The following is a 144,179-nucleotide window of genomic DNA, read 5'->3' as shown; positions in this document are numbered from 1 at the left end:
AATGAAAACAGGGTTGTTCAATTGTACTTTGTCATTGTTGGCAAAGGGGGAGAAGAATTCTATTTGGAGAAGTATCTGGTAATCAAATTTTGATTATATGCTCTGTATATCTCAATGTTTATGCTCTTTAAGCAAAATTATGCAAAATTGTTATACATTGTATTGTCAAAGGGATAGTGTATATGCTTAGGGGGAGCAATTTTGCTAATGGCATGATTTTGTTGTAAAACACTTAGATGTCAAAATTTTATTTTCCTAAGTGTTGCCATCAATGCCAAAGGGGGAGATTGTTGGCATTTTTGATGTTTATGTTGTGATTGTCATTGATGGACACACACTTGCATTGAGATCCTCTTTATATGTATGAGTTAGAGCACAACCGGTATGTTGTATTATAGTCTTTAGACTATTGATGTTTTGCAAAATGTGTTTCCCGGTCTGAAGCGGCATGTTGACCCCAAGCGGTTCATGGATACCAAGCGGTACGAGGGATTAAAGCGGCATAACACATTGTTACCAGTCTTCATTTTTGACAAACCGACAACCAATATTTCGTATGAACCGGTAATACTCTATGATGAGTTACCATCCACCGATCGTTTGACGGTGCCAACTCTTTGGCGGTGCTTTTTGTGTTGTGTTACTAGATATGTCCAGATGCATTGAACCTAGGAAATTGTATTGTAATTCTATTGGACCGACATGAAATCTGTTTCCTTTATAAGGACATCATATCTAGGGTTCTAAGGTTGTTGTTGAGGTTGATGTTGTTATTAGGGTTCAAGGTAGCTGAAGAGTTAGAGAGAGTATGAATGTGTAGAAAACTGAAGTAATGCTATAATGCATTAAGATTGAGCTATCAAGGATCTAACCAAGCAATCTGTGCTATTCACTAGATCACTCACTTGTTGATTACTCACATCCTCGACAAGTCTGTATCCCTTAACCGGGTAGGCCCAGAAGCCTCTTGTAAATCCTCTAACAAGGTGGTTCACATCTGTGGATCTAAAATCCTCTAGCAAGGTAGTCTTTAATTGGACTTATCTCCTAACAGAGATTGAGATTCCTGATAGGATCTTTTCTGGTAAAGAACATTGTAAGACCTTAACCGGTTTGACCTTAACTGTTCTGGTTCCTATTCTGCAGATAGTGACTTGTGAGTTCCATCTCACTGTGGTTTTTCCCATTTGGGTTTCCACGTCAAAATATCTTGTGTTATGTTTGTGCTTCTATGGGTGAATGCACTATTAGCTATTTGGTTCGCATGTTGGTTAACTGGTTTGTCTGTTAAACTATTTTACCAGTTTACTGCTAGACTTGCAAAGTGTTTAAGTGCAAATATTTTTGGCATACTAATTCACCCCCCCCCTCTTAGTATTCATCAGATATTAATTTGTTGAAAAGGGGTTTTTGGAAAACTTAATTGTTTCAAATGCACTATTTTCAAAGTTTGTTCAAGTCATATGAAAAAAAGTGAATTGATCCAATATATTATTATAGTGCTGATGATTGTGTCAATGACAAAGGTTTCTCCAAACAAAAAAGGAATGAAATTCAAGAAGTAGTACCCACATCCAGTTTTTCCACCTTCTTCAGTTACTTCTTATATTTATCACATTAGAGACACGAAGATAGGTCATGTTGATTTGGAAGAATTTCAGAAAAGAATCAAGAAACCACCTTCATATCATGACATGGAAGCTATTATCAATAGTGACATCCACTTAGTAGCATCTTTTCCCATGTTGGCTCAGGATCTTGAATTTGTAATGGCAGTGGCAAATCATTTTGATCCAAATAGCAGAAGTGTGAAGGATGAATCCAAGAAGAAATTTATCAGGCTTGAAGAATTCTTTGATTCAGTCTTCAAGTGTCCCAGTATTGAGAAGTATATTAATATTGAAATGCAGTTAGCTATAGCCTACTTTGATAGAAATTTAGATAAGTGTAGGCGTAATATGAATAACAATTGGCTTAAAACCCCAAGACCTACTATTGCAAGATGGCTGAAGACTCTTCCCAGAAGTGATGTCATTGAAGAGGTCAATGATTTGATAACTCTTTTAAGTAGAGTTAAAGAACTTCCTACTTGTAATACTTTCTATAAATGGATGCATTAGTATATTCATGTGATCAAACAAAACAAGGAGAAGATATTTTGGGGAAAGAAGATTCTATCACAAGGGTCAAAGTCATCACCGAGAACACCTTGGGACCTGATAGAATTCAAATGAAGAATGCTTTGCAGAAGATCGAGGAATTCTAGAAGTGAGATTCAACCCAAGGAAATGACATTTAATCATTTTTGCATTTTTCCAGTGGTATTTTATTATGCCTATTGACACCTCAAGTGTCATTTTGTAACTGCACATGTGCACCTATTGACTGCACAAGTCCTAAGTCAAATCAAACTCTTCTTTTGACTTAGTCATAGAATTAGTTGTAATTTCCAATTTTCATGTTGTACCCCTCTACTATATATATGAGGGTTATTATTGTAATAAGGATAATTTTCCATCTTTGTTTATGCAACATAACTCTGTCGATGTGAAAAGTAGATTGAGACTTGGTGTCCATTTTGTAAATTTGCAATTTAATCAAGAAAGAGAGAAGCTTGGCATTCAAAATTTGTTTTGAGTTCAATATTTGATATGATATGAATGTTCTTATGTCATTGGTGTCATATGTTCTTGAATGATTAAAATTGGATATAGTCTTGGTGTTAAAAATTGAAAAGTATTTTGAGCCTTTACAAGTAATCTTTGAGTTACTTTGAAATTTCAAGAATTGGAAATTGGTGAAGGGGAGAATTGCTTTAAGTCTTTGATCTTTTACAAATTATCTCAAAAAATTATATTTAGAAGATAGAAAGTAGAGTCTTTGTAATATACGAACTATCTAGTTAGAGTAGAATATATTTCGATATATTCGTGAGTCTTTGAGCTGACAATATATTTGGGTTACAGTGGTTGATAGGAATTTTGTTACATTGAAGGAATATTTGTGTTCCTAAGTGTGCTAACTCCCATCCCTAAGCCATTTTAAGAAAAAGGGAAGTAACAGAAGGCTTTGTTCTTTTATGGACACTTTACTTCCTAAGAAAATTAGTTAATATTACTGCAGGTTTTAAGACATTTAGAGAAGGAATCTATTCTGAAAAGAGAATTAGATATAATTGGTTCTGAAAGAAGAGGACTAAGTTGTTATTGTACCTTTGATTAGTGTAAAGGTAGCAAGTAGGAAAAATAGAAATGTAATTGTAGTAGAAAGGGGGAGCCTTCCCTTATAATTAGGAGAGGTTATATCTTTCCTTTTGATAGATATCATGCTGTGTGTTGTAGTGAAACACACATTTTGTGAACCTTCACCAGTTTACAAAATTTTCACCAAATATATCCTCTTATTATTGTTGTCCTTATTAATGCTAATGATTTAAGATGAGTCTTAGTGGATAATGGCTCTGGCCTTAATGTTTGTAGCATTTCTTTATTATGTAAGATTAATGTGTATACTTCTCTTATAAAATATGAATATCTTTCTATTTGCGGTTTTGAAAATATTGTTAGAGATTCTTTAGGTACTATAACCTTGCCTATTAAGGTAGGACTTTCTATCTTACCTACAACTATTCAAGTCATGCTCGATAGCCTTACTTATAATCTTTTGTTAGGATGACCTTGGATTCATGTTATGCAAGCTGTTCCTTCCACTCTTCATGGTCAAGTCAAATTCATTTATAACAATAAGATATATAGTTTTCACGTTGTTACCAACTTACAAGCTTGTTTGCAAACCTCATCTGATTCCAAATAATTCCCAAATATTCCTACTTCTACCATTCAAGATGAATCACCATCTCCTCCTAAAGATACTTCTTCATCTTTAGAGGTATTCTTAGATGATAATTGGGAGTCTCTAGATTTTACACTTTCTTTTATAAGAGAATGTAAAATCCCCCCAATAGAGTTTGAGACTAAAAAGAAGGATGATATCGTTGAACCTGAAAAACAACCCACTTTTGTCTAAACAACTTTTTAACAACTTTGTGGCTGCTTCAAAATCAAACACTTGTTATACTTCATCTACTAACGACATTGATACATATGAGGCCTCACCTTCCCTTACAAAAATGGCTACTCTTTATGGTTCTAGTTTTCACATCTTAGCTATCAGTGGATATAATGGCAATGGTTGTGGTGTAAATGAGTAAGGGACAAATGTTCCTTAAGAGAGACACTCATGAAGCATCTTTTGGACTTGGCTATAATCCTTCTAAGCCCACTAAACATCTAAGAGACCATCCATTAATGCCAATGTCATCTTTTCTTCTAATTAGCTTTCTTTAATATATCCTTAGTTGATTGATTTTGACTCATTACCTTGCCTTGATATCTTTTCTATAGATGATTCCTTAGATGAGTTCTTAGAAGTATGTTAATCTTCGTCGTTATCACCATAATCATGGATTTGCTTATTCTTTGAATGTTGAGGCATACTTCAAAAAAGATAATCAATTAGGAGGTGATAGTGAAGAGATTATTCATGACTTTCCTCAACAAAGTAACCTTCTTATGAGTGATACCACTGATGTTAAAATGGATCCTTACAATGAGGAAAAATCATAATGATCAGGAAGTGTTTAAACGATGATGAACAAGATGAACATTCTTCTCTATTATGTAAATTACCTAAAATATTTGCTTGGATCTATTTACATATGCCTAGAATTGATCCTAGAATTGTGACTCATAACATTGTGCTAATTCCAAATGTTAAATATGTGAAGAAGAAGATTAGGAAAATGAACCCTAAGATAGCCTTACTTGTTAAAGCTGAAATAGAGAAACTTCTAGAAGCTGATTTTATTTTCTCTAAAGATTATTCTCCTTGGATTTCAAATATTTTTTCCATTGCTAAACTTGGTAATAAGATTAGAATGTGCATCAATTTTCATGATATCAATAAGGATTCTTTGAAGGATGATTTTCCACTTCCGAACAATGACATGATAGTTGATTCTATGGCTGGTCATTCTTTGTTATCTTTCATGGATGGTTTTTCTAGATACAATCAAATCTTTATTAATTCTCAAGATCAATATAAAATTGCTTTTACAACTCCTTGGGATACTTTTTGTTGCGTTGTGATGTCTTTTGGACTGAAAAACATTGGCACCACTTATCAATGTGCTACGACCCCTAACTTTCATGACTATATGCGTAAAATTTTGGAAGATTGTTGATGATATACTAGCTAATTCAATCTCTCGTCAAGACCATGTTGTTGGCATTGTGTTTTCATTGATGTCAACCTATATGGGATGACTACCGGTATGAGAGATGTATGTGCAACATTGTCATGAATGAGTACAGAATGAGATATCTTTAATATCACCTTGTGTTGCAGAACACCGATAAGGTAAGGAAGAGAATGTCATTCATATGGATAGGTTACATAAGTTAGTGCTTGACTTGTGTGGATGAGATGGATAGGTTACCGATACAATGTATCACTAGCAAGGAAAGGATGTCAACTGGTAAGTGATGTCTTGACATGGAGAAGACAAATTAACCAAGTGAGTGGTTGTCAACCGACAAGAACATGACCAGTGAACAAGCAGGATGAGCAAGATGCATGGATGTTGTTTGTGATGAAGAGGTAGGATGTTACCTAAATCACATCAACACCAGAGGAGAAGAATGGATAGGTCACCGGTATGCTGAAAGGTTGCAGAACAACAAGACTCCCACCAAATGAAGATGTAGTCACCATGTGATGAGATGAGTGACAGTGAATGTTCCGACACTGGATCACATGTGCCTGTTTGGAGATGTGCTGCACAAATAGGGAAGCCACATGAGTGCATTGCAGGATGCAATTGACAAGGTGTCACTCCACCGGTAAGTGGAGCTTATCTCTTATTATGCATAATGTGCATTATAGTTCTATGAGATAAGGATGAAGAAGGAGGTAAAGTGGAGCAACTAAAAATAGAGAATGAAATTGGCACACAGATGCCTTAGTTGAAAACCACTGAAGGATGATGACATGTTATCATCAGGATGGCTACCGATAAGTATGAGAACCATAAATGAAGCAAAGAGGCTAAGAGATGTGACTCCCATCTGATGAAGATGAACATGCTATGGATAGACATGTCTGGTGATCGGTTAAGGAGTTCCACCAGGAGTTTAGCACAAAGAAGACATGAGGAGTTAACAAGTAAAGTGTAAGATACCGATAGGGTTAGTAAACCGTCAGGAAAGAAGAACTAGTTGAGTGTTTGGTCGGTGATCCCTAAACCGACACACTGATCCAAGATGGTAGCTGGTCAACATGGATGCCACATGGAAGTCAAGGTGGTGAACTTGCTTGTAGCAGTAGATGGAGTGTGCACTGACAAGGTAGTTGCAGAGTTGGTCGGCATTAATGATAGATCTCCTAAATCATGGGATGTGTTGTAGGCCATTGCAGAGGTTTGTGGCTCGAGGTCTGGAGGAAAACTAAGAACCAACTCAGATTGATTGAGGAGATCGAGGTAGATGAAGGAAACCGCAAGATCAATCTTGGTGTTTGACCAAGAAATCAGTTGATAGGGTAAAAAGCGGATTGCCAAAGATAGAAGGCGTGATCAAGAAGGAAAGACAATAGCAGTGATGAGGAAACAACTGTCTGGGTGATCAGATCAAACAAGATCTGATTGGATTTGGTTTGTCTTGAGGTAAGTGAGGAAACCCTAACCGCCCAAAGTTTGAATTAGTTTTTGGTGGGAAAACTAGGCTATAAATATGCAAGCAAAATATATTGTTTAGTTGCTGCTGAATAGAAGAAGAGAGTGTTGCTGCGAAGTGATTAAGTGTTACTTCTGCATGTGAAAGGAAATCAGTCAAGTTCTCAATGAATATCTAAGAAGAGACTAAGAGTGAGGGAGAACCAGGTTGAAGTGCTCAGCTGGTAGCAGTGCAGAACCGGTAGTGTTTATACCGACATAGTAGAAGTGAAGGAAGTTGCAGGGAAGGCAGACAAAGGAATGACAAAGTGTAGTACTGGTGAAGAGAAGAGAAGTAAGGAGGAGATCCAGTAGAGCAGAAGAAAAGGAGGGGTGTACCGATAGAGTTTAACGGTAGTGCAACAACGTATGAGAGTAGTAGAAAGAGTGTTTTACCGGTGTAGTAGAGAAGGTGTCTCACCAACAGAGTAAGGTATATGAAATGGTTACAAGATTTACTTGTAATAGTATGACTAATTTTGTATTTGATGTTATCATTGTGATCATTGAGTTGTAGCTCGGTGAAGGGGGTGTTTCTCCTTGGGTTTGTGCCCTAAATTAGGGGTTGGTGCTCTTGGGTTGGTGCCCTAAATTAGGGGTTGTAGCTCCTTAGGTTGTAGCCCTAAACATTGTAACAATTTTGATTGTGAGGTTGGATTGGAGTAGTAGACTCCAACAACATTGCTCATCGAGGTTTTTCCATCTTGGCTTTTCCTCATAGATACTGGTGTTATGTGATGTCCCTTTATGTGAATGCATTTGTGTCTAGTCTCCTCACTAACCAGTAAGTCTGCATTGAGTTAGAATCTAATAACCAGTATACTTGCATAAGTCAGTTAAAGGGAAAATTTTTGAGAACCACTGATTCACCCCCCTCTCAGTGGTGCATTGTGTCTAACACATGTTAGGATCCTTCACCAAATTTTTGAAAGAATTCATAAATACAACATGTGCTTGAATCCCCAAAAATGTGTTTTTGGTTTGGATAGTGGAAAACTATTAGGATTCATTGTTTCAAATCATGGTATTGGGGTGGATACAAAGAAAATAGATGCTTGCATTGTGAGCATGCCACCTCCTCGAAATATCTCTCAATTGCAAAGTTTACAAAAAAAAATTTAAGCTATTCATAGGTTTGTTTCACAAATTGCAGATTGAAATTTCCATTTTACTCAATTGCGTAAGAAAGATACTATTTTTCGATGGAGTATGGATTGTCAAAAAGCTTTCGAAGATTTGAAACTTTATTTGGCTAATCCTCCTATCTTACAACCTACAATTCCTTGTCAAACTTTCCTTCTTTATACTGCCACCTCTTCTCATGCTCTTGTAGCTTTATTGGCACAACATAATAGTGATGGTAATTAATGTTTGATTTATTATATAAGCCACACTTTACTTGATTACGAGGTTCAAAAACTATGATAGAAAAGCAATGTCTGACTCTTGTTTTTGCAACTCAAAATTTAAGACATTATATTTGAACACTGATACATAGGATATCATCAAATTTGATACTTTAAAACATCTCTTTTCTAAAACCGATCTCTCAGGATGCCTAGAAAAATGGGTCATATAGTTAATCGAGATTGACCTTAAGTTTGTTTCTCAAAAAAGGATTAAAAGAAAATCTTTAACCGATCATTTGGCTAATGCTCCTTCTCCTCTTAATTTACCTGATAAGGATTCATTCCTTGATGATTTCATTCTTCCTTTGGATATTGATAAAACTTGGGAATTGTATTTTGATGGATTTAAGTGTCAAACTAGTTTAGGCACTGGTGTTATTATAATATGTCCTTCTGGAAAACCAATCCCTTTATCCTATTGCCTCAATTTCCTATGTACTAACAATATCACTGAGTATGAAGCCATTATTGTTGGCTTAAAAGTGTCTTTATCCTTTAACATCCAACATTTGCATATCTATGGTGATTCATAATTGATTATAAGACAATTTATGGGAACATGCCAAGATAAACAAAATAAACTATCACAATATCATAACTTGGCTTATCATTGTTAAAAAAGTTTGCTTCTTATACCATAGATTCTATCCCTTGAAAGGATAATGAACACGTGGGTGCTATGGCAAGTGCGACTTCCCTTATATCGCTTGAAGATGCTTCAGTGGATTATAAGATCATCATTTATATGTTTAAATCACCTACTATTATCTAATATCATAGTGAAGTAGCTTATTATTTTTCTTTAGATCCCGATGAATGGTACTCTCATATCTTTTGATACTTGACTGACGATACCTTTCCAGATTCTACAAGTAAGAACACTACAGCTCAAATTCATAAACTCACTGCATGTTATATTATTCTTTCAAATATCCTTAATCAAAGGGGTTATAATGGCCTCTTTCATTGTCTCAAAAAACCAACGATTCTCATTGATCTTGAGGAGGTAAATTCAGGTGCTTGTGGGGGGCATTTTGGTGGCAAATCTTTGGTTCAAAGGATGCTTTGAATGCGATACTATTGAAAAACTATGGAAATAGATTCCTTTTCTTTTGTCAAAAAGTGTCATCAGTGTCAGCAACATAACAATTTGATTCAAGCTCCCACTCATGAACTTAGGTCCCAAGTGGCTTCTTGGCCCTTTTCATTATGGAGTTTGGATCTTATTGGTAAATTTTCCCTCCTTCATCATAAGGGCATACTTTAATTCTCACTATCACAGATTATTTTATGAAGTTGGTAGAGGTTGTTCCTCTTCGATCGACTACTGTTGATGTAATCTATCAATTCATTCTAGATAACATTATTTCTAGATTTGGTATACCTTCCACTTTGATTTCTTATAATGGTACTTCCTTTAAGAACAAATATGTGAACGAATTCCTTGAGAAATACCATATCCAACATCAATTTTCTAATCCATGCTACACTCAATCCAATGGTCAAGTTGAGGCTTCTAATCGGATCAGTAAACAAATTCTCTATAAGACTATAAATAAGCATGGTAAGGATTGGCATACTTAGTTGACCTATGCTCTTTGGGCCTATCAGACAAGTGTTTGTATAGCTACAAGCATAAATCCTTATAATCTTGTTTATGGTGCTAACGCAATTATGCCTTCGGATTTAGAGATTCATTCATTGAGAATTTCTCTTAAAGGGATAATTGATGATGATTCTTATAGGGAACAACGTCTTCAACAACTTGAGATTCTTGATGAACAATGCATACACGCTCTCGAGCATATTCAAGCCTATCAAAAAACTCTACAACACAACTATAATGATAAGGTTATTCAACGATCTTTCTTAGTGGGTGATTTGGTACTTTATGAGAAACAACATAATGTGAATGCTTTGCCGACCAAAAAAGGAAAGTTCAGTCAGAATTGGCTTGGACCATACATCATTACTGACTTTTATAGATCAACTGCTTAAAAAATAGCAGATATGGAAGGTATGCCTCTTAAAGAACCCATAAATGCTATGCATCTTTGTAGATATTATGTTTAATATTCTTCTCTCTTTCTTTTCTTCTTTTTATTTCATCATTATTGAATGGTATGCTGGCATGTCTTCATTAAAGCATGTGATATTAGATAGTTGCTATTTAATATGCGTTGCTTCATTCTTGACAAAAATAGGTTGTCTTGAATTCATTATGTATTTTCTTAGGAATTTACATTTTTCTATGTTAGCTTATCATTTCAATTTTTCTATGTGTTATGTTAGATTACATCATGTTGCGTTTAGTTAAGACATACTTTAATTGAATTAGATTTTCCATTTACTTTACTACAATTACATTACATCATCAATAGTAGCATTTAATTAAATACATAGTTTGTTATGTTAAATAACACATGTATCAGTTTAATCATGACGACTTTGAGCAATCAATCACTTGAGAATTAAATAAGGCATACATGTAATCTACCAAATTTGTTACTTTTAATCAAAGCAATATAACACATATTTTTGCATTTAAAGAAACACATTTGAGACAAATATCATCATCATATGTATATATCTATATAACCATAGTTTTTTGATACAAAATACATACCATCACCACTCATACAAAATGTGGTGCTCATATCACCGACTCTATGGATGGTGGCTACTTGAGCCCTTTGGCCCCTGTTGTGGTAGTCCATAGGTGTGTGTCGATGTGGAATGTGAGTGACTCCTAGAGGATCTCCTCCTATCCATATCCATCAAAATACCTTTGTACATCACTGACTCTACTTGGCCCTCCATGAGCTCACATTATAGTCACTCCCTCTCTTGTTGTACAATCTTTAGTTCTACTATAACCGCATCAAACATACCCTCATGCCACCCGACACTCTACTGAGATCTGTGTGTGATCTACAAGGCTTGTGGAATGTGGGATGAAGTGATAATATCACCAATTATGTGATGGATAAAGTCATGCTATCCCTATGAGCTAGCTGTAGAAAGAGAATTTTATATTAGCCTTACATACATATATCTCATCAATAATTAAACAAACTTAACTCTAAATTTCAAAGAACATTTTCGTATATTTTTCCCCATCCTGTTGATGGGTTGGTGCTTGGGATAGACTAGCCTAGTCTATGCTCTTGGATCCTTTCCTTGGATCACCTGGTGTTCTCCTCACACCCTAGGGTCTCTAGGACTTCGTTTTCTTGAGGAATCCCCTGACCTTGCCCAATCCACCCACCAATGAGTTGCTATGCTGCTCCTAAGGTCTCACCTACTCATGAGACTCAAAACCCCTTACTATGGCTAATAAGGGCTAGGCTTGTTCCCCACCTTCCAAGGTCTTAGCAAGGTTATAATAGGTCTATTTTATGGTCTTCCCACCCATTCATGTTCCCCCAAGAGGTTTCAAGCCTTCAACCCCTTACCGATTTCACCATTTTGTGTTTTTGCCTTCAAATAGGGCTACAAGGATTAGGACCAATTAGGCCTCCTACCCGATCTTTTAGGGCTCCCTCTCACAATCGATGCAAAAACAACCCTAACTCCCAAAATGGTCTGCCATTCATTTGGCAAGGACTCAAGGATTTTCTAGGTTTTAGGCCTCCAAGTGTCTGTACACTGTCCTAGGTGGATTTTAAGGTTTTCAAGGGTTTTTGGGGTCTGCCTGGGTCACAGTGAAGGTTTTGTGTTTTAGCCACCTTGTTTGGATTGGTGGAGGCTCCTCCTTCACACTAGTGATGCTTCACACACTCCTCTACACCTCCTCCAAAGGGTGCACTCTCCTCTGACCAACCTTGCTCTCCAAGACCTCTGTAATTTGACCTCTCCTAATCGGGCACTATCCAGTCTCGCCTAAGAGTGGGTCTTTTCTTGGCATTCCTATGTTTTTAAGGGCCCTGCTTGCATGGGACTATAGTACAGGGCCTTCACTTCCATTCCCCATGGTTTCATGGTGATTCCACAATGGGGAATGGAGTTATGACTTCATTTGCACAACCGGTCCAAATCTGGACAGTGAGACTGCAAATTACAAACTATTTACAAACACACTCAAACGATAAACAAAAACCTAAAATAATCACTCACAATGAAAGTATTTACACTATAGAAGACATTTCACATAGTTTTGCATGCAGGTCAATCCATTTACTTTCCCGGTAACTTCATTCAATCTGACTGGTAACCAACAAACAGTCACAGTCAAGCTCTTCTTGCTTGGGCTGTACAATCTCTGACATCCAACCCATTCATTTAGGGTTTTCAAATACTTATACCACCTTGGTCTCGGTTTATGTTCCCATATTAGGGTTGTCCATGCCAAACTAAGGATTTTGACCTCCTGGTGGAAAAGTTGCTTGACAACTTTTAAATGTTGTCATGCAACTTTTGCAACTTTTGAGAAACTTTCTCAATGTTGCTTTTCATGACTCCTAAACCCACATTGGGCCAACCTAAGGACACCACCATGTTATAAAGGACCCCTAAACACCACAAAGACACACATACCCTCCATTTTCAAGAAAATCACAATCTTGACTTATGACCCCTAAGATCTCCACTAGGACCCTAACTAGGACCTATGAGCACATGGCTCATTATTTTATGTACAATGGCTTCATAAGAAGCATAACACCATCAAAATAAGAAGGAGGGAGAGCTTGAAAGGGTTCTCTTGCACCATACTCCCCCTCTGCACATAACTAAGAAAAAGAAGAAGAAATGAGAGTCGGGTCTATTCCAAGTGTCTTGAACCTGCTCTCCTCCACCCATGTAGCTTCAGATACTGGTTGATCTGCCCATTTCACTAAGTGTTCCATGTAGACTTTGTGTCTAGTAGACTTCTTCACCCTTGATTCCAAGATCTCCTCTGCTTTAGGCTTCTTCACTTGAGGTAAGGTATTTACATCCAAGTCTTGTAATACCTTAGCTTGGTTCTCAGTCTGCCCTGCTATCTCTCCCTTGTACATTACCAGATCAACAACATTAAAGACTGGTGAAATGGCTAAGTCTGAAGGTAAATCAACCTTATAGGCATTCTCACCATATTTTGCCAGAATTTGACAAGGTCCTACTCTCTTCATCTGCAGTTTGGTAGGCTTACCACTTTGCATCCTGGCTTTGCTCAAATGTACCATCACATAGTCATCCACCTTGAACTAAACTTCTCTCCTTCTTTCATCCACTTTGGCCTTCAGTTTTTGAGTGGATTCAAGGATGGCCTTCTTAACTTTCTCTTGAACTTCCTTGATGGTTTGAGTGAAGTCCTATGCTTGCCCGCTCTTCATCTCCAAAGTACTAAGGTCTCTCAACTCACATACTCCCCTTGGATGTCTTCCATACACAACCTCAAAAGGGCTTCTTCCAGTGGTCCTATTCACACTGTCATTATATGCATACTCTACTTGAGGAATGATTAGATCCCATGTCTGACCATATTCCTTAGTTAGACACCTCAACAAATTGCCTAACACCCTGTTGATGACTTCAGTTTGACCATCTGTTTGTGGATGGTAAGCTGAGCTAAATGAGAAGTTAGTTCCTAGTCTCCTCCATAATGTTTGCCAAAAATGACCCATGAACTTGCTGTCCCTGTCTGAAACAATGCTTAAAGGGAGTCCATGAATCCTAACAATCTCTTTAAAGAAGAGATGTGTAACATAGCTAGCATCATGTGTAGTCTTACATGGTATGAAATGACTCATCTTGGAAAATCTATCTACTACTACATAGATGCTATCCATACCTATTTTACTCTTGGGAAGTCCTACTACAAAGTCCATGCTTATACATTCCCAAGGTCTATTAGGGACCGGTAATGGTTGATAAAGACCAGCATTGCTTGATCCTCCTTTTGCTCTTTGATACACTCCACATTGCTCTACATACCTCTTTACATCTCTTGGCAACTTTGGCCAATAGTAGTACCTCTATACTAAATCCAAGGTTTTGTTGACTCCAAAGTGTCCACTCAAACTGCCATTATGTTTTTCTTGGATGAGGTTCTCCCTCATGGATCCTCTAGGTACACACAACTGGTTACCCTTGAACAAGAGACCATTTTGGAGAGTGTAATCTGCATACTCACCATGGAAATGGTTCTTAAACTCTTTGCAAACCTTGTAAGCTGATGAGAAGTCTTCATCTCCTTCATAGAGGTCTTTGAAACCTTCTATGCCTATGCTTTGCAACTGTAACTCTTGAACTATCAACAACTTCCTGCTTAAGGCATCTGCCACCTTATTAAGTTGCCCCTTCTTATTCTTGATGGTGAAGGTGAAGGATTGAAGGTATTCCATCCATTTCAGATGTCTATTGCTGAGCTTCTCTTGAGTGTTAATGTAACTCAATGCCTAGTTGTCTGTGAACACTACAAATTCCTTTGGGAGTAGGTAATGCCTCCATTTCTTTAGTGACTGCATTAATGCATACAACTCTAGGTCATAGGTTGAGTACTTCTTCTTTGCTTCATTAAGCTTCTCACTAAAAAATGCCACAGGTCTTCCCTCTTGACTCAACACACCACCTACTGCAATTCCACTTGCATCACACTCCAAAGTGAATAGTGTACCGTCCTAAAATTGCGACACCTGCAATTTCAATTGCATTTTGGTCTTCACGATGGTGATGCAACACAGAACCTTAATGGAGACCCCGAAAACTTGTTCATGACACCAAAAAATGCATTTTTCTGCACCCTAGCCTGATCCCTCCTTGCACCTTACTGTCCCGGGAGGTGGGACAATGGCGCCCAGCGCCCTGGTCCCTGGCCCTATTTTGGGCCCGGTCTCTTATGGGGCTTCGGGTCTTTAAGTTTGCAAATTGGAAAATAATGTTTCTTGGTCGGCCTAAGGTCGGGAAAATCAGTCTATCAGACCTAATTGACAAGTATATAAACTACATTTCCTCTCCCATTTGAGGAGGTTGGAAAAGAGAGAAACATATGTGTGCAAAAGAGGCGAAAGCGATATTCAAGCATTCAAGCATTCAAGCATTCCTTCAAACAATTGAGCATTCTAAGTCTCCATTCAAGGCTAAGTGTTGCATTCAAGACAAGGATTCAACCATTGAAGAGGAGATCACATACAACATACAACATACAACATACTACATACATTACACCTTCGCATGTAAGAATACAAACATTCTTACAACAAGGTATCAGTACTTGTTTACATTACAAACATTTACATTTACAACATTCTCATTTCTTGGTTAATTCCAAAACCGGGGTTTGAACTAAAGGCAAACCCCTCATCCCTAACCCCCCAATCGTCCTCTCTTTTCTGTGTGTAGGTTGTAGGTACACGGCTTAATTGAAGATCTGGAATCCTTGTGCAGAGACGAATAGATCCACCTTCGTTTCGTAGATTTTTCGGAGGACCGTGTGCATGCCGGGCACCATCATCCTGCTAACTTTCACTCAAATTTGTAGAACAACACCGTCTCAACATTTTACTGCTAATTCCAGGTCCGCAGCTTCATCCCATATCCCTATCTCTGTTTATAAGTGAATCTTTCCTACTTTACATGCATTCCTAGGTCAATCTTTCTATCTACATTCTTTACAAAAGAGGGTATCCTTGATGTCTTAACCCTTGAAACTCATTTAGAATCCAATCTTACATTGCGTGGGATTGGATCTTGTAGGTTTCAACCCCTCTTTTGAATGTAAAGTCTCCCCTAAGTGAAAACCATCAACCCTAGTGACTCTCCCTTCTCTCTCCTTGGAGTTGGGGAGGGGAGGACAACTAGGGTTCGATTTTTCCGTGTTACATTTTGGTGAACCTGACGTGAACATCCTCATTCTGATTATTCATGGTTAGATCTGAAAATTTTGTTTCCTTAATTACATTTCCATGTTTGATCTTTTGCAAATTTTAGAGGTTGATTGCATAAAAACCCTAAAATTCTCTTTTTAGTAATTAAACTTGTGAAATGTTTAATTGTTAATGCTTGTTTCAGATCTACCCTTCTATTGCAAATTGTCAATTCATATTTGTGCTTTAATTCTGAAAATTAAGTGGTTAAATGTCAAAACCCTAATTTTTAAGACCTTCTTGATTCAACCTTTGACTGATAATTTCACTAATCAAAACACCTCCAAATCGGCTGTAACTTTGGATTCTGCAATAAAATCACAATGTCTTTCATCCCTGAAAATTTGGAAAAAAGTTGTGAGGACCGTGTGCACTCCGAGCGCCATTGTCCCCGACATTTTTTTCGAAATTTTGAGAGCCAGATCTTACTGTATTTTTCTGCTAAAATCCAGAATTTTGGCTGATTTTATCAATTTTAACACTTTCAAAAATAAAGTCAAAGTTGGTCTAGCGATTGCTTGGATTGAGGCTTCTAATCATTCAAAAATTGTTGATATTGAAATTTGTATCAAAATTGTGTTTCTTACAGTCCTAAATCTGAAAAGTGTGTTGGCATTCATTCGAAATTTCAGTACTTTATTCAAATTTTTGCAGTTTGTGACTTTTGAAATTAAGTGTTTAATTGCAACAACCTTGATTTCCACTTTCAAATTCGAATTTTGCATGAAATCGAGTCAACTTTTAAATTTCAAAGCCTGCATTGCTTTTAGTATTCCTTCTAAAATCATAAAATTCAAAATTTCAGTTTCCCCCTCTTTTTCAAAATTCAAATTTTACATTTTTTCAACAATCTTGGTAGGGTTCAATTTCGAGATTGCAACTTTAATTTGGCCTATCTACAGATCATAAAATCACTCAATTTTTTCAGATTAGCTTTAAAATCATCATAACTTTCATCCCTGAAAATTTCAAAAAAAGTTGCGAGGACCGTGTGCACTCCGTTCGCCACGGTCCCGGACATTTTTTCCAAAATTTCGGGAGATTGTCCTGATTCTATTTAACAGCTTAAATCTAGGAGATTGGCTAATTTTATTGAAATTTGCTACCTCTAAAATTTAAAATCTTCTCTCTCTCTTTAGTGCATGAGTTTTACAACAATAAGTCCTACTTACACTATTCCCGTTAGACGAAGCCTTAGAATTAAGTCTTTCCAAGGTTTAATTACTGAGGAGATGGAACCTAATTTGAATGGCCTTTTTAACGAGGACATGGGTAATTCCTCTAATCCTCTTAATGATGAAGAAGCTCTCCATGGGGTTTCTGTAGAACAACTTTCAAAATTGGATAACCAATTTGATGATTTTCGACAATGGATGTCTCAAGAATACCCCGATAATGAAGCTCTTTCATTAATTGAGGGTCTAAAACATATGGTTCAAAGTGATAAGAATGGAATTGATATTTTGCGTGGTATTGCACACATTGTGGATTCGAATGTGATGCCTATGAAGAGTTGTGCCGAAACCTTAGGTTATACACAACCTCCTACTCAAGTTAATCATTCTATTCCTTTGACAACTCCTACTGCTAGTATACCTATTTTTACATCAAACATAATGACTACTTCAATACAAGACATTCCCCCTATGATCACTAGTCATGGGGGCAATCCTTCTTCTTCAATCAATCCTCTTCCTTCATTCAATCCAACTTCTTCATTCATTCCTTCAATGAGTGTCCCTATTTCATCTCCACAAATAAACATGACGCAAGGGGGCAATTCATTTAACCATTCCATTCCTCCTTGTAGTGTTCCTCCTTTCCAATCATCTCCTATGACTAACTATCATAGTGTCCCACCACCTTACTCTCTACCTTCTTTCAATAACATAATACCTCCATCACAATCTAACATGTCTAATATGAACTCTTCGACTGAAGCGACCATTAACAATCTTGCACAAACTGTCTCTTCCTTACAGCAACAAATTGCCTCTATGAATCAATCTAAGTTTACTGTGCCCACATTTGATGTTGCGAGCCCACTTTCTCTTGAAATTGTTCGAGCTACCCCCCCTAAACATGTTGAAATTCTGCATTTGGAGCTTTATAATGGTAAGGGTGATCCTCTAACACATGTTAAGACCTTTCAAACAATATGTACTGATTTTGCTTATGACCAAAGGTTGCTTGCAAAACTGTTTACTAGAACATTAAGAGATAAAGCCCTACAATGGTATTGCTCATTACCTTCCTATTCTATTACTTCTTTCAAACAACTTGCAAATGCTTTTATTCAACAATTTCAAAACAATATAAGTCCTAAAGTTACTTTGATTGATTTAATGCATTGTAAACAAGGTGTTAAAGAAAAAGTGATTGATTTCATTGGTAGATATAAGCATTTGTATGCTCAAATTTCTTTTCCAGTGCCTGACAATGATATTCAAAGAATCTTTATTTCTAATTTACAAAAAGATATTAGAGAAAAACTTCTGTTTTCTGAGTTTACATCTTTCCAACAGTTTTGCGCAACTCTTCACAATTATCAACTGACTGTGAGTCAAATGGAACAAGCAAATCCTATGGCTCCGAGTGATAAGGGTGATAGTAGTCAACAACCATTTGGGAAGTTTAAACCGAACAGAGAGTCCATTAAATTCAATGAAAACATCATCAATAACAATGTGAATGCGGCATCAGGTGTGCCTCCTATTTCTAAGTTTTTCAAGAAAGAGAGAAAGTTTACTCCTTTGAATGAATCATTGCATAGTATTATGAATAAGTTATTGGAACAAAATGTGCTTACTCTTCCTCCTATAAGGCAAATAGATCCTGCAAAGATTAATTCACCCTATTTTGATAACAAATCTTTTTGTCAATTTCATCGTCATCCTGGGCATGATACTGAAAAATGTTTTGCTTTAAAAGGTAAAATTCAAGATTTGATTGATAATAATACTATCTCTGTTTTTGGTGTGAATGATAAAGGCAACACATCTGTAGCTCCTCCTAACCAAAATCTTAAGATTTTTACTGATCCATTGCCTTCTCATACCTCTAATGCGATTGATACTACTAATTCCTCTATCTCACCTGATGATCTTGTGTCTATGACTCCGAATGTGATTAACTTTGTGGAACAACAGAAAATCCCTAAAGAACCTTCCATCACATTTAATTCTAGTGAAACTATCAGGGCACCTGATGGTCCTTTATATATAGTTGCAAAAGTCAAGAATACACCTTGCCGTGGAGTGCTTATTGATCCATCTTGTATGGTTAATATCATTACTGAAGAATTTCTTTTTACTTTGCAATTGAATCAAGTGATCTATGATGAAACAAATGTGGTTGTGAAACTATTTGATGCATTTTCTTCTCCTGCAATTGGTTCTATTACATTACCTATTCAGGTCCATAACAAATCCCTTGATGTGGACTTTGCTATTATTCCATCATCCGAACAATTTCGTGTGAAGCTAGGCTATCCTTGGCTATCTTCCATGAAAGCTATTGCTTTTGCTATTCACAAGTGTTTGAAATTTCCCCATAATGGTGAAGTTGTTACTGTCAATCATAGTCTCTTTAAACCAGCTGAAAGAACTTCTAACATTCCTATTGATTACTTTTGGCCTAAACAATTCCAATCTCTTCCTCCGCGAAGTGATCATCTTTTTAAATTTTATCAAAAGTGGAAAAAAAATATGATCCTATCTCTAAGTGAACCTAGAACACCCAAACTTGACATTCCTATCATTCTTGAGAAGGAAGTTCTTCCTTTGAAAGATAAAACTAATGTCTTTCCTCAAGAAGATTCCCAACCCATCCCTATGGATGTGACTATGCCTATGATTAATAAACTTCCTAAAAGTAGACCTATCCCTCCTCATCATGATGGACTTGGTCTCCTTCCTAAACCAAATATTCCTCCCTTATATGGAGCAGTTCCTCCTCCTTCCTCTTATGGAGAGAAGAGACCTTCCTCTTCTCCTATCGTTCAACCTAAGAGACCACAACCTAAACACCCAAGTGATAAGGATGAGAACATTCCTCCTCCTCAATCTTTGCAACTTCCTACTAAGACTAGACGAAATCGTTCTGCATGTGAACGCCGACGAAAGCGTCATCTTAGAGCTCAGGCAGCTGCTTCTCAAACTTTGCAATCCCTAAAAACACCTTCAGCCAACATTATTCCATTTTCTCCTCAGCTGACGATTGAGCCGAAATCTCCTAAATATAAGATGCATGATGGTTTTGATCCTGTGCGAGTTAAAGATCCTATTTTTATAAATCTTGATGATGATATAGATGAAAATGTTATTCATGATGAAAATGTTACTCCTGTTCATTCTGATAGTGAATATGAATATGTTGATGTTGATAACCATTTATCTAACGCATTTTCTAAAGCACTTATCCTAGCTCCTAGACAAGAACACCGTGGCTTGGGATATGAACATAGCCCTTGTTTGGATCTTGTGATAGCTCCATCTGCTGTGTTGGATGTTCCTCCTCTAGCGTGTTTCCTACCTTCCTGAAATATTGATCAGCAAGATTGGGGGGTAGATGACGTGCTAGACTAGTTCATTAGCATAGCAGACTCTCTCCTCCTCTCTTTTGTTACTTCTTCTATGTGTTACTCTCAATCTTCTATTTGTTGTCCTTGGTGTTGTCTACTTGAGGACGATGCAAAGCATTGAGATCTCTTTTGGTCTCTCTCATGTTGACTCAAAAGAAACATGTGTTCCCTTCTTCTAGGTGACCTTCCTTGATTGGGGAATGAAGAACAATCATGCATACATACATATGATATACATGAATTATCATACAACATGCTGACCCCGAGGAAAGCGAAGTCACCTTGTGCTTTGTGTTTTGTGTCTATTATCCTTGGGCTTATCTCACACTTGGGGGCTAAATCCTTGTGATAATGTGCTCCTTTCTCATTTCTTATATGTATCACTACCTTAAAGCAATCACCCCCGATGAGGCGTGTGCGATCGCTTTAACATAGGGGGGCATACATCCCATTCATATCTTTTCAAGATACTTGAAAATTTCTTGACAAATTTAGCTTTGCCTTGAAAATTTTTGATATCTTTCTTGCATGACTCATAGTGAGGGAACCTTACTACTGACAGTCATGGTTCTCCCTCATGATCTTCCCTTTTACTTTGTAAATCGAAGTCGTAAGATCCTTAGTCCACTGGGGGCTTGGTGTATCTTGCCTCCTTGACGTGGTGAAAGTCTTTCAATGTTGTTTCCTTGTACTTTACCAGAAGTATGAGCGTACGCTTATACTCCCACTAAAGTGGGGGCTAAATGTAGCGTCCTAAAATTGTGACACTTGCAATTTCGACTGCATTTTGGTCTTCACGATGGCGATGCAACACGGAACCTGAATGGAGACCTCGAAAACTTGTTCATGACACCAAAAATTGCATTTTTCTGCACCCTGGCCTGATCCCTCCTTGCACCTTGCTATCCCGGGAGGTGGGACCATGGCTCCCAGCGCCTTGGTCCTTCAGGACTAGGGCACCCAGCGTCCTGGTCCCCCAGGACCATGGCGCCCAGCGCCCTGGTCCCTGGCCCTATTTTGGGCCCGGTCTCTTATGGGGCTTCGGGTCTTTAAGTTTGCAAATTGGAAAATAATGTTTCCTGGTCGGCCTAAGGTCGGGAAAATCAGTCTATCAGCCCTAATTGACAAGTATATAAACTACATTTCCTCTCCCATTTGAGGAGGTCGGAAAAGAGAGAAACATATGTGTGCAAAAGAGGCGAAAGCGATATTCAAGCATTCAAGCATTCCTTCAAACAATTGAGCATTCTAAGTCTCCATTCAAGGCTAAGTGTTGCATTCAAGACAAGGATTCAACCATTGAAGAGGAGATCACATACAACATACAACATACAACATACAACATACTACATACATTACACCTTCGCATGTAAGAATACAAACATTCTTACAACAAGGTATCAGTACTTGTTTACATTACAAACATTTACATTTACAACATTATCATTTCTTGGTTAATTCCAAAACCGGGGTTTGACCTAAAGGCAAACCCCTCATCCCTAACCCCCCAATCATCCTCTCTTTTCTGTGTGTAGGTTGCAGGTACGCGGCTGTAATTGAAGATCTGGAATCCTTGTGCAGAGACGAACAGATCCACCTTCATTTTGCGGATTTTTTGGAGGACCGTGTGCACGTCGGGCGCCATCGTCCCGCCAAATTTTGCTCAAATTTGCAGAACAACACCGTCTCAACATTTTAATGCTAATTCCAGGTCCGCAGCTTCATCCCATATCCCTATATTTGTTTATAAGTGAATCTTTCCTACTTTACATGCATTCCAAGTTCAATCTTTCTATCTACATTCTTTACAAAAGAGGGTATCCTTGATGTCTTAACCCTTGAAACTCATTTAGAATCCAATCTTGCATTGCGTGGGATTGGATCTTGTGGGTTTCAATCCCTCTTTTGAATGTAAAGTCTCCCCTAAGTGAAAACCATCAACCCTAGTGACTCTCCCTTCTCTCTCCTTGGAGTTGGGGAGGGGAGGACAACTAGGGTTCGATTTTTCCGCTTTACAAATAGCTTATCAAACGTAGGTAGGAGAAGGATAGGTTTTGTGGCCATTTCTTGTTTCAACAATTGAAATGCTTTGTCAGCCTGCTCAGTCCATTTAAACTTAGTTTTAAGGCCTCCTTTGATGGTGTCAAGGACTGGTGCACATATGCCATTGAAGTTCCTAACAAACTTCCTATAGAATTGAGCTAATCCATGGAAGCTTCTAACCTCAGTCCCTATTTTAGGTGCAGGACAATTCAAGATTGCCTCCACTTTGCTTGGATCCATCTTCAAGGTTCCTTTAGACACCACAAATCCTAAGTAGACCAGCTCTTGCTTCAAGAAGTCACACTTCTCTAGGTTGATGGATAGCTTCTCCTCATGCAACCTCTCTAAGACTAACCTCAAATGCTCAAGGTGCTCCTCTTTGGTTCTGCTATAGATGAGAATGTCATCTAGGTACACCACCACAAATCTGCCTGTGAATTCCTTCAACACTTCATTCATCAACCTCATGAAGGTGCTTGGAGCATTAGTAAGACCAAATGGCATCACAAGCCATTCATACAACCCCTTTGTGGTCTTAAAAGCAGTTTTCCACTCATCACCATCCTTAATTATTATCTGGTGATAACCACTTTTAAGGTCTAGCTTGGTGAAATACATAGCCCCTCCTAAGTAGTCCATTAGATCCTCTATTCTAGGAATAGGAAACCTATACCTTATGGTAATCCTATTGATTGCTCTTGAGTCAGTGCAAAGTCTCCACTTACCTCCTTTTTTTGATGCTAGCACTACCAGGACTGCACATGGGCTGATGCTCTTCTTAACTAACCCTTGGTCCAATAACTCTTGCACTTGCCTTGCTACTTCCTTATTCTAATCAGGTGTGAGCTTATATGCTACCTTGTTAGGCAAGGATGCACCAGGGACAAAGTCTATTTGATGGATAATAGACCTTCTAGGTGGGAGAGTTGCAGGTGCTACATCACTTACTATGTCCTCATACTTTTGCAACATTTGTTTTACCTCCTTAGGTACCTCTGTCTGCAACTTACTCTCCTCTTCCTTAGGCTTCACAAAAATGACACATCCCATTATCTCTTCCTCATGCAGCAAGTGTAAGAATTCCTTACCAGTGTTCAATAAGACACTAGGTGTTCTTGAGCTTCCTTCATCATCCTCTGTCAAAGACTGAATCTTGAAGGTTTTGTCATCCTTCTTGAAAGAAATGGAGTTCTCTCCTCCATCATAGATCATCTTACTATCAAATTTCCAGGGTCTTCCTAGTAGCAGATGACAAGCATCCATAGGAAACACATCACAAAGGATCTTATCCTTATATCCTCCAATAGCAAACTCTACCCAAGTCTGTTCATTGACAAGCACACTTTGTCCTTTATTCAACCAAGTCACCTTGTAAGGGCTAGTGTGGGGTATTCTTGTGAGTTTCAACTTCCTAACTACCTCTTCTGATATGATGTTGTCAGTTGAGCCTGAATCAACTATCACCTTGCACACTTTACCAAGAACTTTGCATCTCACCCTAAATAATGCTCTCCTATGTTTGGGTTCCTCCTCAACCGACTGTCTGATCAAAATCCTATTGAACATCAGATTCTCACCAATTTCTGATTCAATCTGGTCCTCATATGGTGCTTTGTTGCTTGATGAGTCTTCATGGGCATAAGCAACCCTCTTTCCACTGTTTGATGAGGTAGGCTTGTCAGGACATCTATAAGCCAGGTGTCCTAATTGTCCACAGTTGTAGCATTTCATGGTTGCAAAGTAGGAACTACCTCTGCCGATACCTCTACCCCTATTTGGACCACCTTGTGCACCTCTTCCTCTAGAATGTCCTCCTCTGAGATTGGTTTCACTGCCATGCTCAGTCAACTTGGCTTCTCCTTGGTTCCTTTGCTCATTTGCCTTGCTTTGGTAACCACCTCGGTGATTCACTTGGTCTCTACCTCTGCCTCTACCCTTGTTATTGGAGTCTCCTTTCCTTTTGTTCCTCTCTTCTACCTTGGCAGCAAGCTAATGACACTTTTGAATAGTAGAAGGAGTCCATAGGCTTATCTCCTCCTGAATGTTCCACTTTAGGCCGCTTAGATACCTAGCCACCTTAATAGATTCATCTTCTTGGACTTTGGATCTAAGACAAAGTTTTTGAAATTCTTTGGTGTAGGAGGTCACATCAAGGTCTTTTTGCTTCAAACCCTATCTCTTCTTATGAAGTTGAACTTCATAATCCTCTGGTAAGTAGTTTTCTTTGATCTTACTCACCATAGCTTTCCAATTTGCAATAGGTAGCTTTCCCATACTAACTCTTTCTTCTTGCAGGCACTTCCACCATGTCAAAGCTGCTCCCCTTAATCTTGATTTGGCAACTTTAACCTTTTGAGCCTTTGTCACTCCCTCACACTCAAAGTGGTTTTTCATGCCCTCAATCCATTCCATAACAGTGTCTATGTCCATTCTTCCACTAAAATGTGGCAATCCTTCAAAGGCTTTGGTGTTCAAGGCCTTAATAGCCTTCACAAAAGGTTCTTCATTGAACAAGGGATCTGGTTCAGGGATAATGTCATCTATGTCTATAGTCTTCTTGCCTTTACCCTTGGTGTCTTCATCCCAAGGTCCTTGTGTCCTCTGATCCACCACTTCCTATAGTTTATCCCTTATCTCACTCATAGCTTCTTCAAGGAGTCTATTCTTCTCCTTTTGTTCTCCCACCTCTCTATCCAGCTCTACATTAGTGACCATTCTACTCTCCCCTACTGATTCACCAGTATATAGAGACATACACAGTCCAACAAGTCTTCTACTTGCTCTGATACCAATCTGATGGGTTGGTGCTTGGGATAGACTAGCCTAGTCTATGCTCTTGGATCCTTTCCTTGGATCACCTGGTGTTCTCCTCACACCCTAGGATCTCTAGGACTTCCTTTGCTTGAGGAATCCCCTGACCTTGCCCAATCCACCCACCAATGAGTTGCTATGCTGCTCCTAAGGTCTCACCTACTCATGAGACTCAAAACCCCTTACTATGGCTAATAAGGGCTAGGCTTGTTCCCCACCTTCCAAGGTCTTAGAAAGGTTATAATAGGTCTATTTCATGGTCTTCTCACCCATTCATGTTCCCCCAAGAGGTTTCAAGCCTTCAACCCCTTACCGATTTCACCATTTTGTGTTTTTACCTTCAAATAGGGCTACAAGGATTAAGACCAATTAGGCCTCCTACCTGATCTTTTAGGGCTCCCTCTCACAATCGATGCACAAACAACCCTAACTCCCAAAATGGTCTGCCATTCATTTGGCAAGGACTCAAGGATTTTCTAGGTTTTAGGCCTCCAAGTGTCTGTACACTGTCCTAGGTGGATTTTAAGGTTTTCAAGGGTTTTTGGGGTCTGCCTGGGTCACAGTGAAGGTTTTGTGTTTTAGCCACCTTGTTTGGATTGGTGGAGGCTCCTCCTTCACACCAGTGATGCTTCACACACTCCTCTACACCTCCTCCAAAGGGTGCACTCTCCTCTGACCAACCTTGCTCTCCAAGACCTCTGCAATTTGACCTCTCCTAACCGGGCACTATCCAGTCTCGCCTAAGAGTGGGTCTTTGCTTGGCCTTCCTACATTTTTAAGGGCCCTGATTGCATGGGACTATAGTATAGGGTCTTCACTTCCATTCCCCATGGTTTCATGGTGATTCCACAATGGGGAATGGAGTTATGACTTCATTTGCCCAACCAGTCCAAAACTGGACAGTGAGACTGCAAATTAAAAACTATTTACAAACACACTCAACCGGTAAACAAAAGCCTAAACTAATCACTCAAAATGAAAGTATTTACACCATAGAAGAAATTTCACATAGTTTTGTATGCAGTTCAATCCATTTACTTGCCTGGTAACTTCATTCAATCTAACTGGTAACCAACAAATAGTCACAGTCAAGCTCTTCTTGCTTGGGCCGTACAATCTCTGACATCCAACCCATTCATTTAATGTTTTCAAATACTTATACCACCTTGTCCTTAGTCTGTGTGCCCATATTAGGGTTGTCCATGCCAAACTAAGGATTTTGACCTCCTGGTGGAAAAGCTACTTGACAACTTTTAAAAGTTGTCAGACAACTTTTGCAACTTTTGAGCAACTTTCTCAATGCTGCTTTTCATGACTCCTAAACCCACATTGGGCTAACCTAAGGACACCACCATGTTATAAAGGACCCCTAAACACCACAAAGACACACATACCCTCCATTTTCAAGAAAATCACAATCTTGACTTATGACCCCTAAGATCTCCACTAGGACCCTAACTAGGACCTATGAGCACATGGCTCATTATTTTATGTACAATGGCTTCATAAGAAGCATAACACCAACAAAATAAGGAGGGAGAGCTTGAAAGGGTTCTCCTGCACCACCTGCCAAGTAGGATCAGATGAGGGAAGAGACTGTGCTATTGTAGTTGGGGGAGTTGCAACATTACTCTCTCCTTTCTCATACTACTTTTAGTGTATCAGAGTGTGGCATAGGTAGTGACGATCTACATATCCTTGAGGCAGGCCTCTGTAAGGCTACATCACCCTCTTCTCTTGTTGCACCCTATCCTCTATCCTTTGTTGGTGAAGGGAGAACATCTAAAATCTCATCTCCCACATGACTAATATTGTCACCCTCGTCCTCCTCCTACTCCTCCACTACCCATCTATCTTACTAGGCTCCTCGGATGTGCCTCATCTCCTCCCTCCTAACTGCATGAATTTGCTGGTCTCACCCAAAGATTGAGATTTCCTATTAGGTAGTCTAGATGAAATGTGGCTCCCACATATGTAGTCTCCCAATATCTGACATACCTATCCTATACACTTGCATCATCCTCAAGTTGGGGGATACATCTGCTGCACCTCTCCTCTTCCTCATCATATGTATTCTCCATATCCTATGTTGTAGGTCTAGGCCTAGCTCCTGGTCTGACAATATTATGAGAGTGTCCTATGTAGATCACTACAATTGTGGGATAGCCCTACTTTAGATCGAATTGCCTCATCACTCTGTCAAAATAAAATGGGATGACAATGTAATTGTGGCGACCCTCTAGTAGTCGGTCTCATTGCATATGATGTAGTTGTACATGCTATCCCACCTAATCATGCATCTGTTTGTAAGGTCTCCATATAATATCATCAAGCCACAAATGCTCTATCATAACTCTCTAATATAATAAGTCTCCTCTTTGCTAAGGTCTCGTGCATGGATACACATGTGTTCCAGGGTCCTCAAGTGTAACAACTACATGGAACCCTGCAGACTGCGTACACATGATATGATTGAACATCTAGACCTAGAGGAGAGTCCATGTCATCAAACTCTTTCCCTCATAATAAACATAGTCTCCCAAGTCATGGTAGAGATGAGCTAACATGGTGTGTTCCCATGCAAACACAGTGAGATGCTCCTCCATCTCAAGTATGGCGTAGGCTAGTCCTCCATGCATGTGATTTATCGACCATTTGGATATATGGATAGTGCCACTATAGAAATCATCCATCTCCTTACTAATAGGACATCACCTATCAGATGTAGTAGCCATTGAATAAATATTTGACCCCTCATCTCTCTGGGCATCGCTTTCCCAACACAATATATTTGATCTCTCCTCAATTCTACTCATGATTGAGGTGATTGATATCTCATTTTCCTACCTCTCATTAGTAATCCCAAGATGCAATATACATCCTCTAGAATGACTATCATCTCTCTGACATAATGGTAGAATGTAGATTTATTAGGATCCCATCTCCCCCTCAAGGCCATCAACATTGACCCATGAAATTTGATCGTTAGCATGCAACATACCCACCATAAGCCAACTACACAGAGAAGCCTCTTCTCATCCAATATAAGGTGAGGGATTAGAATTTGAAGATGGATGTATATGTGACTTGAGGTATGCTCCTATAAGTATGATAACTCCTACAAGAGTCAAACATCATGTATCAATATCATCATTATAACAAATTCTGTCCTAGCCCCATGTGTGCCACTTGGTGCCCCATTCTAAGACCATGGTGCCCTAAGGAGACCATGGAGCCTAGCTGGGACCATGACACCCAATCAAGGTAGTCCATGTCAAATTAGGGCTTTGGACAATCTCTTTAACCAATCAAAAGAGAACAAATCAATAGAGTACGGGTTGGTGGGCCTACCTTGTCAAGTGGGATGTCGTCTAGGACCGATTGCCTCAGATTCTCCTAGACAGTTCGGGTAGTCGGTGCAACATTTCTCACTCTATGGGTTCCTCTTTTGCACCACAAGACAAAATTGTGAATAAGACAAATGAATAGTGTACTTATCAATATTTAAAGGTAATATTTTTCAAAACCCTAATTCTACATTTTGTACTTAATGTTTCACATCTTGAGCTAGAGAGCTCTAATTCTCGCCTCATTAGTTTCGTTGGAATCATGTTTTAGTTCTCTTTCTTACCAGATGATTATCTATTAATTTTGATCTTTTATTGAACATTGTTGCGAGAATTTGTCACCAATTTTCCTTCACAATTCGAAGTGGTAAACATGGTACCCTATTTCAACATATTAATTAGCATGCCAAAATAGGGGGCATATAACTACCCTCGAATTTCATCACTCTTAGTAAGAATTTTAGGAGATTTTTTTATTTCAACTAATAATGTGGTTTTGCATAATGTGGTTCTTAACATTATACTGTAGATACTACTGGGTTCTTCATTCAACATCTTATGAGCATATCCTTTTTCCCATGAATGCTTACTTTTCTGTACTTTAGCTTACATATGCACATAGTGTCATATGACCGCTAAAGTGGGGGCTAAATATAGCAATGTAAATTGTACACCCTTGATTAGGTTGTCTAATTCCATGCTTAGGTTAGCACCCACCTTAGTGTGTCCCATTGCATCATACATTATAGGACTTCTTTAGGCATTTAAATATTAATTTAACTAAACCTAAATCCTCTCTCATCAATTTACATATCATAAAATTGGGCCTTTTATCCTTGGTGTGCCCCTTTTTATTTGATCCTGATTTAATCCTAAGCTTTCCCTAATTTGAATCTTCAACGTATATTTTACACATCTATACATCTTGGTTTGAGCCATCGAGCTAGATTTAGCATTAGAATCACGCTATCTCACATCCCTAGAAAATAAAAAAAAGTTGATAGGACCAGGCAGTATACTACCAGGTCCCAAAATTTTTATTTTAGGAGAGTAATAAGGTGGTCTTAACTTATTCAAATCCCTCTTGGTGTCAAATTTAATCAATTCTAAGTCATCCTTTTATTAAATTCAAATTTAGGGTTTCATATATATAGCAATTATTTGCCTCATTTGAGGATCCCTAATGCAACAATTTTGAAGGAGATTATTGTGAAGTGAAAGGACTACTTTGTGTGAAGTCTCAAATCTATAAATTCATCCATTAATCAAGTCTTCATCAACATCTTCATCCATCATGGAAGCTTTAGGAGATATTGAAGAAAAATAAGAGACTCATTGACCATTGATTGGCTTGTACCTCTTCCTTAGGATTTGTAATGATTTCATGTTGTCACCATGTCCCTATATTAAGCTTTAGATTTACATCACATTAGATTTTAGATTTACATGATTTTTTTGGATTTGCATTATAATTGTGATTTAAAACATTCTCATTACAAGCATTTAGGGTTTGCTCAAATACATAGGGTAGAAATATAGTTTTCATTTAGCTTGTAGAAATCTTGCAAAAACACAAGATACAAGAGCACACATACATTTTTAGTTAAAATAATAGCTATTTGTGGAGTTATAAATCACCAAAATAAGGGGGTTGACTAAGGCAAACCCCTATATAGTCACAACACCACCATTTTTCAGATTGCAGGTACAATTACAGGCTTCTGTTAGAGCGAGAATTTTTTAGAGGATCTTAGTAAATAGGTGTAGGTCTTATGCTAGAAATTGAGCCCAATTTTTAGGGATTAGGGTACTCCACACCATGGTCCTCCTTGTTCTGCATCAAATTTCCAAGATATTGCTCAAATAGTCTCAGGGATTAGACCTCCAATTTACATCTCATTACAGTTTATCAAACCATGATGTACAATTCCTTGGTCCTGTCATGCCCAAAATTTAGGGCAAAACACAACCGACAAATTTTTTTTTTAAAACACATAATTACATGCATTCATTCGCTTTAAATAGCTGTGACAACTTAACATGTGGTTCTAACAAATTATTAATTGATATTAATTACTATCATAACAATTTACGATAGTTCCTAATATCAAGTGGGGCGAATAAAATTTATAAGGGAATATTAAAATTCATTCCAAAGTCTTTATCATTTCGTTTGTGAATATTAGAACATAAAATAAACCATTTCTCTTAACTAGACATTAACATAATTTACTTGGTTCTATATTAATTACATATCAATTTTTCCTCCATCCTGTAATTACTTTCCTCCTTAATTCTTAATTGTACAAGAAATTGGTTTCTATTAATTCAATACTAAAACCTATTTATTTGCGTTAATATTATCAAATGGAGCCATTACAATTAAAGTTTCAATCATCATTAAGATGGTTAATTTACCTAATAAAAGTTCCCTCTTGGGTTAACAGGGTTCACGAGGCTTAGTCCACTTAGAGGGAATAATTTTACACCCCTACACTACCCTCTTAATATTAATTATTTAATTACTTTATTAAAGAATTCCATTTATTTATAAAAATCCATTTAGGTCTCCAAAATTAATTTACCAAATTCATTAAAATTTTCCATAAGATTGAACTCCAAAACACAATTGAAATCTATACATTCTTTTAAAATATGCCCAATTGATTATCAAAAGCATTTATAAATTTATGGAAATATTTAGTCTAAAATTTGCCCTATTCATTATATTAAAATGTTTATTTAACATTGATATAATATGAAGTTCTTTTTTTTTTTGAATAAACATTTACCTCATGGCCATTTATACTTTCCTAATTTAACTACATGCTTTCACATAAAAAGAATGTTCTTTGTCTAAAATATACTTATTTCCATATAACTAAAACTATCTGTAAAAAGATAATATATTAAACCTAATTTCTTTCTTTCTTTTTTTTTTTTTTTAATTTCTAAATCCTATCGAATATTATTACCCTAGCCCTACCCGGGCTAGGGTTTTATACTTATCTTTCTTTTATTAAGAAATATTTGCAAGGCCAAATTTTGAAAACCCGAGCGACAGCCATGGTGGAAGGCGAAGATTGTTTGTTGGAAGAGGGGAGTGATAGTCCATCACCGGCCAACGTCGCTCACTGTGTGACCACACAGTGGCGGTGCAGAGGCGTTGCTCACTGTGTGTTCACACAGTGGCGGTGCCGAGGCGCCGCTCACTGTGCGTTCACACAGTGGCGGTGCCAAGGCGCCGCTCACTGTGTGGCCACACAGTGGCAGTGCCAAGGGCGCCGCCCGCTGTGTGCTCACACAGTGGCGGTGCCTTGGACGCCGCCCACTGCGTGATCGCACAGTGGGTTAGGGCCCGGCCCACGCCCCCATATTCCTATATATATATTTTTTATTTTTTTTATTATTATTATTATTTTTAAAATGCAAATAAAATATTTATAAATAAATATATATATATATATATATTTGTGTATATATGTTTATTCGTGCAAAGGTATATATATATATATATATATATATATATATATATATATTTTAAATCAGTCAATTTGATTTTATTTAACTTTAAAAACTGCAGGCATTTATACATTTATATATGCAAATAATTTAGTTGTAGGTTTGATTATATTTATATAATTGTAATATTATTACATTCAGGGCAATCCCCTTTCCTGCAATTATCTATATATATATTTTTTGAAAATAGCTTAAGTCATCTAATTTGAATTTTATGCATATATTTGCTTTTTTCTAAAATACTTGCTGAAGAAGAACATAACTAGGCTAAATCCCTCCCTTTTTTTTTATTTGTAAAATTTATTTTCTACAAATTAGTAAAATGACAGCATTAAATAACATTTCAATAGCACATTATTTAACTAGAATTCCTTTAACTTTAACAATGCATTTAGGTTTTAAACTGAATCATTTAATTTCTAGCAACACGCATACAATCTTTAAATCATTACTTTATTTCCTTGATTTATTTCATATGCAAAAAGGGGTAAAATAAATTTCATTTCTCTTTCCTAAATATTGTATAACCTACATTTATTAAAGTTCAGAAAATCTTTAGGAACTAAATCCAGATTCATTTCTTTAGCATAGCATAAAACAATATTTCATCTCTATAAGGTACATCAAATTACAAAATAACCTTCAATACTAATGAATCTCTCATTTCTATTCAATGAGGCTCTTACAAACATTTGATACATTTCTTTTTTTGAAAGATAGATACGACATAATTTCCTATTACAATGTTGCTACTTAAAACATATATACTCCATTTCCACATCTTTTCTGTAACAACTGAAATCCAGCAACCTCTACTTGTCCTCTTTCCTTTCTTCCAACAATCCTGTAAATAAAACATAGGCTATGACCATGGAGTGCTCACCTCCCAGCCTAGGCTAACTAGTAGCCACCCCTGAGCTCGGAGAACCAAGCCCTAGACAGGTAACAGGCATGCAACACAGAAGACAAAAAACTCACAAACTCAAAACACACTCCCAACCCGGGCTACACTGCACCACACATTTGTGATGTCCTTACAAGGGTGGTAGTGGACCAAGTACCCTGAGGAGACTGCAAGTATGGAAAAACAAATAGCCACCTCATGGCAAACTAAAGCATATAGCCACCTCATGGCAACAAAATACATCAAGTATAACATAATCAGCCCTTTATTCCTTATGCCCCCCAAGGCATTCATGCCTTATTTCCCTCCTTATGACCCCCAATGCATAAACAAGCCATGCAGCAAGGGTCACACAAATTCCTTTGTGATCACTCTCATAATAAGAGTCTCTCACTCAAGGGCTGTCACTTCTACCACCCACAAGATCCTCCTCTCTCCCAAGAGTAGGAGATCTTGATTACTCCCAAACACACAAACAAAGTATAAAACATAATACCAAATAAATTTCCAAAAGAACATGCACGGAAACAAATCTCTTTTTCACAAACATTACTTACACACACATGCAATAAGAAATCCATTATATGATGAATACGACCAACCTTAATCTGCCCAAAAGGTAGTTTAGTTTTGTTGAGGATGAGCAGCCCAATTCCACGGTTCTTCTCTTTCTACCCTTAGCTAAAATTCTCAAACCAAAAATCCTATCTTTTTCTTTACAAAATTCTTTTGTCTCCAAAAATGGAGAGTGGGTGATTACCCTCAATTTTTTTCCAATTCTTGCTTAAGAAGTTCATTCACTGAGTTCTCACCAGTTTCTAAAAACCAAAAAGGAAAGTAAAGCAAAATGGGAAAAAGACTCCCATTCGAATAGGAAAAATCTCAATTAAATTTAAACTTCTAATTTTCAATTTTCGCACAACTCAAAAAAACCAATTTTTAAAGCATCAAAAAGATCATTTAAAAGTAGAAACTTGCCTAAAATTACCCCTAACCCCTAGGTATACCTTATGGGCTTTAGGAAACCCTATTAAACTACCCCTAGGTGTTCATTTAACCCATTTTAAAACCCTCTAAAGTTTATTTTCGGGTCAAACATATGTTGACCTCTCCAAAGATTCTTTTCCCAAAGCATTTATGACAACACATTATATTATTTATAAAAAAACTATAGTTAAACACTTTCCCACCAAGAGACAAAAATAAAACATTTAAATTTAAATCCACACATGTGTCAAGTGACACAAATAAAACACTTTTACAAATTAAAACATGAAATCGTCTCTTGTGGGTTTTACACATTAAATTTAAATAACACTTAACACTCATGCAGCATATACTTGTAGCATCCTAAAATTGTGACACTTGCAATTTCGACTGCATTTCGGTCTTCACGATGGCGACGCAACACGCAACCTGAATGGAGACCCAGAAACCTGATTATGACACTGAAAACTGCATTTTCTTGCACCCTGGCCTGAACCTCCTTTGCACCCTGCTGTCCCGGGAGGTGGGACCAGAGCGCCCAGCGCCCTGGTCCTTCAGGACCAGGGCGTCCAGCGCCCTGGTCCCCCAAGACCATGGTGCCCAGCTCCCTGGTCCCTGGGTCCTATTTTAGGCCCGGTCTCTTTTGGACTTCGGGTCTTTATGTTTGCAAATTGGAAAATTATCTCTCCTGGTCGGCCTAAGGTCGGGAAAATCAGTCTATCAGCCCTAAATGACAAGTATATAAACTACATTTTCCTCTCTCATTTGAGGAGAGAGATACATATATGACGAAGAAAAGTGTGGAAACTATACTCAAGCATTCAAGCATTCAAGCATTCCTTCAAGCAATTGATCATTTCAAGTCTCCATTCAAGGCTAAGTGTTGCATTCAAGACAAGGATTCAACCATTGAAGAGGAGATCACTTACAACATACTACTACAACATACAACATACAACATCTATACCTTTGCACATAAGGATACAAACATCCTTACAACAAGGTATTAGTACTTGTTTTACATTACATTTACAACATTGCTCATTTCTTGGTTAATTCCAAAATCGGGGTTTGACCTAAAGGCAAACCCCTAATCCCTAACCCCCCAATCGTCTTTGCTTTTCTGTGTGTAGGTTGCAGGTACGCGGCTGAAATTGAAGATCTGGAATCCTTGTGCAGAGACGAACAGATCCCCCTTCGTTTCGCGGATTTTTCGGAGGACCGTGGCGCTCGGGCGCCATCGTCCCAGCAACTTTCGCTCAAATTTGCAGGACAGCGCCGTATCGACATTTTACTGCTAATTCCAGGTCCGCAGCTTCATACTGTATTCCTATCTCAGTTTATAAGCGAATCTTTCTCACTTTCTATGCATTCCTAGCTTAATTCTTCTATGCACATTCTTTACAAAAGAGGGTAGCCTTGCTGTCATAACCCTTGAAACTCATTTAGCATCCAATCTTGCATTGCGTGGGATTGGATCTTGTGGGTTTCAACCCCTCTTTTGAATGTAAAGTCTCTCCCCTAAGTGAAAACCATCAACCCTAGAGTGAATCTCCCTTCTCTCTCCTTGGAGTTGGAAGAGGGGAGAGCAACTAGGGTTCGATCACGATTTTCCGCTTTACAATACTGTTACGAATAAAATACAACACAAACGGGGTGTTGTCTCTCCAAATAGACAACCCCTAGCTTACGAACATACATAAGTCTAGATTTGGTTCTCCGTAATATTTCGATGGTCACATGTATAATTCCTGCGCAACTCAATTTACACATTAGTACTTTCCAAATAATATAATATAAAACACCTGAATAATAATGTACTACAACCACTCTGCATACAATATACATTTATCAACCAATACATCTTTCATCCAAATAACTCCACAGAACAGTTATTATCATTCACATAATTTTGATCCATTCATTAAAACATGCATTCCTATTCCTATCATCATAGTAAAGTCCTGCAAATCCAATAATGACATACCTCCTCTCAAATTTATCCTATTCTAGGATCATCTAGAGTTCTGTATCTATAAAGCATATAAATGAAGCATCCACATTCATAAATGTTACCCAATCACATAATCATATAAGTTCTACATCCAGACATAGCTGACATATGTTAAATCAAGATTATCAAATCAATGGGTCTTTTAGGATTTCAACTTCATAACACATCAAAAGTACATCACTAGGTGCGATAACTCTATAACTTGGTTCAATTATTTTTCTCACAAACCTATCTGCCTAACACAGTCCATTCTATTGAATTATAAAACATTTATTAATAGGTCAAACATGGTCAACTAAGTAAATCAAAGCTTGGTTTGGGGAAGGCCTTACAGGTCCTATCAATTCAAGCTCAAGTTTTGATCATAGGAGCACAACATAACTATATTCTTTGATATGTACTTATTGTCTGAGTTTTGTTATCAATTAGTTTATTTTTCTTTCTATTATTTTCACTTTTGCTTGCATTCTCATCATATTTTTATGTTCTCCTATATCTCACATATTCCCTTTCATAGCAACAAAGAAATAGTAACCCTAGAAGTATCCCTTGACTCTTTTTCAAAAGTGTTAGTTAAGGAGAATCACTTCTCTAGGTGCTTTCATATTCCAATATTTGAATGAAAGTGGATTTAGGTCCTAATACTACTTGAGTCCATTTTCACCCAAAATAGTAAGGAAATCCTTCAATATTGATTGATGATAACCAAACAAAGCACACTGTTTGTAATGAAATCCTAAGTAACAAGGAGGTTGCATGTAAGCCTCCTCTCCCCTTCCCCTTCTAATATGTCAACATAGCCCTATGTTGATGTATTAAGGTAGAAAGAAAGGACAAGGATAAAAGAAATCATCACCAAGGAGATATCTTTTAAGCAACAATGTTCATTACTCCAAGCTAAATATGTATAACTCATTTGAAGCAAGGAAGAGATAGGTGTAAAAGAAATATCTTGCAAAAAGTGTAAAGGGATCCTTTTGGGGGATTCTTAGTGAAAGGAGGAAGAGATATTCACCCAAAGATATTATAATGTATGGAAATTAAGAATTAGGGTCTAAGATAATAAAACCACTAACTAGCCCAATTAACATGGCCACTATATTGAAAGAAGGTTGAACCAAATAGATATAGGCTCAATCCTTGTGGGAAATAGATTGATATTATAATTAAATTCAATTGGTTTGATTATGATTAGTCCTCTTTCTTAAGAAGAATTGGATTGATTCTGAAATTAGTGCAAGATATTGAATTATTGAAGCAATCTGACATAAATAGTGTGCTAAAGATATCCCACTGAGCCACAAACTTGGATCTGGGCAAAAGAAGACGTGTGAGACCTATTCCTAGAAGTTTGGCTTGATTGTTTGGTACTAAGTAGCACAGATCCATCCTGTTCCTCCAAATTTTTTATCGTCAAAAGTTGACTTGTCCATCACTGTTGACTCTGCTGATTTTTTTGAGTATAGCTCTGCACCTTTTTCTTGCACACAAAAATAAAGGGAAATATGTTGAGAAAATGGGTTTTCCTTAGGTCAAACCCCAGTTTTGGAATTAACCATGAAATTGAATTGATAAATGTAATGAAAGACTTAAGTAAAGTACTTTCCATTTGAGGGAAAGACTGAATTTGAAATGTAATGCTAAAAAACACAATGTTTACCTTGATGATTTTTTTTTGTCTTCGCACAAAGAAATTAGGGTTTTATGTAGGATGTATTCATAAAAAATGATCATGAATGCTATCTTCAATGCTTTAACTTGACTTCACTTCTCTAATGCTTGATGAATGAGCTCACTTGAATTTTCTAGAGTGTAGATCTTGATTTGAATTCGTTACCAGATGGATTAGGTTTTAAAATGAGAGGGGTAGACCTCATTTTATACTTGACCATCCAAAATTAAATTGAATTTCTTTAATAGGCTGACACAAGATCCAAATTCCTTCTCATTCATGATGACCATTAGGGGGGTACAATTTGGGGCCCAATTAAGAGGCCTAGGGCGTGGTACACCCTGGTCCTCATTTGGGACTAAGACGTGGTATGCCCTGGTCTTGATTTGGGACCAGGGCATGGTACATCCTAGTCCTAGAAATTAGGACTCCTAATTGGGGGTTGAGCTAAGAAATTGATGAAAATGTAGAATAGGTAAGTGGTGTGAGCCTAATCAACATTGCAATTAGGCCTTAGAAGACAAAACACCAAACTGAGGCCTAGTTGAGGAAAAAATGGTAGGAGAGTAAAATATAGGACACTACATTTTGCCAAAACTTTAGCAGGAGTATAAGAATAAGCATACTCACAGTAAAGTACAAAGTTGCATTGAAACAAATTCACCTAGATATCAAAGAGACAAGACACACTAAGCCCCCAAGGACTTTAAGATATCACTACTCTAATATTGAGATAAAAGGGACAACATAAGAAAGGAAGAGAGAGAACACATGATTATACCAGCCTAATATGATTTTCTTACTATTAGTCATGAAAAAGAAAAATACCAAATTACAAAGCAAAAGGCCCAGTTTACAAATTAACTTGAGTATGAAAACATGTTATAGTGTTTGCATAAAGTGTAACATTGAGGATAGTTTATACCACCATGTTAAAGAAATTGCATATGCCTTATTGGAAGCAATTCCTTTAAGGTAGCATGTATCCATAAGACAAGAACATTACCACAATGAGATGCCTCCAAGAAAAGACAAATCAAAGGATAATGGTCACAAAACATATAAAGCACATAAGGGATCCATTAACTCTGGGGTCAATATGCTCTTATGATAAATAATGTATATCAAAGAATATTTATATTGAATTGATCTCATCCCCCAAAGGTAGTGGAACTAAAAGCATAGTGGAAGAAGGGGACATGATTCTTTTTGAGTCACCTAACATAACAAAAAAAAACATCACAAGAGAAACACATTACAAACAAGAAAACACACAAGAGAGGATCTACAACACGAAGGAAGCTAATCAATAAAATCATCCACCTCCCAATCTTGCTGAACATTATTTTGGGAAGGTGGACAAGATTCAAGAGGAGCCACTTCGAGCATGGTAGATGGAGATACTATAAGTTCTAAACAAGGACCATGCTCTAATGATGAGTCACTTTGTTTGTCACTAGGAGCTAGGGTAAATAATTTTTAAAAATGTGAAGATAAGTCATGATTTACATCAATAAGATCATACATATCATTAGAATCATTAGAATGAACATTGTTAACATGAAAAATATCAGCATCCATATCATCATCTATATTAATAAAAATAGGATCTCGAATATGAAAAGAGCACGAACCATCATTTTTCTTAAGAAATTTTAATCTTGGTGATTTAGGTTGAACTTCCTCTCTAGTGTTAGGTAAAGGCTTGCCAAATAGAATCAAGTCAATATTTAGTGTTTTTGGGGAGGAAATGGTTTGATATGCAACTTCATGAGCCTTAGAATGACATCTTTTTCAGCGTTCTCTCACACAATGATTACTTTTAGCTTTATCCAAGACTTGTGAAGGCTGAGGATTAATGGACATAGGCTTCTTGTCATCCTTTAAAGGAGGAGGAACAAGAGAATCCCTACTATGTTGAGATATAGAAGATGTTGATCGCTTTCCTTTGTAAGATATAGGAGACAAAATTGAGGCATATATGGGAGGAATAAAAGTAGGAAGAATACCAGGTCCATTATGGGGAGGAGGAATATCTATATGTATATGATCTTTACACTTACTGAAGGACATGATCATCTCATTTTTCCACTTCTAATAAGATAAGAAATGGATCTCACTTTGAGGCTTAAGGGGTTCAAGTTGTTGAGGCCAAAATTAATCAAGGGTGAAATTACCATGCTTCACTGTAGGTTAGTAAAGTCTATGATTAATTGTTATGATAGTGCTATTATGAGGGAATTGCAAACATTTATGGACCATAGAAGTAATAGCTTTCATGGAAGAGAGCCAAGGATGTCCCAACTTCACACGAAACTGATTCGATGTAGGAATGATAGCAAAAGTCACATCTAAACACTTAGTACCAACCTCAATAGGGAGAGTAATAGAACCAATAGTAGGGCAAGAGAAACCATCATACACTTTGACCATACATTTAGATTTATCATATGTAGCTTGATGGAATTGTAAAGTATAAATATATTATTTAGTAATCACATTCACCATACACAATAGGTGAATGAGCACTACTCGTGAGAATTGATCTTTAATCTTCACAGTGATATACAATAGGCCATTAGGTGTAATAATAGTCTCACTAGGATAAAAAGTAATGCATAGATATTTAGGAGGTATAGTTTTATCCACAAGATTCACAACATTATTAGACTCCATACTAGGTCATTAGGAGAAAAGGAAAGAGTCTCACACTCAAGAACATTAGTAGAGTGAGAAGGCAAATGATTGGTGAAGATTTGAAGGAGCTATGAACTTGTTTCCCTTGTCATTCACACTTGCTTAAATATGGTATTATTATTAATATAGTCTTGAATCTTACTCCTTAATGTATAACATTTCTTAGTATCATGGCCAGGTTGATGATGATATTGACAAAAGGCTTTGTAATTATGGTAAGATGGGAAAAGTTTAATAAACTATATCAACTGTCTTGATGGGAGGAAGTTTCAACACATTAGCATTGATCAACCTTGACATTATACTATGCAAAGACTCAAAAAGAGGAGTAAATTATTTTCTAAAGTATTTGGATAAAGGGGCCACACTTGATGTCATGGCTGCCACTCGAGTGTTGATGTTGTCATTTATATTGATGTAACCCTTGTTCAGTTTAAGCTTCACAAACAATTGTTGAGCACCTTCATTCTTATCAACTAGAGCCATTGAATGAGATGATTCAAATTGACTCACTGGAAGTTGATAATTATGAAGTACTACACACAATTGCATAAATGAATTAAACTTAGAAAATAGAAGTTTATCTCTAATAGCTTTATTAGCAATAAAAATTATTTGAACATCATAATCAACTGCTTGATAAGCAATTTGAGAAAGAAAATGTTTATATCTAATGTAGACACAACATAAATATGTCAGCTAAATTAAATAAATATTTAATATTTGTTTAATACATGAATAATCTTCTATTAATTAAATTCACATTTAATTAATTCATTTCAAACCTATGCTTCTAATCTAATTAAATAAATTTATTTAAATTACTAACTACAGTCCAACTATTAATAAAATCTATCAGTTTATTTAATTCCCCCTTTCGTCTCCTTTAAATAAATTAACATTTATTTAAAATCCCTAAAACAAATCCCTATTTAAATAAATCAATATTTATTTATGTTGGCATATGGACACTCCAATGAGACATTGTGTGTGATTGAAGGTTTTGTCATTGAAGGCAACCTTGCAATCCTATGGCACCGGCAAGACATTATACCGGCTAAGCATTACACAGGCAACCTTGCAATCCTATGGCACCAGCAAGACATTATACCGACAAAGCATTATTCAAACAAAACAGTGCACCGGCACAGAAGATGTACACCACCACAGAAGAGAACATGTATACTGGCATAGAGGCCGACAAGATTTTTGATATGTAATATTTTGTTTATTATTGTAAGCCGACTTGGCAAATTGTAAAATGACTCTTGTATATAAAAGAGATCATTGTAGACATTTGTAGGATATGGATAGGAAGCATAAATAAATTATAAGGAAGACCTAATGTGCTAATTGTAGGTCAAGGGTATATGTAAAGAACAGAGCAAGAACCGGTACTGAATCTGGCATTGAAGATGCTATTGTAAAGCAGTACAGAATATTGGATTTGTGTAAATCCTCATTGTAAGTCAGTGTGACTTCTTATTGAGCAGTGAGCTCTAGGCAGTTGGCCTTCCTACATGTGCAGGCCCCTATTGTAAGTAATATTCTCTTATTGGCCAGTAAGTGAATATTGGGGGTCACAAATCCCACCAAGGTTTTTCCCACACCGGGTTTCCTTGTTAAACATCTTGTGTTATGGTGTTCTTTTCATGTGGATGTTTTTGATTATGTTATTTACATTAATTCTTGTATACCGGTATACTGTTACTTTATGTTCTGCATATTCAGTTTTAAGAAAATTACATTACCGATCAGATACTGATTCACCCCCCCTCTCAGTATCTATGGGAACCCTAAAAATTTAAAAATGCTCATCCACTTGCACTCTCCTACAAATTCAAGTTTCACCACTATTTTAATTAAATAAATTATTTAATTAAAAGCCTATTTATTCTCACCCACTTGCTCATTAACCCTTCTTCTAGATTATAATCTCTTCCAAATTAGCCTAACCCACTTCTAATCACTTGCACAATCATAACCCAAAATTAACCCCCAACCCATCATCTCACCTATTTAAGACTCTTAAAAAATCTTAAAGGCTTCCCTTCTTCAACAAGTTAACCCACATGGGTCTTATCCCCTTGACCAAGGCCTAACCATGGGTAACCCTTGTAGAAGAGTTTACCCATTGGATAATATTTTTATTCAATACCCCAACCACATGAGGTTACCCTCATGTCCCCTTAAGCATTTAATGCTTCTTCCCTCTCCTCTCAAGCCCTCTCATGATGCCACTTGTCACCATTGCATTGGTGGAAGTTGCAAGCATGGATTGAGGATCATGCCTCTCTCATGCAATCCTAGCCCTTGTTAAGCCAGATCAATCTTGGCTATCTAGTTGCCCATTTTGCCTATAAAAGGAACCCTATATTGGATATTGTCATGCATTGTTTCTGCTAGGATATGTTGTTGTCATTAATGTCAACATATTCCTATGATTTGCTTGATGAACTTATAAGGCACTAAGAGGGGGGGTGAATCAGTGATAGTAAAAATAATACAAATCTGATTATTAATTTCACCAACTCAAAACTCAATAGGCATTTAACAAATAACACCAAGTATGAAATCACCACATAAAGCATAAACCACATGACACAGGAGTTTACACGTGGAAAACCCAAATGGGAAAAACCACGGCGGGAGTTAGTACCCACAAGATCCACAATCTAAAGTATAGAGATCTGATCAGTTAAGGTCTACAACACTCAGTTAGGGGCACACCCTGTTAGAAGTGTCTAAGCCTGGTTAAGAGCTTTACAAAAAGGCTTGTGAGGACCAGCCCTATTAGGAGCTACCCAAGTTACTATGATTTGCAAACACAAGTTAATGTGTCACCTAGCTAGAGGATTTAATGATCAGACCTGTTAAGATCCGACTGCACCCTGTTAGGAGTGACCTTGTAAGAGGATTTTCTTGTTGTAATTGTTAGGGATACAACAAGTACAAATGATCTCAGTATAACACCTTCAGTGTCTGATAAGATCCACTTCATAACATTACAACATCACATAGAATTAATCTCTCAACTCCTTTGATCATCGCACTATAGGAAAATGCAAAATTCTCTCATCATCTTTCACACTATCAAACTCATATAAATATATCCTTTCATACTTCATCACACATTTAAAATCATCATAAGACCAGCTAGAACCTTGTTACAATTTCCTAGGTTCAATACATCTAGACAATCTTGCATTGTACGCTTTAGTTATGTCGGCCACTGACATAAAAAATCCAATTCTGTGTTGTTTTACCAATCTGAGTGATTTTCATCACTACCGGTTAAGTCTCCATCAACTAATCTATTTTGTCAAACAAATCTTGTTCACCTGATCGATTCAACACGTGCAGTCACGACCATATCTTCATATGATAGTCTTCAATGCTGCTTCAAAACTACATCATCTCAATCTTCATGATTTTCACGTACCGGTTGTCAGAATATAAGACTATTAGTATTGTACCGATAGAAGTCCTAATAACCAGTTCTGATGAAAACTGTCTTTGCTAACCGGTTAAGCCTTTCCGGTTGAATTGTAGGACTTAGATGACTTAAAAGAAACATATTTGCCATCAATGACAACATACAAAATAGTCATCATACATAAATTTAATCTCTATGCACAACCGGTTGCATCAAGCAAACACACATTATTGGTTTAGTTCAAATAATCAAATGCCAACAATCTCCCCGTTTGACATTGATGGAAACACTTAGGAAAGTTTTGTCAACCAAGTGTGCAAAAGAAAAATTAACCTCATGACATACATTCCCCCTTAGCAATTGCATGTTGTTACAAAAATGAAATCATTACCCCCCTTTAACAGTACATACAAAATTTTGACTGACTCTTAAACTAATTCTTCTCCCCCTTTGACATCAATACCAAATAAAGAAGTAAAATACATACATTACATCAAAATTTGTCATCAAAACTACATGTATATATAGAGATAAAAGTGTTAAGGTCTTTAGAATGCAATTCTCAAGAAAACATCACTGAAATGAAACTTAAATTATTTTAGATCATTGTCCCAAATTTCTAACAGTGTCTTGGCAATCTTAACATGTGTCATTATCTGTGCTGTGAACTCCTCCATAGCATCAACTGTACTCATCTCTGGAGTAGCCAAAATTGCCTCTGACTCTGTGAATGCTCTCTAAAGAATATATACTTATGGAAGTAGTGGAGTCTGGAGTTCTTTCAGTGATCTGACCTGTTTCACAAGTGATTATTGAGGCCTGTACTGGTGTGAATGTTTCACTTAACTTTTGTATCTCCTTCTCAGTATCAACTCTCTTCTTTCTCAAGTCAACACAAAATAGTGAAAATTGGGAGATAGTAGCCAAACTCTTACAGCCGGTTTCCAATCCAGTCTTCAACAAGTCTTTATTCATCGTTAGGGATACTTTTCCTTTATCTATCTCAACCATTAATTGTTCTCCCCTTTTCTTCTTGTAATCCTTTTCAATAGAAATGTATGTAGCTTCTTCAAGGGTTTGAAGTTTTTCATCGACATCAACAACTAACTATCCAATTTTGGCAATAGGGGTAGCAAAATGTCCTGTATCAGTCTTGGGTAGGAGACTTGATAAAATATCAACAAAGGTCCTTATAGTCTCTACTTCTCTTTGCTGTTCCTTCAATCTTTTCTTTTGTGCATGGGATTGAATTGCAGTAGCAATCTCCATTAACTCTGAAGAACTCAAATTGTCCATATTAATAGGACCTTTAATGCTCACGGAGTCATCATCATCATCAACTATTGTTTTCTTTAGTTTGTATTCAGGAGGTACCTTAGGAGTCATCTTTATTTCTTATGTTCTCCTCTCCTCTTCCACCTTCTCTATTTTATTCTCTTCATTAGTGGTGTCCTTGACTGGTTGCGGATTTTAAACAATCTATTCTTTCACTGGAGCTTCCTCTTCCTTATCAATTGTATCCTTTTGATTATCCTCAGTAGCAACATTTACATTTGCATCTACACTTACATTGACTGGTGCAGTCTGAGTCTCTATTGACTGTGCATCCATTGGTTGCTCACTTGAGCACTTGTCTTCTGCTTTATTTTCATGTTTGTTTTCTTCCTATTCTTGCTGTTTCAAATATCTATAAATCAACTTCAAAAACATCTATATTGTCAGCATTGTTAGCAACATTATCAACATCACTGGTATCATCATATGTTATATCTACTGATTCAGTATCAACGAGATCATCTTGCATATACTTGTTGTCTGGTTCAAAATCTGTGATCTTTACACCTTCAGGAAGTTCTTCTGACTTTGGCTTTATAGGGATATCATCCTCAATTTCTTCATCTTTTTCCGCTTCTTCACCGAGGATGAGACCTAAACCCTTTTTCATCAAAATATCAGTCTCCTTTTGAACTGATTCGGTCTCTCCAACAAGCATTATTGTTAATCTCTTGTTTTATCTGAACAATGCTTTTGTATTAACCTTTGTCTGTTCGATTTCCTCTCCAGTTGCTTCCGGTTGCAAGTGTTTAAGTGTATGATCATTAATTTTTTTATCTAGGCTAATTGCCCCTTGCCACCTTGCATCAATCAAATTATATAAAGAATCTGGAATTTGCCCTATAATACAATGAGGGCTCTACTAAACTTGTTCATACTAAATATAACTGCATCTTCAATTTCTCTTTGTTGGCTTTCTGACAAATGAGTAAATAATATGTTCAAACCTTTGTATATCCCATACTCCTTAATTATTCAAACCATTCTAGTGAAAGAATCTTCAAGTGTCAATAGTTTCTTAGTTGCTTTACCTTTACCGGTAGTCTTCTGTTTCTTAGCACTTGCCCTTAGTGCTCTCTTATCTTCTTTTGATTCTGTCTCCTCTATATCTGTCACCAGTTTATGAGCCTTTTCCTTCTTTCTTTTACCAGTTTGGACAGGAACAACAGGAGTTTAAACATGTTTAACTTTCCTCTGAAATTGTATTTTAAAGGGTTTACCTCTTTGGGATTTAGCAGGCTTTACCTTTGTTTCTTCTACCTTCTTTTTTGTTGCTTTGGCTGCTCTTGTCTTACTAGTGGAGATATCGGTTGGTACACTAGAAGTTCCACCTTGTTTAGCCTCATATTTGGCTTTGGCTGCTACTATCTATTTCTTAGTGAATCTGGTTTGTTCAACAAAGGCCTCCACCTCTTTCCTCACATTCTTTGCTATTACTGGTTGTTGTAATTCAGAGTGCACTTTTAGTAGTTTCATCTTGTAGGTTCCAAACCTCTTAGTAGTGGTATCAAGCAGTTGAGTTAACAAATGATCAACATAAGCAACAAGTAGATCTTTATCTACTTCATAACCCATGGGCATTACCCATGTGGTCCTGAGAATAACAACTTCCATAAAGCATGTATCTGTGTCTACCATAAAAAGATAGATTCCTCATACCGATTGACTACCTCTAATAGGATGCGTTCCCTAGCATGCATTTGTTGGATTGTTGGCATTGAAAAAACTGGTCAATCTAGAAAACTGATATATGTGCTAAGGTTTGTCATTGATGTCCAACACTTACCGGTGAAGACACTAACTGGTGAAGTGGTACAGGTAGAGTGGTGTTGCTTTTCAGTAAGCAATAGTGAATGGAAACAACATTGGTTTGAATGACCAAAGGTTACTTCAGCTCAAGGAAAGATAAATTAAGTTAACTGATCTATCACTCAGGAAGATCAGTCACTCTAGTGGTGGTGAAGTCACAAAAGGTGACTCAAGCAAGGAACAAAAGATGATTTAGGCAAGGAACAAAAGGTGACTTAGGCAAGGAAACTTGTTTGCTCCAACCAACTGGTAACTCACTGGCAAACAGGGGAGGGACATGATGCTAGCACAACAAACCGACAACCAAAGAATGAACTGGTAAAGTAAGAAGTTTTGTTACATACCGGTACATCGATATGACAGAAGGAAGATAGGCGATCACCATAAATCTTAGAGTAGTGACCAACCATTTAGTTGCGGTGGAAAAGAATGAGTTGGTAAGCTTGTGTCTATGCCAAATCATTTGTTGGTAAAGTTAACTTTCAGTTATCATGCAGTCAAGCATGATTACATGCAGATTCTCTAGTTCACATTTATTTGACTAAACATGATCAAAGGTTTCTATCTTTGGGAGATGTGGTGGCATAATTGGTTGAACACTTGGCAGAATTGCTAAAAGGCACGCAGAGAAAGAGCGGGACAATTTAAATTTGAAATCTTCTGAAATGCTTGATTGATCTGATTGAGGATATTCCTGTAGCTGTCGACAAAAAATGTATAAAAAAGTTTTGAAGCTCTTTCTGAAAGTTTTGATCGTGAAATTTGGAACAAGGAAATATTGTTGAAGTCAAGCCAAGGTGAAGAGAAGAGTGAGAGGAAGTGCTAAGAAGTGTTAGCACAATTGAGTGTGTGTGTGAGGTAGATCGACTAAGTGCAGAGTTGACAGACATAGAACCAGCTGAGTGTAGAGCCAAAGAATAGAGAACTGGCTGAGGAAAGAGCCAAAGGACAATGGACTGACAAAGTGCAAAGCCAAAGGTCAGAGGACCGACAGAGTGCAGTGCCGAAGGAGAGGTGACCGTCTGAGTGAATAGCCAAAGGTGTAAGAAGGAAACTGGTGCTGTGCAGAGAAGACACAATCGATGTGTATTGAGTGGAATGCATATTAAGATCTGATCAAGCTATCAGTAGCTAATTTAGCAGATCATCCATCTGTTGCTTTCTAACAACTACAACATAAATCTCTTAACTGGGTGGACTTTGATAGGTCCCTATTGTAAAATCCCTTAACCGGGTAACATCTTAGCTGATGTTCTAAGTCCTCTAACCAGGCTACCTTTAATAGTGTAAATGCACTAACCAGCCTTGATCAAAATCCCTTAACTAGGTGGCACCTAATAGTGTCTTTGTAATCTCCTAATAGGGATGGCTCTTAACCAGGTGTACTCCAAAAGAGTGCAAATTTTGTGACTTCCTACTCACACCATGGTTTTCTCCCTATTGGGTTTCCACGAGATAACTCCTTGGTGTCATTGTCAATTTTTCATGCTTGCATATTTTACTTCAATGATTAAGTATATTGTTGGATCTTAGATGAATGAAGATTTATGATAAAAGTTAAATTGTGAAATTTTGATTAAGTGCTGATTCACCCCTCCCCTCTCAGCACTAGTTGGGACTAAAAATTTCTATCAGAGCATCAGGTCCCTAGAATCAAAAGAAGCTTAACCGACTTAGAGAAAGATCAAAGATGATGCGTAAAGAGGGTCCTAAGTTCTCTAAGGAGAACTACATCTTATAGTGTGGAAGAATGAAACTATTTAAAATCGCTAGGTGAACACTACTAGAATCATGTGATCACATAATACAATGAATCTATAGGGACTCTTACTCTCGAACAGATCAAGGAAAGACAAGATAATACTATTGCTATGGATCTGATTGTTAGCACACTTTCAGATAATGAATTTGCTGAGGTACAAGATTTGAAAACATATTTTTAGATATGGAATAAGATGAAGACAATCTATGGGGGATATCCCCATGTTCAAAAGGCCAAAGTAGGTAGCCTGAGAGGAAAATATGATGAGATGAGAATGCAGGTGTATGCGGGAAAAGTGAGGTGATAGAATTCAATATGTGAAAATATTGCTAAATGACTAGTCCACACACACACATAGGACTTCTTGGTGCAAGCTATGGAGTAACGACGTATTACTCAGCTTCCCAAGGTGGGTCCCATGGTTCTCTATCTCACAATGTCCCTCAAACCAATGTTTTTGCTCTCAGATCACTGAGCAAAATGGTTAAGGGATGGCAAATGCAAGAACGAGGGATGCTTTTGATAGATTTTAGTATGAGATGCTTCCTAAGCTATGTATGATTTTAAAATGCAATAAACTAAATGATAAAATGACAAGATTAGTATGAATACTATCCTAGCATACTATATTTAGTCTATGATTGAACTAAAATGATAAATAAATTATTCTAAACATGCATATTTAGTCTAATTCCTGATTTAAAAGAGGCTAAATGATGAGCATATATGAAATGAGAAAGCTTGAATGTATTTGAGCATAAGTGTGATGCTACAAATTTGAAGGATGATTGTTATGGAGGAATGAGAGCTCTATTTATAGCAAAAATAGGGCAATGGATGGTCAAGATTGAATGGTTTAATCAAGGGTTGAGTTTGAAAGTTGGGGATCCATGTTTGTAATTGGCACCAATGAAATAGTGACAAGTGTCAACATAGGGTTGGGTTGAGAGAAGGGGTTGGAGGCATTCAATGCCTGAGGAGACCTCATGGTTATCTAGAGGGTAAGGGTCAAGCTTAAGTTAGGATTACCCAATGGATTAAGAGTTAATCCAAGGATAAACCTTTGTGCAAATGATTAAGAGATAATCATGGTCAAAGCATTAAAGGCCTGATGAGACCCTTGGGTTGGGTGAAGGTTGAGTCAAAACAAATGTTTTAACCATGTAGGAGGGTTTGAGTTAACCATTAATGGTTATTGGAGACTTTGGGGGATTAAGTGGTTGAAGGTTGAAAGCCTTTAATGGTTTTCAAAGACTTTGAGGAATTAAGTGGTTGAAGGTTGAAAGCCTTTAATGGTTATCAAAGACTTTGAGGTTTTGAGAAGTGACTTCCCTTTGCTTAGGGATGTGACAAAGTTTAGAGGAGGGGTCAGGTTAATTAGAAGCGATTAGAAGATTCTAGAAGGGATTAGAAAGGGGTTTGGGATTTTGCAAATGGATGGAAGGATAATAGGATTTAATTGAAATAAAGTAATTTAATTCAATTTGGTTGCAATTTGGAGAAATTAAATAAATTAGATTTATTCAATTTAGGATAACTATTTAATTAAATTTGAATTTAATTAAAAGTGGATAGGGGGAATTTAATTGAATAAAATGATTTATTCATTATAGTGAATTTAATTTAAATAAATTGAGTAATTTACTTAATTAAATAGAGGAATGTGGATAATTTAATTAAATTGGATTTAATTAAATAGAGAAATGAACATAAAATATTCATTTAGAAATATGGTCATTTTTATACGTCTACATTTTGCCCCTCTTTGAAGTGATGTGTGTGCACATGTTATTTCAAAGAAAATGATGCTTTATCATGATTTATGATCAAATGCAATTTTTGTGTCGCTCTTATGATTTGCCAGTCGTGCCCTAGATTTGATTTGATGTGTGATGCCCCCTCGGGAGATGAATCAATATTTTGAATTTTTTTTTGATTTAATTTGATGAGTTGCGTATGATGTGTATGATTTCGTGCATGTGAAATGTGGGAAAATTGATTCATCTCCCGATAAGTTACAAATGTTATGGTATAGGGGAGACCGCGACCATATTATAGGTCCATTTGGCTAACCCTAATTTTATTTTCCTCCTATAAAAGGGGAAAAGGGCTTGAATTAGAGTCATTTGTGCTTTATTAACTTTGGAGAAAGAGAATTTGGTTTGCAGAGAAAATGCCTATTCCGTATCATAGACACTTTTTTGAGCACGTTCGGAGGTATCGGAGACCTGTAGCGCGTGGACCACCAGTAAGTCAACATTTTTGACCTTCTTTTGATTTTTCATTTTGTCATTTTTAGTCATTTTTTGAATTTCAAAGTTCGGGTTTAACGGTTTAGCACGTCTAGGGCATAGATTAGCGCATACGAAGTTTAAAGTAGCGCATTGAGTCAAATTTTAGGGGTCGCGTCTGAAATAGATAAGATAGCACATAAAACAAATAAGTTAGCACATATAGGTAGAATAGCACATGGCAGCCGTCAGGTAGCGCATCGGGTCAATAGGTTAGTGCGTAGGGTAGACCTAGCGCATAGGGGTCATAGGGATTCGCATATGTAAGGGGGTTTAGCACGTAGGGATAACCTAGCGCGTAGGGCCAAACGGGTAGCGCCTAGGAGGTGTAGATTAGCGCGTAGAATCAGTCTAGTGCATAGGGTGGGTTAGGTGGCGCATGGGGGGAAAATTTTAGCATGTAGAGTCAGTCTAGCGCATAGGGTAGAAAGAATAGCGCGTAGGAAAGACAGCCTAGCGCGTGGGGGTTTTTTTAGCGCATCTGAAAATTTTTTGCGAGATGAGTCGATTTGAAAATTTGTTTTGGTCTGTCTATCATGATTTTATGCTTTTGTCCAATATGAGTGTTGATATAACTTGTTTTGATTTGCGATTTTCCAAGTTATGTATAGATATCAATGTGTTGTGTTGATCAAAATATGATTTGTATGCGTGTTCTGTTTCAAGTTCAATGTGTGAAGCCTAAGTTGTGTTACAAGCTGATATGGGTTGGAAACTTGAGTTGTGTTACAAGTTGATATGGGTGGGAAACTTGAGTTGTTTTACAAGTTTATGTGATTGTGGAGACTTGAGTTGTGTTACAAGTTTTGATATGGTTTTTGATAACTTGAGTTGTGTTACAAGTTGATATGAAATGATAAGATTTTGAACTTGATGTAGATGAGCAAATTGTTTCATGTTGTGGATGTAAGTTTGATTTTGATATCTTTGTTTTGATGTGAAACTGATATTGGATTTGTTTTGCTTGTTGATAGGAGCGATTGGGCGTGGTTCAGTCACGGGAGAGATTTCCCAGACCATGGACATTGATACCGCGGTTGTCGTAGGCCGACCTGGACATTATTGAGAGATGTGGATTGACTTCTCTCTTGGATATGCCTCAGTTCACTGTGAACCAGGGGCTACTGACAGCACTTGCGGAGAAGTGGCACAGTGATACGAACACCTTCTATTTTGCCACGGGAGAGATGACAGTCACACCAGAGGACTATTATAGGATCCTGCGCATCCCTATAGTAGGGGTACTACTACCCTACGAGCAGTCAGAGGAGGGTGGTATAGAGGCACTGCGCCATATTTTTCAGGATGATACCGTCTACGGCTATGAGATCCCATGGCAGGAGTTTTTGGACTTAGATTATGCACCGCTGCCATTCGTACTAGCAGGGTTCATTGGTGGATTCCTTTGTCCTGATCGCAGGTCAAAGGGATTCTCGATGGGATGGGGGCTAGTTTTGGAGGAGATGGTTACACAGGGGCAGAGATTTGCATGGGGGTCAGCTATGCTGGCCCATTTATATAGGGGTCTGCATGAGGTAGTATACCTCGGTTACGACAGTTTGTCAGTTGGCATGACATTATTACAGGTATGGTGTTGGGAGCACATTCCAGCAGCGAGGCCACTAGCAGACAGGGATAGGCCCATAGGATATGCATATGCCTATGGATACAGGGGTCTAGTTGTCCAACATAAGCTGGGCAAACTAGAGCACTAGAGGAGAGTACTTGATGACATTGATACGGTCACTTGGCGACCGTACACAGGATGTGAGGTGTGGGCCGAGGATGGGTTGGAGATGCCCTTTGTATTTATGACCAGGTACTTGATTGGGAGGACCCTGTTCGTGATTGAGCGGTTTGTGGTGACCCAAGTTTTGAGGCAGTTTGGGCGCCAGCAGGGTATTCCTTAGGGAGCGTGCCTATATGCACGGTGGCAGCAGGATGTGGCAGATTGGGGGCCGACCATTAATAGTGCCGTGGTGGTGGAGGAGTTTGTGGGGTTGGCTGGGCAGATATGGGACTATGCCCCAGAGATTCAGGATGCGGGTATGACAGATGAGTTTGCCCGATTGTTTGCTGCATGGGCGGTGGCCAAGATATCTGATCCCGAGGAGATGAGGCCATCATTTGATTCAGATGAGGAGGAGGGAGACGGGGGAGATGATGGAGATGATGGGGATGATGGAGGAGGGAGAGGAGCTAGAGGGAGGTGGGGAGGTAGAGTGAGGAGAGGAGATAGGGGTGTGGAGAGAGCAGTGCGATAGGGGAGGATAGATAGAGGGAGAGGTGGATTGGCTATTGGAGCCGGTGGAGAGGGGAGAGTGGGGGAGGTGCTAGCTGCAGTGGGTGGTACAGAGGAGGCTATGCGATCAGTGCAGAGGAGGAGGACATATGTGCTCCCACCTCCAGCACCGAGGATAGGCCGAGTGGGAGGGGTTCCTCCAGCACAGGTACCACTATGGGTTCGGGTCCCGGGTCATATGGAGGATGCTCAGATCCAGACCTTGCAGATTACTGTTCAGCAGCTGCAGGCACATATTTTGACCTATCAACAGCAGATTTCTCAGTTGACCACTGAGCGAAATACTGAGATAGAGCAGCGGGGATGAGCGGAGGAGGTCGTGTCTAGCATGTAGAGAGCAGCGGCGGGTGGTCCTATGGGAGACACCCTGAGACAGCTAGCGTTGAGAGCTCAAAAGGCAGAGTATTATCGATGACATTATGAGGCTGCAGTACCCAAGGACCGACGAGTACAGAGCTTTGCACAGTCGACTGGGTCACAGTCTGAGAGCTGAGGTGTTACGGAGCCACCGAGATAGGACCCTCTTGGGGATCCAGGGGCGGGTGCATCTGGAGTGAGACCATCTCCGTCAGGGGATAGTCATACTTGAGAGACATGGTCTCTGTTGTATTTTTGAGCATTGTTATTCTTTTGTACTGGACATAGTTTTGACACATTTTGTACATTTGGATCATTTTTGAGATATATATATATATATATATATATATATATATATATATATATATATATATATATGTGGTACCATTTTTGATCATGTGATGTGTTTATATGGATGCATTTATTTGGGTTATTTTGTTTATGTGATACAATGCTTTAAATAGATGATATAATGTATGATGCAGGATGTATGTTTTTTTATATGCTGTGAGATGTATCTTGAAAATGAGATGTATGATTTGATATGCAACTATGGTTTAAATGATATGCAACTAATTGTAAAATGATATGCAAACATGTTAAAATGATGTGCAAACATGTTAAAATGATATGAAAACATGCGTTAATGGTATGCAACTAATTGTAAAATAATATGCATCTAATGTTTGTGGAGCATCCCTCATTCTGCATTTGCCATCGGATACAACCATATGTTTGCTTTCTTTGTAGGTTTCATCATTGAGCATTGATTTGTTTAGGATATGTTGAAAATTTATACAAGCATAATGGTATAATTGAACCATAATGTCCTGAGAAAAATTTACATGATTTTTGATTTTGCAAGATAGCACAAGCGTCAAGGTATAATTGAACCAGGATGACCTGAGTGCGTATTGCGTAAACAGACAAGATTTGATCATTTATATGCATGAAGTGGAATCAGGCCTTTAGTGATATTCGATGTATCACATCTTGAGGCATGTACTCACACAATACAAGTGATCACCTCCCAGACAAAAGACTAAGAAAATATTGGAAGTTCCCCTTGACCTCTAGCTGTGAAGCATTGAGTGAGACAAGGAAGAGAATCCAAAAAATTCAAAAAATTCAAAATGCAAAACTAGTCAAGACTTTATGCAAGAATGCAACATTTAGTACTTTAGAAAATCATCCATCCTTGGTATTTTTGTGAATTGTTTTGTTTTGGTTTTTGCGATGAAGCGTAGTTTTGGTTGTTGGATGTCATGCTTCTGAGTTTTTGCAATAGTTGTGATGTCTTGAATGTTTGCAAGTTTTTGAACAAGTTAATGCCCCTAGCTGAGTGTGCCTCTTGATATGATCATGTACAATGATTTCCAAGCCATGGTGGGATGTGGTAAGAGGATATATATAGACAAATCAGGATAGTGACTATGCTAAGTATGTCCTGAATGGATAGGTGCTAAGTGTCGGTCGATGGCCGATAGTGTTTGTATGGATAAAATGGGATTGAGATAGATAGAGGAGCCGTTCTTTCATAAGAACGCCTATTTACCAGGTTTTCACCATTTGTTTTTATTTGTACTTTATGTTTTTGCTTTTTTTGGACTTTTTTTGATTTTTTTGCGTATTTTGGCTTTTTTCGTGTACTAGGCCACTTAAGTGTAGTACCTCTTTAGATGGATGCTGTTAGTTGGGTCATCGAGCACATCTCCTTTAGAATTTGTTAGCTGATAGGCACCTAATCCATAGACTGATATGATAACATAGGGACCCAACCAGTTAGGTTCAAATTTCCCTTTCTTTTCTCGATCTTGCTGATTTCTTGGATTTTCTTTGAGGACTAGGTCACCAACCTTGAAGTTGCGAGGAATGACCTTGTGATTGTAGCTCCTGCACATGCGTTGCTGATATGCTTTGAGATGGGTATAAGCATGGTGGCGTCTTTCATCTAATAGTTCAAGTTCTTGTAGTCGGTTAACTCGATACTCTTCATCCGGGATTAAGCCTTTCAAAGAGACTTTGAGAGAGGGAATTTCTACCTCCAGGGGTAAAATAGCTTCTGATCCATATACCAATGAATATGGTGTTGCTCCTTTAGGTGTGCGGATGCTGGTTCTATATGCCCAAAGTGCTGGATTGAGTTGTACGTGCCAATCTTTGCCTGCATCATTCACTGTTTTCTTAAGGATTTTCAGTATTGTCTTGTTAGATGCTTCCGCTTGACCATTGCCCTGCGGGTAGTATGGTGTAGAAAACCGATATTGGATTTTGAATTTTTCACATAGTTCCTGGACATCTTGGTTTTTGAAAGGTCGTCCATTATCTGTGATGATTGAACTTGGAATACCATATCTACAGATTAGATAATTGAGGATAAAAGAGGCAATTTGTTTCCTAGTCACTATGGTCATGGGAACTGCTTCTATCCATTTGGTAAACTATTCCGTTGCTGTTATAATGAACTTGTGTCCATTTGAAGATGAAGGATGAATTTTGCCAGCTAAGTCTAGTCCCCATTGACAAAAGGGCCAGGATGTTGTAAATGGCTGCAGTTCCTGTGTTGGTGCATGTATGAGATTACCATGGATTTGGCATTTAGGACATTTCTTGGCGAAGTGATAGGAGTCTTTCTCCATTGTAGGCCAGTAGTATCCCATTCGTAGAAGCTTTTTAGCAAGAGTAGTGCCACTGGAATGTGTGCCAAAAATACCTTCATGAAGTTCGTGTAAAGCAGAATCAGAATCATTACAATCAAGGCAACGAAGAAGAGTACCATCAAGACCTCGATGATATAAAGTATCGGCGGTAAGGGTGTAACGGGTAGCTTGTCGGATAAAGTTACGTTTTTGGTTACGGGATTGGTCAATAGGTAAGATATTATGCTTGAGGTAGTCGTATATTGGTCCATATAACGGAGAATTTGAACCAGTCAAGGCATAAATAACCTGGGATTCAGAGTGGTCATAGGCGGAGGAGAATAGTTGCTCTACCAGGAACTCGTAATGACTCTGTTGCTCTGGAATTTGTAGTAGTGAAGCGATAGTAGCCATTGCATCGGTTGCTTTGTTGTCCAACCTTGGTATTTGCTCGAAGGTGATGTGTACAAAATACTGTTTGAAATCATCCACCATTCGTTTGTAGGGTAGTAGCTTGTCATCCTTTGTTTGATAGTCGTTGTTGAATTGATGGACAACTAGTTGTGAGTCCCCATAGACTTTTAATTCTGTGATTTTCCATTCTACGGCCATTTTGATGCCTATGACCAGTGCCTCATATTCAGCCACATTATTTGTGCATGGAAACATAAGCCTATATGATCTTGGTATAGTGTGTCCTTCAGGAGTGATGAACAGAATGCCAACACCGGAACTGTGTTGTGTATAGGATCCGTCAAAGTATAGGGTCCATTGTTTAGTAGAAAGAGTAAGAACGTCCCTATTTGGAAATTCAATCTCCATGGTGTGTTTGCCGGGGAGTGGTGCTTCAACCAACTGATCTGCAATTGCTTGTCCCTTGATGGCTTGTCTTTCTATGTATTGGATGTCAAATTCACTGAGAATCATGACCCATTTAGCCAATCGGCCTGTAAGAGTGGCCTTGCTGAGTAGATATTTGAGAGGATCAATTTTTGCCACTAGCTTAATGGTATGGGCTAGCATATAATGTCGGAACTTCTGAGATGCGAAGACCACTGTTAGGCAAGCCTTTTCAATGAATGTATAGTTGAGTTCATAGCCATTCAATGTCCGACTGATGTAATATATGGCACGTTCCTTTCCTTGTTGATCTTCTTGTGCCAATAGTGCCCCCAGTGATATATCTGTTGTTGAGATATATAAGATAAGAGGCTTTCCTGCAACTGGTGGTACTAGAACTAGTGGATTCATCAGGTATTGTTTGATTTGGTAAAAAGATTCTGCACATTTGGCCTCCCATTTGAATGGTACATTTTTGTGTAGTAAATGGTTAAATGGGAGACTTTTATCTGCTAGCTGAGCGATGAATCACCTGATTGATTGAAGTCGTCCCTGTAGAGATCTGAGTTGACTGATATTCTTTGTTGGTGGCATGTCCATAATGGCTTGTACCTTTGCTAGATCTACTTCAATACCTTTAGCCGAGACAATGTAGCCTAGTAACTTCCCTGATGTTACCCCGAAGACACACTTCTTAGGGTTGAGCCTGACTTGGAATTTCTCCAATCAATCAAAAATCTTTGTTAGGATGCCAAGATGTTTAGCTCTAGTGAAAGATTTAGCTAATAAATCATCCACATAGTCTTCCATAAATGTGTGCATCATGTCATGGAAGATTGTAGTCATTGCTCTTTGATAAGTGGCCCCTGCATTCTTTAAGCCAAAAGGCATAACATTCCAATAGTACGTTCCCCAACGACATGTGAACGCTATTTTATCTTGATCTTCAAGAGCTATTTTGATTTGATTATAGCCTGAGAAACTGTCCATTAGTGAGAGCATTGCATGGCCTGCTGTGAGATCTACAATTATGTCAATACTGGGTAGAGGAAAGTCGTCCTTTGGACAAGCTTTGTTGATGTCTTTGAAGTCAGTGTAGATTCTGATACTACCATCTAGTTTTGATACTGGAACGATGTTGGAAATCCATTCTGCATAGTCAATGGGTCGGATGAATCCGACGTCTAATAGTTTCTTTAGTTCAGTTGTAACCATGAGTGCCACCTGTGGATTCATCTTGCGTAGCTTTTGCTTGACTGGCTTAACTCTTATAGAAATGGACAAGTGATGCAAGATTAAGTGAGGATCTACTCTGGGCATATCCACATATGACCAAGCAAAGTTGATTTGCTGTCCTTTAAAGAAGATGATGAATGCCGATCTTTCTTCTTCTGTTAGAGATTCTGCAAGGTGTATGTTTCTGGCTGCTTTTGTGGTACCAATGTTGATTGACTAAGTGGGCTCAATCAATATGGGTGATCGCTCATGAAAGTGTTCAGGAAGAGTGTCAAGTCTCCAATCGTTAGGTGCCTTAAAAAGGTTTTCACCCTCAGATGCGTCCTTAATTTTTACTTTTTTGTGATCTAGAGCTGCCATTGACTGGTTTTCAGCATCAAATCCTTTATTTAGTTCATTTTTGCGACTGAGAGACTTGGCACTCCCTGATTGACAGACATCGTTACTTTGTTCACTGGTAGAGCCTGTTTCCGGATTTATGGTACATAGGTAATGGATAATAGATTTATCATTTGAGAAAATTGGTATGTCATGGATTTCAGGTTCATTCCATTCGATGAGGTCAGGAAAGACAAGTGGTAAGGAATCGTTAGGTGGATCAAGTTCGGCTACTGTGAGGGTTAGGATAGAGTTTTCATTGTGATGGGCCTTGGTTTTAAAGAAGTCCAGGATTTCGTCGAGGTCCTCGATGGTATTATCTTCCACATAGACTTGTTCATAATGTTTCTATTCACTTTCCTTGGCGTCATAGATATTTTGTGGTCCAAATTCAAGAGGTCTATCTTCTGCATTATGTTCTTCTTGAGAAAGGGATATAGAATCAGTATCATCGGGGATATCTGTAGTAGCATTGGAGTAGGTACCCCATTCATATTCATTGGAATCTATCTCATAGGCATCGTCCCAGATTCTATCGGTGCTGCAAACAGGTATGTTGTATGGTGAAAACAAATCTTTGATGATGGATACCATTTTGATGGTTTTTGTTGATTCTGTATCAGATCTGTCTTCTACTTGCTGGATTTGTTCATAAACTGTACTTCCTTGGGGAGGAATAATGGTATCTGGAGATGACATGATTTGTTTTTGAGACATTGGTGTTTGAATATGAGCTACCGCTGCAGATAGGGCCTTCTTATGACTTAAAAGCTTTCCCTGATGCAACTTCTGATCTTGACATTCCCATGCCTTGCGGATTGTTTCTGTTGATTCAAAGAGTGCTTCCTACTAGGATTCTTCTTTGTACTTCTTTTTCACCTTCCATTGAGGTTTTGTAGTTGTGTGTGGCAGCTGTTTCAATAGGAATGTGAGTTTAGAACCCAATCCTGCTTTGTTTCTACTAGGTTGTGAAGGAAGATCTATAGGTTCAGTGACTCCTTCTTTGCGTTTCCCAATAGGTCCTTTACCGCCATATCCCATTTGCTTTATGATAAAGTAGCCTTTTCCATACAAGTGTGTTGGTAGAACAATGTCCAGAGCGGCTGCTCTATGATCTTCTTCCTCATCTTTGTATAACCAGCTAAGAACGTCTTTGTCTTCTATTTCATGTGCTAGAGTACCCAATTGGATGAAGGTACCATCAAATTTAGTGATGGGCTGAGTAGCCAGATGTGTTGATGTAGTAGGCAAACCATGCGATCTAGGTGATGTTGGAAATTTGGCCAAACATAAAGGCTCCAAAGAGTATTCTCCCATGCCCTGGTCTTTGATTTGCATCTTCTGCTTGAAGTCTCCCCATAAGGAGTTTGATTTTGCTGTTTGTGGATCTGATGTTGAAGATCACTGCTTTTCTCTATTATGAGGAACCAAACTATCTTGGGCTGCCCCCATTGCGTTGCAATGTTGGAATGGATGATGATCAGCTGATATGGAGATTTCGTGTCCATCATAAGGAAACTTGACACACTGGTGATATGTGGAAGGTACAACTTGCATTTCATGTATCCAGGGTCATCCTAACAAGATATTGTAGGTTAGATCAATATCTAAGACCTGACATATAGTATCCTTTTGTACTGGTCATACTTGAATAGGTAATATCACCATTCCTTTAGAGGATCTTTCCTCATCATCATATGCTTTTATGGTAATCTTCTTGCAGGGATCAATAGATTCTTCTGAGAAGCCTAATGCATGGATAAGCTTTAAAGTACATATATTAAGTTTGGCTCCTCCATCTATTAAGACTCTTTTTACTTGGTGTTTGCAAACAATGAGTTCAATGTGGAGAGGAGTATTATGTGGATGACTTAAGGAAGTATTGTCATGCTCTGAGAAGGTGAGGTTATGAGGTCCTGTCATATGGGCGACCATGGCTTGAAATCTGTCTGTATCTAGATTTTGAGGTACATTTGTTTCCAATAGCGCTTGCTCCAATATGTCTTTGTGCTTTGGTGATAGTTTCAATAGTTCCAGGATAGATATCTGAGCTAGAGTCTTGCATAGTTGGCTAACCAAATCATATTGGATTTTTGGTGTGATAGTTGTAGGTGCAGTATGTCCCTTCAAGACATATTTCTGAGTTCGGGTTGTTACATTGACAGATTCATGATCATGCCGATCTCGAATGGTGATGACATTGACTTGATGATCTTCAGCTGATATGTGGTTGATTGTGTTGTTGTAGATGTGATTAATATGAGCTCCACGTGTAGCATTTGAAGTGGATGCTCCATCTTTATTGTAATTTGGGAGAGGATTTTTGAAGGCTCCGTGATCACCATTTGTTTTAAGACCATCCACTGTTAAGTCACCTCGATCAATCATGTTCTGTACTATGCACTCGTTTGTTCTATGACCCTTGTTGCGATGAAAATCACAATAGTGTGAATCATTCCACCAAGGTGGTTTGATTGGGGGTTCATAGTTTCTGATTGGAGGCAAAGAAAGAATCTTGTTTGCCAAAAGTTCTTTGAATGCAGATTCTAATGATTGTCCCAGTGGTGTGAATATACGCTTTTGGAAATTGTTCGCATAGTTGCGTGAATTGTTGTTAGGTCCTGGATTCATGTTTTTGCTTTGAGTATCGTTGGTGTTGTTTGTGTTGAGTTGTCCTTGATCAGTGTTTGGTGCATATGTGTTAGCACTGGGAGTAGCATTTTTAGGATTTTTCGTATTTTGAGGATTTCCGGATAATGCAAGCATTGGTTGCTTAGATTTGGGATCATATGATTCATTGTTGCCTTCATTTTTGTTTCGAGTCCAAAATCGAGATTTGTCAAGGTTGGTGTTGTTCTGGTTATTGTAGTTTGATGAGTTTGTTCCTTCCTTGTAGAATTTGAATGTTCCCTTTTTGACACAGGCTTCTTCTACTTGAATGCCATTTTCAATCAATTTAGCGAAAGATGGTATGCATTGAAGTTTTAGTCTGTAACTCATTTCGCCATTCAAGTTATCAATGAAGATTTCCATTTTCTCCTTTTCGGGAATATCTCGAGGATATTGTGATACCATGCGTCGCCAGCGTTGAAGGAACACCATGAATGTTTCGTTGTTCTTTTGTTTGGTGTTGCAAACATCTAACATGGTTATGGCATGTTGGATGTTGTAGGAATAGTAGGTTATGAATTTGTTAACCAATTCATCAAATGATCTGACAGGTGGTGAAATTTTGGATAACCATTCCATAGTTTGCCCTCCCAAGCTTCTGGGGAATAACCTCATCAAATAGGTGTCATCATGAGCAAATTCAAGGCTTAGTGTGCAAAATTCTTGAACATGATCTCGGGGATCACTTTTTCCATCATATTTATCAAATTTGGGAACATCTGAGTTTGGAGGAAAAGGCACCATGTTCAATCTTCTGTCAAATGGGTAAGGACATATTTTGTTTAAAGAGTACCGCACTGTTGTCCCTTGTTGCATATCCTGTATTTGACTTTGCAACATTTTCATTTGTTGAGTAAGGGCTGCCAAAGGTATATTGTCTTGTCGAGGGAAAAGTTCTTGCCTTGTATTGGTTCTTAGCTGAAAAGGTGTGGTAAATGGTATATTTTGCTCTGGTGTTTCTAGCTCAGGTATACGCATTTCTGGTATGCGTTGTTCTGGAATGTGTTGCTCTGGAATATGTTGCTTAGGTATGTGAGTTTCTTCTTCTCTTTGTTGTTCTTGATATGCATATTGTCGAGATCCGGTTTGAAAAATGTTTGGGTCTAAATCTTCGGGAAGTTTAACGCTTTTGCTTGTAAGCATGAGCAGATATTTTTCCTTATCGTTTTCCATGAGTTTTTCTACAAGTTTTTGGAAGGAAGGGTTTTCTTGACATTCCCGAAGAAGTGCTTCAGTAATTTCAGGTTCTTCTACGGGTGGAACTTCAAAAGGATTTGATAATCTTCGATTTATACTGGACTCAGCGTGTGCCTCGCTTTGTTTGTCTCTTTGAGAGCGAGTAACAGACATTTTAGTAGAAACTTCAGTGATGAAGGGGACAAAAGCCTCGTTGATATGTTGCTTGGGCGTTGGTGGTTCTGGCCGAGATGTGTTATATGTGATGCACTCGTCGGGCAAGAATGCTGGATTGATTTTTCCTCCGCGGTTTATGGTTTGATTAAAAGCAGACTTTTGGCAGTATGCTCTTGTTTTCAAAGGTTCTTTGTCAAATTCGCTAGATTTGTTTTGGATATACTGTTTGACATGATGAAGGAATACCCGATGAGATTTGAAGAGTTGACGATTGATGTATAAAAACTTATTTCTCTTGATGAATTTGGAAAAACTAGGTTGTTGTTTCTTCAATGTGATGTTACGATAGAGGTTCTTTCTTCTCAGAATAAGGGGATTAGTCATGCATGAGTGATCAATGGTTTCCTTTGATTGGTTTGGATTCAGTTGATTCTTGTTTTTTTGAAAATTTCAAATCTTACTCTATCAGAGTGAAGGTTTTTAGATGCCCCTTCACGACAAAGCGTGTCAAATGATATGGATAAAAAGCCTCCCGATCTGGAAACTTGATTTGACAATTTGAAAGTTTTAAACAAGTGTTTTGAGATAAAAATCCGTAAGATGGTAAAGGATTTTGTTGACACTGATGATGAGATTTCTGGATTATGATAGGAGAGACATCCTCGATTGCGCGATTCATTTTAAGATTCTGACAACGTTCGTTTTTGTCACAAATTTGGCTTGAGAAATACTTTTAATGGTTTGTTTGCCACTCTGGTTTGATGAAAAATGATGTTGATGAAAAATGCTTCTAAAAATGTGTTTGAAAATTTCAAAAATTTTCTCGGTTTTGCTCTTTGTTTTTTCTGTTTTTGATCACACGCTAGAACAGAGTCTACATGCGCTACTGAAATTCCTTGATGTGCTAAAATAATAACCACATGCGCTAGGCTGCCCCCAGACACGCGCTAAAGTTTTTGGACTGTTAAAATTATTTTTCCAACTGTTGAAAAATCTATGCGCTATCCTGGGTCTGCAACGCGCTAACCATTAGACACTATGTGCTAATGTTTGGATGCCACCCACTAAGATGTTGCTTCCACGTGCTAGACTATTTTTCTGATGCGCTAAGGATTTTGCACTGATTTGACGTATGATAAAAACGCTACTTGTTTGAGCCCGACGTGCTAACTTGAGGTTTGGATGCGCTAACAAAAGTACTCTACTCGCTAAGATGTTGCTCTTATGCGCTAAACTGCCCTAATTTTTTTTCTTTGGTGAATTTTGAATTTTTGAAATTTTTTGAAGTTTTATGGATGATTTTCTGAAGTAATAAATGCAAACACGACACAAAAAGTACAACCATTTTGCCTAATCTAACAAAAAGTGTATGTTTAGCAAGGATGTGTTCAAATCCCCAATGTTTTAACAGGTTTTGATACAAGTAATACACTTCAGAAAGACTCTTTAGTCAAGGGTCATAAATAACATCATAGCCCACTAGTCTCGATACTCCGTCAGCTCAAATAGCCGTGTCACCCCCTAGAGGGTGCCCATTTTTTTGCCTTTTGCCAGAAATTAACTCAAAGTGAATCACTTCACAGTTGAATAGTTATCTTGGGAGATATATGGTGAGTAATCTTGGGGGCGAATTCTTCCCCACCCTTGCACTATGATGTTATAAATGTCTAGTTACTGACTTGGTTCAAAGCTTCTATTTCTATGGTTCATAATCAGGCTTCCTGTTTGGCCGTTAGTGATAAACTCCCTCAGGAGGCTTCCCAACCTTTAGAATAAAGGCTTTACGTATCTCAAGGATGCTGGGGGAAGGCTAATCACTGCGGGCAACCGTTGAAAAGGGCTTTCGTCACTTTCCACATTTGATTATAGTGGGTTGGAATTCTTGGCGTCAAAGCCATTCCCCACTTAGGTCATTCCCTTCACATCGACCATAAACGGCTTTAAGAGTTGATTCCAACTCCTTGGGAAGGCAGGCCTGCTAAAGGTTTTATTGCTTGAAGTAAAGAAAGCTGTAAGAGTGGTCTGGATTTTTGATCACCCAGTTAAGGGGAGAGCATATTCCTTCCACTTTCGAGACAAAGCAATCAAGTTGGTTTATTTGACCCTTTCAATTCAGTGATTTGCTAAAATCTATGTGGAGATGTTGCTCCATGAAAATATGATGTTTATTTTATCTTTTCAAAGCAATGATTTTTTTGATCTATGAAAAGAAATTTGGTCAACAAAGTAAATTCGACGTTTTGGTCAGCAAAATGAAAATCGATTAAAAGAAAATGGCCCGCTCCACCTGCAAGAAAATTGTTAGAGTCTTGCTAGCAACCAGAGAAAAAAATGTTAGATGATTTGGGGGACTTCCACAAGTCTAAAGTCTCAGTTTGGTTACAATTTTAAATTTTTGATCTCTGTCTATGATGCGCTACAGAAAGGACTGCACGCGCTACAAGAAAACCTAGATGCGCTAAACTTATGTTTCTCTACGCTACACTATTTTCTGGATGCATTACTCTGTGCGTTGGACGCGTTGTTCTATTTTTTGTTTTCGGGTTGAGACCTGTAGGAAAATATTGATTTGATGCGCTATAAGATGGTTTAGACGCGCTAGATGATGGACAGAAAGTGCTGGCTGGTAAACTCGATGCGCTAGCTAACAGACCCGAAGCACCAATATATTCTGCAGATGCGCTACTCTATTTTTTGACCGTGCTGAGACCTACAAGAAAAGTTTAGTGAAGTTATGTGCTAAGGAAAGGTCTTCACGTGCTAGAGTATGGACCCCATGCACTAAACAGTGAGCGGGATGCACTAGACTGTTAACCAGATGCGCTAGGGAATGTTTCCCACGCGCTGATTCCTGTTTCCCGCGGACCTACAAAAGTGATTAGTTTCAAAAAATGATTTGATATTTGGGGTCAGGCCCCACGGTGGGTGCCAGAAATGTATGCGAGAAAAGTGAGGTGATAGAATTCAATATGTGAAAATATTGCTAAATGACTAGTCCACACACACACACAGGACTTCTTGATGCAAGCTATGGAGTAACAACGTATTACTCAGCTTCCCAAGGTGGGTTCCATGGTTCTCTATCTCACAATGTCCCTCAAACCAATGCTTTTTCTCTCAGATCACTGAGCAAAATGGTTCAGGGATGGGAAATGCAAGAACGAGGGATGCTTTTGATAGATTTTAGTATGAGATGCTTCCTAAGCTATGTATGATTTTAAAATGCAATAAACTAAATGATAAAATGACAAGATTAGTATGAATACTATCCTAGCATATTATATTTAGTCTATGATTGAACTAAAATGATAAAGAAATTATTCTAAACATGCATATTTAGTCTAATTCCTGATTTAAAAGAGGCTAAATGATGAGCATATATGAAATGAGAAAGCTTGAATGTATTTGAGCATAAGTGTGATGCTACAAATTTGAAGGATGATTGTTATGGAGGAATGAGAGCTCTATTTATAGCAAAAATAGGGCAATGGATGGTCAAGATTGAATGGTTTAATCAAGGGTTGAGTTTGAAAGTTGGGGATCCATGTTTGTAATTGGCACCAATGAAATAGTGACAAGTGTCAACATAGGGTTGGGTTGAGAGAAGGGGTTGGAGGCATTCAATGCCTGAGGAGACCTCATGGTTATCTAGAGGGTAAGAGTCAAGCTTAAGTTAGGATAACCCAATGGATTGAGAGTTAATCCAAGGATAAACCTTTGTGCAAATGATTAAGAGATAATCATGGTCAAAGCATTAAAGGCCTGATGAGACCCTTGGGTTGGGTGAAGGTTGAGTCAAAATAAATGTTTTAACCATGTAGGAGGGTTTGAGTTAACCATTAATGGTTATTGGAGACTTTGGGGGATTAAGTGGTTGAAGGTTGAAAGCTTTTAATGGTTATCAAAGACTTTGAGGAATTAAGTGGTTGAAGGTTGAAAGCTTTTAATGGTTATCAAAGACTTTGAGGAATTAAGTGGTTGAAGGTTGAAAGCCTTTAATGGTTATCAAAGACTTTGAGGAATTAAGTGGTTGAAGGTTGAAAGCCTTTAATGGTTATCAAAGACTTTGAGGTTTTGAGAAGTGACTTCCCTTTGCTTAGGGATGTGACAAAGTTTAGAGGAGGGGTTAGGTTAATTAGAAGCGATTAGAAGATTCTAGAAGGGATTAGAAAGGGGTTTGGGATTTTGCAAATGGATGGAGGGATAATAGGATTTAATTGAAATAAAGTAATTTAATTCAATTTGGTTGCAATTTGGAGAAATTAAATAAATTAGATTTATTCAATTTAGGATAACTATTTAATTAAATTTGAATTTAATTAAAAGTGGATAGGGGGAATTTAATTGAATAAAATGATTTATTCATTATAGTGAATTTAATTTAAATAAATTGAGTAATTTACTTAATTAAATAGAGGAATGTGGATAATTTAATTAAATTGGATTTAATTAAATAGAGAAATGAACATAAAATATTCATTTAGAAATATGGTCATTTTTATACGTCTACAACAGGAAAGTGAAAACATAGAGTATTACAGTAAAAGGATAAAGGATGTAGTAAACTCCATTAAAAGTATAGGAGAAAAAATTGAGGAGGATTATGTGGTTAGAAAATTCCTGAGAAATTTGCTACCACAATATGCCATAAGGGTCTCTGCTATCCAGGAACTTAGATCCTTGGGAACAGTCAGTGTAACTCTTGACTCACTGATTGATAAGTTGACTGCTTTTGAATTAAGCAATTATGAAAACAACATACTAAAGATTGATGCTGCCTTCAAAGAATCCATGATGAATGCACCCACAAGGAGAAGGAAAGAAATTGGTAGTAGCTCTACTACCAGAACCCATCATTCCCATGAGAGTGACAATATTCTCTCTGAGGAGCAGGAGCAAGATAAAATTGAAGCTCTACTAGCAAGAAGATTGCCAAGAGGTAAAGGTAAATACAAAGGTAAATTACCCTTAAAGTGCTTCTCCTGTAATAAGATAGGTCATATTGCTTCAAGATGCCCTGACAATGATAGAGACATGAAGGAAAATTTTAGAGGTTACAGGGACAAGAGAAAGAAGGAATGTTATCTTGTAGAAGAAGGAGTCACTGATGAAGAATTAGAGAGATCTGATGAAGATGGCATTGCTTTTGTGGTAGTCAAAGAGGAAAACACAAAGGAAGGAGATATGACATTGATTTCTAGCACAAACTGGTGTGGAGAATGGGTGATTGATAGTGGCTGCACTCATCATATGACCGGTGACAGAAGAAAATTCCTCAGCATGGAAGATTGCAATGGAGGAACAATGAGGTTCGGAAATGATGCCCCATGTGAAGTAAGAGGTAAGGGGTCTATAGCCTTGAATGATAAGACAAACTGTGATGATGTCTTTTGGGTAGAAGGATTAAAGTATAGCTTGTTAAGTGTTGCACAACTTAACAATAAAGGATACCAGTTAGAGTTCAATAAAGGGATATGTAAAATAAATGATAGATCTAGAAGTTTAATTGCCACTGGTAAACAGTCAAGAGGCAATTTGTTTCATCTAGACACCACCATAGGTAACTATCTAGTGGCTAAGGTAGAAGACAACTGGGTATGGCACAAAAGATTGTGTCATGTTAATTTTGATAGCATAGCTAAAATCTGTAAGAGGTATGCTTGACATAGTAAGACCTTAAAATGCTATGTGCAAAGAGTGTCAACTAGGGAAGTTGACCGGGTCCAGCTTCAGCAGTAAAACTTTCTCATCTGAAAGTGTGCTGGACTTAGTTCACACAAACCTTCGTGGTCCCATGAGAACCAAGAGCTTCTATGGAGACCAGTATTTTATGTTATTTGTAGATGGCTTCTCAAGAATGATGTGGACTATATTTTAAAAAGAAAAATCAGAAGCCTGTCACATGTTTAAAGTGTTTAAGGCTCGAGTAGAAAGAGGAACTGGTAAGAATCTAGAGTACCTAAGATCAGACAAAGGAGGATAGTTCACCTCTCAAGAGTTCATGAACTACTATGAGGAACAGGGAATCACGAGACAAATGTCTGCACCCAAAACTCCTCAACAAAATGGAGTTGCTGAAAGAAGAAACATAACTCTCATTGATTGTGCCAGAACTTTAATGATACAAAAGGATATCCCACATACCTTCTGGAGAGAAGCCATAAGCACTGCTGTATACACTCTGAACCGGATACAGGTAAAAAAGGGGACAAACACAACTCCTTATGAATTATGGAGTGGTTACTCACCTAATTTTTTATATTTCGAAGTATTTGGAAGCAGGTGCTACATCAAAAGGGATGAGTACACTAGAAAATTTGGTTCCAAGAGTGATGAGGGAACATTCTTAGGTTACTCAACAAAGAGAAAGGCATACCGATGTCTAAACAAAAAGACCAATAAGAATATGGAAAGTGCAAATGTCAGAGTAGATGAGTACTTTGAGAAAAATGAACATGACAGTAAGAGTGAACCGAAGGACTATAAAGGGTTTGAGTACAATGTACTGGTGGAACCTACTGAAGAAGATCTTGTTGAAGCGACTATTGAAGAATCCTATGAGATAGAACCTGCACAACCGATAGAAGAAGTTCCAAGGAGTGAACCAGTATTGGCTAAATATGTCAAAAATAATCACTCTGTAGAAGATATCATCAGTGACAAGGATGCAGGAGTTCTAATCAGAAGAAGAGCAAGAGAGAATGAGTGCATGCTCTCCATTTTTGAGCCCAAAACAACAAAAGAGGTTCTGAAAGATGATGACTGGGTCAAATCCATGGAAGAAGAATTGGAACAAATAGATCAAAATGATACGTGCACTCTAGTACCCAGACCGGAAAATAAAAATGTAATAGGCACCAAGTTGGTGTTCATAAATAAGATGGATGAAATTGGTAAGGTAATAAGAAACAAGGTAAGATTGGTTTGTAAGGGCTATGCTCAAGAAGAAGGTTTGGACTATGGAGAAACCTTCACACTGGTAGCTAGACTGGAAGGGGTCAGAATTCTGCTGGCCTATGCTACTTATAAAAGGTTTAAAGTATACCAAATGGATGTCAAATCAACATTCTTAAATGGGTGTTAGAGGAAGAAGTATACATAGATCAACCAGAAGGGTTTGCATTTGAAGATGGGAGGAATATGGTATGCAGGTTGTAGAAGACTCTATATGGGTTGAAAGAAGCACCAAGAGCTTGGTATGAGAGGATACACTCATATCTGCTAAGCATTGGGTTCAACAGAACCAATGATAACAGTAACCTATATCTGAAGAGTGGAACTGAAGGAAAACACCTAATTGCTGAGATCTTTGTGGATGACATCATCTTTGGGGGAGATGATGAGATGAGCAAGAGCTTTGTAGGACAAATGCAACAAGAGTTTGAGATGTCCATGATTGGTGAGATTAAGTTCTTTATTGGCCTACAAGTCTCATAGTTAAAGAATGGCATCTTTATCAATCAGACTAAGTACATAAGATAAATTCTTAAGACTTTTGGATTGGACGATTGCAAACCTATTGGAACTCCAATGGTTACAGGTTGCAAGCTATCTAAATATGATGAGGCTGTAGAAGTGAGTGAGACACTTTACCGGTCCATGATTGGTAAATTATAGTATGTTGTACATAATAGACTGGACATAGCACAAGTTGTTGGCTTGGTTACCATATTTTCTGCAAATCCAAAAGAAACTCACATGATAGAAGTCAAAAGAATATTCAGATACCTAAAAGGGACTGATGAGTATGGTCTCTAGTATCCACACAAAGGAGATTTTAGTCTAAGTGTCTTCACTAATTCAAATTGGGCTAGAAATATCAATGACAGGAAGAACACTAGTGGAGGAGAATTCTTTCTCGGAGAAAGGATTGTATCTTGGACAAGTAAGAAACAAAACTGCATATCTCAATCTATAGCTGAGGCTGAGTATGTACCTGCTGCAATTAACTGCACATAGATAGTTTGGATCAAGCGACTGCTAGAAGGAATTCAAGAAAAAGTGGTTGGACCGGTAGTGATTCATTGTTACAACACCAGTGGCATTGATATATCTAAGAACCTAGTGATGCATTCCAAAACGAAGCATATAGCCATCAAATATCACTATCTAAGGGAACAAGTTGAAGAAAAGGAAGTGGTGTTAGAGTACATACCAACAAAAGAGTAGGTGGCTGATATATTCATTGAGCTATTATAGAAGGACACCTTTGACTATCTCAGACGTAAGTTGGGGGTTATGCCCCTCCATTCAGTATAGTAAGCAAACAAGGTTCTGTATCAATCTGGTATAATTTCAAGTTTTTCAAATAAAAATAACTAGATTGATGAGTGTGGACTACTCCTGTTAGGGGGAGCAGTCTTGTAAGTGTTCAGAATGGACTCTCTGGCATTGTTGTCAAAGGGGGAGATATGTTTAGAGTGTTTGAGCATTGGTGAACATTGACAAATATTAGTGATAGGGGGAGATATTCTTCACTTAGGGCATAATGACTGGACTATCACATAGATGAAGAAGTATGCATCTAATTAGCCAAAGTTTGAAGTGTTTGCCATCAATGCCAAAGGGGGATAATGTTGGATTGTTGGCATTGACAAAACTGGTCAATCTAAAAAACCAGTATATGTGCTAAGGTTTGTCATTGATGTCCAACACTTATCGATGAAGAAACTAACCACTGAAGTGGTATAGGTAGAGTGGTGTTGTTGTTTAGTAAGAAATAGTGAATGGAAACAACATTGGTATTAAATGACCAAAGGTTACTTCAACTCAAGGAAAGATAGATTAAGTTAACTGATCTATCACTCAGGAAGATCGGTCACTCTGGTGGTGGTGAAGTCACAAAAGGTGACTCGGGCAAGGAACAAAAGGTGACTTAGGCAAGGAAACTTGTTTGCTCCAACCAACTGGTAACTCACTAGCAAATAGGGGAGAGCCATGATGATATCACAACAAACCGACAACCAAAGAATGAACCGGTAAAGTAAGAAGTGCAGTTACATACTGGTACACCGGTATGACAGAAGGAAGACAGGTGATCACCATAAATCTCAGAGTAGTGATCGGCCATTTAGTTGCGATGGCAAAGAATGAGTTGGTAAGCTTGTGTCTACACCAAATAATTTGTTGGTAAAGTTAACTTTCAGTTATCATGCAGTCAAGCATGATTACATGCAGATTCTTTGGTTCACATTTATTTGACTGAACATGACTCAGAGGTTTCTATCCTTTGGAGATGCGGTGGCATAACTGGTTGAACACTTGGTGGAATTGCTGAAAGGCACACAAAGAAAGAGCAAGAGAGTTTGAATTTGAAATCTTCTGAAATCCTTGATTGATCTGATTGAGGATATGCCTATAGGTGTCAACAAAAAATGTATACAAATTTTTGAAGCTCTTTCTGAAAGTTTTGATTGTGAAATTTGGAACAAGAAAATATTGTTGAAGGTGATCCAAGGTGAAGAGAAGAGTGAGAGGAAGTGCTAAGAGGTGTTAGCATAGTTGAGTGTGTGTGTGAGGTAGATCAACTAAGTGTAGAGTCGACAGATACAGAACCCACTGAGTGCAGAGCCAAAGAACAAAGAACAGGTTGAGGGAAGAGTCGAAGGACAGTGGACCGGAAAAGTGTAGAGCCAAAGGTCAGAGGATCGGTAGAATGCAATGCCGAAGGAGAGGTGACCGGCTAAGTGAATAGCCAAAGGTGTAAGAAGAAAACCGGTGTTGTACAAAGAAGACACAACTAGTGTGTATTGAGTGGAATGCATATTGAGATATGATCAAGCTCTAAGTAGCTAATTCAGTAGATCATCCATCTATTGCTTTCTAACAACTGCAACACAAATCCCTTAACTGGGTGAACTTTAGCAGGTCCCTATTGTAAAATCCCTTAACCGGGTAATATCTTAGCTGATGTTCTAAGTCCTCTAACTAGGCTACCTTTAACAGGGTAAAGGCACTAACCGACCTTGATCAAAATCCCTTAACCGGATGGCATCTAACAGTGTCTTTGTAATATCCTAATAGGGATGGCTCTTAACCGAGTGCACTCTAGAAGAGTGCAAATTTTGTGAGTTCCTACTCACACCGTGGTTTTCCCTATTGGGTTTCCATGAGATACATGTCACTGTCAACTTTTCATGCTTGCATATATTACTTCAATGATTAAGTATATTGTTGGATCTTAGATGAATGAAGATTTATGATAAAAGTTAAATTGTGAAATTTTGATTAAGTGCTGATTCACCCCTCCCCTCTCAACACCGGTTGGGACTAACATCATTTTCTTCTGAAATTTCTTAAAATATCCCCATGAAATATCATCAAACTTGTCTTTCAGCATCCTAATATTGTTCTTCATCTGTAGTAGGGTAGGGGAACTAGTTATCCACTGAACATATCCAGTATTGGGGAAAAGTTTTAAAAATAGAAAAACTCCCCCAAAATTAGTTGCCCAAATTTAAATCTCAGCTTCTTGTCCTTCTTCACAGCTTCCAGATTTGCCATTAATTGGCTCCTTAATGCTTCTGTAAGATCATAGTCCACATTAACCTTTACCATTCGGTATGCAGTGTGTATTGCTGCTGCTGGTATACTATTTATTCTTCTTGAATAGAAGATTCTATAACCAATTACCATTGATGCAAATTTAACTGTAGGATCATTAATATCATTCACAGTCATGGCTCTTCTATCCCATCTTGATCCAGTTAACATCTCTACATCATTCTTCAATATAGACCTAAGTAATGGTATCTCACTAGTTGAGCAGAAACTGGTTACAACATGGATTACTTCCTTAGTGATTTTGTGAGGTCTGTCCAACCATATACATTGACCATGAATGTGGCTCAAAACAAATATTATCAACTCATCATCAAAATCATTAATGAAATTGATCACATGATAAAAACCTTTATCAACTGCACTTCTAAACTATTCTTTCAATCTTCCCTGTTCATTAAATGGAGATCTGTATTGCTCATGAATAACTGCAACTCCCAAGTCTTCAAGTTTGCAGTGATAAACGGATCTTATATCTTCTACATGCAAAATACCATTTGGTACACTAGATAGGGCACCGACAAGGTCAGTTTCCTCCAACTTGTGTGGATGTCATTTGAGTTATGGTCTTTCCCTCTCAGTTACATAAACAATATGAGGTGTATCCATTTCAAATATACAAATCACCAAGAAAAGAGTATAATTTCTCAAATAAATACCTTTTCTACTTTGGTACTAGGGTTTCCAACCATAAAAAAATTTCAATACTCGATCACCGATTCAAACTTTACTTCGATCACCTCAAATTGCTGGTAAATGGATTGAATGCTGCTAGCAAAAACTTATCTCTTCTCTACTCACTCACCAAATATTCTCAAGATCACAAAGTGACAAATGAAATTCAAAATGTTCATTTTATTTGCACTTTCTCTACCGCAATAAATGCATTTACCGACAAAACCCTAAAACTCCTTAAAATACTCTAAAGCATATTATCGATAGAAAAAGCTAAATGATATTTACTGGTTATGATCCAAAAACACATCAAAATATCAAAATGCATCGGTATATGCAGATTTAACTTATAGTACATCATCCAGGGGTTCAACTCAAGATTTGACAATAAGCTCACCCCAAGTTGTAGAAACAACTTAGTTTGTCAGAGATGGATTATCCACATTAGGTGAATAATTTGATTCCTCAGATGGTTTGTCATCACTCTTCTTCTTCCAGGTTCTATTCATCTCAGCTTTGGTTTCTTCAATATCAACTTTCTCCTTTCCTTTCCGGTCTACAGGATGATTCATCGGTTGGTTCTTCTATGCTCTGCAAAACTTGGTAATATGTCCCGATTTGTTGCAATGATAACATGCCATTCCAGATGCTCTCCAAGGTCCTGCATTGCCTCTACCTGTTCTTCTTCTGCAGTTCATTGACACATGTCCAAAATTGTTGCAGATGAACAAATCACATTGACTCTCTTTTCCATCTCATAAGGACTAGACTGGTTAACATAGGGTCTTTGCCAATTAGTGCTTCTCCAGTCAGTGAAATTCCTTTCCAATCACCATCAACTCTTGGATTCATATGAGCTGTTGGATAATTAGCTCCATACCTGCATTCAATAGATCTATGCCCATACATGTTGCATGTATAATAGTAACCTTCAAATTTACTGGGCACATATCTAACATTAGGCCTATAACCAGTATTAGCATGAGATCTACTTCTACAAACATTAGTAGTATGTCCTGGTCTATGACAGTTAAAACAAATATGTTTGTAAGCTTTCTTACCGGTAGGCTTCTGAGCCTTAGGAGCAATTTTACCTTCATGTATGTTTCTCTTGGTACTAGAAGGTTCTCCTTCTCAGATGTATTGTATCGTAATCTAGATGTATCACCTTTCATCCTCTGATATTGGATATGTTCATCCAGCATAGAGGAACTCTTGTTGAATTTATCAAGCTTCTCATAGGCCTCAACAAGTTCCTTTGTAAGATCTTCATTTGTTTTCATTAGGGTCTCTATAAGAGACATTTCCATTTCAATATCTGACTGTAATGCTTCTTTTTCTTCTTTCACCTCATGTCAATGTTCATACAAAGTTTCATTCTCCTTCCTAATCTTAAATATTTCATGCTCTTTATCTCATATTTAATCCTCAGTCTTTCTTCTAGCTTCAAGTTCCTCACTCATCTGGATTGAAAGTGCTTCTTGCTCTCTTCTCAGGTTAGTCTTCTCACCATTTAGCTTCTCCACTTCTTCAACCAGTGCATCAATGTTCGCCTCATCTGAAGAGCTGCTATTAGAGATCTACAACAATTGTTTAATCAGTTCTCTCCTTTTAGCTAGTGATGTCCTGTATTTGCCTCTTAGGGTTTCAAGTTATTCCTTGGTTTCAACAAGCTCTGTAGCCATCTCTATAGCTCATTCCTTTCCCCATATTTTCCTTAGGATTAGAGATCCCTTCCAAGCGGTTAAGCATTAAGGAAGTTAGGCTCTGATACCAATTGATGAACTTATAAGGCGCCGAGAGGGGGGGGTGAATTAGTGATAGTAAAAACAATACAAATCTGATTATTAATTTCACCAACTTAAAACTCAATAGGCATGTACGAAATAACACCAAGTATGCAATCACCACATAAAGCATAAACCACATGACACAATATTTTATACGTGGAAAACCCAAATGGGAAAAACTATGGTGGGAGTTAGTACCCACAATATCCACTATCTACAGTATAGAGATCTGGCCGGTTAAGGTCTACAACACCCATTTAGGGGCACACCCTGTTAGAAGTGTCTAAGCCTGGTTAAGAGCTTTACAAAAAGGCCTGTGAGGACCAACCATGTTAGGAGCGACCTAAGTTACTGGGATTTGCAAACACAAGTGAATGTGTCACCTGGTTAGAGGATTTAAAGATTAGACCTATTAGGATCCGACTGCACCTTGTTAGGAGTGACCTTGTAAGAGGATTTTCTTGTTGCAACTGTTAGGGAGATTATAAGCACAAATGATCTCAGTATAACACCTTCAGTGTTTGATAAGATCTGCTTCAGAAGATTACAACATCACATAAACTTCATCTCTCAACTCCTCTGATCATCGCACTATCAGAAAATACAAAATTCGCTCATCATCTTTCAGACTATCAAACTCATATACATATATCCTTTCATACCTCATTACACATTTAAAATCATCAAAAAGTCGGATAGAACCTATTTACAATTTCCTAGGTTCAATGTATCTATACAATCTTGCATTGAACGCTTTAGTTATGTCCGCCACTGACATAAAAAATCTAATTCTATGTCATTTTACCGATTTGAGTGATTTTCATCACTACTGGTTAAGTCTCCATCAACTAATTTGTTCTATCAAACAAATCTCGTTCACCTGATCAATTCAGCACATGCGGTCACGACCATATCTTCATCTGATAGTCTTCAATGCTGATTCAAAACCGCATCATCTCAATCTTCATGATTTTTACATACAGGTTGTCAGAATATAAGTGTAGCGTCCTAAAATTGTGACACTTGCAATTTCGACTGCATTTGGGTCTTCACGATGGCGATGCAACACGGAACCTAAATGGAGACCCCGAAACTTGTTCATGACATCAAAAACTGCATTTTTCAGCACCCTGGCCTGATCCTCCTTGCACCCTGCTGTCCCTGGAGGTGGGACCATGGTGCCCAGCGCCCTGGTCCCTGGCCCTATTTTGGGCCTGGTCTCTTTTGGGGCTTCGGGTCTTTATGTTTGCAAATTGGAAAATAATGTTTCCTGGTCGGCCTAAGGTCAGGAAAAATCAGTCTATCAGCCCTAATTGACAAGTATATAAACTACATTTTCTCTCCCATTTTGAGGAGGAAGGACATATGTGTACAAGATGTGGAAGCGATATTCAAACATTCAAGCATTCAAGCATTCAAGCATTCCTTCAAGCAATTAATCATTCTAAGTCTCCATTCAAGGCTAAGTGTTGCATTCAAGACAAGGATTCAACCATTGAAGAGGAGATCACTTACAACATACAACATACAACATACAACATACAACAACATTTACACCTTCGCATGTAAGAATACAAACATTCTTACAACAAGGTATCAGTACTTGTTTACATTACAAACATTTACATTTACAGCATTCTCATTTCTTGGTTAATTCCAAAACTGGGGTTTGACCTAAAGGCAAACCCCTCATCCCTAACCCCCCAATCGTCCTCTCTTTTCTGTGTGTAGGTTGCAGGTACGCTGCTGTAATTGAAGATCTGGAATCCTTGTGCAGAGACGAACAGATCCACCTTCGTTTCGCGGATTTTTCGGAGGACTGTGTGCACGCCGGGCGCCATCGTCCCGTCAACTTTCGCTCAAATTTGCAGAATAGCACCGTCTCGACATTTTACTGCTAATTCCAAGTCTACAGCTTCATCTCATATCCCTATATTTGTTTATAAGCGAATCTTTCCTACTTTACATGCATTCCTAGTTCAATCATTCTTTCCACATTTCTTTACAAAAGAGGGTATCCTTGATGTCTTAACCCTTGAAACTCATATAGAATCCAATCTTGCATTGCATGGGATTGGATCTTGTGGGTTTCAACCCCTCTTTTGAATGTAAAGTCTCTCTTAAGTGAAAACCATCAACCCTAGTGACTCCCCCTTCTCTCTCCTTGGAGTTGGGGAGGGGAGAACGACTAGGGTTCGATTTTTCCGCTTTACATTTTGGTGAACCCGACGTGAACATCCTCATTCTGATTATTCATGGTTAGATCTGAAAATTTTGTTTCCTTAATTACATTTCCATGTTTGATCTTTTTCAAATTTTAGAGGCTAATTGCATAAAAACCCTAAAATTTTCTTTTAAGTAATTAAACTTGTGAAATGTTTAATTGTTAATGCTTGTTTCAGATCTACCCTTCTATTGCAAATTGTCAATTCATATTTGTGCTTTAATTCTGAAAATTAAGTGGTTAAATGTCAAAACCCTAATTTTTAAGACCTTCTTGATTCAACCTTTGACTGATAATTTCACTAATCAAAACACTTCCAAATCAGCTGTAACTTTGGATTCCGCAATAAAATCACAATATCTTTCATCCCTGAAAATTTGGAAAAAAGTTGCGAGGACCGTGTGCACCCTGAGCGCCATCGTCCCCGACATTTTTTCTGAAATTTCGGGAGCTAGATCTTACTGTATTTTTCTGCTAAAATCCAGAATTTTGGCTGATTTTATCAAATCTAACACTTTCAAAATTAAAGTCAAAGTTGGTCTAGGGATTGCTTGGATTGAGGCTTCTAATCATTCAAAAAATTGTTGAAATTGAAATTTGTGTCAAAATTGTGTTTCTTACAGTCCTAAATCTGAAAAGTGTGTTAGCATTCATTCGAAATTTCAGTGTTTTATTCAAATTTTTGCAATTTGTGACTTTTGAAATTAAGTGTTTAATTGCAACAACTTTGATTTCCACTTTCAAATTCGAATTTTGCATGAAATCGAGTCAACTTTTAAATTTTGAAACTTGCATTGCTTTCAGCATTCCCTCTAAATTCAAAATTTCAGTTTCCCTCTCTTTTTCAAAATTCAAATTTTGTATTTTTTCAACAATCTGGGTAGGGTTCAATTTTGAGATTGCAACTTTAATTTGGCCTATCTACAGATCGTAAAATCACTCAATTTTTTCAGATTATCTTTAAAATCATCATAACTTTCATCCCTGAAAATTTCGAAAAAAGTTGCAAGGACCGTGTGCACTCCGTTCGCCACGGTCCTGGACATTTTTTCCAAAATTTTGGGAGATTGTCCTGATTGCATTTAACAGCTTAAATCTAGGAGATTGGCTCATTTTATTGAAATTTGCTACCTCTAAAATTCAAAATCTTCTCTCTCTCCCTAGTGCATGAGTTTTACAACAATAAGCCCTACTTAAACTATTCCCGTTAGACGAAGCCTTAGAATTAAGTCTTTCCAAGGTTTAATTACTAAGGAGATGGAACCTAATTTGAATGGCCTTTTTAATGAGGACATGGGTAATTCCTCTAATCCCCTTAATGATGAAGAAGCTCTCCATGAGGTTTCTAAAGAACAACTTTCGAAATTGGATAACCAATTTGATGATTTTCGACAATGGATGTCTCAAGAATACCCCGATAGTCAAGCTCTTCCTTTAATTGAGGGTCTAAAACGTATGCTTCAAGATGATAAGAATGGAATTGATATTTTGCGTGGTATTGCACACATTGTGGATTCGAATGTGATGCCTATGAAGAGTTGTGCCGAAACTTTGGGTTATACACAACCTCCTACTCAAGTTAATCATTCTATTCCTTTGACAACTCCTATTGCTAGTATACCTACTTTTACATCAAACATAATGACTACTTCACTACAAGACATTCCACCTATGATCACCAGTCATGGGGGCAATCCTTCTTCTTCAATCAATCCTCTTCCTTCATTCAATCCAACTTCTTCATTCATTCCTTCAATGAGTGTTCCTATTTCATCTCCGCAAATGAACCTGGCGCAAGGGGGCAATTCATTTAACCATTCCATTCCTCCTTGTAGTGTTCCTCCTTTTCAATCATCTCCTATGACTAACTATCATAGCGTCCCGCCACCTTACTCTCTACCTTCTTTCAATAACATAACACCTCCATCACAATCTAACTCTTCGACTGAAGCGACCATTAACAATCTTGCACAAACTGTCTTTTCTTTACAGCAACAAATTGCCTCTATGAATCAATCTAAGTTTAGTGTGCCCACATTTGATGTTGCGAGCCCACTTTCTCTTGACATTGTTTGAGCTATTCCACCTAAACATGTTGAAATTCTGCATTTGGAGCTTTATAATCGTAAGGGTGATCCTCTAACACATGTTAAGACTTTTCAAACAATATGTACTGATTTTGCTTATGACCAAAGGTTGCTTGCAAAACTGTTTACTAGAACATTAAGAGATAAAGCCCTACAATGGTATTGCTCATTGCCTTCCTATTCTATTACTTCTTTCGAACAACTTGCAAATGCTTTTATTCATCAATTTCAAAACAATATAAGTCCTAAAGTTACTTTGATTGATTTAATGCATTGTAAACAAGGTGTTAAAGAAAACGTGACTGACTTCATTGGTAGATATAAGCATTTGTATGCTCAAATTTCTTTTCCAGTGCCTGACAATGATATTCAAAGAATCTTTATTTCTAATTCACAAAAAGATATTCGAGATAAACTTCTGTTTTCTAAGTTTACTTCTTTCCAACAGTTGTGCGCAACTCTTCACAATTATCAACTGACTGTGAGTCAAATGGAACAAGCAAATCCTATGGCTCCGAGTGATAAGGGTGATAGTAGTCAACAACCATTTGGGAAGTTTAAACCGAACAGAGAGTCCATTAAATTCAATGAAAACATCATCAACAACAGTGTGAATGCGGCATCAGGTGTGCCTCCTATTTCTAAGTTTTTCAAGAAAGAAAGAAAGTTTACTCCTTTGCATGAATCATTGCATAGTATTATGAATAAATTATTGGAACAAAATGTGCTTACTCTTCCTCCTATAAGGCAAATAGATCCTACAAAAATTAATTCACCCTATTTTGATAACAAATCTTTTTGTCAATTTCATCGTCAACCTGGGCATGATACTGAGAAATGTTTTTCTTTAAAGGGTAAAATTCAAGATTTGATTGATAATAATACTATCTCTGTTTCAGGAGTGAATGATAAAGGCAATACATCTGTAGCTCCTCCTAACCAAAATCTTCAGATTTTTACTGATCCGTTACCTTCTCATACCTCTAATGCGATCGATACTAATGATTCCTCTGTCTCACCTGATGATCTTGTGTCTATGACTCCGAATGTGATTAACTTTGTAGAGCAGCAGAAAATCCCTAAAGAACCTTCCATCACATTTGATTCGAATGAAACTATCAGGGCACCTAATGGTCCTTTATACATAGTTGCAAAAGTCAAGAATACACCTTGCCTTTGAGTGCTTATTGACCCTTCTTGCATGATTAATATCATTACTGAAGAATTTCTTTTTACTTTGCAATTGAATCAAGTGATCTATGACAAAACAGATGTGGTTGTGAAATTATTGGATGCATTTTCTTCTCCTACAATTGGTTCTATTACATTACCTATTGAGGTCCATAACAAATCCCTTGATGTGAACTTTGCTATTATTCCTTCATCCGAACAATTTTGTGTGAAGCTAGGCTATCCTTGGCTATCTTCCATGAAAGCTATTGCTTCTCCTATTCACAAGTGTTTGAAATTTCCCCATAATGGTGAAGTTGTTACTATCAATCATAGTCTCTTTAAATCAGCTGAAAGATCTTCTAGTGTTCCTATTGATTACTTTTGGCCTAAACAATTCCAATCTCTTGCTCCGCGGAGTGATCATCTTTTCAAATCTTATCAAAAGTGGAAAAAAGATATGATCCTATCTCTGAGTGAACCTAGAACACCCAAACTTGATATTCCTATCATTCTTGAGAAGGAAGTTCTTCCTTTGAAAGATAAAACTAATGTCTTTCCTCAAGAAGATTTCCAACCCATCCCTATGAATGTGACTATGCCTATATCTAATAAAATTTCTAAAGGTAGACCTATACCTCCTCGCCATGATGGACTTGGTCTCCTTCCTAAACCAAATATTCCTCCTTTATATGGAGCAGTTCCTCCTCCTTCCTCTTATGGAGAGAAGAGACCTTCCTCTTCTCCTATCATTCAACCTAATAGACCACAACCTAAACACCCAAGTGATAAGGATGAGAACATTCCTCCTCCTCAATCTTCTCAACTTCCTACTAAGACTAGACGGAATCGTTCTACACGTGAACGTTGACGAAAGCGTCGTCTTAGAGCTCAGGCAGCTACTTCTCAAACTTTGCAATCCCCAAAAACACCTTCAACTAATATTATTCCATTTTCTCCTCAACCGACGATTGAGCCGAAATCTCCTAAACATAAGATGCATGATGGTCTTGATCCTGTGCGAGTTAAAGATCCTATTTTTATAAATCTTGATGATGATATAGATGAAAATGTTATTCATGATGAAAATGTTACTCCTGTTCATTCTGATAGTGAATATGAATATGTTGATGTTAATAATCATCTATCTAATGAATTTTCTAAAGCACTTATCCTAGCTCCTAGACAAGAACACTGTGGCTTGGGATATGAACATAGCCCTTGTTTGGATCTTGTGATAGCTCCATCTGCTGTGTTGGATGTTCCTCCTCTAGCGTGTTTCCTACCTTCCCGAAATATTGATCAGCAAGATCGGGGGGTAGATGACGTGCTAGACTAGTTCATTAGCATAGCAGACTCTCTCCTCCTTTTTTTTGTTACTTCTTCTATGTGTTACTCCCATTCTTCTATTTGTTGTCCTTAATGTTGTCTACTTAAGGACGATGCAAAACATTGAGATCTCTTTTGGTCTCTCTCATGTTGACTCAAAAGACACATGTGTTCCCTTCTTCTAGGTGACCTTCCTTGATTGGGGAATGAAGAATAATTATGCATACATACATATGATATACATGAATTATCATACAGCATACTGACCCTGAGGAAAGCGAAGTCACCTTGTGCTTTGTGTTTTGTGTCTATTATCCTTGGGCTTATCTCACACTTGGGGGCTAAATCCTTGTGATAATGTGCTCCTTTCTCATTTCTTATATGTATCACTACCTTAAAGCAATCACCCCCGGTGAGGCGTGTGCGATCGCTTTAACGTAGGGGGGCATACATCCCGTTCATATCTTTTCAAGATACTTGAAAATTTCTTGACAAATTTAGCTTTGCCTTGAAAATTTTTGATATCTTTCTTGCATGACTCATAGTGAGGGAACCTTACTACTGATAGTCATGGTTCTCCCTCATGATCTTCCCTTTTACTTTGTCAATCGAAGTCGTAAGATCCTTAGTCCACTGGGGGCTTGGTGTATCTTGCCTCCTTGACGTGGTGAAAATTTTTCAATGTTGTTTCCTTGTACTTTACCGGAAGTATGAGCGTACGCTTATACTCCCGCTAAAGTGGGGGCTAAATGTAGCATCCTAAAATTGTGACACTTGCAATTTTGACTGCATTTGGGTCTTCACGATGGCGATGCAACATGGAACTTGAATGGAGACCCCGAAACTTTTTCATGACATCAAAAACTGCATTTTTCAGCACCCTGGCCTGATCCTCCTTGCACCCTGCTATCCCTGGAGGTGCGACCATGGTGCCCAGTGCCCTGGTCCTTCAGGACCATGGCGCCCAGCGCCCTAGTCCCCCAGGACCATGGTGCCCAGCGCCCTGGTCCCTGGCCCTATTTTGGGCCCGGTCTCTTTTGGGGATTCGGGTCTTTATGTTTGCAAATTGGAAAATAATGTTTCCTGGTCGGCCTAAGGTCGAGAAAAATTAGTCTATCAGCCCTAATTGACATGTATATAAACTACATTTTCTCTCCCATTTTGAGGAGGAAGGACATATGTGTACAAGACGTGGAAGCGATATTCAAACATTCAAGCATTCAAGCATTCCTTCAAGCAATTAATCATTCTAAGTCTCCATTCAAGGCTAAGTGTTGCATTCAAGACAAGGATTCAACCATTGAAGAGGAGATCACTTACAACATACAACATACAACAACATTTACACCTTCGCATGTAAGAATACAAACATTCTTACGACAAGGTATCAGTACTTGTTTACATTACAAACATTTACATTTACAACATTCTCATTTCTTGGTTAATTCCAAAACTGGGGTTTGACCTAAAGGCAAACCCCTCATCCCTAACTCCCTAATCGTCCTCTCTTTTCTTTGTGTAGGTTGCAGGTACGCGGCTGTAATTGAAGATCTGGAATCCTTGTGCAGAGATGAACAGATTCACCTTCGTTTCGCGGATTTTTCAGAGGACCGTGTGCACACTGGGTGCCGTCGTCCCGTCAACTTTCGCTCAAATTTGCAGAATAGCACCGTCTCGACATTTTACTGCTAATTCCAGGTCCGCAGCTTCATCTCATATCCCTATCTCTGTTTATAAGTGAATCTTTCCTACTTTACATGCATTCCTAGTTCAATCATTCTTTCCACATTTCTTTACAAAAGAGGGTATCCTTGATGTCTTAACCCTTGAAACTCATATAGAATCCAATCTTGCATTGCGTGGGATTGGATCTTGTGGGTTTCAACCCCTCTTTTGAATGTAAAGTCTCTCTTAAGTGAAAACCATCAACCCTAGTGACTCCCCCTTCTCTCTCCTTGGAGTTGGGGAGGGGAGAATGACTAGGGTTCGATTTTTCCACTTTACAGTAATACTGTCAGTCTTTTACCGGTAGAAGTCCTAATAACCAGTTCTGATAAAAACTGTCTCTACTAACCGGTTAAGCCTTGTCGGTTGAACTGTAGGACTTAGATGACTTAAAGAAACATAGTTGCCATCAATGACAACATACAAAATAGTCATCATACATAAATCTAATCTCTATGCACAACTGGTTGCATCAAGCAAACACACATTACCAGTTTAGTTCAAATGATCAAATGCCAACATTGCTCCGATGATTGCAGATTGGGAAGATTTTCTGATCTGGTTTGTAGTGTTGGTTTGCTGATCACTATTTTACAGAGTTCGGTATATCCTCCAGGGATATTCTAGTTTGATCAGATCTAGTGCTATGATTTTGGGTATTGTTTGAGATGGTCTTGTGTATCTTTATTTCAGATGGTTTGTGATTTGGTGCTCGACAAGTTATCTTTCTTCATGAGAGTTGCTGATTGGTTGTGTTCTTGAGTTGTCAGATGTTGATCGATGAAGATTTGATGAGTGATGTTGGTGCAGCTGTTCTTGATGATTATAATGTGCTTGCTGGTGTTTCCTAGTCATGCCATATTTGTTTTGGCAATTTGCATTGATCGTTGTGTGAGTTTTTGGTGGTTTTCATCAATCGGTATTGATTTGCGTGTTATGCGATATTTCTAGTGGTTTAGCATGTTGGGGTTGTTCTTGGTGTGATTTCTGGTGGATTTGTGCATTTGGGAATTTGATTTAGGACCATGATATGCTATGTAAACCATTATATTGGTCCGGTGGTTGATCTTTGTATCGCGTGATGTAATTTTATAATTATGATTTGAGGGTTAGTGTTTAGCCGACCTTGTTATCAAGGTTAATGAATTATATATATAAGTGATATATTCATGTAGTTTGGGTGTCAATGTTGTGTCTGCATTATCAAAGAGAGGATTATGTGTGAACAAGTGATTTATCCTTCGATGTTGAGTTTGAGGAGAGATTTGTGTTGCAGGGCAGACAATTATGCTTAACCAGAACTGTAATTAGGCATTTGGAGATGCTATTCTTTCAGTTCATTTCTTCCAAATTGTAGTCCAAATCTTGTTGTAAATCAGTGAGACTTCCCTGAGGGTTGTAGCCTTCTGGGCTATTATATTTGAGCAGTGAGCTCTAGATAGTGTGCTTGAATGCATGTGCATTCCGCATTGTAATATTTTCACATACTACTGCAGAGTATCATCTTACTATGTGTAGGTTCCCACCGTGGTTTTTCTCTTAACCAGGTTTTCCACATCAAAATATTGGTGTTATGTGTTGTGCTTTCAATTTGCCTATTTGTCTTATTGTTGCAGTTTATTAGACTTGTTTTTGGTGATAAACTTTTTTACTTCGATGAAGACTGATTCACTCTCCCCCCCTCTCAGTCTTCCTTCTTGATTGCTACTAACAATTGGTATCAGAGCTAGATCCTCTGGTAGAATCTTAACTGCTTGGGGAGATCTAAGATGGCAGCTTAAGGTATTCTCTTTAAGAAGGACAGTTTGAGGTTTGATGCAAGCAATTATACTATATGGAAGAACCGGATGGAAGTTCACTTGAAATGTCTTGGTGAAGATTACTGGAAGATTTCAAAGAATACCTATATTGTTCCTCAAAATGGACCATCTACTCCTGATGAGATCAAGGAAGCTGGACACAATATTAGAGTGAAGAAATCATTGCATAGTTCCCTGACTGATTCTGAGATGACAAATGTGATGAGAATTCATACCACACATGAGATCTGGGAGAAGCTTAAGATCCTATATGAAGGTGATAAACAAGTGAAGGTTTCTAAGTTGCATAGCTTGAAAGGAAAGTATGAGACATTAAAGATGGGAGATGATGAGAACATACACTCTTTTATGGCTAAGGTGAATGATCTTGTCCTAGGTATCAGATGTGCCGGTGGAATCATTGAGGAAGATGAAATTGTTGCTAAGGTGTTGAGATCTTTGCCTCTTGCTTATAAACATAAGGTTGCTACTATTGATGAGATCCAGAGAGTGACTATAGTGACAAGAGATGTGTTGGTTGGAAGGATTTCTGCATTTGAGCTATGTGAATTTGGAGTATCACATGGAAAATTTGAGACATCATTTAGAGCATCTACATCTATATCTGGTAAGCAGAAATACGATCCTGATGAGTGCAGAACATATAGATATGAGAGAGAGAGGAAAGATATGGAAGAGAAAGAAAGAGAGCTAGATGAGCTTGAAGCATTGATTACCCGGAGATTGCCTAAAGGCACCGGTAAGTATGATGGAAATTTTCCTTTGAATTGTTTCTCTTGTAATAAGATTGGATATTTTGCTTCTAGATGCTCGGAGAGAATGGCTAATTATGAAAGAGATGATACACTTGATAAACATGATAGGGATGATAGATATGACAAGCATGAGAAGTATGATAAGCCTTATAAGTCTAACTGGAAGTTTAGAAATCAAAAGAATTGTTATTATGTTGCTAATGAAGGTGTTACAAATGAAGAGTTAGAAGGAGATGAAGTTGTGTTTATTGCTATTAAAGAAGATGGACCCTTTTGTGAGCATAGAAAGGTATGATGGAGGAATAGTTAGATTTGGAGATGACAAAGCCTATGTAATCTATGGGAGAGGTTGTATTTCTTTTGATGGTAAGAATAATACTGATGATGTCTTGTATGTTGAAGGATTGAAGCATAATATTATGAGTGTTTGGTAGATAGTTGATAAAGGTTATGATCTATAATTCAAGGATGGTAAATGCAAGATCTTGAATGCCTCCCGTATAGAGATTGCATCTGGGACTAAGAATGAAGGTAACATTTTTTATTTGAATGCTGGTGAGAAAAGTTGTTTGATTGCTCAAATTGATGAGAGTTGGTTGTGGCATAGGAGAATATGTCATGTGAATTTTGATTCAATGATTAAGATCAATTCTACACATGTTGTTAGATTTGTCTAAGATTGTGAAGCCTGCTAATCCGGTATGTAAGGAATGTCATCTGGGTAAGCAAACACAGATTTTTTCCAAAGGCAAACTATATACATATGAATGACTTCTAGATCTTGTGCATACTGACCTATGCAGACCTACAAATGTTAGAAGTGTGCAGGGTGATAGATATTTTATGCTACTAATTGATGATTATTCTAGGATGATGTGGGTTGTCTTTTTGAAGGAGAAATCAAAAGCATTTGATAAATTCAAGTTATTCAAAGATAAGGTGGAGACTGAGTCTCGATTAAAGGTGAAGTGCTTGAGATCTGATAGAGGTGGAGAATTTTGTTCTGGTGATTTCAATTCATTCCATGAGAAGCATGGAATTAGAAGACAATTATTTGCTCTTAGAACCCCTCAACAGAATGGAGTTATTGAGAAGAAGAACATACCTATTTTGGATGTTGAAAGAACTATGTTGATTGAAGGAAATGTTCCAAAGATTTATTGGAGAGAAGCTATTAGCATTGCTGTTTACACATTCAACAAAGTTCACATCAAAGGTGATATCGGTAAGACCCCTTATGAGCTATGGTTTGTTCATGTTCCTACCATGAGATATTTCAGAGTATTTGGTAGGAAATGTTATATCAAAAGAGATGAGGATATAGGAAAGTTTGATTGTAGAAGTGATGAAGGTATCATCTTGGGATATTCTACAAAGAGCAAGGCCTACTGATGCTACATTAAGAGACTGAGAATGATTGTAGAGAGTGCAAATGTGAAGGTGGATGAGAACCTTGGGAAAGATATCAAAGCATGTGGTTATGATAATGGTCAACATGTTGTTTTAACACCTATTCTACCTGAAGAACCTAAGTAGAATGATCCGGTAGAGATAGTTAATGCGGATGTTGTTGTTGCTGGTGATGGAGTGCAAGAACCTAAGAATCATAACAATTAGAAGACTCCGAGGTATGCAAGATTGAATCATTCTAAAAAACAAATTATTGATGATAAGAACAAGGGTGTGATGACTAGAAGAAGGTTTGTTGCTGAAGAAGTATGTTTAATTTCTAAAGTTGAACCTAAAGATGTTGCTGAAGCCTATAAAAATGAAAGTTGGATGAGAGCTATGAAAGAAGAACTAGATCAGATTGAATAGAATAATACTTGGGAACTTGTGCCTAGATCTAAGGATAAGAATGTCATTGGTACTAAATGGGTATTCAGAAATAAACTGAATGAAGCTGGTGAAGTTGTCAGAAATAAAACAAGACTGGTTTGTAAATGATACTCACAACAAGAACAAATTGATTATAAGGAGAATTTTGCCCCGGTTTCCAAACTTGAAGCTATTAGACTGTTGCCTGCTTATGCTGCTTATAAATGTTTCAAGGTATATTAGATGGATGCCAAATTTGCCTTTTTGAATGGTTATCTTTAGGAAGAAGTATACATTGAACAACCTGATGGATTTTCATTGTCGAATGAAGGAGACATAGTATGTAAATTGAAGAAAGCTCTTTATGGATTGAAACAAGCCCCTAGAGCCTAGTATGCTAGACTAGACAAATACTTGTTAAAATTGGGATTTACTAAAGGTGTTGCTGACATTAATATGTATTTCAAGATTGAAAATGACAAGATCCTGATTGTTGAGGTCTTTCTTGATGATATTATCTTTGGTGGTGATGATAAATTGAGCATGAAGTTCTCCGGTGATATGCAGAAGGAATTTTGAGATGTCTATGATTGGTGAGATGAAATTTTTCTTAGGTTTGCAGAAGGAATTGTTGAAGAAGTTTGGGTTAGATGACTCCAAACTGGTTGGAACTCCTATGGTGACTGGTTGTAAATTGTCTAAGAATGATGAATCTCCTAAAGATAATCAAAGTTTGTATAGATCTATGGTTGGTGGACTGCTATATCTTACTCAGACTAGACTGAACATTATGCATGCTATGTGTATGGTTGCTAGATATCAAGCTGATCCAAAAGAGAGTCATGTCACTGCTATTAAGAGGATGTTCAGATACTTGAAGGGAAATGTAGACTATGGTCTATAGTATCTGAGGAATGACGATTTCATGCTATGTGCTTACACTGATGCTAATTGGGCTAGTGATGTTGATGACTGAAAGAGAACTACCAGTGGAGCATTCTTTTTGAGTAATAAGTTGGTTTTATGGGCTAGCAAGAAACAAGATTCAGTGTCCTTATCTACTGCTAAAGCTGAGTACATTGTTGTTGCTAGTAATTGCACTCAGGTAGTTTGGATGAAGCAAATGTTGAAAGATATTAGAGTTATTTATGATGAGCCTACTATTATTTACTGTGATAATTCCAGTTCTATTAACATGTTAAAGAATCCAGTGCAACATTCAAAGACTAAACATGTAAATCAAATATCATTACCCGAGAGAGCAAGTTAGTGAAGAGAAGGTGAAGCTGGAGTATGTATCTACAAAGGAACAAATTGCTGATATTTTCACTAAGCCTTTACCAGCAGACACAATTGTCTATTTGAGAGACAAGTTAGGGGTATCCACTCCTCCTGATGAGAACTAGATCATTAAGTTGCATCAATCTGAAGGATTTCAGAGCTTTATCTTTTTAATCAGATTGGTGTGTTGGTGCTGTTCCTCTGTAGTAGTCTGTGTTTTGGGGAGAGAGACTCATGTTTCTATTTTGGAGAGTTTGGTTTTCTATTTCAAGATCTTTGGCATTATTTTCAAAGGGGGAGAGTGGTCATTTGAAAAACTTATTTCTAAGTCCCAATCTTAGGGGGACTTTGTTGGAGATATATTCTTTCTTTGCATTGATTGATTTTCACATTCATATGTTGCCATCAATGCCAAAGGGGGAGATTGTTGGATATTGTCATGCATTTCTACTACTAGGATATGTTGTTGTCATTGATGTCAACATATTCCTATGATTTTCTCTGGTGATTGTAGATTGGGAAGATTTTCTGATCCGGTTTGTAGTGTTGGTTTGCTGATCACTGTTTTGCAGAGTTTGGTATATCCTCTAGTATATTCCAATGTGATTAGATCTAGTGCTGCGATTTTGAGATACTGCTTGAAATGGTCTTGTGTATCTTCATTTCAAATGGTTCGTGATTTGGTTCTCCACAAGTTATCTTTCTTCATGATAGTTGATGATTGGTTGTGTTCTTGAGCTTTTAGATGTTGATCGATGAAGATTTGATAAGTGGTGATGGTGCAACTATTTCAGATGATTATAACATGCTTGTTGGTGTTTCCTAGTCATTTCCTATTTGTTTTGGTGATTCGCATTGATCATTGTGCAGGTTTTTGGTGGTTTTCATCAATTGATATTGATTTGCATGTTATGTGGTATTTTTGGCGGTGTAGCATGTTGTGGTTGTTCTTGGAATGATTTCCGGTGGATTTGTGCATTTGAGAATTTAATTTAGGACCATGCTATGCTATGTAAACCATTATATTGGTCTAGTAGTCGATCTTTGTATCGTGTGATGTAATTTTGTTATTATGAGTTTAGGGTTAGGGTTTAGTCGACCTTGTTATCAAGGTTGATGAATTATATATATAAGTGATATATTCATGTAGTTTGGGTGTCAATGTTGTGTTTGCATTATCAAAGAGATGATTATGTGCAAACAAGTGATTTATCCTTTGGTGTTGAGTTTGAGGAGAGATTGGTGTTGCAGGGAAGATAACTATGCTTTACCGGAACTGTAATCGGGCATTTGGAGATGCTATTCTTTCAGTTCATTTCTTTCGGATTATAGTCCAAATCTTGTTGTAAGTTAGTGAGACTTCCTTGAGGGTTGTAGCCTTCCGGGCCATTATATTTGAGCAGTGAGCTCTAGGCAGTGTGCTTGAATGCATGTGCATTCCCCATTGTAATATTTTCACATACTACTACAGAGTATCATCTTACTATGGGTAGGTTCCTACCGTGGTTTTTCCCTTAACCAGGTTTTCCACATCAAAATCTTGGTGTTGTGTGTTTTGCTTTCAATTTGCCTATATATCTTATTGCTATAGTTTATTAGATCTATTTTTGGTGATTAAGTTTGTTACTCTAGTGAAGACTGATTCATCCCCCCTCTTAGTCTTCCTTCTTGATTTCTGCTAACACCCTCATCCTCAAGCAAAGGAGGAAGCATCTTGAGCATTGTTATTATAGTTGCATAGGCACTTAGCTTTCTCATAGAAATTCCATCCGGGCATTTGCATAGAAATAGGAGTTCATTTTCAACCATTCAATCCTTCATTTGACATCCATGGCTACATGCTAAAAACTAAGGGCTACACTCAAGAAAGCTTTTGGATCTTGGATAGGAGAAGAACAAGGGAGAGCCATCAAGAGAACAATGAGAGAATCTTAGGGAGTCTCTTCTCTCTTATTTTTATTTGTTTTGCTTCCATTTGCATGATTTTTATTCTATTTTGATATTCATTTGAAGGTCAAAAGTTCATTTTGGTTTTGGTTGAGACTAACATATTGACATTTGAGCTTTGGTTTTTCTTATTCCCCTTTCATGTGCATCATTTTGGTGAACCTGACATGAATCAAACACTACTAAGCATGTGTGCTTTTGAGTTTTGGGAGTCCTGTACTTGCAGGTTAAAAATCTTCTTTAAGGGGATCTCACGATTGGGAGATAAATAGCCTTGAATCACAAAAATAATCTCATGGTTGCATTCGAAGTAGCCAAGAAATGATTTTTGATATATAATTCATATATAAGTTATTTTTGTTATCCTCATATTGGCAATTATATTTGTAGTCTCATTATATTTACTGCAGTTGTTTAGTTATTTATTTATTTTGCTGGTTAAACAAAAAATAGAAAACAAATTTTTTTTTTTTTTTGAGCAAGTGTGTAGACACAACCAACTGTGTATAATACAAAGTCGGTTGTGTAATACATAGTGCCCGTGGTTGTGATACATAGTCCATGACTGTGTATACCACAGTGCCTATGGTTGTGAACACAATCCACAACGACTGTGTTCCACACAATACACGTGGCAGTGAACACAATCCATGATGGTTGTGAACACAACCCATGGCTGTGCTATACGTAGCACACTGGCCCCATAAATTTTTTTTTTTTAATTTTTAAATTTATTTATAAATTTTAATTTATCAAATATGATATTTTATATTTTAAAATTAAAAAAAACAAACTTGATTTTATAAATTTTAAATTTTTATTGATAAAATTTTGATTTATAAAGTTTGACTTTAAAAATTTTAAAATTTTATGGATAAATTTTGATCTATAAAGTTGGATATATATTTTTTTTTGGCAAAAGTGACAAGTCACTGATATATATATATATATATATATATATATATATATATATATATATATATAAGATAATTGATTCAAGAGCTCAATAGGGAAAGAACTAGGGAGAAATATATAATTGATTCAAGAGCTCAATAGGGAAAGAACTAGGGAGAAATATATATATATATATATATATATATATATATATATATGATAATTGATTCAAGAGCTCAATAGGGAAAGAACTAGGGAGAAAACCCTATATCCTTGCTCAAATACAATGAACAAAGAGAAATTGGGGCTATAAGAAGGAACCCCCCAAAGATCCAAAGAGAAAGATAAGACCTGCCCATAGTACAAACCTCATAGAGGCCAAAATTGAGAGTAGTAGGTCGAGACAAATCCAAAAGAAACCTTAAAAACTACCCCCACAACCGGTTATCATTAAACTTGAGAAACAAAATTTTGGATGCTTTAACACTGTAGAGCTGCCACAACCGGTTACCTGTGAGCATATGTGTATACCGGTGAACTGCAGAAAAAAAAAGATCGTTACTAGTTGTGTTATACCGGAACTTTAATACTAGTATGCTGTCCTATTAACTGGTTCATAAGAGAGCCTCCATTACTGATTCTACCCAGCTGATTTACAAAATGTCTCCACTACTAGTTCTGTTATATCAGTTGAATTAAATGAAGAGACTAACACCTGTTAGTGGTGAGCAAATGTGAATACTGATAAACTGAAATTACCAGTGAGCAGATGTGTATACTGGTCAACTGAAGAAAACACCATCATAACCGATTGTGTTATATCGGAACTTAAATACCGGTATGCTAACCTTTTTACCTAATCTTGCTACACATTGATCGATAATTATTACATCACCAAAATTTTCCATTGAAATCCATACAAACATTTGAAAAGTTGTAGCAAAATGACCATCGATTTACTCGTAGAGATTCAAACAAAGAAAATAGACATGAGCTTATTCCACCATTGATTCTAGAACCATCTCATGTTCATCTAGCTGCTCGAAGGGTGAGGTGCTTACAAGAATAATAGGCTCATGAGAAGTGGAGGCAAAATCAACATCTCCCTGTGTTGTTACCATCACTGGCAGAGAATTGAGATCTGGTAGAGAAAAATGAGTGACCTGAGAGGTTGAAGGTTGATGAGGAGGGACTCGTGCACCTACATGATGAGCACTAAGTAAGATAAGAAGTGAATTCACCTTCTTCTTAATCATGTTTGTCATCTCATGCCCAATAACCTTGTGATCTTTGTCCAAATCCCTTTGAATGTATGTGAAATTTTGCATCTCCATAGTGTTTTTAATATTGTCATAAATTGAAAGGAACTCAAGCCGGTTGAGGAGGAATTGACATGGAAAGAGGCCACCAACATGTGCTTGACCCTCTAGTGCAGGAGCACTTCCTCTGACATGGAGGCGCATGAAGCCATTTTGGTATAGATCATGGAGTCAAGGGTCTAAGGGACCTAAAAATGATGTAATAAATCCTATTAAGGCAATTCAATGTAATAGGAAGAATGAAATGAGTTATGAGTGCAAATGGACCTAATAGGGGTCATTAAGTCTAAATATGTAAAAATGGCACAAAGGATGCCTAATGCATTTAATTAGGTTGTGTTGGGTCATTTTGATGTAATAAGGCTCAAATAAAGCCTTTGGTGTTGATAAATTGGGTTTAAGAGTATTATGTCTAGTGTTGCCAAATTCAAATTTGAAAACCAACGGTGAGTTAGCCAAACAAGAGATTTAAGAGTTTTTTAAGGAGAAAGGTAGTTATGGTCAGTTTGGGAAGGTTTGTATTGATTTATACCTCATGTTACATGACCTGGAGAGAAAAAGATTGAATTTTGGAAATGAATCACAATTGCATTGCACGAACTGCTCTTTTTGAATTCAAAATTTGGAAACTACTTGCTAGATTTGGATTGTTTTCTTTCATTATTGTTTGGAAATGGATTGCAAGTGATTCCTTTGGGTGTTGATGAATATTTGAATCCATTTATGAAGGTTTAATATCTGTTCTTGATTCTTTTTTTTTGACTGTCCAAAAGAACCCTGTTGTAGGTGCACATTTTGTGTTAGTTTGGAGTCAAAATGAGAAGTTAGGGCTCATTCCTCTTTATGCCATTGCTGTTCCTTGAGGAATGAGACCCTATCAATGTATTTTTAACTAACCCAATGACAAGAATTCATGGAAAAGAGATTGAATAGGTGATCACCAAGAAAAGTGACTGTTTGTGAGGAAAAAAACATGAAAATGGAGGCATGAGTATAGCAGCAAAAGAAGTAGCTTAACAAGGTAGTGTTTTTATGTTAGAAGATGTTTGTGGGGGTTGAATACAAGGTTAAATGAGCCTTGGTTGAGTCTGGAAGTGAATGGAGAAGTGGTTTTGAGTGAGCCCTAGGTTAGGAGGCCTAAAAAGGAGGGTTTGATATCTAACCTGTCAAATGAGTGTGTCTTGCCTTGAAAGTTGGAAAATATATTATTTTGGAACATTTTTCAATACTTTTTTTTGGTTTGGTGTTGTGGTCATACCATTTGTTGGTACTTGCTCTGGAAAAGAGGGCTAATTGGGCCTAGTCAGTGTGTAGAAGGGTATTTCATCCTGTAGACACCCAAATTGTCATGTCTAATTAAATAAATATTTTATTTATTTAATTGCTTTAGCCTAATTTCTCTATTAATTAAATAAATCCTTATTTATTTAATTAATTCATTTATCCTCTTCTAGCCTTATTTCTCATTTAAATAAATACATTTATTTATTTAAATTATCCTCTTTCTAAATTAAATAAATATTTTATTTATTTAATTATCTCACTTCTTCTATTAATTATATAAATCTTTATTTATTTAATTAATTCATTAACCTTTTCTACCCATGACACATGTCATTCATCTCTTAATTCATACATTACCTACCCCTTTCATTATTTTATTATTTCTTCTACCTACCCTCTAATCATAGCCGACCTCCTTTTACACCTCTCAATCTTATCCCTCCATTTCATATTGTGTCTTCTATATAAGGAGATGCTTCCTTCATTATCAAACCCTAATGATCTTTTATGCAATTGTCTATACTACGATCCTACTTGCAACCACATTCCGTTCTTTGTTGAGCTCTTGTGCACATAAAATCTGAGAGCAATTATATCAAGCAAGATCAATGGAGATAGGAAGAATGGAGATCAAAACCCTATTGGACATGTGATGGTATAATCTTTGCGATTTCATTTGATTTGCATTGTCTTAGGTAATCTTCATATGTTATGGTGGATCTTTGTTGATTGTTAGGCTAGGGTTTTGTGGTTGGATACATTTAGCCTTTCAATATTGTTATTATTGTTATCCATTTTCACCATATACATTTTGGCACGCCTGATGGGACTCTTGTCCCTTTTGCATTTAACTTCCTTGTTGCAGATTTTGTATTGTGAAGTTGTAGATCCGATGTTTTCGGCATCATTTTGATATTTTTGTGTCTGCGTATTTTCGGATCATGTTTTTGATTTTCTGGCACGTCTGTGACATCTCGATCCGCGTCTGCATTTTGGCAATATTTTATTTTTTTGCAGGTTTAGGAAAACGCGTCTGTGTTGTAAAGTTGTGTCTACGCTGATTTTAGCCGCGTCTATGTCAAGAAGATGCGTCTGTGTACTATAGCCACGTCTGTGTCTCATAGAACCACGTCCGTGTCACCCAGTCACGTCTGTGTTGAGGGTAACCGCGTCTGTGTTCATCAGTTTCAAAATTTTGGGTTTGTCATTGATTCAGTTTTTTGGATTTTGCATTTAGGGTTTCAGATCTGGTATATTTTGAGCTAACATTTTCAGATCTAGCTAACGAAATTGGTGCAGCTTGTCTTGAAAGCAAAATCGTTTGGTTGAAGGCCCCTATTTTCACAAAGTCTTTTGGGTTTAAAATATACCTAACTTGTGTGCTTGCAGGAAGGGGTAATCATTTGAAACAATCCAAACTACTAACAACTCTTTGTTGCAGGTCCTTGGCAAGGGTTTTTGGATTTTTATTGTGTGCCTTGTTTTCATAGACTAGCAAACACTTCCATTGGTGCACTAAAATTGAATCATTGTCTTTTGTGTCTTGAGCAATAGGCTCTTTTTGTTTAATCTTTAGAGGGCTTGTCTTCCCGTGTGGTCATTAGGACTACTAGTGAGAAGAGAATGACCCAAGTGGTAGTGAGGAAAACCCACCTCTTCTGAACCACTATAAATAAATGTATTCATGGTGAAAACTATGAATAATGTGTGCTGATTAGTTCATACCGACACTATGTCTCCCCATAAACCCGTTTGATCAAATTTATTTGATCAGTTGTAGGGCGTAACCCCTACTGGATGGGAGCCTTCTGTATTTACAGAGCTGAAAGTGCCGCATGTATGGCCACACGAGAAAATACCCTTACTAGTACCATTTTGTTTTAGAAGCCCAAATCCTTCTAGTTGTTGGGGCAGGAGGTCAGACCTCTGGTAGCTGCCCACACACATATGGTTCTTAGTAGAGATACAAAGTTCGCCACGGGGAGTTTTCGTGGGGACTGATGCTTGGCTGACCCGAGAAGTGAGTGCCGAGGGTGGAGCCAGTGAGGTCAAGCATCTAAGTATCCGCTCTGAATAGCATAGCCTTGGGGGTAAAACCCCATGTGGGATCAACAACTATTGTCTTGGCCAGCCATAAGAATTGTGCTTGACTTATGTTAAACATTCAAAACATCCAAAACCAAACAGCAAAACATTGTGTCTTTTGTGTCTTCAAGTGCATGCAAAACATTTTTACATCAAACAACACACTTTTTTTGGAGTCATTTTGAGTCTAGAGACTTGAAAACATTGGGTCTTCATCAACACTTTGTCCTCTTGTCATGAAAAACAGTCAAATAGTCAGATTTGGTCACAACAAAACGACTTCATAGATTGGAAAAAATTGCACAAATTTTACAGAAACGCGTCTATGTCGGACATAATAGCGTTTGTGTTGTATAACCGCATCTGTGAAGGGTAGAATTGCGTCTGTGTTCCAACAGTCAACATTACACTTTGCAAAAATATCAGAAGCGCGTCTATGTTAAACAAAGCCGCGTCTGTGTCGGGAAACCGCGTTTGTGTCCAGAATTGAAAAACTGTTACAGTCCAGCAAACAAACATAGTCAGTTTCAGAATTCTTCAGCTTCCTAGGTTATTTCTTCAGGGTTTCATTTAGCATTCAACCTATCTTTGGGTCTCACAAAATCCATCATTGCTTCACATTTCGCTTTACATTCACACTTGTCTAAACTTGAGTCAAAAGGTCACTTGCTTGTCCTCATCATACTTTGTCAACACACTACATACAACAACACTTTCCTAAGTGGTCCCTCATCAAGGTTTCTTACCTTTGGGTCTCATTTGGTCCTACTTAGAGTCAAGGTCAACTTACCTCATCAAGAGAAACTATCATCTCTTTGGAAGTCACACCTACTCTACTACATACATACTTGGTCTTACACTTTGGACATTGCAAGTACACCTCAGATTCATTTACATTTCATCCAACTCTTGGTCTTCCATACTCTTTCCATTTTTCATCTAGTCTCACACATCTCAGTACATACCTAGTTCATGGTTGAAACCCGTCTTAAAAAATCTAGGAGAGAAACTAAAGAGGCTCAAGAGTTTGCAAACATGAGTTCTTATGAGTATGATAATGAGATCTTTTTCAATTCTGATCATACTACATTACCTGACATGGATGCCTATAGAAACATTCCAAATGTTGAGAACATGGACACTATAAACAACAATGCTACACACAATGACAATATGGACAACTTTTCCATACATTCAGCAGATGTGGAAGAATCCATTATGAATCCCCATTTCAATCGATTGGTTGAGGAAATAATGAGGAGGGATAGACAATACTTTTTACATATGATGGCACAAAGTGGAGCCAAGATACCTCATGATTTTGACATGTCTCAAATAATGGAAAATCGACCTTTGCAACAACCTCACTCCAACATGGATCAAATGAGACCTAATAGTGGAGGAAATAGAGGACCATATATGGTACCTGAATCACCATCAGCTTTGCTTCAAAAACCAGAGGTCCCACATACACATGGTCAAACATATGATACTCACCTTCGCAGACCACTATGGAAGTCTTATGGAGAAAAATATGCTCAATCACATATTAATGCTAAGGATCAACCACCAAAGCAATCAGATATTCAAAGGCATGCTCAAAATTTGGACACAAGGAAACCCCGTGTCAAATTTGGGGGCAATACAATAGAACATGACATGCCTGTACAGTATGGTATACATGCACAAAATAGATATGGTGTTCCTCAACATGAATCTATACCAAGTGGTCCATATACACAACATCATTACATACGTCCTCCATATGAACATGTGTATGATCAATATCATCCATATATGCAATATGCTCCTCCTCCAATTGGTGCCTCAAGCATGGGGTATGGTCCAAGAAGTCGATCTCCACCTAAGAGCAATTTGGAGCAACAAATCAGGGACTTACAAAAGAAAATGGAGGACATAAATGCACCAAAGCCAACATACACAATGAGAGACATATGTCCTTATCCATTTGACAAGAGCATTCCAATGCCTCCTTTTCCTACACACTTTGTGACGCCTAAATTTGATAAGTATAGAGGAAAAGGGGATCCTAAGGCACACATAAGACAATTTTTCACAGCTTGCATTGAGGTAGCAGTAGAAGAGACATATTTGATGAGATTATTCCCACAAAGCTTAGGTGATCAAGCTATGGAATGGTTCTCCCAACTCCCACCTGGTATTAAGTCATGGGGTGATCTAGCAGAGGCATTTATCCAAAATTTCTCCTACAACATAGAGACAGACATATCAGTCACTACTTTGTGCAACACCAAGCAAAAAGAGGGAGAATCTTTTGCATCATTCTTACAAAGATGGAGAAATCTAGCCAGCAGATGCTCTTGTGAAATTCCACAAAAACAAATGGTAGAAATGTTCACCCAAAATGTTAACAAAGACATTGGCTATGATCTAAGAAAAGCCTGTTTGTCCACCTTGAAGGACGTTATCGAAAAAGGCTTAGCAACAGAGAAGGTTCTAATTGAACAAGGAGTCATCAAGATATTCAAGGAAAACAAAGATGACTTTAAAGGAAAAGACAAGCCAAGATTTTGGAATAAAAACAAGAACACAGTCAATGATGGTGTTGTTGATGCCAACACAGTGCGACCCAAAGTCATCTTTTCAGGATCAAGTTCTACAAACAATCAAGTGAATACTCAAACAACTTCCAGATCACGAAGGAAGTACACTCCATTGGGAGAACCACTTGAGTCAGTTTTCAAGAAGCTTGTGGCAAACAAGGTAGTCACAGTTCCAGATTTTCCTCCATATGAACCAAAGGTTAAACCAAATTGGTGGAATGATGATGAGTATTGTGAATTTCATAAGAGAAAAGGTCATAAGATAGGAAGTTGTCATCGACTAAAGAACATCATACAAGATCTCATTGATAGAGGTGACATTGAGATTGAGGGACATTCGTCTAATCAAGAACATGAGATGTTTAAGGAACCATTCCCAAAACATGACAAGGGAAAGGCTAAAGCCATAGAGGATCAAACCAACTATACAAGAGCATCCTATAACTATGATTCAACCATCAATCACATCTCGATGGACAATTATGTCTCTACCATTATCATCAAGGACAAAACGTTTGAGAATTCTACTCAGAGACCCATGATTGTCCTAAAAGGTGTTGGATCTTCTTCTGAACCTACCTCTGAATGTCATGTTACAACTCATCGAGGTAAAATCACTTTGCAAGGTGCTCCAACTAAGAACACCACTTCTTCATCAACCAAACCTGAGTATGACCTTATAGAACAACTAGGGAAGACACCCGCGCTCATCTCAATCCTTGAGCTCCTACGCATATCCCCTGCTCATAAAGCCATTCTTGACAAAATCTTGAGAGATACTGCCGTTCCTACTGATATGAACATGGACCAGTTTCAAGCCATGGTGGGATACCTTTCCATTCCACATTCCCTTACTTTCACCAAAGCCGATGACGCCTCTGTAAGTCAGCCACATAATGCACCACTACACATTGAAGCCTTCATACACAAACATTGAATAAAAAGAGTCCCGATAGATGGAGGAGTAGGTCTAAACATTTGCACATTAAGCACTATTACATAATTGGGATATTCTGATAAAGCTGTGAATTCTACAAACAAAATCACCATCAAGGCTTATGACGATGAAGAGCATTCATCCAAGGGTATAGTCATCTTACCTCTTAGAGTTGGGCCAGTTACAAAGGATGTGGTTTGTCAAGTCCTGGATCTAAATCTCACTTACAACATATTGCTAGGATGCCCTTGGATTCATGAAATGAGGGTAGTCCCATCCACATATCACCAATGCATTAAGTTTCCTCATAATGGAGTGGAAGTAATAGTTAACGGTTATCCAAATCCATTCATATACTGCAATAACCTGAAATCAAAGACTGAGACCATCATTCCCAGTAATCGTGAGGCTGTTTCTTCCTCGGCATACATTGATCCTGAGTCATTAAAACCTTCGACATCAAAACAAGGTGAGCTTAAAGGCAAGTTTCAAGATAAGGGCATGGGGGAATATACTTTAAATCAGACCATGTACTTATGACAAGTCATGAGTTCCCCAAAAGAATATGGAAGACCACATCCTAACAAGCAAATCTCCATCATGATGCTTAAATGGGACCCTACTACCTTTCAAAGATGGGGTGAACTAGAAGAGGAAGATTTATACCAAATGCTTTTCAGAGACAATGAAGAGGAAACACAAGATCACATTAGTCTACCATGTGAGAAATATGGCAAAGGCTTCAAAATTCTACAAAAATTCGGGTATGATGGAAAAAGCCCTTTGGGATTACGAAAGGAAGGCATCATTGAACCTTTACAACCTAAATTGACTCTCAAGAAGGAATGCTCGAAAGGACTTGGTTTCTCAACTTCCAAGGTCCACACTCAAAGGACAGAAGAAGCCTTACAAATCAAAGCTGCCAAAATTCAACAAGAGGATCGCTATTCCATAGATTCCAACGAATGGGTATGGGGTTCCGACAAGTCTTCCAGTGACTATGAGCTCACCAAGACATTTAGAGAGCCAGATGAACCAACAGAAGAAGAGGAGTTTTATAACAAGTTCAGAGTTGGTCAAGAAACAACCCATGAGGAGTCTACACAGTCCTTGTCTCAAGGTTCTAGGTTGAAATCACATAGGATGAGAACACCTATCCCAGAATGCGCTACTAGTGATGATAATTTGGATTCGCTCGCGATCGAGACTGATGAGGAGAGTGCCATCGATGACCTTGATATTTACCTTGACATACCCGAATATAACTGCATCTTCACTCTTAGCCCCGCTAACTTTGAAGACATTAATGGCCTTCCCCTTGTTCACCACCAACTCATTAACTGGGATCATGAAGGACCTGCACAGTTTGACACATTTCAAAATGATGAAGCTTTTATTGACTATCTAGGCATACGGGATGATCTTCCTCCTGGAGACCATTAAGTGGGATACACTATAGAACTCAATAGCGTGGCATATTTTGGTGAGGGTGTCGGACCTTCCAGTCGCAAAAATGTGAAAATAAGAACAAATCAAGGGTCTTATGGTGAAAACCACACTGTGGCGCTGTCTGACCCCAAAAAAGTAAAAAGAAAGGACGTATTTGAGGGTGAAAACCTCTCTGAGGCACTCGAAGATGGAAGGCTCGACATTCTCCCAGCATCATATGAGGAAAAGTCATCCATGTTGGTAGAGGAGACTACCAAAAAAAACATTGGTACAGAAGAGGTTCCACACAACATATTCCTAGCTCAATCACTGATAGAGTTCGAAAGGTCAAAATTCATAAGTTTCTTCAAAGAACGAAAAATCAACTTCGCCTGGTCATACACTGATATGCCTAAATTAGATCTAGATTTGGTAATGCATCATTTGATAGTCAAACCGGGGGCAAAACCAGTAAAACAGAAATTAAGAAAAATGCATCCACAAGTGGCATTACTAGTCAAAGTAGAACTTGAGAAATTACTCGATGTTAGATTCATATGCCCAATTGATTATCTTGAATGGATCTCCAACTTGGTACCTGTTAGTAAACCGGATCGCAACATTAGAATTTGCACAGATTTCAGAGACATCAATAAAGCTTGTCCAAAGGATGACTTCCCATTACCAAATATTGACTTAATTGTTGATCTCACAGCAGGTCATGAAATGTTATCATTGATGGATGGATTCTCTGGTTATAATCAAATAAGGATCGCACCCGAGGATCAACATAAAACAACATTTACTTGTCCGTGGGGAACTTTCTGCTGGAATTTCATGCCTTTCAGGCTAAAGAATGCAGGTGCTACATATCAAAGAGCCATGACTACTATCTTTCATGATCTCATGCATGTAACTGTGGAAGATTATGTTGATGACCTCTTGGGCAAATCAATAGACAAAAATACACATTTGGACATACTTTTAGTCATTTTTGATCGGTTGGAAAAATACAAAGTATGATTAAACCCCAAGAAATGTGTCTTTGGAGTAACCTCCGGGAAGCTCCTAGGATTGATTGTATCCAAAAGAGGAATTGAAGCTGATCCAACAAAAGTTAAGGCCATCTTGGAGATGCAACCACCCAGAAATATCAGCCTACTTCAGTCCTTACAAGGCAGACTCCAGTCCATCCAAAGATTCATAGCACAACTTGCAAATAAGTGTAATCCTTTTCAGCACTTGCTACATAAAAACATCAAATTCAAATGGGATGATAATTGTCAACAGGCTTTCCAGATGCTCAAAGATTATCTTCTAAATCCGCCAGTTCTGATGCCACCAGTTCCAGATCAACCACTGTTACTATACATATCAGCTACTCCAACAACGCTGGGGGCACTCTTAGCACAACAAATTGCTGAGGGCAAAGAAAAAGCAGTATACTATATCAATCGCACATTGGTAGGATATGAGCTAAACTACACACCAATTGAGCGTGCATGTCTCGCCGTGGTCTTTGCTTCACAGAAATTATGACATTACATGCTTACTCATAAGACTAAGTTAGTTGCAAGAATAGACCCATTGAAATACCTTCTCAATAAGGCAACACTTACTGGGCGACTGGCCAAATGGGTAATGATCCTGAGTGAATTCGACATCGAGTATGTAGATAGAAAAGCAATAAAAGGACAAGCCATAGCAGATCAATTAGCAGATGCTCCCATGATTGATGATGTTCCTCTCAGTTTAGAATTTCCAGACGAATCCATTTTGAGAATGTCACATGCAAAGCCATGGCAACTGTACTTTGACGGCTCATACACACAGCATGGGGCAGGAGCTGGCATCCTCTTTATAACTCCTCAAGGGGATTCTATACCAAAATCATACCGCTTATCATTTCCTTGCACTAACAATATAGCGGAATATGAGGCATTAACAACAGGATTACAAATTGCAGTTCAATGGAAGATCCAGGAACTTCGTGTTTTTGGGGACTCCCAACTGGTCATCCATCAAGCAACTGATGATTACCAAACAAAAGATGAGAAATTAATTCCTTATAAACAAATGGTGGATGACCTGAAACAACACTTCATAAAGATAGACTTTGAGCAGATACCAAGAGAGTAGAATCGCACCGCAGATGCCATGGCTACAATTGCTTCCCTGATTGATTTACCTCCAAACGAGACCCGCTATGAGTTCTTGGTGGATAACCTTTTGGTTCCTTCATATGAGATCATTCCTACTGAGAGGATATGTGTTGTCAGTCCCAAATCCCAGTTATATGGTTCCATTTTCACATACCTACGTGATAATACTTTACCTCCTGATCTATCAAATAACCAACATCGCACTTTCATTCGCCAATCCTCTCGATATGTCATTTTAGCTGATATCCTATACCGACGAGGTCTAGATGGCACTCTTCTTAGATGTTTAGAAAGCGACGAAGCTCAGATTGCGTTACGGGAAGTGCATGAAGGGATATGTGGTCCACATCCTAGTGGTCCTACCTTGGCCAAGAAACTCATCAGGACTGGATATTACTGGCCCAATATGGAGAAAGACTCATATCAGTTTGTCAAGAAATGTAAGCAATGTCAAATTCATGGAGACCTCATACATGCGCCAACACAAGAACTTCAACCACTTGCGTCTCCTTGGCCCTTTTGTCAGTGGGGACTCGATCTCATAAGCAAGATTCACCCTCCTTCTTCCAATGGTCTCAAATTCATTATCACTGCCATAGTGTATTTTACAAAATGGATTGAAGCTGTGCCTCTCACACAAGTCACAGGAAAACAGATTGCTACATTCATCCTCAACTATATCATTTGCTGATACAGTATTCCTATTTCTATTATCATTGATAATGGGCATCCCTTCAAAAATCAGGATGTTCATGAACTCTGTGATCGCTTCCATATTTCCCATTGTTTCTCCACACCATATTACCCCCAAGGTAATGGCCAAGATGAGGTGTCTAATAAAACAATCCTTAAAATCCTTAAGAAGATAGTCGACGATGCTGGTCGTAATTGGCATATCCAACTTAATCCTGCACTTTGGGCCTACCGCACAAGTGTCCGCACACCTACAGGAGCTACACCCTAATCACTTGTCTATGTCACTGAAGCTATCTTGCCTATTGAGGTTGAGCTACCCTCTTTACGGGTTTATTTGCAAAACATCATCAGTGACGAAGACTATAGGGTCTCTCGCTTACAAGAGCTAAAACTATTGGATGAACGAAGACAAATTGCTTTTAGTCATCTCAAGGCTTACCAACAACGAATGAGTCACAGCTACAATCATAAAGTCAAGCCTCGCACATTTGAGGTAGGTGACTTAGTTCTCAGAGAAAATCCTAAAAATCAACAAGATAGAGAGAATAAGGGCAAGTTCGAACCAAACTGGCTTGGTCCCTATATTATTACAGCAGCATATGGATCTGGTGCATATCAGCTCTCAACTACAGAAGGTGAACCTTTGGAGGATCCCATCAACAACATGCACCTTCGTAGGTTCTACACATAGCTCTTTGGAATATCCTAATTCAAAAATACAAAAAAATAAAAAAAAATCATAAATACAAAAAAATTATAAAATAAAAAAATTGTTACTTGGTGAAAACTTGGCAAACAGGCGCCTTGTGACACAAAAAACACTGAAAAATCAAAAAAGTAAAGAGAAATAATTTTGTCCAACGGTGAAAACCACTTTGGTGGCACCCTGGGCAAGTACCATGGTGAAAACTGGGTCACCAGCACCATGCGTAGAGACATTGCTCCTCCCTCCTTCAGGATTCACTTTCATCTTTTCACTTTGCACACACTCACGACCAGTTCATCCATAATAAACTTACCCATTCCCATCATGGCTTGTTATTGATCTACCAGAGATTGGTTCACCATTCATAATAAACCTCCCTTTTCATCCCTTTCCATCCATAATAAATCAGATCCTATCTGTGGCTAAGGCAAATCCTACGTCTAGTGATGGGTGTGGAACTGAGAACATCACATGTTTCAAGGAGTACAATTTCTTCCAGTTTTCTTCAGTCTATCCACGTACAATCTGCAATAAAGCAACATTTGCATCACAGATCCACAATAAAGTTTCATCTTCTCCACAATAAAGTATCAGTTTCATGGATTCAGTCAGTTTCAAATGAGACACAGCAACAACAATGGGCTTCAACAAATCAAATCTTTCAACAGACTCAGACAACATTATGGTTCAGTGCTATCTATCCTTTTTGTGAAGTAAACATTGTGACCACAATCGAATAAGACTTATACAAGTGACAAGAGACACTAAATTTGAGGACTACAGTGGATGTTGGTGTCGAGTCTTAGTTTTCTTTTGATTTTATCTTTTGGTGACATATCTTTTAGCTTTTCCAGGATGTCTCTGACTAGATATTCTATCTCCAGGATGTCTTTGACTAGAAAGGCGAGGATGGGGTATCGTCACCTATTTGTATTTGCTGTCTGTGGATTGTCTCTTAGTAATGCTATGACTTGTCCAAGGATATGAGGACACTGTGAGTCTAGTGTGAACTGGGGTATTCCTTGTTTGCGACTGTCTTATCTCCATGCAAATAGGTACAATGACTTTCTGGGTCGAACATATGCCTTGATTGTCATAACCTACTTGCCATAATAAAGCTCAATGATGATAACACACAAGAAGCTCTTTAACTTTCATATCTTCTGTCTTCCATCCCCCTTTTCTTGATTGACTTCCATCGTCCTCCTCAAGTCCACATAGCTGGCTATCACATGACTGAGTATAATGACACACCGAAAACATTTGCATTTCATGTAGTTTCACCTACATTACCACATATAAGCATTTTAGACATACATATAGATATCACATTCTGTACACAACACCTGTTAGCACAATTTACATTTGCATTATCATATTCATTTGCATTACATACATTCACATTTGCATTGGCATAACATTTTAAAACATAAAAGAACAAAAATATATTGCATTTCATCATGTACATATTTGCATCCATATCATAAGCATCACATAGAAACACACATCATGAAACATCTCATCACATAGGTACACATGCATATAGCTGCCACAAAGATGAATCATCTCATATATATATATAAAGTGTCATGATACAATGATGTCAAAATCATATGGCTACAAAAGCACCCGCAGGTGTCTACAATACAAAAATGGTACAACACTGATACAAAGGGAGCCCTCTATGGCTATGATGAACTCCCTCCCTCGGAGCTGCCTGGCCTCGATGGAATCTGAGCCCCTGAAGGACCCACCCCAGGATCATCCCTCCTATCTCCTCTATTTGGTGGTGGTGGAGGACCCATAACCCCACCACTTGATGCCTGTCTCCTCCGGCTCCCTCCCGTAGCTGTCGCTGTACGTGACAGTCTATGGAAGCTCCTCGCCCACTGATCTGCTGGCACTGCACCATAGTAGAGGTCTCTCCAGTAGGAAATCTCCTCCCCTGCCTATAGGACATAAGCATATCCTGCCCCTGTGTCCTCCACTGCCTGTCTCCCGGCCCTCAGTGCTATCTCAGCCTCTGTATAGCGCTGAATAGCCTGATCCCACTCTCGCTCAGTATCTCTAAGCCTCCTCCTGAGCCGATCCCTCTCCCTCTCTAGCTCCTGGATCTCATCTGCCTGGCCCTGGCAGATCTCCCTCAGATCTAGCAGCTCATCCTCCACCGGGTCAGCCCCCTCCACCTCTGCGTGTGGCTCCCCCTATACGAGTGCCTGCCCCTATGCCTGTGCCTGTACCTATACTGGTGCCTGTACTGGTACCTATCTCTGTCCCTGTCCCTACACCTGTACCTATCTGGGACCCTGTGCTACTGGCACCTATAGTGGCAATCTGCTACGACCCCTCACTACCCGAGCCTGCCTCTCCTCACCACCCTCCCTCCGAGGTGCAACCTTCCTCTCTCCAACTACTCCCCTCCTGCTCCGTCGACCTCTGCCCCCATCGCCTCCACCGTCATCATCATCCCCACCCCCATCTCCCTCCAATGACTCTCTTGGATTCGTCAAGCGTGGGAAGGGATGCTCTACCCAGTATGTTGTGTACTCAGCATCCATGCCGACGTCCTCGATCTCTGGCCACATGTCCCAGGGTAGGGGTATCATCTCTATCAGCTATGTCACTACCTGATCATATGACAGCAAGGGCCCAAACTATGCCTAATCTCTAACTGTCTGTGCATACAAGCCTGAGCCCCGGGGCATCCTCTGAATGCGGCCAAACTGTCGGCCAATCCTGTCCACCAGCTACCTCTCTAGCACATAGGGCATCCGCCCAATCAGGTACCTACTTCAGAAAGTGTACGGCAGCTCGACTGCATCATCCTCCCACTGCTCGCAGCCCATATATGGTCTCCATATGACCATGTCGATATCATCTATCACTCACCGCCAATGCTCTAGCCTGCCAATCCGTGGCTGTGATGTGATCATGTCATACAAATGAACAAAGATGCGTCCATGTCCCCTACCCCTAAAGTGTATCGGTTAGGTAACCGGCAGATGCTCGTAAGCCCATACCTGCAACAATGTCACTCCGCAGCCCAAACCCACAGATCCATGGTAGACAAACTGATGCAGCTCGTAGTAGAGGTGTGCCAGCACGCACAGTCCCCAAGCATACCTGGTGTGCTGTGTCTCCAGTGCTCCTCCCCACCCCATAGCTAACCCCCGTGTCACCCTATCCAGACACAGGAACCCACTGATAGCTCCTCCTATCACTACTGGTAATGCCAATCCTGTGGCTGTCATGGTATCCCATGCCATGTGTCCTGCCCTCATCTCCAGTCCTGGGTCTTGGAATACTCGCCTCGGGGCCTCCCTGTCTCCATCTTGATCGTATGGGATCAACTCCCCATCGATCAGTATCTGCAGAATCCTATAAACATCCTCCAGGGTGACTGTCATCTCACCCATCGGCAAATGGAATGTGCATGTCTCAGAGTGCCATCTCTCAGCTAATGCAGTCAGCAAACCCATGTTCGCCCGAAACTCGGGCACATATAGAACATGTCTCAGTCCCATCTCCTCAATAGCAGCTCGCTCCTCGGCTGTCAACTTAGGTCACAACCTCTGAGTAGACGGGAATCTCTCCCGTGACTCCAACATCGGCAAATACTCCTGCAGTCAAACAAATCACTCATGTCAGTCATAGTGGCATTCACTGTTCATCACAAAATGCTACTTTTTATCTAAATGCATATGGCACTCTACCCTAGTGACACTCACTGTTCATCACAAAGTGTTGCTATTTATCCTAATAGTACTCCCTATTCATCACAAAGTACTTCGTGTGTGACACTCACTGTTCATCACAAAGTGTTACTCACATTTGCACTCCCTATTCATCACAAAGTGCTGCTCATATTTTAGTACTCCCTGTTCATCACAAAGTACTCTATTTTGGTACTCACTGTTCATCACAAAGTGCCTTGATCTATCTTAGTCTTCCTTAGAGGACCTGCTTGAGTGTATCCTCTCAGTAGCTTATCCAATCGACAGTGTATGTTCATCACAGAACTGCCGATTTGACCTATAAGACGTAATTTCACACTTTTTAAAACACAAACGCGCTTACCTGACATAAACACGCTTTCAGACTGCACAGACGCGCTTGAAAAACACAGACGTGCCTATGCTCTGCACAGACACGCCTGGGCTGCACAGACGTGACTGACCATCGTAGACGTGGTCACATTTGACACAGATGCAGGTTCCAACGCAGACGCGCTTGACACAAATACAGACGCGCCTCGCGAGCACAGACGCGCCTGGCACCAACGCAGACGTGCCTGGATGTTTTTAGACACTTTTTGGACCCCAGTCTAAGCACATTTATTACCCTATCTAGCATGCATTAATGACAAAATTAAATGCATCAAAGTACAAGGAGGTTTGGTGGTACTTACCCGCTCTCCTGCCTCTACTGGCCTCTAAAATCGGCAAACGCGGTCGAATCTATGGATGAAGGCCATCGCTGCTGACTGCTGCTGCTCTATTTTCGCTCTGCAATTTACTCTCATGGACGTGTAGATGACAATGAGGATGTATTTTCCCCCGTGGTCTATCTTATAGCCTATCCTAGCCCTCGCCTTCGTTTCCCGAGTCAGTCTTCATTATCCTGTGACTTTGTCACTTTATACTATCAATCCATTCTAGCCTTTCTTTCTTATCAAGAGATTATCTGCAATCTTTTCAGACATTTTCATCCAATCTCTTGAGGGGGCATATCATTCCCATCCTAGGGCAACTCTGTATCAGTTCATCTTATCTTCTTTGAAACAACGTGACAAGCCGCATTGTCTCAAAGAGGGGCAAAATGTAGACACCCAAAATTGTCATGTCTAATTAAATAAATATTTTATTTATTTAATTACGTTAGCCTAATTCTTCTATTAATTAAATAAATCCTTATTTATTTAATTAATTCATTTATCCTCTTCTAGCCTTATTTCTCATTTAAATAAATACATTTATTTATTTAAATTATCCTCTTTCTAAATTAAATAAATATTTTATTTATTTAATTATTCCACTTCTTCTATTAATTATATAAATCTTTATTTATTTAATTGATTCATTAACCTTTTCTACCCATGACACATGTCATTCATCTCTTAATTCATACATTACCTACCCCTTTCATTATTTTATTATTTCTTCTACCTACCCTCTAATCATAGCCGACCTCCTTTTACACCTCTCAATCTTATCCATCCATTTCATATTGTGTCTTCTATATAAGGAGATGCTTCCTTCATTATCAAACCCTAATGATCTTTTATGCAATTGTCTATACTACGATCCTACTTGCAACCACATTCCGTTATTTGTTGAGCTCTTGTGCACATAAAATCTGAGAGCAAATATATCAAGCAAGATCAATGGAGATAGGAAGAATGGAGATCAAAACCCTATTGGACATGTGATGGTATAATCTTTGTGATTTCGTTTGATTTGCATTGTCTTAGGTAATCTTCATATGTTATGGTGGATCTTTGTTGATTGTTAGGCTAGGGTTTTGTGGTTGGATTCATTTAGCCTTTCAATATTGTTATTATTGTTATCCATTTTCACCATATACACATCCAAAGGAACCATAGCCGAGTTTCATATAGATTATAAAACTTCCAAAAGGGTATCTGGAAGTCCAATTTTCTTTGTAAGTGTTTTGGGAAAAAGTTGAATTAAGTAGGAAAAATTAGTTTGGCAGGGCTACTAGGATAAGGCCTAACTTGCACCCGGGTAAGAGGGTTTTTTTGTAAACCAAGAAAATGGGGATGCGTTGATTGTTGAGGAAAGTTGGTTGGGGCATGTGAAGACCCTAGGTGAAGTTAGTTTGATTGATTGAGTCAGTAATCCAAATTTGAGCTCTTTGGTGAAGGAGGAGACTAGAAAACCTTGAGGGATTCTAAGGGCAGTTTGACAAAACAACAAGTAAAGCGTATTGGGGTGTTTGTAGACCAGTATCTTCTGCATCATAGTGGTATCAAAGCCACTAGTAGTTTCTTGAGGTAAGTAAGGAAGAGGGAGACGTTGTGCACTAGTAGGGGTATATACAAGATGCCTCCTAAACAACAAATAGCTAGGGAGAACCAAGAGTTGAAAGAGACCTTGTAGATGGAAAGGAGAGAAAGGAGAGAACAAGAAGCAACAAGGGATAGAGAGATGAGACAAATGAGAAGGGAGAATGCAACATTGCAAGCAAGGTTGGAAGCCTTGGAGAGAGGATCTAGAAGAGGACCACAAAATGAGGAAGAAGATGCTGAAGCAAATGATGGAGCAAATGAGAATCAGAATGAAGGAAATGGAGAAGGGGAACTAGACCCTGAAGAGAGAAGGATGGTGAGGTTATTGAAGGAAGTAATAGGAGGTGGCAGTAAGACAACCATTGATTTGCCTATCTATCATGGAAAGATGGACAATGAAGAGGTATTGGGGTGGATTGATGTGCTAGAAAACTACTTTGAGTAGGAAGACATGAATGAGGACAAGAAGGTGAAGTTTGCCAAGACAAAGTTAAGAAGTACTACTCTAACCTCATGGAGTAGTGTGCAGATAGAGAGAGTGGAAAGAGGGATGTCTAAGATCACCACATGGAGTAGGATGAAGGCCATAATGAAGGAACAATTCCTTCCATCTGATTATGCTATTCAAACAAAGAGGTTGAGACAAAATCTGAAACAAAAAGACATGGATGTGATGACCTACATTGAGCAATTCAATAGGTTGATTATAAGAGGTGGATTGGAAGATGAGGATGAGAAGGTTGCAAGATATCTTAATGGGATTAGATACAACTTGCAAGATGAGATAGGTTTGAGTATACCAAAGACACTTGGGGAGTGTTTTCAGTTGGTTATAAGGGCTGAAGAAAAGGTAAGAAGGAAGCAAGAGAGACAAGGAGGAAGTGGTAGAAGTAATGCAAATAGAGGAAGGGGTAGTAGGCCTAACAATGAAGGACAAGGACAAGGCAACACTGATAAGAGTAAGGAGTCATTTTCTGATTAGAGAGGTGGCAATAGAGGTGGAGGCCGATTTGGATCAAGTAGAGGATCGGAAGTATTCATGGGAAGGTGTTTCACATGCAATGAAGTTGGGCACACTTCCTTCAAGTGTCAATGAATGAACAAGGTGGCAAGAAGACTGAGAAGAGAATTCAGTTGGCCCAAGGGGAAGAACAACCAACAGAAGAGAAAGTTGGTATTGGTGTTCAAAAACTTGAAGGTGACTTTCTGATGTTTGGAAGAGGACAAAGGTTGTAGCAGGTACAACCCCAAGTATCCATTTTTAGAACTAAATGATTGAGCCATGGTAAAGTATGTAGGATGATAATTGATTTAGGTTCTTTTGATAACTTGGTTTCTCAAGAGATGGTTGACAAGTTGAATTTAGTAAGAATACCACATAATAGATCCTACAAAGTCACTTGCGTAACAGATGAACAAAATCTAGTAGTCCAAGAGAAAGCATATGTAGAGTTTACCATTGGAGATTATCATGACAAGGTATTGTGTGATATTGTTCCTATGACATGTTGTCATGTACTCTTGGGAAGGCCTTGGCAGTATTAGAGAAGGACATTGCATGATGGGTTCTTGAACACATATGTTGTTCACAAAGATGGTAAGAGATTTACACTAACTCCTTTAAAGGATAATGAGATATTTGAATCTAGTGTAATATGCTTTGGTAGGAAGGAGTATGTGAGTAGGAAGGTTCCTAAGATGAAGGAAACACAAGGCAGTGATCAGGGGTTTGGAAAGAAGTCAGAAGGGCAGCAACATTCTGTTGTTGACAACAAAAGGAAGGTGCAAACTAGTGTGATGGTAGGGACTGTTGAGTTCCCTCTAGATATGTAGATTAAGGATAGTGATATTCCTTCAAATATTAATGGAGTTGGGGGTCATTTGGACCTCACAAAGGCAAGGAAAATGGTGCAACAATAGTCCATACGTGACTGTCTAAACTAAAGATCAAATGATTTGTTTTTATCTAATCATGATTTTGTTGTAGGTAATAGGTGGAAGACCAACTCATTTCATGAGTTTTTATTGCTACAAAAGTTTGCAAGAGGCCAAAGGTGTAGGTGGCCTTCTAAAAGGATGCATGTAGTACAAACCAGACCCCTATTCTCTTGGGACAAGAGATTTTTCATAGGGGGGAGTATGGTGCAGGAACACTTCCTATGACATGGAGGGACATGAAGCCATTTTGGTATAGAACATGGATCAAGGGTCTAAAGGACCTAAAAATGATGTAATAAAGCCTATTAAGGCATTTGAATGTAATATGAAGAATGAAATGAGTTGTGAGTGCAAATGGACCTAATAGGGGTCATTAAGTCTAAATATGTAAAAATGGCACAAAGGATGCCTAATGCATTTAATTAGGTTGTGTTGAGTCATTTTGATGTAGTAAGGCTCAAATAAAGCCTTTGGTGTTGATAAATTGGGTTTAAGAGTATTATGTCTAGTGCTGCAAAATTTAAATTTGAAAACCAACAGTTAGCTAGCCAGACAAGAGATTTAAGAGTTTGTTAAGGATAAAGGTAGTTATGGTCAGTTTGGGAAGGTTTGTATTGATTTATACCTCATGTCACATGATGTGGAGATAAAAATATTGAAGTTTGGAAAGGAATCACAATTGCATTCTACGTACTGCTCTTTTTGAATACAAAATCTGGAAACTACTTGCTAGATTTGGATTTTTTTCTTTCATTATTGTTTGGAAATGGAATGTAGGTGATTCCTTTTGGTGTTGATGAAAATTTGAATCTATTTCTGAAGGTTTAATATCTGGTCTTGATTCTTTTTTTTTGACTGTCCAAAAGAACCCTGCTGGAGGTGCACATTTTGTGTTAGTTTGGAGTCAAAATGAGAAGTTAGGGCTTATTAATCTTTATGTCATTGTTGTTCCTTGAGGAATGAGACCCTATCAATGTATTTTTAACTAACCTAATAACAAGAATACAGGGAAAAGAGATTGAATAGGTGATCACCAAGAAAAGTGATTGTTTGTGAGGAAAAAAACATGAAAATGGAGGCATGAGTATAGCAGTAGAAGAAGTAGCTTAACAAGATGGTGTTTTTATAATGGAATATATTTTTGGGGGTTGAATACAAGGTTAAATGAGCCTTGGTTGAGTCTAGAAGTGAATGGAGAAGTGGTTTTGAGTGAGCCCTAGGTTAGGAGGCCTAAAAAGGAGGGTTTGATATCTAACCCGTCAAATGAGTGTCTTTCCTTGAAATTTGGAAAATCTATTGTTTTGGAACATTGGTCAAGACTTTTTTTTTGTTTGTTGTTGTGGTCGTACCATTTGTTGGTACTTTCTTTCGAAAAGAGGGCTAATCGGTCTTAGTCAGTGTGTAGGAGGGTACTAGTCAGGGTATTTCGTCCAAAGGTACCATAGCTGAGTTTCACATATGTTATAAAACTTCCAAAAGGGTATCTAGAAGTCCAATTTTTTTTGTATGTGTTTTGGAAAAAATTGAATTAAGTGGGAAAAACAGGTTTGGCAGGGCTACTAGGATAAGGCCTAACTTGCACCCGGGTAAGAGGGTTTTTGTGTAAACAAAGAATATGGGGATGTGATGATTGTTGAGTCAAGTTGGTTGGGGCATGTGAAGACCCTAGGTGAAGTCAATTTGAGTGATTGAGTTGGTAATCCAAATTTGAGCTCTTTGGTGAAGGAGAAGACTAGAAAACATTGAGGGATTCTAAGGATAGTTTGACAAAACAACAAGTAAAGTGTATTGGGGTGTTTGTAGACTAGTATCCTCTGCATCACCCTCCTAGAGGTTTTACTTCTGGACTACAAGAAGGAGTTTATTATTAGGTAGAAAAACCTCCTTAACAACTTTACTGGCAATAATCTCCAACAATGAAAGAGATTGTAACATATCTAGAGCAATCGAGAGGAAGATTGAAACCAAATGTGAAGGAAATATGAGCCTCCTTGCTTGGGTAACCAAGATTTATTCTCCAATTAAATGTTTGATGCTCTTTTAGACCTAATAACTATAAGTGAGGAAAACCTGCCCAAGTTGGTCATCTAAGATATGATCTGTGAACAGACGCTCCCATTCTTCCACAAAGATGTTGACTCTGAAGTTGTGTGACAACCGAACCCTGCCTGAAAACTGCACTAATATGGAACCCTTAATCGAGTGCAGAGACTAAAAAGGATGCAAGTAATAAATGCTTGAGAACTATTGATTAATGATGATGAATCAACCATATGTATGTTGGATTACAGGTGTAATAAATATCTGCATAACAACGACAATGAAAGTGAAAAAATTGAGTATGAGATTGATTACTGAAGATTGTGAAGGCCGAAACCATGCCTTCGCATGAGGAAATGGTGATGAGTGTGCCAAGGTTTCCATCTCTTAGTTGCCAAATAAACCAACAATACCTTCTCGCACATGCAACTATAGAGTATGAGAGTGATTAGAGCAAGTTGCATGATTTCCAATATGTGAAGAATAAATAGGATTCGGGTGGCATATATTATAAAAGATTAAATCATTAATGGTTTAAAACTCCTTTTCTCGTACTTGATTCGACTTTGATGGTGTCATCTAATTGGGAGAGGATTTGGAATAAAACACGGTCATCTTTAGCTGAATCAACCTCTATCCCATCACACCCCAAATTTGCTAGCCTGTCCACTAATTTATTCCCTTCTTTGAGTGTATGCGACAAATGGACTTCCTTGAATGAATCCAATAGATCCCAAACTTGAGCTAACACATAATGAATGTGCCAATTGAAGGATTTTCTATGTTTGCAAGCATTAATTATAATAGTAGAATCCCCTTCAACATGAAATTTTGAAAAATCCATCTTCTTAGCAAGTGTCAAACCAATCAACAATGCTTGAGCTTCCGCCATGTTATTGGTTCCTGGGGGCAAGATTGAGGATTTGAAGGATTTCAGGTCCCCACAATGATCTCTAATGCCCACTCCAGCCCCTGAGTCATCTGGGTTACCTCATGAAGAACCGTCAAAATTTATTTTTACAAAGTTACATAGAGGAGGATGCCAGACAACACGAGATCTATCAATTTTTAATGGATTGTTAGATGAAGAGAAATTAGCAGTGGGAATACAAATCAACTTCCATTTCTTAACTATATATATATCCCATGAAGTGAAAATTGAGCTACAACTGAAATACCTTTGCACATATGTATTTAGAGATTTTGAGATAGATTTTTCTAAACCCTCGAGGACTTTCTCAATAGAAGAAGTAATTTTTTTGAAAATTCTTTTTTTCCTCTCCCACCAAATTGACCACAAGACTATAGTTGGGATGATTAGCCAAATGCAAGAAAAAAGGGAATAGTTGAATAGGGTTGGCCATGATTGGAACAAATCCCAGATACAACTTGGTAGGGGCATTGAGAGTTCCAATTTATTCATAATAAAGAGCCAGCATTGACAAGAAAAAGAACACTGAAGGAATAAATGATCAACATTTTCAATTTCTTGACCACAAAGGACACAAAAAAAAGGTTGAGCAATTTGCAACTTATCAAGTTTCTCACTAGTTAGAATCTTTTTTTGTAGAACCAACCAAGAAAAACATCTCACTTTTGGCAAAACTATATTATTCCAATAGAAAGAATATGCTCTTTGATTCTGGTGCTGGTTCACCATGTGTTGTAGAGACTTGTATCCATACTTAACTGAGTAATTACCTTCTTTGGATGGAGCCCAAATGATTTTATCTTCCTTATTTGAAAAGAAAGCTATTCTCTGGGATAAGGCTTGCTGTACTATTCTCTTATGATAAAGTTGGATTTTTGATAAAGGATCAAAGGTTGATTTATGCAAAAGAATTGGGCATTGTTGTTTTTAAATTTGCTCTTTCATGTATGCCTTCTAAATCCATTTCTTGTTTGTTTGTTTATTTTTAAAGGATGCTATGGAGCATTTTTCTAACACATCGCTTGTAGGTTTTGGAAGCTTTTCAAATTTGCAATCTTGTTTATTTTTAGCTCGTTTTATTGGTGCAAATTGACCAATCCTAGGATAGGCATTTTTTTTAAAATTTTGCGCAACAAATGGTCTAAAACGAACAATCACACTTTGCTATCTTGGTTAAAATGAACAATCACATTGTCACTATGCTACAACAAATGGCCTAAAATGAACATACATTTTGCAATATCGGTTAGAAATGAACATTCACATTGTCTTATTTGGCACAACAATTTGGTTTAAAACAAACAATCAACTTGTCATTTTGGGATTGAGCTCACATTGTTATTTTGCAAGTGGTAAAAAGAAGATGACACTTTTCATTCTTCATTTCAAGCAAATGACGTTATTGATTTTATGCTTTCTTACAAACAATAAAAAAAAAAACTCATTTGCAATGTTGGCATAAAAAGAATCCTCATGCATGATTGACAACTATAAAATCACATTTTACAATCTGGTTTTAAAATGAACTCACATTTTGTGATGAAAAATTAACTGAACATTTGTCTACCGTGCTTGTAAAATGATAGGCATATGCTCTCCCCTTAATTGGGTGACCAAAACGCCAGACTCAGTTTCAATTTTTATAAATTAGGATAAATCCTTTTAGCAGGCCTGCCCTCTCAAGAAGCCCATAAGGCCAGTGAGAGGGGAACAACCTAAGTGTGGAATGGTTAATGCCAAGTATTCCAACCCACTATAATCAAATGTGGATTATGATGAAAATTACATCAAACTATAGTGTACATTGATAGCTTTCCTCCACTATCCTTGAAATATGTAAAGGCTTTGTTTTAAAGGTTGGGAAGCCTCTTGGGGGAGTTTATCATTGATGCATCGAATAGAACCCTTACTACAAAATTTAAGTGTAGAAGCCAAGCTGAGTCAGTTATCCAAACATTTGTAATATCATAATGCAAGGGTGGGGAAGAATCCTCCCCCAAGGTACTCACCATACATCTCCCAAGAAAATGATCCAATTGAGAAGCAATTCTCTTTGGTTCAACTTCTGGCAAAAGAAAAAAAATGAGCGCACCCTCGGCTGTGACAAGGCTGTTTGAGCTAAAGGAGTTTCAAGATATGGTATATGATATTATGATTGACCTTTTTGACAATAGAAGAGTCTGATTGATTTTGTATTTTGATTGTTCAAAAACTTGTGAAAAACAAATGGGATTTGAAAAGATCCCAGAACATACACATTTCAATGAATTCAATCCAAAGTTATCAAGAAAAGAAGTGTTTATATATGCTTGTGTTCTTAACGTGTCTTCTTGTCAGAGAAATCAAACATTTGAAACAAGTTACAACCCAACAACGATCTAAAACAAACAAATCACCACAAAATTTACAAATGCGTCATATCATCAAATCCCTCAAGCATATCAATAAATCCATATATCACCGTCTTGAGAAGAAGAAACCTAGCTAAAGAGAGATCTGAAGAAGATACAATTTCTTTTCTTAAACCACACACTCTTGTTCAAACATTGAACATTCCTTCAATGTTTTCACGATTATCTACATGGTCATGGAAATGAGTTTGATGAGGAATCTTTAAAAACACATGCCTTTCAACAAAGATACGCCTTGTCCCAATCTCTTAATAGAAGTGGTAAAATATCATTGTCATATCTACCTCAACAAGAAATCACCTATTGAGTCATTTTCCATCTAGGTTAGTCTTTCATCAACTCATCTTCTTTCAAAAACTCATCCCCCATCTTACATTCCACAAACCACAATCACCTATTAGAGATTCCAAGGTTCCACATTTCATTTTCTTCATCATTTTTTTTAGTAATTTTAAACTCACATCTTCCACATTTTTCGCTCAAACCAAAACACCAAAATTCCATTCAACTTTCACAACAAAGAGGTCTTGTCCTTAGTTCTTTCGGATATTGCTAAATCACAACAAATACTCCTTAGTGTGTCTCTACATTTAGGATCAATCATCCTAAGGGGCATTGCTAAGCATCATAGATAGGTTAAAACTAGGTTTTGAGTGCATCCTCTCATGGCTAGATAGCTTGTGATTTATAAATGTTAACCTTGCTACACCTCATCTCATAATTGTTGAAAACCAAGTAAGCAATCCCACAAAGGAATTTGTTACCATCCAAAATTTTAGTGAAAGAGATCACACATCTCCAAACATTTTCAACTCATCATCATCATCGTCAAAATCTTGGAACCATAAGAGGGGATCAACCACCCACTTTTCGCTCATCTCATTTCCACAAATATGAACTTCAAACATGGCTAGGACTAGGTCTCAAAGTTAGAGACGCCAACAAAATAAAATACATCAAGAATGGGAAGAGGAAGAAAACCTCAACCCCTTTCATCATAGAGAATTTGCAGGGGGAGAAGACCCATAAACTCCTACACAAGCATAAATAGAAGAAGCAACTAGTAATCCTAGGTTCAACAAACTCTTTGATGAGATTCTCAAGGGGAATTCTAACACCCATTTCCTAAGACTTGCTCAAGAGGGTGAAAAAATACCTTTATAATTTGACGTATCACAACTTAGGGAAGCACCAGAATAATCCCAATATAGTCATCAACAAGAAAGAAATCAAGACAAAAGGATGACGAGAAATGCCCACAATTATGACAACAACAACTATCAACAAGGGAACGTCCCACGTCCTCTCACAGATATGAATATTTTGAGACAATGAGTACAAAACCTCACCCAACAATTAAGTTTAGGGAGGAACAAAAGAGATATGCTCTCAAAGATATATGTCCCTATCCATTTGATAGGAGCATTATCATGCCTCCTTTCCCACGCAATTTCGAGACTCCAAAATTTGACAAATACAAAGGAAAGGGAGATCCAAGAGACCATGTGAGAGAATTATACTCCGCTTTCTTAGAGGTTGCGTATGAAGAAACATACTTAATGAGCCTCTTCCCCCAAAGTATAGGAGGCTCGACTATGCAATGGTTTTCATGCTTGCCTTATGGAATCAGGATATTTGAAGACTTAGTGTAATAATTTGTCACTCATCATGCAAACAACATAGAACGTGATGTCTCCATGGCTGATTTATGCAACACTAAATAAAAGAATGGAGAGTTATTCTCAACATTCTTGCAAAGATGGAGACACCTTTCTAGTAAACTTTTCTTCCCTATCCCTTAGGAACAATTAGTTGAAATCTTCAATTCAAACTTAAATGAAGAGATTAAATTCCACTTGGAAGTCAAATGTTTAGACTCTTTTAAGGACGTGATACCTCGAGGAGTCAAAATTGAGAAAGCCCTTATCAAGAAGGGACTTGTAAAAATCTACAAGGATAATAAGGATGGTCCTCTTCCGACCTACAACAACGACAAACCCAAGTTTTGGTCCAAGAACAAAAAAATCATTAACGATGGTAATGTAGACACAAGGAATGTCAAGATCGCCCAACCTATGGTCAAAATAGCCAAGCAAGTTGATAATTGTAACCACAACAATATCAACCAAGGTAGTCCCCTAAACAATAAAGGAAATCAATCTCCCAATACACAACAAGAGGCACCTCAGAATAGGTACTCCACCTACAAATTAAATCTAACATATACACCATTGGGAGATCCTCTTGAAAGGATATTACGACAACTTATATCTTTTGATCTCATCACATTGCCTAAAACATCAAACTACAAACTATGGGTTAAATCTCCATGGTGGAGGGATAACGAATATTGTGAATTCCACAAGGGAAAAGGACACAAAATGAACAATTTCCATCGATTAAAAGATATCGTACAAGACCTCATTGATCAGGGTGACATAGAAGTGGATGGCCACATTGCAAAAACTTGCAATACAGATCACAACATGTTCAAGAATCCACTCCCATCAAGGTAAGAACCAAGATAGCATGACAAACTATAAATGTGCACCATATACCAATACCGTCAATAACCTTTATGATGCTAATGAGCAAGTTGCAACCATTACAATCAAAGGAAAAAATCTTGAATGAAATGTTGTTACCCATCGTAGCAATATTATCTTATTATGAGCACCATCCAAGGCAACATACGTGCCTAAATAGTATAGCATTGTGGACCAATTAGATAAAATGCCAACACTCATTTCCATAATAGAGGTTTTTTGCCTATCACCCTCACATAAAACCATCTTGGATCAAGCTCTCCAAGAAGCATTAGTTCCATCCAACCTAAATAGAGATCAATTTCAAGCCATGGTTGGAAGTCTCAAATCACCACCATGGCTTACTTTCGCTGAGAATGATGATGCATCCATTCAACCTCATAACGCCCCTCTTCACATTGAGGGATTAATACATAAACATAGAATCAAGCGAGTCTTGATTGACAATGGAGTTGGCTTTAACATTTGCACCTTACAATTAATAGCAACAGTAGGGCATGCAGAGGAAGTAGTTGATGTGAGAAAGAAGATCACCATCAAGGCCTATGATGATGCATAATGCTCCTCTAAAGGGTGTTTTACTCTACCAATAAGGGTAGGACTAGTGGTGGAGGATGTTGTTTGTCAAGTCCTAGACCTCCCTCTTCTATACAATCTCCTACTGAGCCAACCATGGATTCATGCTATGCAAGAAGTACCATCCACTTACCATAAGTGCATCAAATTTCCACATAAAAGAGTGGAGATTACCATCATTTGTGATGCTAACCCATTTCCCTTTTGCAACAATATCAGACATCAACCTAATACTATTGTTCTGAATAACAGAGAAGCCACCGACTCATCATCATACGTCCACCCAGCTTCTCTCACCCATACAATGATCCCTACACCCGTACATGACAAGTTGAAGATGAAGGTAAAAGATGAAGGCCCAAGAGAATATAACATTAGCCAACTTTTCTGTGTTGGTCAACTGCCTCTCTCAACTAGGACTCATGGAAAACCAAAAATTTAACTCAAGCTGCCTGTTGCAACAAATACCTGTACACTTGATGGATTCACCCCAGGAAGATCACAAGAACAAGAAACTATTGATGAAGACTTGGTAGGGTGGATTTACAAGGACCCTTTAGACAAAGGTAAACAACAAATCAAGATCCCTACAAAGAAGTATGACAAAGGTTTTACCATGATGCAAAATATGGGCTATGATGACCATATTGCATTGGGATCCCACAGACAAGGTGTACAAGAGGTGTTACAACCCTTGTTAAAACCAAGAGATAAAACTGGTCTCAGAGTCAATTCTAGTTCAGGGGATCTTCTAAGCTCAAGCTTACAAGCAAACAAAAGAAACCAACTACTAAGCCCATCACTCCTAGAATTAGGCTAATGTTCATTACAGACAAACCTACAACATCAAAAAATCCAACTCACGCAAGCACTTCTCAATCGAAGTCCGCACATGAAACAAACAAGCAAATGGGTTATGTTACACAAAAGTCAATCACTCTATGGTTACAACTATTGTCCATTTAAGACACCCACACAACACCAACAATCCCATCATATAGAGTAGCTATTGACAAACCTTTCACACCTGCATACATCCCTATAAGGTACAATAATATAGTGTTACAAAGTGATTCTGAAATAGATTCACATGAATACAAATGGGATTCTTCAGCTTCACAATATTTTGAAGGGGATTCTTTTGAAGTTAATAAAGCTACAAGAGATGCATGGATCAAAACATTTTGGGATCCAGATACTGAGGATACTTCTAGGAGACATAGGTCACCTTCTGAGCCCTATTATGAAGAGGAGAGCACCGACAATGCCCCCACTACCTCCATCTTAACCATAACTGATGCATCCTATTAACTCAACCTAATTGATGAAGCAATGCCAATCATCCACCCCGAACTCATTAACTAGGACCAACAAAATCCCCCACGCCTTAACAACTTCCAAAACGATGAAGCAATAATAAAATTTATCGAATTACGTGATAACATACCAAGTGGGGATCACAAGGCTGGATTTTTTATTGAACTCAACAACATGGCTTATTTTGGAGAGAATGCCAAACCTTTCAATTGAAAAAATCTAACAATAAAGAATGGATCTTCTAGTGAAAACCGCACTGTAGTACTTCTAGATCCCAAAACAGTAAAAACAAAGGATTCATCCAAAGGTGAAAACCTCTCTGAGGTGTCTGAGGATGAAAGGTTTGACATTCTCCCTTTTAGCACAAATCAAGAATGATCAGCTATCCTTGTGTAGGAAACAAAAGAAATAAATCTAGGAACACTAGAAAATCCTCACATGATACACCTAGCAGAATCATTGACTCTAGAAGATCCTAATTTTACAAATTTCTTTCAAAAGAGACATCAATTTTGTATGGAACTATGTAGACATGCCCGCACTAGATCTAGATGTAGTGATGCATCACTTGATGGTAGCAGAAGGAGCAAAACTAGTAGAACAAAAGCTCATGAAAATGCATGCTTAGATTGCACTCTTAGTGAAGGCAGAGATCAAAAAGTTGTTAGATGTTGGTTTTGTAAGACCAATTGAATATGCAGTATGGATCTCCAACATCGTACCAGTGGTAAAATCAACTGGGGGCATCTGTATCTATATAAATTTCAGAGATCTAAACAAAGCATGTCCTAAGGATGACTTCCCTCTACCCAACATTGATATGATCATGGACCTAACAACAGGACATGCGATGCTATCTGTCATGGATGGATTTTTCAGGATACAACCAAATTAAGATCGCCCCAAAAGATCAACACAAAACTGCTTTCACATACCCATGGGGATCATACTGTTGGAATGTGATGCCATTCGCTCTAAAAAAATTAGGAGTCACATATCAAGGAAATGACAACCATCTTCCATGACATGATGCATACACTAATGGAAGACTATGTGGATGATTTACTAGCTAAATCATTAACAAGAGAGGGTCACCTCATAGTGCTAGACAAAATATTTACTAGACTATAACTTTATAATGTCCACCCCAATCTAAAGAAATATATATTTGGAGTGACTTCTGGAAAGCTCCTTGGATACAATGCCTCGAACAAAGGAATTGAGGTTGATTCTGCAAAAGTAAAGGCAATCATGTAGATGCCACCTCCTAACAACATCAATCAGTTGAGAACATTGCAAGGGGGACTACAATCAATCCATCGATTTATTGTACAATTGGCTGATAAATGTCATCCATTCACATATTTTCTACATAAGAATGTCCGCTTCAAATGGGATGAAAAATGCCAGCAAGCATTCCAACAACTTATGGACTACCTGATAAAACCACCTATGTTAATACGTCCAACTCCAGATAGGACCTTTTTATTATACATATTAGCTATGGCTATGACCTTAGGGGTATTACTAGCACAACATAATGCAGGAGGAAAATAATGTACAATATACTACATCTCCAAGATAAGAGTAGGGTATGAACTCAATTATACACCTATTGAACAAGCAAGTCTCGTAGTAATTTTGGTAGCAACTAAACTAAGGCACTACATGCTGATGCATAAGATACAACTCATCGCCAAGATAGATCCACTCAAGTATTTAATCAGTAAAGAAACACTAACAAGCCACTTGGCAAAGTGGATTATGATCCTCAGCGAGTTCAACATAGAGTATGTGGACCATAAAGAAATCAAAGGGCAAGTCATTGTAGATTAGTTGGCTAAAGTGCCACTCATAGGAGACAATTCACTCATCTCAAATTTTCTAGATGAGGAAATCTTCACAGCCATGCCAGCACAACAATGGAAGCTATATTTTGATAAGTCATACACTAGTCATGGTTTAGCCGGAACTAGTATTCTTTTTATCACACCTCAAGGTGATAGCATTCCAAAATCATACAGGCTCACATTCCCATGCACAAACAACATAGAAGAATATGAGGCCTTGATCATAGGACTAAGAATTGTTGTACAATGGAGCTTGAAGGATCTATAAGTATATGGTGATTTAGAGCTGGCCATCCAACAAGTTAATGATGATTACCAAACTAAGGATGATAAGCTCATGCCTTACAAGAAAATGGTTGATAGCTTCAAATAATTGTTCAGGACTATCACCTTTGCTCAGATTCCTTGAGAGTAGAACAAAGTTGCAGATGCAATGGCTACCGTAGTTTCTCTTATTGATGGTCCACAAAACTCAACATTCTATGAGTTCTTAGTCGAACAACTTTGGATCCTCACTTATGATATTCTAGATCTGAGATGGCATGTCAACTCATCACTCCCGATTCCCCATGGTATGGTGAGTTTTATGCTTACCTACATGATAAAATCCTTCCACCAAACCAATCAAATAATCAACGAAACCTTCATATGCCAATCCACCCGATACATAATCATTGTTGAAACCCTATATTGATGAAGTATTGATGTTACTCTCCTCCAATGTTTAGAGCAAGATGAGGTGACCATAGTTTTAGAAGAAGTACATGAAGGTATTTGTGGGGCTCATTCAAGTGGTCCTTCATTGGCTAAAAAGATCATGAGGACATGATACTATTGGCCCTCTATGGAAAAAGACTCCTATTACTTTATCGGAAAGTGCAAGAAGTGCCAAGTACATGGAGATTTGATACATGCACATGTGCAAGAACTACAACCCATTGCAACACCGTGTCTCTTTTGTCAGTAGGGACTTGACCTTGTGGGTAAAATGCATCTATCTTCATCCGGTGGTCATAAATTCATCATTACGACCACTAAGCACTTCATAAAGTGGATCGAAGCCATTCCACTCTTCCAAGTCACCGACAAGCGAATCTCCTCATTCATCCTAAATTACATCATTTGCCAGTATGGTGTACCCTTGTCCATCGTCATGAATAATGGGCTTCCCTTAAAAAATCAAATGTTCGAGAACTCTGTGAGAAGTTTCATATCCAACACCATTTCTCCACCCCTTATTACCCACAAGGAAATGATCAAGCAAAAGCATCAAACAAGAACATATTGAGGATCCTAAAGAAAACAATCAATGAAGTCAGTTGTGATTGGCACATTCATCTGAATCCCACACTATGGGCATATCAAACTAGCATTCGAACCCCTACAGGTGCAACCCCGTACTCACTTATTTATAGAGAAGAAGCTATATTGCCTATTGAGGTTGAATTACCATCCCTATGGGCCTCCTTGCATAATCTGATTAATGATGAAGAGTACTGAGTCTCCCATCTTTAGGATTTGGAACTACTAAATGAGAAGCGACAAGCTACCTACAATCACTTTAAGGCATATTAGCAACGCATGAGTAGAACAGATAATCACAGGGTCAAACCTCGGACATTTGAGGTAGGAGGTCTCGTTCTCAGAGAGAATCCTTGTAATCAACCAAATAGAGAACACCGGGGAAAATTTGAATCCAATTGGCTAGGTCCATATGTCATTGCTTCCGTCTTCGAGTTTGGGGCATATCAATTAGCAACTTCAGAAGAGGAACCACAAGAAGATCCAATCAACAACATGCATCTCAAAAATTTCCATACATAACCTGTGCAAAGCACTAGGCTCGTAGAATCTCAAAAAAACAAAAAAAGATTGAGAAAAAGTACAAAAAAATATAAAAAAATGGAAAAATAAAGAAAATAGTAAAGAAAAATCATTCATCCAAATGGTGAAAACCACTTCGATGGTGCCTTACATAAGTATGGTGGTGAAAACTTGGCAAATAGGTACCATTTGTAATGGTTGTGGCTCTATTGTCTTTCAGATTTGTTACGATGACATCCATTCATCCACTTATACACCATATCTATGATGACTTGTTATTGATATGCAACCAAGGTTATTGCCTCATGTGCCCCGCATCATGCTTTCACACTAACACCTAACTAGGGGCAACTTTTTAAGCTATTTATGGGAGTGGATTCTCAAAATACTGGTGATTCTCCAATTTACTTAATCAAAACATATTATGAAATACTCCAAAAACATTCATAAAATCTCAAAAAGACCAAAAATATTCGAAAAATGTCCCGAGGAAAATATTCAAAACATTAAAAAACAGAAAACCCAAAGACATCAGAAAACATCAAAATCAATCAAAAAAATTGCAATTTAAACTTGTTCCTTGTACATAAACATTGTGTCAGATGCAAAACAACATTTGAGCTACCTAAAAGAGGACCAACTATCAAGTCAACAAACAATCAAACATTCAAGCAAAACATACACATGACCGTCTTAACAATGATACAATCTTTCCTTACAAAACAAGACATGATGACATATGTCTTTGACAAGAGGATTCGATTTGGCTGATAGGCACTTGGTCAAATTATTGTTTTTTATATATTAAGTTTCTATTCTACTCCAGGATATCCACACATGATTAGAGTGCCCAAGATGGTTCATGATATCTTTTTTTTTGTTTTCTGTCTATGGATTGTTCCAATGAAGTTCCAGGGAAAATACTCATGGTGTCTACGTGGGAAGTTCACTAAGCTACAAGATCTTATGCAATAATACAAAGCCATGAATCACTATGGCTTACTGACTACAACATATACCTCGACCATGCATATATGAACCAAAATGGAGAGGAACCTTCCTTGTTTGCGATGTTTGTTTATAGGTGGAACACTCAACCTTGGTTTCTAATACCTCGGCCAAGATCAGCACTACAATGCTCGATGAGGAAATAAAGCATTATGAATCAGCCATGGATCACCCATTTCATCTCATATGTATATATTGCATTCCATTTTATATCTCCCATACATCTATTCAGTCATACATTGTAAACATATTTTTGACGCATGCATATGCAAGAAATGGAGCTATGAGAAATCTAAGTGTGAAGGATTATCTTTAAAATTCACAATGGAGTACTATGATACACATTACCTAACATCTACCTCTAGCATCTGCATTTTTAGAAAGATTAACCATTTCACTAGGTGCATGAATTACTTCGGATTTAGATCCATTCATAAAATGGATCATCATTCCTATTTTTAGGGTCATTTAGTGTCATAATATCTCATTCATTACATTCATCATTAAATATCATCAATTAGTATCATTATATCATCATTTGCATCCATTCATTATAGGATCATTTGCATTTACATTATAAGCTCATTTGCATCCATTCATTATAAGATTATTTGCATTCATTTACATTATATCATCATTGCATTCATCTAACATCATCCATATCATCTTTTCATTTGTCATTATTTTAGTGTCATTACATATGTCATTCATTACATTCATGATTAAGAATAATTCATTTATATCATTATTAAATACATCACCATGCATTAATTATATCATTACCATATCATTCATTACATTCATTATATCATTATTAAAGACATCATCATTACATGCATTCATTTATTACATGCATCATCAATATCATAAAACAACACATTCCATTTCATCCTTTTATCAACAATCAAACATTGCATTTATTACATACTATTCGTCACATTCATTATATATTAACATCGTCATCTCCCAAAATAGCATTAATCACATACATCATCATATCAAATCAAGTCATCAATTATCACAAATTATCAACATATGCATCCACAACATGTATAGTCATCATCAAAATACATTATATACATCATAGCATCAAATAAAAATCATATACATCAATATAAGCATCATAGCATCAAAATAGAATCATCTACATAAGCATCATAGCATAAATTAAAAAAATTGTATAATCATCATATCATAAATCATCAAGTATAAAGAGCATGCATCCATACATCATCATAAATCATGAATATCACAAAAATCAACACCAACATACATCCTGCATAAGCAATAAATCATATAAACATCTCATATCATTGACAGCAACAAGGAGATCTTGTCATATACCTCTAATAAAAAAAGAATACGTGTGTATCATAATACAATGATGTCAAAAATATTGGCTACTAAAGAGCCATCCAAGTGTCAATATGTAAAAATACAACAAAATAACAAATACAAGTATGAGGCAGCGCTCTCGCTAGATGTGGATGGGGCACCATCGGCTGAAGGTGCTAGATGGGGGGGAGAACCCATGACACCCCCACTTCTCTACATTCTATGGGAGTGCTCGGATCTATCTCACCGCATTTGAGAATAGCTCATCGCCTGCTGATTACTAGGCAGTACTTGCTCATATAGCCCTCACCAATAATCAATCTCTACATCAGCCTGCCGCATCTCGCTCATATCCTCGGCCATCAGACCCTAACCATGTACCTACTCTAAGACCCAAATCCTCTCCCATGCATGTGATAGCTAGTCCATGGAATCATCATGCTCTCTAAGAATAGTAGTCACCTCAGTCCCTCGATCAAATAACTGAACAACTTGAGCAACTTTCTTTGCATCTTTGTCATCAAGCTTTGCCTCCAATGTCTAGATCCGAGCCTCTGCAGTGGTCAGATGAGCCTGCAACTGAATCAACATCATATCCTGAAGGTTCCCTTGTCTTGATACTCCTACTGCTTTTTCTACCGATGCTACCCCATCTGCCTCCCTAATGCTCTACCCGTCGCCTTTGCTCCTGCTCCTGCTACTACCTATACAGGTGGAGCTTGTAACAATCAGATTGGGTGACCTCCTCTACCTCTCCTGCCTCCTCCACCTCCACCTCCTCCCCCATATCCACCTCCACCCCCATCTCCTCCTCCTCCATCTAGTCTCCTCCTCCTCCTCCCTTGTCGAGGAGCTTTCTCATCCTCAAATAGTAGTATAGGCTTTGCTGGATCAGAAATGTGAGGAAACAGATGCGTTGCCAAATACTTCACATACTCATCTGTAACCCCCACATCTACAATATCTACTCAGTATGCCCATGGCCTCAAATGTAGGCTCCAAAAATCCACTAGGGCCTAATCATATGGTAGCACTAACCTCCACTGAAACCTCTCTCAGACCACACGAGCATACTCCCTCGATCCCCTAGGCATACCCTGAGTGCACCCAAACTATCTCATCACCTGACCTGATAGGTGCCTATCAATAATGTATGATGTCCTCCCAATAAAAAACCAAGCAGAATATACATATGGAATAGCCATGACATCGTCCTCCTAGGGATGACAGTCTAGGTAGGGTTTCCATATCATTGAATCTAGGTCATCCAATTCTCAACGCCAATACTCCAACTTACTCAGTTGGGGCTGAGTCATCAAATATCCATACATGTACACATAGGACTGATTGATCACCCTAAATCTCATACAAACAAGTCTAGAGACGAGCAGGTGCTCCCATGCCCAGATGTGTAGCAATTTCATCTCGACACCCAAGGAGTACTCTCATGGTACACAACCCCATGAAAATCACTGTACAAATGATCTAGGACACATGGAATCAAGGTATATCGGGTCCCCTCACTCGCCATCCTCTCGATCACCTATCCCCAACCGACGACCAACCCATGCTTTCTCTGGTTCAAACATAGTAAACCACTAATAATACTAGCAAGCACAACATGAAGTGGCTTGCACAACTCTGCAATGTCATCCCATGGTACTGACCCATCATGCATCTCTAGCTTAGGATACGTGAAGATACGTCACAATGCAGCCTCACGCATTGGTCTGTCATAGTCCACCAACTCACCTATGATGGGAATATGCACAATCCTCCATATATCCTCAAGTGTGTCTGACATCTCTCCCATCGATAGATGGAAGGAGTAGGTCTCGCTATGCCATCTCTCGGCCATCGCAGTCAACAGTTTGTGATTCGTACGAATCACAGGTAAATGCATCATGTCATATAAATCGATTGAACACGCAATCGATATCCAGGTCAGACAACTGGTCTTGCACACACTGAGTGGCGGGATGCCTCTCTCGGGCCTGTAGCACACCTAGGTCTTCCTACAAACACAACCAAGTGACAATAGCACTATATTGACAAAAGCACTATAACAACTATGCAATAATGCCATTGCTGCACAATAATGCCAAAATGGGTGACAAAAGTGCTAAAACAAAGTTTTAGTGCCTTTGTCCAGCTTCAATTTCAACTAGCTAAAAATGCATAAAACAAGCTCAAATCACAAAATTCAGAACTATAATTATTGGGGTACTGTAGTTGGCTAGCCGTTGGTACCTCTAGATCCACTCAAATAGATGATTTGCTATGGGAACAACCATGATTTCTGTTGCAGTCTGCTCACAAAAGGGTCTCTGTCAGAGCTCAAATTCACTATGGAGGAATATACAAATGAGGGCAATTTACCCCTTCTTGCCCAAATATGCCCTAACCCTTTTTCGCCCCACCCACCACCATGGACCCCAGGAACTTCCGAGGCTCGCCATTTCTCTATATTAACCATATTTTCCTCCGTTCTTTCACCATTTGATCCAGATCCGTCTAATTTATCATCCCCCCCATTCTTTCTTTTTTTTGAGAGATTGCTCGATTTTTTGAAATTTTCAGCCCATCTCTCGAGGGGGCATACCATCCACTAAACTAACATCCCTGAGGTATTTTTTGATGCCTATCTGTGGTTCTTTGAAATGACACGATAAACTGCACCGTCTTAAAGAGGGGAAAATGTAGAAACATAAATCTGTCCACTAAATTAAATAAATATTTAATATTTGTTTAATACACTAATATTCTTCTATTAATTAAATTCATTTCAAGCCCATGCTTCTAATCTAATTAAATAAATTTCATAAATTTATTTATATTACTAACTATACTCCAACTATTAAATAAATCTATCAATTTATTTAATTCCCCCTTTCCTCTCATTTAAATAAAATAACATTTATTTAAAATCTAAAACAAATCCCTATTTAAATAAATCAATATTTATTTAAAAATGCTCATTCACTTGCATTCTCCTACAAATGCTTATTAGACCACTATTTTAATTAAATAAATAATTTAATTAAAAGCCTATTTATCCTCACCCACTTGCTCACTAAGACTTCTTCTAGATTCTTCTAATCTCTTCCAAATTAGCCTTACCCCCCTTCTAATTACTTGCAAAATCCTAACCCCAAATTAACCCCCAACCCATCATCTCACCCATTTAAGACTCTTACAAAGTCTTAAAGGCTTCCCTTCTTCAACAAGTTAACCCACATGGGTCTTGTCCCCTTGACCAAGGCCTAACCATGGGTAACCCTTTCAAAAGACTTTACCCATTGGATAATAGATTTATCCAATAACCCAACCACATGAGGTTACCCTCATGTCCCCTCAAGAATTTAATTCTTCTTTCCTCTCCTCTCAAGCCCTCTCATGATGCTACTTGTCACCATTGCATTGGTAGAAGTTGCAAGCATGGATTGAGGATCATGCCTCTCTCATGCAATCCTAGCTCTTGTTAATCAAAATCAATCTTGGCCATCCAATTGCCCATTTTGCCTATAAAAGGAACCCTCATCCTCAAGCAAAGGAGGAAGCATCTTGAGCACAATGTTATTATAGTTGCATAAGCATTTCTACTTAGCTTTCTCATAGCAATTCCATTTGTACATTTTCATAGCAATAGGACTTCATTTTCAACCATTCAATCCTTCATTTGACATCCATGGCTACATGCTAAAAACTGAGTGCTACATTCAAGCAATCTTTTGGATCCTGGAGAGGAGAAGAACAAGGGAGAGCCATCAAGAGCACAATGGGAGCATCTTAGGGAGTCTCTTCTCTCTTCTTTTCTTTTTTTTTTGCTTCGATTTGCATGTTTTTATTCTCTTTTTATATGCATTTGAAGGTTAAAATTTCATTTTGGTTTTGGTTGAGACTAACTTATTAACATTTGAGCTTTGGTTTTGCTTATTCCGCTTTCATGTGCATCATCTACCAATGAAATTACTCACTTTTTTCTTTAACTCCTTGCTTACAATGAATCAAATTAGTTAAAGTAATTTTAGGACCAATATTATTTTTAAATTGTCGAATGTTTAAGCATTAGCCAATTGTTGAAATTATGTAATGGAATAAGGAGACAAAGAATAATACCATTGCAAAGCTTTATCCCTAAAGATTCAAGTAAACAATTTGACCATAAGTATTTGATCATGAGCAAAATCACTACACAAAATTTTAAATGTCTTCACATGAGTTAAGGGGTCCCCTTTTCCATTGTACAACTCCAATTTAAGTACTTCCATATGTTTAGGGGGAATCACATGAACAATATCATCGGATAATGGACTCGCTACATCAAATGTGGGCATGCATCAAACTTGGATTGAGTAATGAAAGCCAATTGTTGTTGTAGGGATGTAACAGTTTGGACTAAATTATTAATGCTTGCTTTAGTGGATGGATTAAAATTGGACATGTTGGATTGTGATGGAGTAACATTGTTATATGAAGGTAGAGGTTGAGAATAAGGAGATGGAACATTATGGTATGTTGGTACGGGAGATGATTGGGATATAGATGGAAGACTCATGAAAGGATGTATGTAAGAGTATTGATTAATGAGATTTCCCCCATGACTAACATGTGTTGGATTAACATTTTGTGTGGAAGTAGCCATGATAGAAGATGTAAATGTAGGCACACTAGGCGAGGATTTAGGCACAATAATGGAATGATTGACTTGACTAGTGGGTTGAGAGTAACCAAAGACTTTGGCACAACTTTTTATTGGCATTATATGTGTCAACAATATGAGAAAGGCCATGTAACAAATCAACACCAATTTTATCACTTTGCACTATTCTCTTTAATTATTCAATCAAAGGGATTGCCTCACTTTATGGGTATTGTTGACTCATCCACTATTGAAGGTTTTCAAATTCATTTTCAATCTTCTCCAATTGGTCAATTGTAACCATAGTTAGTGATTCATCCACATCATGAGAATTACGAGGAGAATATGGATAAATAGTGTCATTAGCTGGATTATAGGAATCACCAACATTCTCATTGAGTAAGTGATATAATTGAGGCTCCATATCCTTAGTGATTAAATGTTGGGAAGCCTTAATTATACAACTTCTTCTCATGGGAATTTTGCATCTAGGACTAATGGTAACAAAACTCATGCACAAAAGATAGAAATTTGAATGCACAAATTGAAAACAATGATTAAGTAATGCAATTTGTTGTAAAAATGATTTATTAAACAATTAAATAAGCAATTTGAATTGTGATTTTGAATAATAAATGCCTTTGGATCATAACATAACATGTCACAATAATCAGATCTGAATATACACTTGAAAAATTTTGCAACCCAAAAGTTAATTTTAGAATAATAAATTTTGGTTTTTGTGAATTGAACCTCTAAATTTATGAAATTCAATGTAAAATAACAATTATGAGTACAAATTTAAATTTTAAAATAGATACAAAATAAGATTTGAGATAATAAATCAAAATTAGGCATGCAAGACGTTAGGTTCCCCAAAATGTAATGTATGCGAATGGAGAATCAGGGTTTAAGATAATAAAATTATTAACTAGCCCAATTAACACCACTAAATTGAAAGAGGGCTGAACCCAATGGATCTAGGCTATGGGAAAGAGACTAAGATTCTAATAGGATTCAATTAGATTTATTATGATTAGTCCTCTTTCTTAAGTTGAATTGGATTGATTGTGAAACTAGGGCAAAACAATGAATTATTGAAGCGATCTGATATAAATAGTAAGCTACAAATAACCCATTGAGACACAAACTTGGATATGGGCAAAAAAAGACATGTTAGACCTATTCCTAGACATTCAGCTTGATTTTTTGAGACCAGGTAGCACATATCTTCCTTGGTCCTCCAAATTTTCCGCTATTGAAAGATTACCTATTCATCACTATTGACTCTAATGGATTTGTCAAGTACAACTCCACACCTTTTTTTTGCTCACCAAAATAAAGGGAAATATGTTGGGAATAGGGGTTTGCTTAGGTCAAACACTAGTTTTGGAATTAACCATGAAATTGAATTGATAAAAATAATGAAAGACTGAAGTAAAGTACTTTCCTTTCGAGGGAAAGACTGAATTTAAAATGTATTGTTGAAAACCATAATGTTTACCTTGATGAAGTTTTGTTTGTCTTCACACAAAGAAATTAGGGTTTTATGTAGGATGTCTTCATAAATAATTGATCATGAATGCCATCTCCAATGCTTGAACTTGACTTCACTTCTGCTCCAATGTTTGATGAATGACTAATTACTTGCTCACTTAAATTTGCTACAGTGTAGATCTTGATTTCAATTCGTTAGGTGATGGATTAGGTTTTAAAATGAGAGGGGTAGACCTCCTTTTATACTTGACCATCAAAAATCAAATTGAATTTCCTTGACAGGTCGACATGGGATCCAAATTCCCACTCAGTCATGATGACCGTAAAGGGGTGCAATTTGGGGCCTAATTAGGAGGCCCAAGGTGTGGTACGCCCTGGTCTTGATTTGGGACTAGGGCATGGTACGCCTTGGTCCTAAATTGGGACCAGGGTGCGGTACATCTTGGTCCTAAAAATTAGGACTCCAAATTGGGAGTTGAATTAGAAAATTGATGAAAATTCATAATAGGTATGTGATGTGAGTAGAATCAACATTGCAATCAGGCTTTGGAAGATGGAACACGAAAATGAGGCCGAGATGAGGAAAAAATTGTAAGCGAGTACAATTTAGGATGTGACAGATATATACCTCCAAAAATAGAAGAGATATTTAATAAAGACAAAATCTTTAAAAGGGGAAAAAAAATAAGATACACACCTTTCCTATTGCTATAAAAGCGGGTTCTTAGTGAAGGATTGCATATGTTCACTAATAAGATATAATTCATAAAAGAGTACCATTTCAAGCAAGGAATAGGTCCCAACCAAAGGACACACATGTACTCACATGAAGGACAATTCTATGCAGGAAAGATCACCTAGTTATGAAAGATGCAACTCAACATAGGAAAAGGAAATCCTTGAAAAGAGAGAAGATTGAAACATAGTCTTGCCCCCTAAGCATGGAGATAAGAAAGACTATTATGTTGCTAACAAAGTATGATTGTACATAAAATTGTACCATTGCGAATAACAAAGAGCCCCCAAAAGGCAAGGTACTAATGTCACATAGTGAGGAGCAACATAATAGATGAAGGGAATACTATTGCACTGCCTTCATAATTGGATTGAGAAAAAACATGAGATCCAATATAATATGAATAAGAGCCCCATTACACAAATCTTGAACATATTTTTTCAAATCTTTACAATCACTTAGGGAATGCAAATAAATATGATGAAAGAGACAATGTGTATTACCATCACTTGGTTTGGGATTCTCTGGGAAAAGTCTGAAGGGGAAATTAATTGTTTTATCATATTTGAGTTTCTAGAAGATTCTCTATTCCATTTTCAATGATTCTCATTAGAAATAGGCTATGTTTTGTGTTGAGTAGGTAGATTAGGCTTCAATAAAAGAATTGACAAAGGAGAGGGGATAATTTTATTGACTTCTTGTTAATTTTAGTTGAAGGGCCAAAGGGATGAATAAACAAGGAAGGAATATCCTTTGTAGGAATGTCCACTTTGTTAGGTGGGTAAGAAGTATTCTGATCTCCTAAAGCTTCATATTTACTCAATGTTATGTTAAGAGATAGATCATAAATAAAATTCATAACATCATCTTGTCTTAAAATATTTTGGTGAATAAGATAAGCCTTGGAGAATAAGGAGGATTTAGAGTGATATATGTGCTAATGTTAACATGTTTACCTTGTCTCTCTTGCACTAAAGTATCTTTGTAAGAAGAGGATTCAATACTACTCTTCAATGTTGCATCTCCATTGGTGAGATCATTTATAGGAGCATGAACTCTTTCTTCATGTATAAAAGATACACTAGGAGTAGTACAAGTATGATTCATTTCAATATCCTCTAAGATTACCAAGGGTTCCATTTCAAACATCTACCAAAGCTTTTATGAAATCCAAATATTCCATTAACCTATTTAAAAATTTCATCATTTAACAACATGAAATATGTATAAAAGATTTGAGAAATGACTTAAATGTAGGAAAAATCTTTGAAACCCTCATAATGCAATACATTGAAGTTGTATGAATGAATGCAAGAAACATGGAGTGAAAGATGTTATTATCCTACACATGATTTTGATAAAAGTAACTAATGAGAAATGTAATCACATGTGAAATAGAAAACCAATTAGATTTTGTAAATTCTATTATGAAAAATTAGATTTAAAAACACCTAATAAAAAATATGCAAAATTCGTACAACCTGAGGTGCCCTAGTGGTGGAGAACTTGTATTCTTGAAAGAGAGGTCACAAGTTCAAATCCCACAAGGGGGTAGGGTATGTACACCTTATCGGCTTCGACCCATTACCGATAAAAATAAAATAAAAAATGCAAAATTCTAGAAGTGTTGGGTTCACCAAAATGTCTTCTATTAATTAAATAAATTCTTATTTATTTAATTAATTCATTAATCATCTTCTAAGCCTTTCCTCATTTAAATAAATACTTTTATTTATTTAAATAATCCTTTTCCTAAATTAAATAAATATTTTATTTAATTGATCCCAGTTCCTCTATTAATTAAATAAATTTTTATTTATTTAATTAATTCAGTAGCCTTTTCTATCCATGACACATGTCATTCATCTCTTAATTCTCCTCTTAGCTACCTCCTTTATTGTTTAATTATTTCTTCTACCTACCCTTTAATCCCAGTCGACCATTTATCTCTACACCTCTTAACCTTATCCCTCCATTTCTTACAGTTTTCTCTATATAAGAGGATACTCTCCTTCATTATCAACCCTAGTGATTGCGTCAATCAAGCCTTCTTGCGATCAAGCTATCAACCACAATCCATTCTTTGTTGAGCTCTTGTGCACACGTAAAATCTGAGAGTAAATATATCATACAAGATCAATGGAGATAGGAGACAATGGAGACTGAAACCCTACTTGACATGTGAATGGTAATATCGCTTTATTTTGTTGATTTGCATGATCTTATGTATATCTATTGGTATTGATGAATGTTTCATTGTAGAACTGAGATTGTTTGTGGTTGGATCTTTATGGTTTTACAATAGTTCATCATCACCACTTTTCACCATATACAATACCTACTTCCCATTTTCATTACATTTAAGAGGGATGAATGTTCATCCTATGAGGATCTGGTTAATACTGAGAGGGGGGGTGAATCGGTATTAAGACCAATTGAAACTTTAAAACCAAAATCAAACTTATATTAGATCTGAAATCATTTAACAAATATCTCAACTTCTTTTATTAGATCTAACAACCTCTTTATCAGATTTGCTTAATACATTAATCAAATCATTTACTACATCAATCAATTTTTCACCACTTGAACAATCATATAATTTTGATCATTTACCAACTTATTACCCTCATCAATCACATCGAAACACTTTCTCTACAAACTCTTATCATTACCGATAACCTCTGATAAACTTTTGATAAAACGTCATAACCGGTGTCTCAGAAATAATGCATGAAATGAAATATAAACAAGAACATCACATGAAAAATATTCCACACATGAAAACCATAAGTTTTTGACATGGAAAACTAAATAGGGAAAAACCACAGTGGGAGTTGGCACCCACAAATATTTGTACTCTTTTGAAGTATGCCCTGTTAGGAGCAAACCCTGTTAGGAGTCACTCGGTTAAGGGATTTGCCTAGCAACCCAGTTAAGAGCTTAATGATTTGTTAGGATCAACCTTGTGAGAGGATTTAACACTCTTTTGAGAGCTTCCATGTTAGGGGACTTAAATGTTCCCTATTAGGACCTACCTGCTTAAGGGATTTAACCTACTGCAACTATTAGCGAACAACAGTAAGAAAATGATCTGTTACTTGTACTTCTCTACTTGCTTGATTAGATCCAGTTATGCACAACACACTAGAACTCTCAAGAAGATCTCACACTTCACTTGGATGGCTCAATACATTCTCTAAGAGCATCGACATGATAAACATCAACCATGTCATCCTAAATAACCATCTCAACTAGGTCGGCCACTAAACCCTAATTACATCATGAATTTACAATTCAAATCATAAGAGATCATCACAAATTGATATATATATCATTACAACAAATTACAATGCAATATCAACTGTTGGTTGATCGTAACCCATCACAAAAATCTGATCTGTACCAAAGTCAAAACCTTAAAACACTCTACTAAGCGTTTCGTTGATTCCCAAGAAATTCTTCTTTGAATCACGCCACAACAACAATTAAATCTTTTCACGTGGGTTGTTTCATGTTACCTCATTCATGTAGACTTGTCGTTGATCATTATTACAGCAAAAATCATTACCGGTTTGATGAAATATTCACCGGTCTTAAACCCTACTAAAACCTTAGCAAAACTTCATCAGAAATTTGAAACACACCTTTTGGTAATCTTCACAAGTTCTGGTTCCAGTCGGATAATCCTTTCCATGATACAAGATCACCTTCCAAACTGCAAATCACCAATCATCACCGATCGATCGATTCAATCAAAACATCTTTTCTTTACCGGTTAAAGACCTATTTCACAGACTTCACTTCTCTGCCTATAAAACCCTATCTTCTGGTAAACCAAATCACTTAGATGACAAACAAAACATTAGGAACATCATTAAACATCATTTGACATCAGTTGCCATCAATGACAACACAAATAACTGATCAAGTCATCTAATCATAAAATCTCAATCTCTTCATCACAAATAGACTTCTATCCTTTACCGGTGCAATCATCCATCTTCAACTACATCACCTCATCTGCACCAATTATGCCAAATGCCAACAATTAAGTCAATATATTCAATCCCAAATGTTTGAATGCTAATGAATTCAATATGCTGCCTCTTTGTTTGAGTTGAAAATGAGCTATGGAAAGATATAAATTAAATTCAAGATCTAGGGATAAAAGTGTAAAATTGACTGAAATCAACATGCAAAAATAATTTCAAATTTGATATGTAGACATAAGTACAGATCTGGAATTAGGAAGTTGAGAAAAACCCATGTCTAAAATCTAGGCTTGAAACTATTAGCCATATGTGTGTAGGGTGACCTTGTCCTCGGAGTGTCAGATATGGAAACCAATGATATTTTTGGGATCAAAATGATGCTCAGAATCTTTCCCTAAAGTTTCTTTAGAAATCTTTTGGACATAGGTGTGTAGGGCGACCTTGTCCTCCACTTTCCATCTTTGCAAAAGTTGAATATGAGTGTCTCTATCTACTCTTCTCGAATCCATAATCATGTCTTCAAATCTTGCCACTTGCACATGAAAAACAAGAAAATGGTGTTGTAGATAGGAGTTTGCCGAGGTCGAACCCAGGTTTGGAATTAACCCTTGAATTAAATTGAAATCGAATTGAACGTGATAAAGTAAGATGCTAAATATGATACCTCAAGCCTGCTGAAGTTGATGAAGATTGATGATGCAATACTCTTTGAATGTGATCACAAGTATTGATGCAATAACATGACACGACATGACAAGACATAAATTACTCAATAAAATACACATGCTTGCATGAAGATTTTTGTAATTTTCTGCTCCATGATGTATAGATTTGAAGAATGTTTGAAGGATATGGTGGGATGAAATGTCACTTTGATTCTTGAAGATGCTTGTGATCAGAATACTTGATGATATGATTGATGTGATGTGAAAATGAATAGAAACAATTCTCTTATATAGGATTCTCAAGGTATTTCATAAATTAGGCCAATCTCGAATAGTTATATTGAGGCATCATGATCCAAAATCAACTGATGGGATGCATGCACTTACATTTTCAAATTTGGGCTTGGTTTAGGGTGACAAGTATGCCGCAGATGTCCTTGTCTAGGAAAAGGGTTCCCCAAACACCCTTGTTCACACAAAATAGGGTGGAAAAGTTGAGGATGAGGTTCACTCATCTTGATACAAGGATTTAGATAACCATACAGACAAATGACATTAGTTTTACAATACAAAGCTAGAAATAGGCTTGGATAAGAGCTAAGAGAAAACACACTAAGGAAAGGGCACAAAAGTGGTCTAAATTGTACAAGGTTACAATTTACAATGCCACAATATGCATTATTCTCTATTTTAGGGAGCAAAGGGAACATTAGGTGACATAGAGCTAGTGAGTGGGTAATTCCTTTACTCTTGAAAATGTAAGTGTTCCTTTGATACTATTGAAAATAACTTACCTCCTTTGTGTTATTTTCTAGTTCATTATCATTTTCATTAAGGAATTCACACATTTTAAGCATCATGGTTGTGTCTAGATTTATTTTAGATTATGACCTAAGAGTTTCCTTTGTTAGTACCACTTCTATCTTCTCCATCTCCTTTTTAGGATGTCTACCATTATGTTACATTATAGACAATTTCAATTCATCATGCTGGTTTGTAGATTGGATGAGACTATGATTCTATAAAGTAAGCTTGGACAAGTTCATTAAAGAGTTTTGGTTAGTTGCAACCTTTTTTTTTTGAACAAGAATTGAAACATTCCCATTATAGCTAGGCATTTAAGTCTTGTTTAGGATATGCATGTTAATTTTTTAACCATAGCTAATGTCATCAACATTAGATAAAATACTTTATTGCAAGTTTAGCAGTCATTACTAAGGTTATAGACCATGCATTGAATGTTGTTAATTTTTAGTTTATAAGAGTAGGTTTACTTTGATTTAATTGTCCAATTCGGTTCTAGGGTGACACTTAATGATGAAGGGATACTTCATCTAGAAATCACACATAGCACAATAAAAAATAATAACAAAAAAATGCAAGAATAAAAATAAATCACATTCAATTTCTTCAATAAAATAGAATTATAGATTCAAAAATTACAATGCTACACCTGCATAGGCTTAAAACATTACAAAGAAAATAAACTCTCTAATAAAACTCTACAATTAAGAGCCACAATTTGCAATAATGGAGCTATTTTTTTTAACCTTCATTCACCTTTTTATTTGACATGCTAGAAGTCCATTCGTTCGTTTCCCATCCAAGAAGATTTTTCATTTGGAGCTTGAAATTTGGTAGCACAACTTTCAAGAACCATAACTTTTGACGAGAGCATCTGATTTTCTATTTTAATATATCATTGGAAATAATGCAAAGATATGTAAAACATCAAAATTATTTGAAGATTATTTCATTCATTTTTCAAGCTTTTCTTTTGAGGCCTCTAAGGTTTTCAAATTTGAGTTTGAAACTTTTATAGAAGAAATTTCCCAAGATGAAAACTTTAATATCTCCCTAACAGTACAAGATATTGAGATGATTCTTTCACCATTCAATTTATTTTTCAATTTCACTCCTTGGGTTTAATTTTCATATCTGTACTTGCTCATATAGGATGGATTACTAAAAAAGAAGGTGATTGTTTTTTGTCTTTTCAAATTTTTGGCTATCCAACACCTCATAAGTGTCATCATGGGTTCCAAAATAGATAAAGAAACTTACAAAACAAAAGGAAAATACAATTTTTTGGGGTGATGCAAGATTTCTCTTACTCATGCGATGCTCTTACATCACTTAATTTTTAAGGAACACAAGGATTATCTACTAGTTTGTTGTAGCTATCTTGAGTGTTCCTTAATTATGTGAAGCTATTAGGTTTGGAGCTAAGAGATAAATTGGGATGAGTAAGTATACATTAATATTTAATTTAACATTGAAGCAATCAATCAATGCTTAGTTAATCATAGGAAATCAATCATATAAATGGCAATCAATGTTGTTGATTTACCCCATATCCTTGTGACATTAACTATCGGTTCATATTCACTATTTCAATGTAAAATTTAGGTACATTATTCAAACTAGGAGTTTTCCAAGTATAAACGTGGAGGTCATTAGGTCTATCACCTATAGATGCACTTGAATAGTGATAACCTTGGTTGGTTTGTAAGGATATGATATCTAACTATTAAAGATCTAGAATATTTTC

This window comes from Cryptomeria japonica, chromosome 3 (genome assembly GCF_030272615.1).
Source record: "Cryptomeria japonica chromosome 3, Sugi_1.0, whole genome shotgun sequence".
NCBI classification, from domain to species: domain Eukaryota; kingdom Viridiplantae; phylum Streptophyta; class Pinopsida; order Cupressales; family Cupressaceae; genus Cryptomeria; species Cryptomeria japonica.
Note: the sequence above shows the minus strand (reverse complement) of the source record.